This window comes from Sylvia atricapilla, chromosome 8 (genome assembly GCF_009819655.1).
Source record: "Sylvia atricapilla isolate bSylAtr1 chromosome 8, bSylAtr1.pri, whole genome shotgun sequence".
Classification (NCBI taxonomy): domain Eukaryota; kingdom Metazoa; phylum Chordata; class Aves; order Passeriformes; family Sylviidae; genus Sylvia; species Sylvia atricapilla.
Window position 1 is genome coordinate 14,557,762 of NC_089147.1, and position 106,043 is coordinate 14,663,804.

General features: G+C 54.2%; 9 protein-coding genes across 17 annotated transcripts; 4 read left to right on the top strand and 5 right to left on the bottom strand.

The window, feature by feature from the left end:
• The first annotated feature begins 1,654 nt into the window (after window positions 1-1,654).
• NKX2-3 (NK2 homeobox 3) lies at window positions 1,655-3,904 on the top strand. Its single transcript, XM_066324482.1, has 2 exons — window positions 1,655-2,182; window positions 2,861-3,904. The coding sequence occupies exons 1-2, from the start codon at window positions 1,840-1,842 to the stop codon at window positions 3,499-3,501; spliced, it is 984 nt and encodes a 327-aa protein (XP_066180579.1). The 5' UTR covers window positions 1,655-1,839; the 3' UTR covers window positions 3,502-3,904.
• An 8,694-nt stretch (window positions 3,905-12,598) lies between these two features.
• On the bottom strand, window positions 12,599-16,990 carry SLC25A28 (solute carrier family 25 member 28). The gene is given in 5 exon segments (XM_066323769.1): window positions 12,599-13,687; window positions 15,093-15,149; window positions 15,926-16,154; window positions 16,260-16,888; window positions 16,891-16,990. Coding segments are annotated over 5 exon segments (1,497 nt in total). The 5' UTR covers window positions 16,955-16,990; the 3' UTR covers window positions 12,599-13,169.
• Window positions 16,991-17,233: 243 nt separating this feature from the next.
• ENTPD7 (ectonucleoside triphosphate diphosphohydrolase 7) lies at window positions 17,234-22,136 on the top strand. Of its 2 annotated transcripts, none has more exons than XM_066323778.1 (12): window positions 17,234-17,303; window positions 17,394-17,561; window positions 17,640-17,845; window positions 17,924-18,074; window positions 18,369-18,472; window positions 18,546-18,602; window positions 18,887-19,035; window positions 19,109-19,278; window positions 20,051-20,375; window positions 20,472-20,557; window positions 20,674-20,835; window positions 20,988-22,136. In XM_066323778.1, exons 1-12 carry the CDS (start codon window positions 17,296-17,298, stop codon window positions 21,214-21,216), a joined length of 1,815 nt encoding a protein of 604 aa, XP_066179875.1. In that variant the 5' UTR covers window positions 17,234-17,295; the 3' UTR covers window positions 21,217-22,136. The 2 variants fall into 2 exon arrangements, with proteins under 2 accessions (XP_066179875.1, XP_066179876.1); XM_066323779.1 differs by having other exon boundaries at window positions 19,112-19,278.
• Window positions 22,137-22,779: 643 nt separating this feature from the next.
• ATP6V0E2 (ATPase H+ transporting V0 subunit e2) lies at window positions 22,780-24,452 on the bottom strand. Of its 2 annotated transcripts, none has more exons than XM_066323786.1 (4): window positions 24,311-24,452; window positions 24,184-24,231; window positions 23,822-23,968; window positions 22,780-23,561 (listed from the first exon to the last, which is right to left on the bottom strand). In XM_066323786.1, the coding sequence occupies exons 1-3, from the start codon at window positions 24,412-24,414 to the stop codon at window positions 23,875-23,877; spliced, it is 246 nt and encodes an 81-aa protein (XP_066179883.1). In that variant the 5' UTR covers window positions 24,415-24,452; the 3' UTR covers window positions 22,780-23,561; window positions 23,822-23,874. The 2 variants fall into 2 exon arrangements, with proteins under 2 accessions (XP_066179883.1, XP_066179882.1); XM_066323785.1 differs by having other exon boundaries at window positions 22,780-23,570.
• A 134-nt stretch (window positions 24,453-24,586) lies between these two features.
• COX15 (cytochrome c oxidase assembly homolog COX15) lies at window positions 24,587-29,113 on the bottom strand. Its single transcript, XM_066323780.1, has 8 exons — window positions 28,896-29,113; window positions 28,264-28,386; window positions 27,848-28,034; window positions 27,246-27,413; window positions 26,640-26,721; window positions 26,151-26,305; window positions 25,136-25,249; window positions 24,587-24,875 (listed from the first exon to the last, which is right to left on the bottom strand). Exons 1-8 carry the CDS (start codon window positions 29,111-29,113, stop codon window positions 24,744-24,746), a joined length of 1,179 nt encoding a protein of 392 aa, XP_066179877.1. The 3' UTR covers window positions 24,587-24,743.
• A 46-nt stretch (window positions 29,114-29,159) lies between these two features.
• On the top strand, window positions 29,160-33,992 carry CUTC (cutC copper transporter). Of its 3 annotated transcripts, none has more exons than XM_066323781.1 (9): window positions 29,160-29,251; window positions 29,566-29,637; window positions 29,708-29,767; window positions 29,922-30,131; window positions 31,333-31,368; window positions 31,751-31,884; window positions 32,469-32,496; window positions 32,899-33,004; window positions 33,561-33,992. In XM_066323781.1, the coding sequence occupies exons 1-9, from the start codon at window positions 29,185-29,187 to the stop codon at window positions 33,670-33,672; spliced, it is 825 nt and encodes a 274-aa protein (XP_066179878.1). In that variant the 5' UTR covers window positions 29,160-29,184; the 3' UTR covers window positions 33,673-33,992. The 3 variants fall into 3 exon arrangements, with proteins under 3 accessions (XP_066179878.1, XP_066179879.1, XP_066179881.1); XM_066323782.1 differs by having other exon boundaries at window positions 29,176-29,248; XM_066323784.1 differs by lacking the exon at window positions 29,160-29,251 and having other exon boundaries at window positions 29,466-29,637; window positions 29,933-30,131.
• Window positions 33,909-54,715, top strand: ABCC2 (ATP binding cassette subfamily C member 2). 2 transcript variants are annotated; one of them, XM_066323770.1, is made up of 33 exons: window positions 33,909-34,027; window positions 36,772-36,932; window positions 37,448-37,621; window positions 38,073-38,198; window positions 39,233-39,367; window positions 39,770-39,892; window positions 40,209-40,264; window positions 40,474-40,705; window positions 41,308-41,489; window positions 42,054-42,231; window positions 42,714-42,968; window positions 43,455-43,520; window positions 43,997-44,134; window positions 44,476-44,622; window positions 44,894-44,982; window positions 45,069-45,131; window positions 45,307-45,433; window positions 45,601-45,777; window positions 45,880-46,047; window positions 46,370-46,556; window positions 47,412-47,544; window positions 47,970-48,075; window positions 48,321-48,540; window positions 49,013-49,167; window positions 50,466-50,621; window positions 50,724-50,923; window positions 51,569-51,695; window positions 52,094-52,195; window positions 52,294-52,437; window positions 52,676-52,834; window positions 53,067-53,233; window positions 53,578-53,772; window positions 54,205-54,715. In XM_066323770.1, the coding sequence occupies exons 2-33, from the start codon at window positions 36,891-36,893 to the stop codon at window positions 54,332-54,334; spliced, it is 4,659 nt and encodes a 1,552-aa protein (XP_066179867.1). In that variant the 5' UTR covers window positions 33,909-34,027; window positions 36,772-36,890; the 3' UTR covers window positions 54,335-54,715. The 2 variants fall into 2 exon arrangements, with proteins under 2 accessions (XP_066179867.1, XP_066179868.1); XM_066323771.1 differs by lacking the exon at window positions 33,909-34,027 and having other exon boundaries at window positions 35,628-36,932; window positions 41,311-41,489.
• Window positions 54,716-56,064: 1,349 nt separating this feature from the next.
• Window positions 56,065-89,382, bottom strand: DNMBP (dynamin binding protein). 4 transcript variants are annotated; one of them, XM_066323774.1, is made up of 17 exons: window positions 89,333-89,382; window positions 80,861-81,039; window positions 78,541-78,663; window positions 76,056-77,990; window positions 63,783-63,970; window positions 63,079-63,178; window positions 62,422-62,569; window positions 61,882-61,899; window positions 61,015-61,214; window positions 59,808-59,938; window positions 59,472-59,576; window positions 59,156-59,284; window positions 58,392-58,724; window positions 57,796-57,978; window positions 57,524-57,722; window positions 56,979-57,430; window positions 56,065-56,678 (listed from the first exon to the last, which is right to left on the bottom strand). In XM_066323774.1, the coding sequence occupies exons 2-17, from the start codon at window positions 81,003-81,005 to the stop codon at window positions 56,493-56,495; spliced, it is 4,575 nt and encodes a 1,524-aa protein (XP_066179871.1). In that variant the 5' UTR covers window positions 81,006-81,039; window positions 89,333-89,382; the 3' UTR covers window positions 56,065-56,492. The 4 variants fall into 4 exon arrangements, with proteins under 4 accessions (XP_066179871.1, XP_066179873.1, XP_066179872.1 ...); XM_066323776.1 differs by lacking the exon at window positions 61,882-61,899; XM_066323775.1 differs by lacking the exon at window positions 89,333-89,382 and having other exon boundaries at window positions 80,861-81,696.
• Window positions 89,383-93,373: 3,991 nt separating this feature from the next.
• On the bottom strand, window positions 93,374-104,769 carry CPN1 (carboxypeptidase N subunit 1). Its single transcript, XM_066323787.1, has 9 exons — window positions 104,346-104,769; window positions 101,322-101,518; window positions 100,481-100,636; window positions 99,853-100,035; window positions 98,269-98,380; window positions 97,431-97,570; window positions 97,037-97,136; window positions 95,502-95,620; window positions 93,374-93,640 (listed from the first exon to the last, which is right to left on the bottom strand). The coding sequence occupies exons 1-9, from the start codon at window positions 104,566-104,568 to the stop codon at window positions 93,509-93,511; spliced, it is 1,362 nt and encodes a 453-aa protein (XP_066179884.1). The 5' UTR covers window positions 104,569-104,769; the 3' UTR covers window positions 93,374-93,508.
• Between the last annotated feature and the right edge of the window lie 1,274 nt (window positions 104,770-106,043).

Genomic DNA, 106,043 nt, shown 5'->3' on the forward strand with positions numbered 1-106,043 from the left:
GCCTGCTTACCGCGGGCGCCCTTCCCCGTCCACCGTCTGGACCGCAGGAAGGCATCTCGCACGGGGAACGGGAGGAGAGCAGCGAGAAGAGAACGAATTATCGTATTTATATGGTGAGGGGTTTGAAGCTGCGTGGTGGCAGCGGTCCGGTGCACGGGAGAACGGGAACCGGCCCCGCTCCGGGACCGGTAGCAAATGAGCTGCGGCGAAGCTGCGCAGGACTCGGCCTCCTGTCCCGGGCTGCGCCCCCAGTAAATACATTTCTGGGGCGTGCTGAAAGACGAAGATACCAGGGTACCGACAGATCCACTAATCGGTGGGGGCGCTGGACGTTAGCAACACGAGAGAAACTCCCAGGAAGACCCCGCGAAGCCCCGGCGCCGGGACACTCACCTGCCTGGCGTACGCGCCCGGCTTCGGTGGCCTCCCCTCGTCGCCGATCCAAGCCCTGCAGGGCAGCAGGATTTTAATCACAACGAAAAATCTCACCAAGAAGCCCCTGCCCCTCCCTCGGTGCGCCCGCTCCCCGTGCCGCGGCAGCCCGGAGCCCCTGCAAAAGTCCGGGAGCCGCGGGGACCGCCGAGGGGCCGCGGCACACCGCGCATCACCGGAGTGCTCGGCTGGTGCCCGGCGAAGCTCGGTGACCGGGGGACCCTCAGTGCGGAAGAACTCGGCAGGCTCGTTCGGTGCGTCACCCGCCGGCACGGAGGCGAGGTGGCTCCGTTGAGCCGCTGGCCGCCCGTTACCGGCGGGAAAAACGAAACGAAACGAAACGAAACGAAACGAAACGAAAGAAAACGAAAAACAACGAAAGGAAACACCGATGATCGCGTTATCACGCTCCCCACCCAGCCCCACGTTACCGCGGTCCCGGGCTGCCCACCCGGCCCAGCCCGGTCCGCCCCGACCGGGCCTGGCGGTCGCAAGGCTGGGGGGCCCGATCCGGCGGCGGAGAAGCGCGCTTTTGCCTGTGCGAACGAGTGTCGCACCGGCTGCGGCGAGCTGAGCCGGCCTGCGGATTGGCCGGTCGCGGGGATATTTACGGGGGCACCGGCGGAGAGACCGGGGGTGCAGGGAGATGGGGAGTGGGTCGGCTACGTGTACGTCGCATGGCTACAGCCCGTCCGGGACGGCGCGGTCGCCGTCAGCTGCGGGAGGGGTGCGGGGTGGCCGAGGAGAACCTCCCCTCCGCTACGCGTTCTGGGCCGCGGGAGGCACTTGCGGGGCCGTGCTGGTGGTGCGGAGAGGCCGGGCCGGCGGGGCCGCACATGTCGGCCTCTGCTGGAGCCGGACCGAGCCGTGTGCGGGCAGGGGCCAGCGGGGCGCGCCCGGGCGGGGGTCCCTACCTACCTATACGTGCTTAGCACTGAGGGGCGCGGCGGCGGCTGCCGCGGCTCTCTGCGGGTACCCCGACCCCGGCGCACCGTTCCCGCGCCCGCCGGGCGGGTGCCGGGCCGGCGGGGCGCTCTGCGGGAAAGCAGCCTGCCCGAGTGCAGCCTTAATACATTGCTATTTCTGGCCGGGCGGCCGGAGCCGGGCAGGGGGCCGGCTCTGCCTCCCCCTCTCTCCAATGGCGAGGCCGCCCCCGGCCCCTCCTTGCCGTGACGTGCCGGCCCGGGGCAGAGGAGGCTCCCGAGCCTTTGGCTGTCCCTGCAGAAGCTGTAACAAAACGCAGACCCCCAGCGCCGAGCTAATGGAGGCAACTTAGACAGAAGCAGGCGCGGCCCCTCGTCTCTCGGCGCTGCCTGCTCCCCCCGCGCCGGGCGCGGCGCTCCCCGCCGAGCTGCCGCCCGAGTGCCGCCGGGCCCGCGGGACTGCCTGGCCGCTTGCGCTGCCCCGATGATGTTACCGAGCCCCGTCACCTCCACACCCTTCTCTGTCAAAGACATCCTCAACCTGGAGCAGCAGCAGGACCCGCACTATGGGGCCCAGCTCCCGCACCACCTGGAGCACCACTTCCACCCCGCTGCCTGCCTGCTGGCGGCCGCCGACGGCGCCCGCTTCTCCGACGGCGAGGAAGAAGAGGAGGAAGAAAAACTCTCCTACCTGAGCCCCATGGCAGCGCCCGGCAGCCAGGCAGAAGCGCGCATCTCCGCCGATAACTACGTTCACGCCGTGCTGCGTGGCTCCTGCGAGGCCCCTGGCCCGGGAGAAGAGCTGGACCCGGCGGTCCGAGACCCAAGTGAGTATCGGCTCTGCCGCGCTTCCCCGCACTACAACGCCCCGCCGGGACGCCCCACGCTTTGGCTTCCCGTGGTGCTTTCCCAGCCCTCGGGCATCGTCCCGCTAATCCCAGGTCCTGGCGCTGTAGCCCGCTCCACGTCCCTTGGCCATGCCTAGCCGGGACAGGCGCGTCGCGGGGCTGCCACCGCCCTCCTGCGCGCCTCGCTCGCGTCCTCCCCGGGGAGTGCCTCCGCAAGGCCCCGCTCCGAAGGTGCCGGATCAGGCCCCCGCTCTGCAATTTCGGTAGCGGAGGGGGAGGATCGGGTCGGGTTAGGCCAAATCCGCACCCGCTGCGGCGGGGCCCGGCGGCGGAGCAGGTGCCCGGCGCTGTGCTCGACGCGGCGCGGAGCTCTCCTCGCGGTGTCGCAGCGGTAACGCCGCAGCCCGCCCGGAGGTACGGGAACGTGCCCGGCCCTGCCGCCCGAATCGGGCCCTCTCTCGCAAACACAGGCAGTGCCGGAGACAGCCGGTCCCAGCGCTGCCTGCCCGCCCGCACCGCGGTGCCCCGACGGGCGCGTAGAGGCGCGGGGTCGGCCCGGGCGCGGCGCGGAGCTCTCGTTCGCCAGTGGGGCTCGTCGGGAGCAGCGAGCGCCCGGCGTCGGCGAGGCGCATCCGTGACCTGTGCTCCCCCGTACAGAGAGCTGCGTCCTAAAGAAGCCGCTAGACGCAGCGGAGAAGGCGGAGGAGACGGAGAGGCCGAAGCAGCGGAGCCGAAGGAAGCCGCGCGTACTCTTCTCCCAGGCGCAGGTCTTCGAGCTGGAGCGTCGGTTCAAGCAGCAGCGTTACCTGTCGGCGCCCGAGCGGGAGCACCTGGCCAGCAGCCTCAAGCTCACCTCCACGCAGGTGAAGATCTGGTTCCAGAACCGGCGCTACAAGTGCAAGCGGCAGCGGCAGGACAAGTCGCTGGAGCTGGGCGGCCCCGCGGCCCCGCCGCCGCCGCGCAGGGTGGCCGTGCCCGTGCTGGTCCGTGACGGCAAGCCGTGCCTCGGCGGGTCGCAGGGCTACAGCTCGGCGTACAACGGGCCCTACTCCTACAACGGCTTCCCCGCCTACGGCTACGGCAACGCTGCCTCCTACAACCCCGGCTACGGCTGCACCTACCCGGCGGGCACCGGCGGCGCGTCCATGCAGGCCGCCTGCAGCCCGGCGGCGGCCGCCAACCCCTTCGTGAACGTGGGCGGCCTGGGGGGTTTCAGCGGCGGCGGCCAGCCGCTGCACCAGCCGGCGGCGGGGCCTTCCTGCGGCCAGGGCGCACTGCAGGGCATCCGGGCCTGGTAGCCCGCACGCACTGAGGGTCGGGAGCGGACCGAGAGGACGGCCCGGCGGCTCCGCGGCCCCCGTTAGCACCCGCACCACGGCCCGGCTGCGCGCCCCGCGCCTGGACCGGAGGCGGCGGCGGGACGGCGCGGCGGGACCCCGGCGCTCCCGCGAGCATCGGTGCGGGGCCGGCGACGGACGGAGCGGAGCGGCGCGGCAGGACGGGGCTGCCCGAGCCCGCAGCGAAGCGCCGCCGCCCCGTGGAGCCGCCGCGACGGCCGGGCGGGCCGGAGCCGATCGCGCCGCGCCAGCGGAGCAGCTTTGCTTGTAAAAAGCCGACGGCGGGGCCCGCCAGTGCCGCGGCCCCTCTATCTACTCTGTATTGGTCACTGCCAGAGCCAGCTCGCCCAGTCAGTCAATAAACCAGGTGCAATACTCGCCGCCCGATCCTCCTTCGTCCACCGGCCGGTGCCCGGAGGGGCCGGGGCCCGTGCCCGGCGGCGGGGCGGTCGCCGCGTCGTGCCCGCGGGGCAGGGCGGCCCGGCCGGCTTGTGAGCGTGCCAAGGGCGCTGAATGGGGCCGCGTAGCTCAGAGCCGGGCCCATTGTGGCCGACGGGCCGGCGCTGAAAGGAGCCGCCGAGGAAGGTAGCGGGAATAGGCGCTTATTGGATTCGGGAACAAAAGGTGTGGCAGGGAGGCGAGGGACAAAGGGGCCCCGGCGCCGAGATTGACGGGCCGCTTTGCCCCCCACTGAGGCCCAGGCCCGGCGCTTTATGCGCGGGGGCTGCAGAAACGTGCTGGGTTTTGTTCCCCATTCTGGGAGCGCAGGGGAAGAGGAGGGGGGTCCGCGGGCCGCTGATTAGGGCCAGCCGGGCCGGGCAGCCTGAATGCCGGGGCATTATTGCTACATGTTCAGCCACTTCGTTCGATTGCAGGGGGAGGGGGCGGCCGAGGCCCCCGAGCCCCACGGCACCGGCCGCGGGGTCGCCTGCCGCCCGCCCCGTCCCGTCCCGCCCGGTCCCGCTGTCGCCACCGAGGCGCTCTCGGGGCTGAGGCGGCCCCGCGGCCGCGCCTCTGCCGTGCGGGTCCTGCCGCGCCCCGCCGCCGGGGCCGGAGCCGGGCCGGGGAGGGCCGGACACCCGCAGAGCGGCGCGGCAGCACCGGGTGTCTGGGGCACCTCGGGCGGCAGCGGGGACCAAAGGCGCCGCACATCTGTCCGGCCGCGACGCTGGCTCTCCGAAGGTGTTTCCAGCGGAGCCGTCTTGGAGCCGGCGCGACGGACCCTGCCCAGGGGCTCGTTGTGCCACCCCATGACCCAGGGATGCCCACCGTGTCCTCCCCGTGACCTCCGCATATGTGTTGTGTGACAGTCCCTCTGTCCCGAGCAGAGGACCAGGCTCTGCCGTCGCAGAAGCAGCAGGTAACGATCGCTGATGTTCCTAACCCCGGGTTTTACTCTGCACCTTCCCACCATTCAAGGTGAACGTGCACATTCGGGGTTTGCTGTTTGAAAGGAACCGGGAAAATACTTTCCATTGCTGGGACAGAGTGAGCATCCCGCAGGCCCGGCTCCCAGCCCGGCTCGGCACGGCACCCTGCTGTCCCGCGAACCACCCCGAGGCCGGCAGCTTCACGGGGCCGGCGCTGGGAGAGGATGCGGCACGCCCAGCTGATTGTTTGCTGGATGGCAGTAAGGTGTCGCAGGAGAGGAAGCCCAGGCCCTGCTCTTGGCTTTCAGAGATTAGTGGTTAAGGCCCTGTGGTCTCGTGGGTAGAAACAGGATAGCCAAGAACAAAGGTAATGCGCTTTCTTCACAGCAGCAGTCAGGCTGGAGAGATTTGTCTCTGCCATAGGAAGGAGTTGCATTTTCCTCCATGTTCTGCCAGACTGATGTCTGCAAAAATAGGGGACCCATGTGAGTTCATACTTCAGTGTGCAAGCCAGAGGAACCGTAACCACAATAGAAGCTCCTCCAAAATCAGGGTGTGTGAGAGGAGTTCCAAGCTTAACACATCCCCTCAAAGTACATGGCAGTTGATGAGAAATCCACTGCATCTCAGCTGCACCCAGAGCCTCTGGCTGAGATCAGAGTCCCAGCACGGGACATGCTGCCCAGGTCTGCAGTTGCAGTCTCTAGAGCACGCACAGTTCTGTAAAGCAAAAGGACACCCAGGGACCTCACAGCCGTGTTGCAAAGGGGTGATGCTGGGCAGTACCAGCATGGTCCAACCAGCAGTACCCAGCCATAGTGGAGCTCTCCACTTGTGCCTGGTCACAACCCTGGCTCCTCTCTCCCTCCAAGGAGCTGGAACAGTGCCCAGCCGGGGGTTTCCGAGAGGCCTGACTGCAGGCTGATGTCGCATGGCGCTGGAAGTTTCTGGATGTCCACCATGGCAAGCCCCATTCCTGGGACAGATCCCAGCTGTCCCACCAGCTCAGACTGGAGGAAGGGCAAGGGGTTAGTGGGAGGGACCCCTCTACAGAGCCTCGCCCAAAGCTCCTGAGCCGACGGGGAGGACACAACAGCACAAAGACGCGGCAGTACTGGAGGGCCCAGAGCAGGGTGGCGGAAGTGGAATGCTCCAAAGAGGAGGAACAGCCGGCGGAGGCCAGTAGGAGGGAGATGGTGGGAGATTGCAGATTGGACTGGCTGCCCAGGGAGGGGAGACACAATGGGGGGAAGTTGCTGCGTGGCTGTGCTGGAGGCAGCACCCGCCCATGATGCACCCTGTCCCTCACACCCCAGGTTGAAGCACCATACCTCCAGCAGGGTGAGAGGCACAGCGAAATGTCTGGTGGAAATTCCTTCAGCGTGGTCCTGCTGTGGTGGTGCCATAGTCAGAGGGACATGAAGGAAGGAAGGACGAGGATGGCCATGGACGAGGGGCAAGAGGGCATGTGTTTCTTCCAGGCTGATTGGAAGGTTTACTGCTATTTGGGCATCAAGCTGTGAACGTGCTGATTGATTTCAAACAGGAATGAAATTCTCTAAGTGCACTGATTTAAGGGAAAGGAGGGACTTTTACGGCAGCTAGGTTTTAACTCCCAGGCCCCAGGCCGACTCTGTGCAGGCTCCAGCTGGTTTTTTTATTCAAGTTTCCTGTACAAGGAGTTGTCCATGAGCAGAACTTGTCTGTGTCCAGTGGCTCCTAGGGAGGCTCCATTCAAAGCCCAGTTATTGCTGATTTTCTGTGGCCTTTCCATCATGCTCAGGATCACACAGAAGCAGTGCTGTTCCTTCTGCAGCACCACAGATATGCTCTGGTTTCCTCTCCTTCCTGACATCTTTTTCCCTTCCTCCGTCCCTACTGCAGAGGTCATCCCTCCCCCTCTTATCCTTCATCCTTCTGTTTCCACCACCCACTTGTGGCCATCAGCAAGGAGCCCACCTGGGTGCAGAGGAAGATGCCTGCTCCTAGAGAGGCTGGTCAGGCTGCTTGTGGATCTGCGCAGGCATCGCTTAGTTCTAGTCCCATCTACTTCAACCTGGTCATAGCCACCTCCAGCTGCCTGGGTTGGGAGTCTGGGGACCCAGCTGTTTGACCCAGTGTGGTGCACACCTCCTGCTCCTCTGTTTGGAGTGTCAGCTCCTGCTCTGCAGAGCTTCCCACTGCAGCCACCCCAGTCCTTGAGCTGGGAGCTGCCGAGGCTGCTTGGCCACTGGGGCTCTGTAGAGCCATCAGGTGTTGGAGATGCTGGAAGCTGCTCCGATGGGAATGGCAATATGGAGTTGTCACATAAGAACTCTCCAGTGCCAAGAAAACTGTTGTCAGCCATGGATCAGGTAATTAAAATATTGGTAGTTGTGCTATGGAGCCTCCACTGAGGCTTTCTCCCACTACCTGCCAGCAGCACAAGGGGCAGGGACCCGCCTCCCATGGATGAGTCACTGCATCACAAGATGACTACACCTGACTGAGCAGGGTGAAGGGACTTGCATGTTTTAGCTATTTCTTCTTCCTGCAGTGGTGAGATCAGGCACACTGCTGCCGCTAGAGATCCAGGTGACCTACGAAGAATTCACTCTGATTCAACCAAGGATCCGGGTGACCTGTCCACAGAGGGAGGCTGAATCTTTGCCCCCTCCAGAAGAGAGTGCTGCTGAAGGTCGAAGCTGCCTCTGTGTCCTGCCAGAGCCCTTCCCGGCCACATCATGCCAATTATCTCCTGCCCAGGCAATAGATAAAACCCACAGACACTTCCCCGGGGACGACCCTTCTCCGCGCCCGGGGCTGCTGCAGGCGGGCGGGGCCGGGGCCAGCGGGGTCCCGGGTGCTGCCCGGGATCCTCAGGTTCCCCGGGCTGCCTGCAGGGACAGGGGCATTTTGCTCTGGGGCCTGTCCCCAAGCGAGATACGCCACCGCCATCTATCGGCCAGCGCCCGGGGACAGGGAGTGACAGAGCCCTTCTGTCCCCGCCATCCCGCGCCGCGGAGGCTCTGCTGCTGCCTTGGAGCGCTGCGGAGCATCGGGGCGGAGTGTGCTGTTCCCGCGGGGAAGGGCAGCGGGACAGACCGCACATCGGGAAGGGCTGGTTGCGTGGGCTCTGAGCAGGCGGGTGTCTCCCCACGACAGAGCCCTGCGGGAGTGTTGCTGCCCCGGCGGCATCGCTGGAGGCTGTGCAAAGGCACCCACCCGTGCCCCGCTGCCACGGGAGAGCTGGGAACAAGGCCAGTGTCCCTTCCCAGCCTCTAGCCACCTTGCAGATCCCTAGCCAGCGAGCAATGCTTTGCCGTGTTCTTTTAGCTGAGCACGAGCTCGCAGTCTCTGTGAGAGATCCAGCAGACCTTCAGCTTTGATTTTTTATTTTTTTTTCCCCCTAAAATGATGCAATTCACCTAATTCCCGGAGCCCCCCTGAAACTCCTGACACTGCCTGCAGCTTCCAGGTAAGGTCATCCCTCCCTGAAAGTTCTTGCCCAAGGACATTGGATGGTGTTGGTGTCCGGCGCCTGGTGCCTGTCACAGCTGCATCCTCAGCAGAGGGAGCTGTGTCCCACATTGAGGCACAGTGTAGTTTTGGCCCAGTTCCCTGCCTTTTTAATGGCCCTTGGCAATGCTCCAGGTGACATACTGCTCAGGTCTAATGGGCATCCAAAACTGGTTGGATTTATATTTCTCCTGGCACCCACCTATCCGTGCCAGGCATGGTCTGTGCCGGCCAGGAGTCTCCTATGTCAGTCCCAAAGCCATATTGCCCCGGGGGGCATTGCAGGCTTTCTCTGGGGCTGACACTGGCTGCCAGTACAATAGTGCAGGCATGCTGGGCCAGGGAGATTAGGGCTAAAGCCTCCACCAATCTCCTGGAACAGCCACTGCTTCAGCTACTTTAGAGGATGATCCCAGACCAAGCTCTAGTGTCACAGTGTGCCTGAGCTGTCCTCCCCCATGTGAGGACGCTTGCAAGAGTGACCCCTGCTGCCACCCATGTGCCACTCCCATCCAGCCCGGGAACGGCTCCTTCCCCACCTCTGTGACCCCTCCCCAGCGCAACAGGCCATCTGCCCACACCCCAGTTCCAGCCAGGATACCACTTTGCAGTCCGTTGTTGAGAGGAATTTGACAAAGAAGCAATGGCAATTGCACTAAGTATGGGTGTTCACTCAGTTCCTCCACATCAGAGCAGACATGCCAAGAGCTGTCCCAGCCCAGCCTAGGGGATTGCTTCTTCCAGCGGTTCTCTATAGACAAGAAAGGTTTTCAGTCTCAGCTTTACCTTTCAGGGTATATTCCCTGCCTAGAAATGGAAATAGCCTTTCAGGCTAGTCCCTGCACTGCCATGCTTGGACAGAGCCAGGCAGGGACCAGCCCAGCCCAGAGTTGTCTCTCAGTTTAACCCAGGCAGCAATGTGGGTCAGGAGGGGGTTTCCCAGGCCCACCAGAGGCAATGTCTGCTCTGTGTCCAGGAGCCCTGGCGTTTGTGTTTAGCACTGCTGTAAGGCTGGGAGGTCATGAGAACTCGTACAACTTTATTGGGGTCTGACATAGCCCTGAGGAATCCCAGAGCCAGAGTGGGTTGGGGCTGGAGAGGGGCTGGGAGCTCATGTCTCTGCTGCCCATGGGCTGTCAGGCACCCACTGCAGAGGGGCTGTGGGGCAGGAAACCTCAGGGCAGCCCAGGGTGCTGGCAGAGCACGGGGATGTGGTTTCCAGGGCACTGCTCTTGCCCGCCTGCCTGCCCCTGAGCTGGGCTGACAAAAGCTTCTGAGCTCTGACCCCAGTGGCCTGTGTGAGTCATGAAGGCAGGAGCAGCTCAGGAGCCCACCAGCCCCAGCTGAAGGTACGGGACAGACACTGGAAGATCTCCCCCACTTCTTATTCTGAGTAAGATGAACCCTCAGCCCCCAGCTTCCCTCACCCCAGCTCTGCCCTTAAACTGCAGGAGTGCAGTCATCTCCAGTTATGCCAGGAAGGCAGCTGGGGGCTCCTGAGCTGCTCCTGGCACAGCAACCTCAAGCTGCCTGGAATAGTTTGGGCTTGTGCCATAGCACAGCTGCCCAGCCCCATCACCTGGAGTGGGGCCAGGTCAGTGGTGCTCCCCAGCTCTATCTGCTCAGGGGCTGCGGGCTCAGCCCACCCAGAACACACCAGGATAGGGCTCAAGGTGCAGCTGGACACAGGAAGGCAAGGCAGCAAACCCCTGCCTGTGCTGGATGTGGCTGGGGATTCTGCAGGGAGGTGAAGGGAAAAGGGACTGTCTCCAAAACTCTGCTGGGCTGAGCACTCCTTCCTTACTGGAAAGCCAAAAATAGTCTCTGCTCAGAAGAGGCTGTAGGAGTAGAGATCTCACTCGAAGCACAGCCAAATACCTAGGAGGCCATAGGACAGACCCAGAGCAATGTGGCTACACTGAGAAGCATTATCAGACCTTGGAAAGGCAGTGGCCAGAGCTGAACCAGCCAGGAACTCCGTTGCCTTCAGGCATCTCATCTTGCCATAGGTGCCAGAGGAACCAGTCTGTCTGGCAAGGGAACACCCCCACCCTGGCAGAGCTGGGGAATAGCAGCACACTGCCACGGCCAGCCCTTAGTTTGTGTCAGGCATTCAGCTCAGAGATGGCAGCCAGACATTTTTCCTGTCCGTTGTGGCCCAAGGGATATCTGGGAATCCCCATGGCAGCTCTGCTGTCCCTGCAGTGGCAAACCCAGAATGGACAGTGCCATTCCCTGCAGGGCCGCTGCTGCCTGCACTGGGCAACACCCAGCTGCTGCTGGGTAAGCTGGCAAAGCGCCGGGAGACCAGAAAGGCTGTGCCCTTGCCAGGGGAATGCTTTAGGCCAATTGCTCACTGCAGCATTTCTGGGCTGCGCTGACCTATTATCTCCCTGTTCCTGGGGGGTCTCACTCCCTCCTTTCCCAGGACTTCTGTGGGTAGTTATTCCTGGAAAATATGCTAGAGATACTTTCAACCATGCCCTCATCCACTGACATTAATAGAGCTTCTTCCAGCAGCTGATGGATTTAATAGTGTGAATCTTCCCCCAGCCCCAATCTGTTTGTCTTTACTTCTATGGGGTTTGTCATTGCCCCAATGCATGGTGAGGGCTAAAGGCTAAGCTGCAGCTCTGCTGCCAACAGCTTGCAGCTCCTGGGCAGAGACCAGTCCTGGCAAAGCCCAGTTGTACCCATCTTCTGCAAACTCCTGTCTAATGCCCTGCCCTCCAACTTAATCCTGCCCTGGTCTCTCCCAGCCATCTCTGCTTCCTCCTCTTGGGTGGAGGAGCTGCAGGGCTGCCAAATCTTGCAATACTCAGGACTATTTCTTAAAGCCCCAGCTCCTGAAATAGTGGGAAAACTTCCATTTCCTGACTTCCTGTGGCTTTTGTGTCTTTAAGTTTCTTATCCTTGAGCAAAAAAAGCAGGGACCAGGAGCTTGCAGCCCATGCCAGGGAGCAGAGGATGGGCACAGCACACAACCAAAGCTGCAGAGCGGTGGCTGTGGCTGCTCTGTGCCAGGGACATCCAGACCTGCCAGGCAGCCATCAAAAATCCCACAGGTCGTCACTCAGCTTCCCTCACCACCCTGAGGAACCAGGGCAAGAGATGCATGAGGGCAAGGTGGAAGCAGGGCTGGGCTGGGGCTTGGGCAGGGTGTCAAGTACCCAGCCTTGCAGTGCAGGGCTCTCTGCCCTACAGCTGTGCTGGAGCCCAAAGCCCACTGAGGGTGGCACATCCCTCTTGCTCACCCAGCAGCTCTTCCAGCCACAGGAAAACCCCTCTGTCCTCACCACAGCCCCACTCCAGCAGTGTTCTGTGCAGGCCAGGCCAGCAGATCCTCTGGAGCAGCTCTGATCCGACCCAGATACCCACTGGCAGCACATACCACAGCTGTGAATGCATTTCCTCCAGGGCATTATTTTGGGCATGCCTTCGTGGGACACATGCCACACCTGAATGCACTGGGAGAGTCAGGCATCACCCATGAGCACCCTGTTCAAGAAACCCAGAGATGTGCTCTGGGCAGGTCAGCACAATGAGGCAATACTTTAGTGTTCAGCTCACAGCTCCGTAGTTGGGTGGGACCCTAAAATACACGGGTGTCAAGACAACTAACAACATGTTAAAAAGAAGTTCTTCCACTAATTACCACTAGATCGGAAAAGATATTAGCACTTTGAGCAATTTTGAGATGCTCATCAAGCATCAAACTAGTCTAATTACTCAAACTTATGGGACAAAAGCTCTGCTGAGCTCCAAATCTCCTATATAAGGTGCACAAAACCTTCACTCAGCACTAAATTCCTGTGCCTTTCCTGACACACAACCCCTCCTGCCAACATCTCCTTTTGGAGCAATTTGGAAAGATCTAGAGGATCCCCAGTCAGACTGAGGGTGTGGGAGTACCTGGCCAAGGAACATAAACCTGAGCTTCTCCTGCAGGGTCACAACTCACACCAGGAGCAGGCAATGGACCATGAGCCAAAGGGTATGGGGGCACCTTCACCCCTGCATGCTGCCAGGGTGACTGGGCCAGACAGGCCCCCTTCTCCCAGCACCACCACCCCCAGGCTGCTCTTCTCTCCCTGCTCTGGCATCCATCAAAAGAGCTCAGCACCAGACACAGTCAGAAAGGCACAGTACTGAGAGCTGAGCCATGCCGGAGTAAGAATGGGACATGAGGATAGAGCAGAACTGTTTTTATTGGAGGTGTCAAGAGCAGGAACAAGAACAAACCTACAGGCTCCCTCCTCAAGTGCCATCCTCCCCTCACCCACCACCAGCAGGGCACTCAGCATCATGTGTGCGTGCTACAAGACAACGGCCAGGACCTACACTTTGCTTCAGCCAAAAGCCAGACAAAGCCCCCAGCATCCCGCTGTCACCCCCTCCTTGGCGACTGTGAGCTCAGCTTGGCCCTGGCAGGGGCAGGCCAGGACATTCACCTTCCCCTCTGAGCAGGGATGAGTTTTGCGTGAGATGTTGTGGTTAAGGGAAGTCAGGAGCACAGCTCCACCAAAGTGCCAGGGGATGTGACCTGGGCTGCAGCTCCCAGCAGGACATCTCAGAGGACCCCAGGAGAGAGCAAACTGGGCAGCCAGAGCAGAGCTGCAACAGCCACAGGCAAAAAATGGCATCGCTAAACCCCAAAGGGCTTCGCTGCCCCTCTCTTCAACACAAACCAAAAGGGAGAGGGGTCACAAGACAAACCAGGAGAGGATGTGAGGCAGGTCTGGAATGGCGCTTGGCTCTGGATCACTTCCCAGCCCGACGCTCCTCCTGGCGCTTGGTAAGGATGTATTTGAAGAACTCGTACACGGACCAGGCAATCGCTGTCGAGGGCATCTGAAAAATGACTCTCGCCTGGACCCCTCTGAAGTAGGCGGTCACACCGCCCACCTGGTACACCGTCCTGAAGGCATTAGCCATGCCTGTGATGTGTCCGCTGATGTTGGAGCTCAAGGCCAGGGACTCCTGGGTGTTGAGCAGCGTTTTGCAAACGTCCAAAGGCGTAGTGGCAGCAGCAGCGACAGCCCCCGCGCAGGCTCCAGAGACCACGTGGGAGCCTGGGTTGTACTGTCTGTGGGGGTTGAGCTGCTCTTGCAAGAACTCATAGGTCATGAAGTGAATGGCTTGGAAGGGGATGTTCATGGTGAGCTGGGTGGTGTAGCTGCGGTAGAACGCTCCGGCCCCTTCGTTGCGCCACACAGCCCGTACACAGTCCATCACACGCTGGTAAGGCGAGTTGTACATCTGCATCCTCTGCTTCACCACTTGGGATAGGCGACAGGAGCAGCAGCAGCCAGGACCCAGGCACAGAGGGGAAGAGGAGAGAGAAGGGTAAACAGAAAGCCAGGCTGCCTCCAACTGCTTGGGGTTTGGTCACATTGGCCTAAGAGCTGAAGAGAGACAACTCGAACCACCAGTGCCCCTGTGTCTCTAGACAGGACACCAGCCATTTAGATCTGCTGAGGCATCACTGTCACACAGACATCACCACTATGAAGCCACTCACATGCCACAGCCCCAGGGAATATCCTGATATCCCCTGCTTACAGTCCAAATCCACCCCTGCTCCCGAGCAACTGATGTTTCCCCATCCACTGCTGCTGAGCTATCACTCAGTCAGAAGAAACCCCCCTGGCATCCAGTCTCTTATTTCCCAGACAGCTCTTGATCTGGGTAAGACTGTCCATCCCCTGCCACCCCCACTGCAGCCCAGAATAACTACTGCCCATTGCAGAACCCAATAGCCAGGAACTGTTAGCAGCCACTGCCAAAATCCAGCCACTCTGGGGCAAGATTCAGATTCCAAACCCCCTAACACATCCAAGAGTGGGACAGGGGAGTCCAGAGCACAGCCTGCCAACTGTTCTACCTCCCCATATCTCAATGTGACCATAAGGAGCTAAAAATGATGCAACACTGAACTACTACAGTCATGACAAAAGAAGCTCCAGGGAAGGAATGACAACGGTCTGGAAGCTGCCTCATCCTCCAGGTTCCTGCCATGCAGTGGGGAGGGAGGATCCGTGCCCACATCAGCTAGAGCCTGCACTATAACAAGCCCTCCAGTTTTAAGAGGGAAAAATACCTTCATGACTGGCCTTTCCTCATTGCTTTTCCTTCCACCACTTTCATGGACTTAAAATTACTAACTCCCTATACCTTTTTCAAATATATCAAGCTCATCAAAATCAGCATCTTCTAGACATTTCACAAAATCTCCCTTCTCCAAACTTCTTTAGCATATTTTTGTACTTCGCTCTTTTCATTTTCTTCTTGAACACAATCCCAACAACTGTACCACCTCTTCCCTAGATCTCAATACAGCAATGCCCAGCCTCCACACACTTAGAACAACTTTGGCACTGCCAATGACATCCCTCTTGCCTTCTCTCCTGCTCCAGGTAACAGTCCCTAGCCAAACTCCTGGATGAAAGGCCTGTGCTCTCCCAGCTCCTCCTAAACCGTGGTTTGCTGTGCTCCTGAGTTAATCTCTTCTACCCACCCTGTTCGTAACAGACAGCTGCCAGGGTCCCTAACCGGACACATGGGCCCCCAAGAACCTCTGCAGTCAGGCAAATAACAAGAGCACTCTTTGTGCCACAGAGTGAAGCCAAGAGGCTCAGGCAGACCCTGATCCTCCCCTCCCCGGCAGGCCAGGACCATCGTTACCTTCAGCAGGGTTCATGGCTGCATCATGGAGCAACGTTGCTACACACCCGGCTGCACCTGCAAAACAAGAACTGCCACATGTGAGGGGGGGAAAGGTGAGGGACCCTGGGACTCCACCACAGCCCTGAGTCCCTGGGCAAGGCACAGGAGGCCCCTGAAAAAAGTGAAATCTGAAGTTGGCCTCCATCTCCCTGCCAAAAGGCAGGCTAATCCTCAGGGGTTCCCACCCAGAGTGAGTTTGAGAGGGAGAAGGCTACCAAGTCCCACGGGGTGGCCGGGACTCATTTGTGCCCACTCCTTGGGGGACAGGCCAATGCCAACAGCTGGCAGGGAGGCCTCAGGATGGTGAGTGTCCCCACATCCCGTGGAGGACCCCGCTGGCACTGCACTGCACGCCTGCCACGGGCAGAACGTGTCCTGCTCTCCCCTCAGCCCCATGCTCCCTCTACTGTAGCAGGTCCTTGAGACGAGTAATGGGCACCACGGCGAGACGGGCTCCGAAACCATGTGGCACTCCTGGGGTGAGCTCTGGCACTGCCAACCCACCGGGCCATGGCCAGTCCCAGCTTGTCTGCAGGCAGCTCCTGTCCACCAGCAGCATCCTTCCGAGCCAGCGCCACTAACCTGCTTCAGGCCAGATACCTGGCAGCAGCTCTGGCAGGCGCGGAGCGGTGCCTCCCCGTGCCCGGCACCGTGCGGCTGGCTCACGGCTGGAGAGAGCACAGGGCTTTAGGACATCCATGGCACCCCGACCCCGCGGCGGGACCGGACCTCCCTACCGCCAAACCTGCCGCTCCCACCCTGCTCCCACCCCGGCGTGGCGGGGCCGGTACCGTTGGCCATATGGCTATTGCCCCCCGCGTGGATAACGTCGCTCAGCGTCTTTTTTAACTTTTCGTAACAGGCGAAGTAGAGGGCGTGCGCCGGGCCGGCGCCGGTGGCCGTGATGTTCAGGCCCCGCATGGGCCGCCAGATGCCCTCGGTGCGGGCGATGCGCCACAGGGCCTCCAGCACGTTCCGGTAGCGAGCGGCGGGCTCCGGCTGCAGGCTCTGCATCCGCGTCTGCAAAACAGGGCGGGCCCGGCCGTGCGGCTCGTCAGACCGTGCCCGGGGTCCCGGAGTGACGCCCCGTTCCCTCCCTCCCCGCGCCCGCCGCGCCGCTGGCACCTTAACGCAGTCGATGGGGTACATCACGCAGTGCTCCATGACGCCCGCCACGGCGCCCGCCAGCATGTGCGTGGACACGGCGGCGCCCTGGGGCAGCGCCTCGTAGTCGGGGGCGGGCGGGGAGCGCGGCTCAGGGCCCCCCGGGCCGGGACCGGGACCCGGCGCCACCTCCGTTTCCGCGCCGCCCCGCCGCGCCCAGCCCGCGCCGCCGCCGCCGCCCATCAGCAGCAGCAGGACGCGGCCCGACTCCGCGCCGCCCCGCGCACCGGGGCCCGCGCCCGCCCCCGCTCCCGCCCCCAGCTCCATCGCGCCGCCGCCACCGCCGCCGCCCCGGCCCGCGCCCGCCGCGCCCCGCGCCGCCCCGCCCCGCCTCTCCCCGGCGCCCATTGGCCGCCGCCGCCCAGCGCCCGCCCCCGCAGCGCGTCCATTGGCTCGACAGGCCGCGCACCGCCCACGCACACCGCGCTCATTGGCCGCCGTCGCCGTGGCTCGGGCGCCGCCACTGGCCGGCCGTTCCTCCCGGCATGTTCGGGCGCGCTGCCCGTTGGCCACCGGGACTGCCCGCCCTGCCGGCCCTCGCAGCCCATTGGGTATCTCAACTTCGCGCTCCGCCCTGCCGCGCAGCGCATTGGCTGGTGCGCCCGCGACCTTTGGCCCGCTCGCCCCGCCTCTCCGCGAGGCCGAAGAGCCGCCATTGGACGGCGAGTCCGCCGCTCCGGATGTCGGCGCGTGCTGTGTATTTGGGCGCCCGTGATTGGCTGGGAGCCTCCGCGTGACGCCCCCAGGCGAAGGTCGGAAGCGGGAGCAAGGACGAAGCCGGGCACCGCCCTCGCCCGCGCGAGGGGGGAGCGCATCCCTCTCAGTATGATTGGTCGTCGGGCAGTATGGGCGTGGCTCCAGCAGGGCGGGCGGAGCAGATTGGTGGCCGTTCTATGGGGGGCGGGGCTCCGTCCGGCGGGGCGCGGCGGCGGCAGTGGCCGGTGACGTGTCCGCCGGTGCCGGCGGCGGTGCCGGCAGCGGCGATGCGCGGACGCACATGGCCAGGTGAGCGGGACCGGGCTGGGCCGGGCCGGGCCAGGCCGGGGGGTCGGGGCCGGCGCCGGCGCGGTGCCGAACAGTGGTCTCTACCCTCAGGATCGGCGTTTCCTGCCTGTCGTGGCGCTCGGTGGGACCGTGCCCGGGGCCGCGGCAGCGCTCGGCTGTGCTGGGGCTCGCTCTACTCTTGGGGCTGCTGCTGCTGCTGGCGGCCGTCGTGCCCCGCCGCTGGGCCGCGCCGCCCCGCGCCTCCCGGCGGGACGAGAGGTGAGCGGGGACTGGGCTGCCGGGGAGCGGGGTCACCGCCGGCCGCCGGTGCTGAGCCGCCGTGCCGCCGTGCCGCAGGTACCTGGCGCGGGCGGAGGAGCTGTCGGCCACAGACACCGAGGACTCGTCCCTTAATTACGGGGTGGTGGTGGACTGCGGGAGCAGCGGGTCCCGGGTTTTCGTCTACTTCTGGCCCCCGCACAACGGGAACCCCCACGACCTGCTGGACATCAAGCAGATGAGGGACCGGAGCAGCCGCCCCGTCGTCAAGAAAATTAAACCCGGTGCGTGCTGCCCCTGTCCGGCCCCGAGCCCCCCGCGCACGGACGGGACGGGCTGGCTCACAGCGCCTTCCTCGCCAGGCATCTCCGTGACCGCGGCAGCCCCCGAGCAGGCCACCCCCTACCTGCGGCCTCTGCTGCGGTTCGCGGCAGCGCACGTCCCGGCGCGGAAGCACAAGGAGACGCCGCTGTACATCCTGTGCACGGCCGGAATGCGGCTGCTGCCCGAGTGGTGAGTTCGCGGCCCTTGTCAGGCTAGCCAGGGATGCGCTGTGGGGGGAATTGAAAAAGGAAAGGGTGTGTTGTAGGGGTGAGTGGTGAGGGATGGAGAAGGAGGGTTTGAGCCTGCTGGCAGGGAGCTGAGAGGAGATGCTTTTGACTGAGGATCTCAAACGAATAGATCTGCTTTTCGTCTCCAAAACATGCTAGCTGCAACAGCTGAACTCGTGGGGTTGAACGGGGGCTGTGGTGCAGTGTGATTTCTGGTCTCTTCACCAGCATCTATCCCTCTCCTACACTCTTGCAGGCAGCAAGCTGCAATCCTGGATGACTTGGTGACAAATGTGCCCCTGGAGTTTGATTTCCTCTTCTCCAAATCACATGCAGAAGTGATCTCAGGAAAGCAGGAAGGTAAGAGCTGCCACAAAGCACTGCTTGTTCCTCTTTAGTATATTGTTGTAATGACCTTTTCTGTCTTGTGCAGGTGTCTATGCGTGGATTGGCATCAACTTTGTCCTGGGACGGTTTGATCACGAGGATGGTGAGTCTGGCTGCTTGTAATACAGCTGGGAGGATCTAAGCAGAGCCGTGCTGGACCTTGTACCAGTGCTGTAGCTGAGATCAGCCTCTGGAGTAGGCAGAATGCCTGGTCCCTGCCATACGTGTGAAACTTTCCTGGACATGGGAGGTGGTCCTTGCAGGTGGCCCTTGAGGTCTGCCTGCAGGGGTGAAGAAGCCACATGAGGCAGCTGTGGGGTGATGGTAGAAGGGAGAAGTTGCTGCCCCAAGCCCTGCCTGTTGCTGACATGCTGCTGTGGGTTGCAGAGGAGGATGCAGTGGTCACCGTAGCGCTGGGGGACCAGGGAAAGTCCCTGGTGCGGAAACGAACTGTTGGGATCCTAGACATGGGAGGCGCCTCCCTGCAGATTGCCTATGAAGTGCCCGACTCTGGAGCCATCTCCTCCCCACTGCAGGTGTGTGTCTGGTCCCCGAGAGCAGCTCCTGCCTTCCCTGGATTGCTGCTGATCATGGACCTATCTGTGTCAGCAGGAGGAGGCTGCTAAGAGCTTGCTGGCAGAATTCAACCTGGGCTGTGACGTGCAGCACACCGGCCACATGTACCGTGTCTACGTCAACACTTTCCTGGGCTTTGGGGGAAATTTTGCCCGGCAGCGCTATGAGGAACATGTGCTGAACCAAACCTATGCACACAACCGGTATTGCTGCCTCACCTAGTGGTGCCCCCACTAGTGCATTATGAAATGGGGTGCTGGTTCCTTCATGCTGTGCTCTCCTCCTTGGATTTGCCTCAAGAGCTGCCTGTGGTGATAACAGCTCCCACAGCCACGCTGGCAGCAGCTGTGTAGCAGTGGCAGGTGCCTGAGCTGGCACAGAGTGCTTGGCTGCTGCTGTTCTCCAAGCCTGGCAGGCGTTATCAGTGCTACGGCTCCCTGCCTTCCTCCTTCTCTCCTTGTGACAGGCTACAAGGAGGCCCCTCCTAGTGGCTTTTGGCTTTTCCTGCTCTGACTTCCCCTCCTCCAGCACCGATTCTCTCAGCACATCTTTCCATTGCATCCCCACCTCGAACTCTCCTGTCTCCTGTCTCTCCTTTCCTTCCAAGAGCACAAGATGAAGCTGTCGCCAGAGGTGGAGAGGCTTGGTGCCCAGGTACTCCTGTGCCGGGAGCAGCCCCTGCCTCCAGATCCCCAGAGGCTGTGCAGAGGCACAGATCCCCATGAGCTGGGTGGGGTGGGCTGTGCCTTGTTGCACCCTACAGGTGCTCAGAGCATGTAGCTGCAGGCCAGCATGACAGATCTGGCAAGTTCCTCCTTAGCAGGAGGTGGCAGAGCAGGCACCAGCTCTGCAGAGTACAAGAGGACACAGCCTGGTCTGGTGCAGAGGGTATCTGGGACAGGGCTAGATTGGGCTTTTGGGAGGTGGTGTAGGACCCCTGTGCAATTGCTGTTTTTTTCCTGGACTGTTTTCCAGCCTACACAGCCAGCAGACAGGGCTGAACCCTAAGATGCCCTTCTTGGATCCCTGCCTGCCTGTGGGGCTGGAGGACACAGTGGTGAGGGGTGGCCAAACCCTGTACATGAGGGGACGAGGGGACTGGCAGGCCTGTGCAAAGCTGCTGCAGCCCCTCCTGGCAGGGTCCAATGGCAGCCATGCTTCTCTGGTGAACACCTACAAAGCACCCATTGACTTCAGCAACAGCGAGTTTTATGGCTTCTCAGAGTTTTTCTACTGCACTGAGGATGTGCTGCGCCTGGGGGGCCAATACAGTGCCTCCACCTTCACCTCTGCTGCCCAGGTGGGTGCTGCCCCAGCCCAGGGGAGCTGGGCTGTTCCTGGGGCTGGGAGTGAGGGTGGTTTCTCTGCTCTGAACCCAAACTTCTCCTTCCCTCAGGAGTACTGCAGCCAGCGATGGGAGGTGCTGACCCAGCGTTTCCGTGGCGGCCTCTACTCAGCACATGCTGACCAGCACCGGCTGAAGTAAATGGACTTGCTGGGAGATGCCATGGCTGGACCTCCGGGGGGCCTTTTGGTGGGGTAAGGGACTGGTGCAGTTGTTAGGGTCTGGCTGATGCTCCTGTGTGCTGTGTCTGCAGGTATCAGTGCTTCAAATCAGCCTGGATGTACCAAGTCCTTCACGAGGGCTTCCAGTTCCCGCTGGAGTACCCCAGCCTGCGCACAGCCCAGCTGGTGTATGACCGGGAGGTGCAGTGGACACTCGGGGCCATCCTCTACAAGACACGATTTCTGCCACTCAGGTACCGTAGGTTCAGTGATGGTGTCACACGGGGAGGGGTGGCTGGGGAGGAGCAGGGTGACCATGCTGGGTGAGGGCTCTGCACGGACCGCAGCAGGACCCTGGCAGTACCCCACTGCATCCTGTGGCCAGTCCTGACATTCCTTTCCATAGGGATCTCCGTCAGGAGAGCATCCGGCAAGCACACGCCTCCTGGCTGCGCCTCTCTTTTGTCTACAACCACTATCTCTTTTTCGCCTGCATCCTGGTCGTGGTGCTGGCCATCGTCCTCTACCTCCTGCGGCTGCGCCGCATCCACCGCCGGCAGCTGCGCTCCGCCCAGCACACCCTGCTCTGGCTGGACAAGGTGGTGGTGCCGCTGGGCCAGGGAAGCGTGCCGTGATGCCAGTGGTACCCAGCATCCAGTTGCACCAGGACTGGCTGACGGCCTGGGCTCTGAGAGCTTGGACTCTTTCTTAATGACCATCTCAAAGTCTGCACTCCATCGTCTCTGCATCAGAACCAGAATCAGTGGGCTGAGGCAGCTATGGACATGAGAGCTTTCCTTTCCACCTTGCCCCAGTCCTAATCTTTGCATTTCTTGGCCTCTGGCCTTTACTGACGTGGTGTCGAGCAAAGTCCTCTGCTGCCAGTAGGCTCAAGGCTGCAGCCCTGGCAGATTGCTCAGATAACAGGACACTATCACTGAGGCAGCCTACCCAAGGCTCTGGCCTGAAGCACCGAGCCACCCCATGACTCAGCCACCAGTTGCAGAGGTTCATCACCTGTGGTGGCTTCTGCAGGCCCTGACAAGCACAGGGCCAGGAGAACAGCAGGCACCAGCTGAGTTTACTGGAGGAAGGAGGTAAACCACGAATTCCACCAGGCTGCTCTGCCCAGCCTGCCACTTCTTGGAGTATTCCTGATGGGGTGTCCTGCTCTATGCTATGTCTTCCCTCTGAGGACAATCCTACAGTCCTACCCAACATCCCAGACTGAGCCCTGAGGGCTCATGGATTGATTTTTGAGGCACCACCAAAGTGGGCTGTCTTTCACACATTCCCTCCTGGGCGCAGCTGCCCTGTGGTGTCCCAGGCACTAGTGTCAGGACCTGTGGTTCTTTCCTCCATGAGTGCAGGCTGGGCCTGCCCCTGGGAGAGCCACCTCAGTCCAGCCCAGCTCACAGCCCCAGGGCTGCAGCTGTGCCCACAAGCACAAACCTTCCCTGGGGCTGGAGCCCCACGGATGGTCCAATGAAGTTTGTCATTTACCTTGAACTCAGCTGTTCCCATTCCTGTAGCAATAAACCCCTTGAGCCATCCAGCACTGGTCTCATTTCCTAGCAAGCAGCTCCCAGCAGTGATAGCTCCTGGCTGGTGGTGTGGCTGGGTGGCTGCATGTCTGCACATCTCTGCTGCTGCTTCTTGCTGTCACAGTGGGAAGATGGAGCTCCTTTCCTGCCAGTATTGTTCTCTGATTCCAGCAGGACTGAGCTTAACTGAGAGTGCGGCAGCAAGGGGAGCTCTGATCCAAACCAAACTGTTCAGATCCTTGGAGACAGAATCCTTTGCTGCCCTCTTCCTAAGAGGAAAACCCTACCCACTCAGAGCCCTCCAAGATGTTGCTCTCTGGTTTTTACCTTATTCCCCACCTGACTCATAGCTGCCTGGCAAAGAGGGTGCCAAGCTGCTCCAGTGCCATGGAAATGACCCCAGCACAGCTGCAAGAGTCTGGGCAGGTACCAAGTTCTTTCTCTAGCACACACAGTTCCCTCCCTGTGACCCTGGTCCCACAGCATGAGCATACAGATGGCATCAAGGATAAAACTTTCCATACACCAGTGTGCTGCTGATCTCCTGCTCAACAGCTGAGGATCCCAGCCTTGTTCCCATGGTGCAAGAACAGTGTTGGAGAAAGGAAAGGTGTCTGAATAAGACTGAAACTGTTGCTCAGCCTCCAGCATGACTTACTAGAAAAAGGATTTATTTCCACAACACAAGTTAAACAACACAGACAAATAAATAAATACAGATAAATTACCTGATAAATAAGGGGAAACCTAAAACACAATGCCCTACTTGGCTCTTCTCAGAACCTGGACCCATCTCGTGGTGGAGATTCCTAAACGCTACTGCAGCTGCCTCACTGCTCAGGTGGGAGACAGCTCTCTTTTCATCCCCTCCAGCCAACCCAAACACCTCACTTATCACAGGGGGTCTGCATGCTCCTCCAGGGTCAGCCTTCTCTTCTCCCACCCACAGCCAGAATCTGCCTTAGCAGGGACCACCCCCACCACAGAGGACTGACCAGACCACAGAGGATGCAATGGCTCCTGTGTTCTCATGCAGATGGGCAGCCAGGGGATGTAATGACCAGGGACAGGGCAACTAGTTGGGCAGCTTGGGGCATGAGCAGGGGTTTCACGTGGAGGCTAGGGCTGAACACACCAAGAGGGTAGGACAAGCATTGCCGGGACAGGATGTGCTGGCACCACACACAGATCCCTCACAGGACAGTGCTCAGTCACTGCAGCACTGGACCAGCTGAAGGGATCTCTCCCTGGGAGCGTGGCTGCTCCTAGTGCCAGATTAGAAGGCCCTCACCCAGGGCCGCTGTCTGCTGTGCTTGGGGGCCCAGCCATCCATTGGTCCAGGTTGCAATGCTCCAGGTGTGCTTGGGCAGCGGGTCCAGCCTCTGTCCCAGCACCTCTGGGGGCTGTCTGGTACAAGAGGGTAGAGGCTGGAACAGCTACAAGAGCTGGGGGACAAAAAGAGGAAGAGAAGTTAGCACTAAACAGGATTCATGAGGGAGCTCCCACAAATTTGAGAACTACAATGCTTGATTTGCTCAGGCTCAGCGCAGAGCCAGCAGCCTCACGCTGGGACCAGCTCACCACTGCCACAATGCACAGAAGCCAAAGCATTTCCCCCGGCCCAGCAAGGGCTGAGCTTCAGCTCCCTCCCCAGCCAGATACAGGCAGGCAAGCAGGGACATCTCTGCCCACTCACGGTGATGGATTTGATGGGGAGTCTCTGTTGAGGTGCCAGCTCCCAGGGACTGCTCACTCCCAAAGGAAGCGCACGTACCAGATGGTCTCGTTCTTCAGCTGTGGCCCGAAGAGAGGGTTGGCCTGGGCCAGGATGGCGATGAGCCAGCTGCAAAGGGACACAACCTGCCGTCAGCCCCCGCGGGCAGGACCAGCGCGCCGGGGGCGGCTGCTGCCCCGAGGGTGATGGGCCCGGGAGGGAGGCGGGCTGCAGTCCGGGGTCTGTCCTATCCATCCACGGAGGAAGCTGGGCAGCAGCCACCGGTCCCGGTGAACCCGGCGGAGGTGGGGGAAAGGGTACCGGGCCCAGCCCGCGGTACTCACAAGAGGTAGCAGCACACGGCGGTGGTGACTAGCATCGTAATGATCACCCTGCGGAGACATCGGCGTTAAGACGGTCAGGCCCAGCTCCAGAACCCCCGACCGCGGTACCCCCCTAGCCCCTACTCACCCGCGGTTCGGCCCCTTGGGCACGAACCAGGGGGCGGCGATGCCCACGAGGCCCCAGAAGGCTGAGAAGAGGACGAGGGGCAGCGCGAAGCTGTGCGCCGTCATGGCTGCTCCGCTGCGGATAGCGCCCCGCCCACTGCCGCGCCACGCCGCCAATCCGCGGCCGGAGCGCGCCGCGCTGGCGGCACCGTCAGCTCCCATTGGCGGATCCGCCCGGCCCGGCCCCGCATCCCCCCGCACGTCGCTCCGCAAAGGAGCACCAGGCAGACACAGCCGCTTCGCAAAACTCTTTATGTTACACAGTTCGCACCCGCCGCCGCCTCCCGCGCCAGCCCGCCTGGGCGCACATCCCCCTGCGCACCCGGGGCTCGGGGACTCGGCCGGCCCTGCGTCCGGCGGTGCGGTTCCCCGGGAGGGCTCTCCCGCTGGTGCCGTTACTTGGGAACTCTCCGGAGCTCGCTCATGAGCCACAGTGCCATGCTGAGCAAGGCCAGGGAGCCCGACTGGTGCGTAGCAGCCAGAGGTGTAGGGACATAAAGCAGCAGGGTGCTGATGCCCAGGCCCACCTGCCAAGAAGGGAGAAGAGGTAAGAGCAGTTGAGGATGCACCACTGATACCACTCCTAGCACAAAGTGTGGTGTTAGAAAGGCTCATGGCCATACCATGAGCCACCCCAAATTCATTGTGCATGCATTATGGTGAGGTGTGGGGTCTATGCAGCTCCACCTCTCAGCTCCAGACTCTTGGAGCCAGCATAGATCCAAGTGGGGTCTGCTCTGCCTTGTGAATGTGCTACAAAGGAGTAGGAAAAAAATAAGGGCAGTACCTGCATGCAAGCTACAGCCAGTAACGAATTCACAGCCATCCTGGTCCTTCGAGGGAGTGGGATCTTCCTTGAGAAGAGGTACAGTGCTGTGACAGCTGTGACAGAGGCAATTCCCTACAGAAGGGAAGGGAAACAACCACCCTTCAATGAAACTTCAAGGGAAACAGGTGCAGTGGCCCTTTGGCTGTGCTTTCCATGCAGTAAAAGAAATTGTGGGAGCAATACTTAACTAAAGAAATGTGTTAATGGCCATGACCAAATCCTAGAGCTCCCACACCATCAGGTTAACAACCCTGAAATTTAAGTGAAGTTATGCAGACTTTTATTTTGCTCCAAATTAATGCTTTACTTTTCAACAGCTTTTCTTCATTTATTCAAGTAATTAGGGATTGTGTTTGCCCTCTCCCCAGCTGTCACCCTGACAACTGAAGGTGGAAGTCATCTGGAAAATGGACCTCATTTCCACCACTCTGCTACAGTTCACCCGCATAATCGTGCTGTGCAGGTCACTCCAGGTGATCCAGCTTAATCTTTCTTTTTTTAGTCTTAGCCACAGCTTAGTTCACAGCAGTGTTGCCAGTGGTATTTAATATCTGGATTGCTCTAACTAGCTGAGATAGATTCACAGGGCATTACTGTGCAAAACAAGTTCAGAAATGCTGGAGGAAGCTTTCAATATCAGGATTTCCAAGTTTTATTTCACACAGCTTTCCCAGACATTTCAATAGCAAGGGCTACCCCACACTGTAGCTCATGTTATGGAAAAGGAGACTCAGAGGAACAAAGTGTGTTACTTGCGCAGGAGGAAGACCTCCTTAAGGAAGAAGGCCACACTGAAAATAAATAACAATGCTAAACTTCCTCTTCCTGCAGAAGCAAACTGGTAAGACACTCTCAGGCCCTTTGGACACCCTAGAAATCACTCAAGCTGACAGAACCACAGCCCAAAGAAGACAGCTTGGCTGCAGGAGGCAACCAAGAAGTAGCCCAGACATATCAGGAAGACAGCACTTACCAAGATCCTGTGATCAAACTGTACAGTTGTAGGATTCTCAAAGATATTTCTCAGCACGGGGGTGAAGGCAAGAAGATCATCTGGGATCCAACGCTCCCCCATTTTGGGGAAGGAATTGTACACAAGGCCAGCATCCAGCCCTGCCACAAAGGCACCTGCAATTCCAGAGCAGAAAATGAGACTACCAGAGTAGACAAGGGTGTAACTCCAGGTTGCACAGCTCTCATTCAAGAGCTCAGCTTCATCCTGAATTTCTTTTAACAATATATACACAGATCACACAGCACAGGCAGGCTGGAAGGTGCATCTCTACCCCTACAGGAAAGACCAGTGAGGAGATTCCTGACTGTAAGATCACTGACAGCAGTAGCTTTCCCAGAGAATGGACGGGGTTGCTCACAGTCCCCACCAGATCAGAAGAAAAAAAAAAACCCAAACCAGCAGAGAGGAATGAGTCACAAATTGGACAGCAGAAGGTAAGAGCTTTACCTGAAAGAGCAGTAAGAAAAATGAGAGCTGTAGTGCCATGAGCATATTGTCTCAAGCGAAGGAGCTGTTTGGTTTCTGGCAACTATAAAATAAAAAAAAGAAAAAGAAATAATCAAGGCATTTCCAGTGCTGTTGGCAGCAGCTAAGAAAAGCCTTCACCACATACACAGGCAAAAGGGTTGCCTTGTGTTTTACAGGGGATTTTACAGACCACCACACAGTAGCCACACTTCAGTGGTCCCTCAAAACCACAGCTAATCAAGTCCAGCTCTGTGCAGAAACTGAAGTGGCCCCTGCACAGTTACTGGAACAAACCATTTAGCCCAGCCAGACACACCCCTGGCTGAACTTCCACAAATTCTGAGCCTAATCACTTTTGACCCAAAACAGCAAGAGCCAAAGCAAGTGTCCCATAACCAAGAAGTTTACAGAATGGGTATTTTCTAACACTGTAAATATTCTGTAAGTGTTAGATCAGAGTCAGGAACAGAGACTACAGGAGAAGCATCATCAGCCTTTGCATCCTTTTCTTACCTTCACATCACACCCCAACCCTCTGAACTGACTCTGCCCTGGGCTTTTAAATTCTGGCACACCACTCCATACCTTGTGCTGTGGAAGCAGCAAAGACAGCCCTGTCCACAGGCTGGCAGAGTACAGGACCAGCGCGGAGCCCAGGTGTGCTGCCAGACGGTACTGACTGACCCGAGGGATGTCGTAGGAGTCTGGCTTCTCTTCCAGCCCACTCTTCACCATGTACCATCCCAGCAGCCCCTAACAGAGCAGGAGAGGCCTCAGAGTCAGACAGGACAGCAGCAGCTACTAAAATGGGATAAACATTAAAGGCAAAGCAACTTGTTTCCTCTACTTTCAACTACCTACCAGCACTGACACACTATCATGGTGTCACTGACACCAAGCTATCAGGAATGCCACTGTCTTAGTTATGATGAATCAGAAGACACCAGACTGACAAAGGGTAGGTTTAGATTAGATATTGGGAAAAAATTCTGCGCCGTGAAGGTGGTGGGCAGTGGAACAGGTTTCCCAGAGAAGTTGTGGATACCCCATCCAGAGGCTGGATGGAGCTCTGAGCAAACTGGTCTAACGAAAGGTATCCCTGGTTGGGGAGGTAAAACTGGGGATGATCTTTAGGTCGTTCTGTGACACTCAGACATCAGTAAGCCCTGTGGCTGCAGGGCTCTCACCTGGAAGCAGACCAGCCCACAGAGCGCCAGCACACGGCCCTTGAGGGGCCGGCTGAGGCAGCCCCGGCGCCAGAAGTATACGGCAGGCAGGATGTAGGCCAGGCCCACAGCGCGGCCCCACATGCGGTGCGAGTACTCCATGTACCAGATAAACTTGAACTCTGGCAGCGTCATGTCGTGGTTCAGGCTGTTAAAGGACAGTAAAGCAACAGTTTCACAGCTCCACACTGAACTTTGCACCACGTGGGATCGCCTTCCGCAGAGAAAGGCAGGGAACAGAGGAGCCACCACCAGGCAGGCTTTGTGTGCCTTCCCAGTGATTTCAGAAAACATCTTCCTTCTCACAACACTTTTATGAGTGGCTCACTTGCAGGGAGGATGCACTCAGCCCACCCTCCTTCCAGTTTTGCACTCACATTTTAAACTCTGGGAACTGCTGGTACTTCTGGAACTCGGCTTCCCACTCCTGCTGTGTTTGAGGGGGTTTCATCTCCTTCACCAGGTGCCAGTCAACCATAGAAAGGCCTGATTCTGTCAGTCTGGGAGCAGAGACATAAACAGGCACAACCCACTCCCTTGACAGTAAGCAAATCTACTAACTGAAGTGACAGCTGTTGGCTGCACTACAGCCCAGGAGCTGGGATTTCAGTGGTCCTTGTGGGAGCCTTCCAAGTCAGGATATTCTGTGGATCTATGGTAACTCTTAAATCCCTTGTTCAGACAATCCTTAAGCTCACAACTAGAAACATGATGGAGATCAGAGAGTCTGTGAATGACCAGACCTAAAATGACGATATATGTGTAAGAGTTACCCCCCAGTGGCATCCACAGACAATCAACAGTCTCCCCGGTTCTGCCACCATCTCCCCTTGCAGTCGAGAAGGGGAGACAGGAGAGGAGCTCTCACAGGCGCGCTCGGGGTGGGTCTCGGTGTACGGGACAGCCACAGAGGGTGACCGGCGGCGCGGACCGGAGGGCAGACACCGACGGCTGCCTCCAGGGCCCCGCTCTGCGCGCCTCCCGGCGGGGCTGGGGATGCCGCGCTCACCTGGTGACGCCGCCCAGCACCACGGCACCGGCCACGGCACCGCTGCAGACCAGGAGCCATCGCCCCACGGCGGGCGGCGGCGCGGCGGGCTGGGGCGCCTGTTGCAGCAGGCGGCACGGAAGGCAGAGCCGCGGGGGGAGGCGGCCATGTGTCGGCGGTGGCGGTGCGGGTCCCCCCCGCAGCAGCTGCCGGGCCCCGCCGCGCGCCGCTCGCAGCATCCCGAGCCACCCCGGAAGTGGCGCCGCCGGAAGCGCGGAACGAGCACTTCCGGTCCCGCCCGGGCGTCGCCATGACGATCGCGCGGCGCGTGACCGGCAGCGCAGAGCAGCGACCCCCGCGCGCCGCCAGCGCAGGTGGTGAGGGCGCGTGCGGAACGGGGGCGGGGCCCGCGCGGCGGCGGGGGCGGGGCCCAGGAGCCCGGGGGGCGGGGCTGGCGCGCGCCGCGCGCCGGCGTGGGCGCGCCCGGCTCGCGTCCCGCGCCTCCGCCCGCCCGCGCGCCCGCCCTCGCGCCGACGGGCGGTGCGGGCCCAGGCCGCGAGGGGGCGGGCCCGGAAGCGCGAAAGGGGGCGGGGCCTGAGGCGGAAGCGGGGCGGGCCCGCGGCGGGGCCGGTGCGGCCCGGGCGGGCGCCATGGGGCGGTCCGGGGTGACCGTACCGCTCCCGTCCCGCAGGCATGGACGATGGGTTCCTCATGGAGGTGTGCGTGGACTCGGTGGAGTCCGCCGTCAACGCGGAGCGTGGAGGTAAGGCCCGGGGGCCTCGCGGGAGGAGGTGACAGCGCGGCGGGGCCGGTTCTGACGCGTCTCTCCACAGGTGCCGGGCGGATCGAGCTGTGCGCGGGCCTCGTGGAAGGAGGGACCACCCCGAGCATGGGTGAGCCGCGCCCGCCCCTGGCCCCCTTCCCTGTCGGTCGGCCTTCGCTTCCCTCTGTCCGGCTCGGTTCCCTCCCCGCTCCCGGTCCCGTCCAGCCCGCCCCGGCGCCGGAGCTGCCGCGGCGGGAGCTGAGCCGCCCCTGTCCCGCCGGCAGGGCTGCTGCAGGTGGTGAAGCAGTGCGTGCGGGTCCCGGTGTTCGTCATGATCCGGCCCCGCGGCGGGGATTTCCTGTACTCGGACCGGGAGGTGGAGGTGATGAAAGCCGACATCCGCCTGGCCAAGCTGCACGGCGCTGACGGGCTGGTGTTCGGGGCCCTCACCGAGGACGGGCGCATCGACACGGAGCTCTGCACGGCGCTGCTGGGTGAGGGTGCCTCCAGGCAGAGCTGTGTGCTGTGCCACGCTTGTAGTGCTGCTCCGGCTGATGCCATAGAACTGTACAGAGGGCTTTGGTCTGCATGTCCTGCCTGCGGACTTGCCATCTCTTTTCACGGTTTTCGGTTTCATTTCCTAGCATACCTGTAAGTCGTTAGGTAGTTTAGAAACTTTGCAGACCGAGGGCCACAGCCCCAAGCCATTCACACAGAGTTTGAGGCCACCTGGGACATAATAGCAAGGTGTAAGAAGGCTTAGGTGAGCTGCTTTGAGGCATTCAACTGTTGAATTCTCTCTATCAGTTTTTTTGTCCTTTGTTATTTTCCTTATGCCCTTCCTGCAGGCGTCTAGGATATACATCTCCTGAACTTTGGCCTTGTGTATAGCTGGCAATTTATTTTTCTTTCTTAACAAACACAGGGAGAAAAGATTACAAGAGAGTGGTGTGAACACATGAAAAGCTGCAGGGAGAGGTTGTTTGTTCAGACCATAAACGTACACAAGCAAATTCTCTTTCTTTCTGCGTATTTTTTGGGAGCTACAGCCAAAGCTAAAGAAGGCTGGGCCTTTCTCTGGTAATGTGGTGCTGTGGTTCTCATATGAAGGCAAATGTGCTGTAGGGAGTGTAGCTAAGGCAAAGGGTCTTGTCAGGACTTAGCTCCTCTAGGCCAACATGTGCTCTGCTGTTTCCAGGGCAGGGAACAGGTGGATATTTTTTGTAGAAATAAAAAAGCTTTGCTCAGTAAATAGAACAGCTCTGGTGAAGTTTGCTGTGGTCTGACAGCAGAAATTGTAGGTAATGAAGGAAATCACAAAAATTGGCCCTCCTGCTTCCAAAAAGGGTTGGTCCTGTCCTTTTCCCAGGTAGATGGTACAACTTCCCTGCGTCCTTCCTGCAGAGAAAGTCATCTGTGGTGGGAATAAGGTTTCTGCATGTTCCAGATGGGATGGGCGATTTTGGTGTTACCCATAAAAACAGAGGTTTGTTGCTTTTTCAAAGAGTAGAAGAACTTTTCCCCATAAAAAAACCTAGATAAGCAGCATTGTTCCCAGCAAGGATGGGTTCTCTTCTTGAACTCTCCAGGAATGGCTTGAGAAGCCTTTGCCTTCTTCTGTGTCATGTATGTTTCTGGTTCTAGCACAAGAGACTCTGTAGCAGGCCTGACTGACCATGTGTCTTCTTTTTGCAGCTGTGTGCCGTCCCCTGCCCGTCACATTTCACCGTGGTGAGTTTCCAGGGATGGTGGCCCTGGGCAGGGTCCAGTCTGTGTCCCACTGCTGGGGGAAGGTGGGACTGGAAGAGAGTTGAGCTTGATCTTCTTTGGTAGTTATTTGGAGAGGGAAAGCTCTGCAGGCTGTGCTATTCCCCACAATGGAAAGGGCCAAGGGGGCTCAGGTTTGGGAGCTGTCTCATTGCCTTGTGAGAGGGGAGGTGTCTGAGGAGCTGAGTATGGTGGCCCTGGCACTGCTGCAAGGGGAGTGTTACAGTCAGGAGCTGTGAATCCAGAATGTGAGCAGGGCTCTTCCTATTGCTGCCTTTTGGGGAGCTGGCTGAGGGACAGGGCTTGAGCACAATGAACAGCGATTTCTGTTGTTCTGGTCCCTCAGCCTTTGACATGGTGCACGACCCTCTGGTGGCACTGGAGACCCTGATTTCCCTGGGCTTTGAGCGAGTGTTGACAAGTGGCTGTGACAGCTCAGCACTGGAAGGATTGTCCTTGATTAAGAGGCTTGCAGAACAGGTGAGTGTTTGCTGTGCTCCTCTGGGTTACTGTGGCTGCTCCCTGGCACTGCCTACAGGCAGCTGGTATCCCTCATTCCTGGAAAGGACTCCTGTCAAGGAGTGCTTGCCTTCCCTCTCTAGCTTGACTTCTATCTGTTTCCCCAAGTCCATGTAGGCTGGGCCCCGAAGTCTCCCACAGCAAAAACTGGTTAGGTTCTTGTTTGCAGATTCAGGGAGAGTAGTGGGAGTTGGTTTCAACAGCTGGTGTGATGAGCCCATGCAAACAGCAGTGAGGTCCCTGCTGAGTGTCTCACAGCCCCTTTTAGGAAGGTGCAACAGGTGTACCTGAGAGGGTGCAAGGTGGGATGGAGAGGGAGGAGGGAATGGTGACAGGTCATCTTAGCTGTATCTGCAAGTTCTTTTCCACTTTTAAAACATGAATTGTACAAAAAAGATGGGTGAGGGCACACAAATTGTAAACCATGGTGACATCCATGAGCTTACGGAAAGTGCTGCATACGAGGTTTCTTTGCTGCCTCACAAATGCACGTGTGGATATAACCCTTGATGATATTACTGACGTGCTTGTTACTCTTCTTTCAGGCAAAAGGCAGAATTGTGGTGGTGCCAGGTAATGTTTTTTTGTCATCTCTACCAGGTCCTGCAATCCCTAGCCTTTCCTTGCTAGCCTCTTGCCCTGGAATCCACTCTCTGATCTGGCTTTCTGAGCCAGCTGCCCAGGAGGAGCAGCTCCTGCCCTGGTGTGAGTAAAGGCCATGCAGCCTGCTGGGGAGGGCAGAGCCCTGCAGCCATTGCTCCCTGCAGGATTTGAGGACAGCACTAGATCTGTGGGAGAACATGAGCCAGGGATTTTCCCGTCCGTTTTCATGTGCCTGGGTCTCTGTTTTCCCAAGGCTGTTTTTTCCCTTCAGTGTATATGGCTCCTGTCCCTTAGTGGTGAGGTCCCCGGGTGATGTCAGGTTAGAAATACTGTTTTCTGCTCGGTGTGTGACTTGGGGCTTGTTCCCGCCAGGAGGTGGCATCACAGAGCGCAACCTGCAGAGGATTCTGGAAGGCTCCACTGCTTCTGAGTTTCACTGCTCTGCTCGCTCAGCTCGGGACTCAGGGATGAAGTTCAGGTAATTGATTATTTATGTTTATTTTTTAGCAGAACTCTATGAGCAAAAGGCTAGATGAATGTGAACATGCATTTGTAGAATTGGCATAAATTTCAAACGCTTTTCTGAGTGTTTGTTAGGCTTTTACATTTGAGATCATGGTGCCTGACACACTGTTCTGCAGTGTATGAATCCAACAGTGCTCCTCAGATGGACATGAGTTCCATGCAGAGCCAGATCCTTGGGGCATTTCTCTTGCTACTGCCACTCTAGGAGTTTTGAGGGCACTTGGGAAGGCAGGTTGTGGTGTAGTTGCCTTAGACTTTTAACATAAGCATGTAGGGTTTGGGAAGCCAGTGGGGTGTACTTCTGAGAAATGAGTGAGGAATGGGTTATATTTGTCCATAGGTCTTCACTGCTTTGGATTATCATTCTTTCTGTTACTGTCCCATCTTTGATTTGGGTGGCACCATCTTTGGCCAATGCCAAAGCTAGGGGAAACGAGGTGTTTTTCTTGGTGGATATTACTCATCTGTATCACCAGCAGATCACCACTAATCCTTGGTTCTCCTGACAGAAATCCAAACGTTGCCATGGGAGCGTCCTTCTCTGCCCCCGAGTACTCCATAAAGGTGGCAGATGTGGCCAAAGTGAGGACCCTGAACGCCATTGCCAAGAACATTCTGTAGTGGATGGCACCGTGCTGGGACAAGAGTGCTCAGACTGCAGGGTCTGCCCTGGCACACAGACAGATGGGTACTGCTTCCATCCTCAGGCTGCAGAGGATGTGCACTGGGTGATGAAGCCTGACACCTCTTCCCTTGGCTTCCCCTGAAGTCCCTGGCCTGGAAACTTATGTTGGCCATTTTAAATAAAAGGACTCATTCCCAGATGTTGCAGCAACAGCTGTTTGGCAGCATTTGGGAAGAAGGGAGGTGAGCAAGAAAGGAGGACTGAATTGTATAGCACTGCATGTGATTGTCAAATAAACACTGCAGCTGCCCCCCTCTTGCTGTGCTTTCTAGAGTTTATTTATGTTTCCAGGTAAGACTGTGACCCATGTTGTACAGCCTGAATTAATCAGGACCCTGCTGTGCCAGAGGATACAATCACATCCAGAATGCCGGGGTGGGAAACATCATAGCCACAGCTGAGCAACAAGGCCTGCTGTGGTCATCCAGTAGGATAGGTGGGAATAAACAATGCAGCAGCTCTTAAGTAGTGAGAAGCAGCTGACTGATTAGCTGAGGAAGCTGGCACATCCGGGGCTCTTGGTCCTCAGTGCTCGAGGTGGGTTGGTGTATGATAAGATTTCTTGGGAGGACAAGCTGCTTTTCCTAAGGGAGTTTCCAGGTACTTTTCCCTACATAAAGCGTAAACTGCTTGTTTCCCAGACACTGCTTGGAAATGTGCTTGTTGGGTCATTGCTGCCTAGATTGAAGCCTCAGACTCATTTCAGTTACTCTCTAAAATACCCAGTGAAAGATTTGAATGGCATCAGAATGGTGCATTAGAAGAGTAGAGACCTAGAGGTAAAGCATCTTTATCCTTGCTGCTTGCTCTTCTGTAAAAGACCACAAAGCTGAAGAGAATCCACAGTCAAGATGGGGACCTCAGGAAGCAAATGCAAGGTACAGATTTCTCATCCCATCTTGGCAATAAATTACAGCCTGTGAGGATGAATGCAAAAAGAGTGATACTTGACAAGGTGGCAGCACCTTTGTCACCTTAAATAGACTCATGTTATTGAAAACCTACCATCAAGACAACATATTTTCTGTTTAAGGGGTACATCCACCTTTTCACATGTCTCCCAAAATACCTTGGGAACTTAAGTTCTTAACGGAGCTGGGAGGGGGAATGACTGCATAGTGCTAGTGTCAGAGCCAGCTTCAGCACTGACAGGTGTGCAGGCAGTAGGAAGGATCCAGACTTGGAAAGCAATGTTTAAATTTATGGTTATAGTCAATAGAGTTGGGAATATCTGCTTTCGGAGTTCATGGCTTCTATTGAGATTGCATGAGTCATGGTGATGATTATGATACTGGTAGCTCAGTTAAGCTGAATATTATGCTGACCATGGAGTTATGACAAGGCCTTCAGAGATGAGATGAGCAGTGGGAGCTGGAGGAATTTGGTCGATTGCCTGGCAGAGACCTCTGGACCAGACCCTGTGTGAGACAGGCATGAATCAATGTCTAGTTTTGGAAAGTTATATCATGGTGTACAACACATGGACAAAGACAGGAGCACAGGGAAATTGTGATATTGCTGCCAAAGAGGTTCTACTACTTTCATAATCTTGGTCGCAGTGAACATTTTCTGGGTATTTTAGTGGAGGAAGATCTATGGAAGGAGCTGAAGGACAGTAAAGGTTTGTGGATTTTTAGGAGGAGCATGTCCCAGCTGTGAGGGTAGAGAAAGTGGGTTGTGCTTGCTTTGAATATCAAAGAGCAGAATGCTCTGCTGAGGGCAACACTTCCAACTCTGAGTGAGAGCAAAGACAGAGTGAGGATGAGCTGTGACATCTGCTAAAAACTGAGACAAGCAATGACACTGGGCATTATGTAGAAATGTGTCATAAGCAAGTGATCCCCTTGGCAGCAGTGCTCCAAGTGATTTTGAGCGAGGCCAGAGGACCTGTGCCAGTGTCAGAAGAATCACATCAGTGTCCGGATTGGAAGGGCTGAACGATTGCTCCATTCACTTTTTACTCATTGAATTAGTTTACAGCTCTCGTGAGCAGTGTATTGGTTCTGGCCCAGAGCACCTAGCACTAGGGATAGTTTTATTTACAAAAAACATGTGGATTTAATCGGACAAACCACTAATAATTAACTGCTGAGTTGGACATTGAGCCTTTCTTTGTTACTGATAGTTCCTGAGCAATTAACTCATTGTGTCACCCTTGACTTCTGAGTTATCTTGTAACTATGTATGATGAGACAGCACAATCATTGCTTTGGGTACAATAGGGGAAACGGGGTGTTTTCAGTAGCAGTCACCCTACTGTCCCCTTTTACCTACTGTTCCTCAGGAACACACATGATGAAGCAAATCCAGTTGCAGCCATAGTAGCACTGTCCTCGCATGTCCCTGCCACACCTTGGCCTTTCTAAGCAACAGGGTTTCAGTTGCAATCACTCTCCTCGGGAATCATCCTCTTTCTGTCTCAGATGTTGGGGGTTACCTTAGAATGAAGATTCAAAAGTCTCTTTGGGGTTCTGTGGTCAGCCGACTGCTATACACACAGACAATATGGAAATGTTGGAAAGAAAAAAGCAAGAGAAGGAGCTTAGAAAATCTTTATGCTCTGGAGGCTGGAAATTAGTAAAAGGAGCCTGTATCCTGAGGACTCAGACTGGTCCAGAGTGTGGTCAGCTCATCTGCCTGACACTGCAGGTTCCCAGGCCTGGGGCACTGCTGGTGTCACGGGCCCCCTTGCCAGATGGCACCAGCCACTGTGGGACCAGCCATTGCTGGACTTTTTGTTGGCATTCAGCAGGTTTCTCACCATAGAGGTCTCTTGCATCAAAGTAATGTCTTTAGCAGGTCCAAATGAGTTTGTGTCTGTTGGTGTGCACTGATCAAGGCTATGGCTTCTGAGCAATAGCTGTGGGATCATGCAGTGACTGGGACTTCCTGTATCTCCCCTTTTACCTCTTTCTTGAATCTTCTTCTCCTCCCTTCTCCTCAGCCTATGCAACTTCCCAAGCCCTTTTGGTCACTGCTTTGATTTGTCGGGTTGTGAAATAGCACCGAGTTAATAAATAACTCTGTGTCATCAGGGATTTTCGTCCCAAGACCGCTTTAGGGTGTGGGAGGACTTTTATTCCCAAGCATCTGCCCAGGTGTCTCAGCTGGGCAGAGTGAGAGGAAGGAGCTGCGGTTTCTTCTCCCCTGAGCTATGTCAGCAGGCCTGGAGGAGTTCTGTGGCTCTATCTTCTGGGTGAGTGACTCAATCATCCCCATTGCCTGTGTGGGGGGAGAGCAGTGGAGTCCAAGGCTCACGGCTTGTCCTGCCAGTGAGACCCAAGTGCCTGTGGTGGGCAGAGGCTCTGGGGTTCATCCAGGAGTGCCAACGGCAGCGAGTGCTCTGCACTGCCTGCACGGTGTTCACCAGACAATGAGGCAATGACAGCCCTGTCCTGTTTTAGCCCAGCTGGGAACACAGGACACCCTGTATGCACTTTCAGGGAATGACTTGGCTTCAGTTGCTTCTGCTGACTTGGCTCCAGCAAGCGACGGCCATCCCACCTTCAGGCACAGAGATGGGGATAGGGATATCGCTCGGACCTTGGCATAGTGCTGAAACGCTCAGCCAGGAGGGCAGGTGTTGAAGGGGGATGCAATGGGGTGGAGTGGTGTGGGCAGGACCTGTAGGAGTACTGGGTCTTGTCCTGTGTGCCAAGTGAGAGTCAAGCCATCTTAAGTGACTTGGTGTTCTGTCCTTGCTGCCCCCAGAATGATTCCTACCTTGCTCGTCCGGATGCCGACTTGCCTGTGTGCTTCCAGCAGACTGTGCTGGTCTGGGTCCCCCTTGGCTTCTTCTGGATTTTGGCCCCATGGCAGCTCCTGCCCATGTGCAAATCCAGGGCCAAGAAATCCTCTGTGACCAAACTACTCATTGTCAAACAGGTAGAGTGCAGCTGAGGGGGCATAGATGATAGGTTGGAGCAGCCTGAGGTGTCAGTGGTATGAGTGGAAAGACTGCTACAGTCAGGTGTGGGTTGGAGAAATTAGAAGTGTAGGAGGGAAGGACCAATGGGGTAGGGGACCATCTGGAACAGAAATGTAAGGGGTAGTCCAGCAGGAGGCACATCTGGGACAGAGGGCATAACAGGGAGGGATGCACTGGGAGGGAGGGCAGAGTGTGTATTGGGGCCTCTCAACTTGTGGGCTGTTATCTTCCAAACCTAAAAGGACGGCAGTGCTCCTGTGGAACTGTGGCACATTCACAGGGTTGAAAACTCTCCCAGGCCAAGTCTGGGTTGAAAAGGAGAGGAGATGTATGGGTGTATTTTATGCTGAGCTCTTGTGTCCCAGTGTTTGCCAGTGTCCACAATGGGCTGTCCCTCTCTCCCCACAGGTGCTGGCTGCTCTGCTGACACTGACAGCAGTGGCAGAGTTGGCCCTGGCATTTGTAGAGGACGCTGAACAAGATGCAGTGCCAGCTGTGCAGTACACAAACCCCAGCCTGTACATCGCCACCTGGGTAAGGGCTCAGCTGTCAGTGTGCTGGGTGTCACCAGGGACGGGCTGACGCTGCAGCACCGAGCAGCACAAGACTTCCCTAGCAAAGAGATCAGTGTCTCAAAAAGCTGTGTCCGCTGGAGAAGGGTAGCCTGGGAATTGAGTAGGACTAGCCCCAAACCTGTGTGGGTGGTGCATGAGGGCGATATGTCGAGGGCAGATGCCTAGTTTTACGATGCTCACTGCTGTTATACTTAAAACTGGAATGATTCTATGCCTGCAAGTGTAGCTGAGCTCTCTGACAGAACCTTTACTAGGAGCAGTATGGATTTCACAGGACTGATTTTGCAGTGTGAGCATCAGACCATGTCTTGCTGCCCTGGTGTCTTATAGCTCCTGTACATTGCTGCTCTGTTTTGTGTGGAGCTGGGAAGTACCATGGATTGCCCAGGCAGAGGAGAAAGCTGGCTAAAGAGGACCTAGTGGCTATTAGCTTGGTGGAATATATGCATGGAAGTTACAGACATCTTGTGAGAGACTTGGGGTATTCTGACAGTCTTAACAAATGCTCAGGAGCTACACTTAAAAGCAAAATACCACCCTCTTTTTTTTTTGCTTTCTTTCTTATTTTGTTACATCATGTAGTTTCACATGCAGAGTCCATGTGAGATGATAAGGCAAAGGGACTGTCCAGAGAGGCTGTGCTGCTGTAACATGATCTGGGTTCAGTTCCAGGTCTGGAGGCAAGGTGCAGGAGGCAGGGTGTGATCCCTCATGGCTTGACATGTCTGAGAATCTGGAGTGAGAACAATTAGATAGAGCAGTTGTGCCCTGCTTTAATGTCAGGGTGCATTCAAACCTGATCTTACCTCTTCCTGAAATAAACCTTTGCCCTATATAATTAATTCTGAAGCTTATGAAGGACTGGTGGTGTGTTCAGGGTATTCAAGGTAGTGAATCCCAGCAGACCATGTGTGCTGGCATCCGAGGACATGCCAAAGGCCGTTTTAGAGCCAGACCTAGTCCTGCAGCTCTGACTGATTTTCTCTCCCCCAGATCATGGTCCTGCTTATCCACGATGCACGACGCTTCTGCTTACGCAGAGACTCAGGAGTGCTTTCCTGCTTCTTGATACTGTCCCTTCTCTGCGGGATCCTGCCATTCCAGTCGCTCGTCCGGAGAGCCCTGCAGGTTGGCTTTGACAGGAAGCTCTGTGCTTCCCCATGGTCTTGTTCTGTTCCAAAGAAAGCTTCTTCATCCTCTTCTCTTGACAAGCTCTTTCTGGTATCACTGAGGTCCCAGCTGCCCTGGGGACCTTGGGAAACCAGAAACGACCTGGGAAGGAATTGCTGTTTGAATTCATCCTGTCTCTTTGGGGAAGTATAAGCTCTCCAGGGCTAATTTCTCCCCTTAAGCACTTATGGGAGGAGGTCAGGGAGAAGCAGCTAGAGGTGGCAAAGGGAAGCTGATCTAGGATTCAGAATGAGTTTTGCACTGCTCTTTTGGGCTCAGCGAGGGGATGGATCTTGTCTCTGAGTACCAGGGGCCTTCAGACAACCCCCAGCAATAACCATAGGCTTTCCATTTCTGCAGGAACCAATCTCTGACCTGCCACAGTTTATCCTTTTCTTCATCTCCTATGGACTCCAGTTGCTGCTCTTCTTTGTCTCAGCCTTCTCCGATATTGCCCCAGAAACGAAGGAAATCAGGAAGAAGGTGTGAGGACTACATGGGAGTGGGTTTGGGGCACTACATCCTGAGCACTGTGTGGGGCAGGGCAGGTTCCATGCAGGCTTCAGGCTCCTTGGGGAAGACCTGAGGACTTCAGCACAGGGCCCAGCAAGAGCTGGAGCCTGCAACATGGAGCATCTGCATGTGTGACAAGGTGGGCTCCAGCTGGCTCTGGGGCTGAAGCTGGCACGGTTTGAAACCTGTGAGGCTCCTGAATGGCTGGGGGTGCTAAATCAGCTTTTGTCAAAACCATCCCCCAGCATAAACAATCTCTAAGTAGCCCATTTGCTTTGTACCATAGAACCCAGAGATGACGGCCTCCTTCCTGAGCTCCATTACCTTTGAGTGGTACAGCAGGTGAGCAGGGCTCTGAGGGAGGTCGGGCTGGTAAAATGCAAGGGTGCCTCAGGGGACCCTGCAGCACAGGCTGCTTAGAGTTATCTGGGAGAGGCACTACATTGGATGCAGCCTGTGCAGCCTGAGCCCAGAGCTAGGATGGGTGTGAAGGCTCTGCATTTGTAGCAAGGAGTCTCCAACAATTATCATGGAATTTCTCTGTCCCACAGCATGGTTTACAAGGGCTATCGCAAGCCTTTGGAGATAGAGGATGTCTGGGAATTGAGAGATAAAGACAAGACAAAGGCTCTTTACACTTCTTTTGAGAAGAACATGAAGTCTGAGATGCAGAAGGCCAGAACAGAACTGGAGAAACGGAAACGCAAGAAGAGACGCCGGGAAGGCAACCCGGACTATGGGAATGGCATGAGCAAGGCCCAGAGCCAAGACGTCCTGGTGCTGGTAAGTCCAGGCCTACTCTTGGCCTTGTATGAGACTGAGACAGCCAGGTCTCAGGGAGTAGGGTCACCTCACCTCCCTGCAGCCCTTTTTGCTGGGTTTTCTCTTCTTTGATCCTGCAGGACCATGGGCAAAGATAGGGGAACCCATGACAGGATCTTCCTGTCATGTCCTTGGCAGATTCCCATATTTTGAGAGACCAAGAAAGTCTCCATCTTTCTGCCTTACATAAAGACAGGAACCACCCTCAAATCTGCAGTACAAGCAGTTCCCTTATCCCTATCTACCTCAGATATTTTCCAGCAAGGAGGTCAGAGTGAACATCATTCTGTGACCATGCCCGGCCTCAGATTCTTCAAGATTTTTGCCTGATTCTTGGCTTGAGAGGTTGTAACAATTGTCCTTGGTACAAAAGAGAAGCTGCTAGTCCTGGGTATATATGACATAAGCAGAGATCAGTGAAAGGCAATGTGACAGGAGCTAAAGCTAAGGTTTTGTTCAGGATACCTGATCTGGGGTCTGTGAGGTGCTGCCCTGAAGTGTCCTTCCAGATGCAGGATACCTGCACAACCAGGTCCCTCACTTTTATGTGGGCTTCCCTCTAGGAGGAGAAGCAGCCGAAGAAGAAGAAGAAGAAGGGAGATAAGGACTCAGGGCCTCCCAAGGATTACCCCAAGGGCTGGTTGATGAAAACCCTGGCCAAGACCTTCAAGCAGAATCTCCTGCTAGCAGTGGCATTCAAGCTGGTGCATGATATACTTGTATTTGTTAGCCCCCAGCTGCTGAAGTAAGTCCTTTCTCTCTGTCTCTGTCCTGACTTTGCACCCAGCCTCACCACCTTCCAATGTGTGCACTGTATCCAGCCTCACCATCTCCATATGTGTGCCTCTCCCAGCCACAGACTCTGGGGACATCTCACCAAAAATGGGAGAATATGTTGAGACACAGTTTAACAAAGAACTGATCTGAGCTGGCTGCCAGCTCTTATGTGTAATATCTTGCTCCCTTGCATCCTGTTACGCAGTCCTGCTCCCTCCCTGGATACAGTCCTGGCTCTTCTTTGGGGCCCTCCATGAGTCAGTGCTACTTAGCCCATCAGGACCTCCCTGGTTTGTTTTGTTTTTTAATTTTGTTTTTAATGTAAGACTTTCCCAAGGTGGTCTTACATTAGTGACCCACTGCCGTGCCTCTGGCAGAACAGGGTTCCCAGCTTGCTGACCATCAAGCCCATTCTCTGGGGCAGGGTTTTGCTCACCACTCTTGTGAGGATGCTCTTCCTGCATTCACTTGGAGCATCCTGCTTGGCCTGTCTCAGTAGGGTATGTGTCTCATGAGCTTCTTTCCCTGCCAGGCTGCTGATTGCCTTTGTGTCAGATGAGGATGCCTTTGCCTGGCAAGGCTATTTATATGCCATCCTGCTCTTCCTGACGGCTGTGATCCAGTCCCTCTGCCTGCAGCAGCACTTCAGCTTGTGCTTCCAGCTTGGCATAAATGTGCGAGCCAGTCTCATTGCTGCCATCTACAAGAAGGTTTGTATGGTCCTGTCATCATCTCTGATGGCTTCCTCCAAGCTGGGCTGTGGGTAAAATCATCTGTTGCCTGCCCCATCAACCTGGGGTGTGTGCACTTTCCTCCTCAGAAGGCACGGGGAGAGCTTGGGGGACACCCACCCAGCACTGAGGACACCGAGCCCTAGTTCTGCTTCGGAGCTGGGTGCTGCAGCTGTGTTTGATAGTTACCAGGGGCTGAGGGATGTTTCTCTTCAGAGCAGTGCAACACCTAGGGCAGGTGTTATTAGGATTCCTGCACAGGGGTGCTTTTCTTTGCACCCAGTATCCAGTGCCTCCAGGTGTGCAGGCAGTGAGGAGATCACTGGTGGCCAGTACAGAGGCACCAGCCGCAAACCTAGAATGGTTTCAGCCTGGTCTGCTAATTCCCTGCTCTGAGCCATGCTGCTGGCAGCAGGGATGCTCCCAGATTGGCTTGTGCTGACTGTGCTTTCTCTCTCCAGTCGCTCACCATGTCCGGAGCCACCCGTAAGGAGTCCACGGTGGGAGAGACTGTGAATTTGATGTCAGCTGATGCCCAGAGGTTCATGGACTTGGCCAACTTTATTCATCAGCTGTGGTCAAGCCCCTTTCAAATTATCGTGTCCATTGTCTTCCTCTGGGCAGAGCTGGGCCCCTCTGTCTTGGCTGGCCTTGCAACCATGGTGCTGCTCATCCCCGTAAATGCGTTCCTGATTGCCAAGTCCAAAACTATTCAGGTCAGTGGTGGGTGCAATATCCCCCTGGTGTCCCATGTCCAACCCCACTGTTTCTCCCCACCCTCATTTTCCACACTCCCTGCTTTTTGTTTTTATGTTGTGGAACTTTCCCAGCCTAGGAAGTTGATCTCACTTGGGCTGGGAGTGTCTCTAGCCTGAGCCAGAGACACTGATCAGCTACCAGGAGTAGGAGACAGGTGAGATCTGTTCTACCATGCCAGCTGAACTTGAACCAAACTGGGCACAGCCTTGAGGGCTAAAAATGAGATATTGCAAACTGCAAGATAAAGCTTCAGCTTCTACCTGACAGCAGGAAGGTGTTTCTTCCCCAGCTTGTCCAGAGCCACAAGGAGCCAAGGCTCAGCTTCATCGGATGACTTCTCTGCACTGTGGAGCCCACCCTTCCCTTCCCTGTGGCAGCCCAGATGTATTTCCAAGGGTGAGCTGTTGTCTGGTTTAGGTGATGTCTGGCTCTTCTGTTTGTAGGAGAGGAACATGAAGAACAAGGACGAACGCATGAAAATAATGACAGAAGTCCTCAATGGAATCAAGGTAAGCAGTGGAGTGGAGACTCTCCTGGCAGCTGCTGCACCCCTCTTCTTGGTGCACTGTACCTGGAGGCAGCACACCAGTGTAACCCTACAGCACCACTGTTAGTCTAGCTTGAGGGCCCTGTGCCTGGGTCTCAGCAATTCCTTTGGCTGCCTCATCTTTTGGTAATTTGGCTGGGGAGGAGTTTTGGATACTTGGACTAAGACTTGGGAGCCAAGAAAGGGTTTTCTGAGTGTTTTGTGGATGACTGTGGTAGTAGCATGGTGGCAAAGGGGCTGGCAGTGACCTGTAAGGGAGGCAGTGGGAATGCAGTGGGGAAATGCTATGAGCAGGATGGGAGAGGGGAGATACAGTGGCCAAGAAGGCTTCTGAGCAAGCCAAGAGCTGGTGATGGAGGTGCTGGCCACCAGTGAGCTGAGTGTGGAAGTGGACATTCCTGTGAGGCCAGCATCCACTCACCCTGCTCCATCCTGCAGATTCTGAAGCTTTTTGCCTGGGAGCCCTCCTTTGAGAAGCGAGTTAATGGGATCCGGGGACAAGAGCTCAAGGACTTGCTGAGCTTCAGTTACCTGCAGTCAGTCTCTGTCTTCGTGTTCACATGTTCCCCCTTCCTGGTGAGTGACAACAGCTCTGGGGAGGGGTGTAGCCTCCTCTGAGCTCAGACTGGGCTGTGTACAATGGGATAGGAAATATTTAGAACCTCAGCTGGAGTTTTTCTGCAGCAAGGAAGAGGCTGGCTGGTGGATGCCTGGGATATAGATTATGGTTCTGGCTGCTGGCAGGAGAGCTGTGGTAGAAAGGGGTCCCACTGGGGTAGTGAAATGGGACCCAAGAAAAAATGGAAGCAGGAGGGGAACAGGTCCCCAGCAGGAAGGCACTGCTGAGACCTTGGGGCAGTGTGAGGGTCCAGGCTGCACACAAATGCACTGATGACTTTCCCTGATATCTGTCCTAGGTCTCCTTGGCAAGTTTTGCTGTCTACGTGCTTGTGGATGAGAACAACATCTTGGATGCACAGAAGGCCTTCACTGCCATCTCCCTTTTCAATGTGCTGCGCTTCCCCATGTCCACGCTGCCCATGGTCCTCTCCTCCCTGGTGCAGGTCAGGCCTCACATAGCACAGGGCATGTAGGGGGATCCTATGATTGTCCAAACCAGCACATGGGGCTCAGGTGTGTGATGGGCCCCCAGGGGTCAGTGCACAGGACTCTGCTGCAGTGGAGTGGGACAGGACTCACATGCATAACACAGGTTTGGGGCCCAGAGGTTGGGTGGGGACTGTGATGTGGTGCTTTGCTTATGGGGCTCCTGCTAGCCCACCCAGATGCATCCCATGCCCATGTGCCATCCTCATCCTCTTTCTACCATGGCAGAGCAATGTGTCGACTGGGAGGCTGGAGCGCTACCTGAGTGGAGAAGACCTGGATACCTCAGCTATCCACCACAACCCCATTGCAGGCAGGTGAACCTCCAGATTACTCCCTGTGGGTCTCAGGGCTCAGCCCCGGGCTTTCCCCTCTCTGAGGGACATCTCTCTCTGACAGGCAGTGCTGTGCGTTTCTCGGACGCCACCTTTGCCTGGGAGCGGGACAGCAACGCTGCCATAAGAGAGTGAGTGCTCTGTGCCACATCGGGGCAGAGGGCTGCGGCAGGGGAGGCTTGCTGTGTTATTACTTGGGGAGGGCAATCAGCTCTCACAGTGCTGCTAGACATGAGTGTCCCAGAGATTATAGGAATTGACGGGTCGCCTGGCAGTGCTGCTTCCTCAGCCCTCATGTCTTTGCAGTGTCACCCTGGACATCACACCTGGGAGCCTGGTGGCTGTGGTGGGGGCTGTGGGCTCAGGCAAATCTTCGTTGGTGTCAGCCATGCTTGGGGAGATGGAGAATATCAAGGGACACATCAACATCCAGGTGAGAGGAGCCAGCTGGTGCACAGGGCTTTGGAGCTGCCTGGGAGCTCAGTGGGGAAGTAGAGCAGGACTGTCACAGAATGGTGGCTCAGAGCAAGGACAGGCTGCAGGACGTGTCAGTGCTCAGGCTGATCTCTGACTGGTAGCTGTTCTTGTCTCTCCTTCCAGGGCTCCGTGGCCTATGTTCCCCAGCAGGCCTGGATCCAGAATGCCACACTGAAAGACAACATCCTTTTCGGGTCAGAACTGGATGAAGCCAGGTATCAGCAGGTCATCAAGGCCTGTGCCCTCCTTCCAGACCTGGAATTGCTGCCTGCAGGTGACCAGACAGAGATTGGTGAAAAGGTATCAGCCCTGGGCACTATGGGTTTGCAGTAGCACCTGCAGCAGAGGTCAGAGCTGTTGCCCTGTGCCAGCTCCATGGTCAGGGAGGTCATTCCCTTGCAGGGAATCAATCTGAGTGGGGGCCAGAAGCAGCGGGTCAGCCTGGCCCGGGCAGTGTACAGCGACTCAGACATCTACATCCTGGATGATCCACTGTCTGCCGTGGATGCCCACGTGGGCAAGTACCTCTTTGAGCACGTGCTGGGGCCAAAAGGCCTGCTGCAAAAGAAGGTGAGCACCCATACCCTCCAAACCACCACCTAGCCAGGCAGGAATGGCACTGGCATGGTGTTAGCAATCCAAGGAAGTCTGAGGTTGCTTGCCTGGGACAGAGAGGACTCCTGTAGCTTTCACCTGGGGCTGCAGCAGGCAGGGGAGGTCTCAAGAGTCCCCAGAGGGGTAGCCTTTTTCCTCCTAGCCTGGCATTGATAAGCAGATGAGTCCCCAAGTGGGAGATAGAGCGCCCAGCCCCTACTGGGCTCTCCTGCAAAGGCCCCTGGCTGGGGATGAGGGATGCTCTGATGAACACTCCCCTGCACCCCCTTTGTTGCAGACACGAATCTTGGTGACGCACAGTATCAGTTTCCTGCCCCAAGTCGATAACATCGTGGTGCTGGCAGCAGGAACAGTGTCTGAGCATGGCTCCTACGACACCTTGCTTGCGAACAAAGGGGCCTTTTCCCAGCTCCTGAACTTGTACGGAAACCAGGAGGAGGATGTTTCAGAGGAAAATACTGCAGGTACTGGGAACACAGTGGGGCTGTGCCAGTTAGGGTGGTTGTGCATATATCTTGGGGATATGAAGATCTGATCTGTCAGCCTGACCTGGCCTTATCCAACCCAGGCACCAGTGGTGGCTGATTCTGGTGAATCCTTCTCAGCTACTGGCAACCAGCAGCACATTAACTTCCTAAGATTTGCATTCAGGCATTACGTTGAACATCCAGCACAGGACCTGTTTAATTTTTTTTTTCCCTTTTTAGTTCATTTAGTACGGGTTCCAAAATCTTATGTGGCAACAGTCTCCATATTTTTGGGATGCTGGGGTCAGAAAGATCCTTTGGTTTGTTATAAACATTTGACTGGATAATATTTCATCTTTATCATGTCCCCTAGTGCTGTGTGGAGGAGTGGTGTCAGGCCAGGTGGATGCTTACCCTGTCAGGGCTCAGCCCAGTTGTCCAGCTGCAGCCTGGCTATTCCCAGTATGTGTTCACAGGGCCCATCTCCACCTGCTCAAGGAGATGCTTCTGAACTGGAGTGATATGACCTACCAGATATGGCACCTACTAAACTAGCACAAATTTTTGCTTGAGGTCTGCCCAGTGGTGCTGGGATAAGTCAGCAGCAGGGATTGCCTCCATGCAGGCCTTTAGGCTTATGTGCCCATAAGTTCTCCCACCAGCACAATGCATTTCTTCCTCCTCCTGGTGTCCTGGTCTTGCAGCAAGGCTGGAGAAGGTGTGATATGTGGTGGGAGGACACAGCCTAGGCCTAGGGTATTCCATGGAGCTGAGCACAGCAGAGGTGTGGTGTATGGGATCTGCTCTTTCCTCAGTGTCTGATCCTACCTTCCCTCATCCCTGTGCTTCTAGCTGTTGCTTTAGCTGGAGATGAAGATGAGCCTGATGAAGATCTTGATCCTTGTATGGATGAGAAACCAGATGATGTGGTGACTATGACCCTGAAGCGAGAGGCCAGCATCCAACGGAGAAAATTGAGTCGCAGGTGGGACATGACCCGAGCTCTCAGCTCTTTCCCCTGCCACATGCACTCCCCCCTCAGAGACAGGGATCTGGGGGCTTCCCAGGGAGTTCCAGCTGGGACCCTCCCTACCTGCCCCTACCACAAGCTGCTCTTGGTCAGAAGCATCTGATTTTGCCTTTACTCATACTAGTGAGCCACAGCCTTATTCTGCAGTCTTCCCTGAAACTCATGCTGATGGCTAGATCTGCTTTTGGGAACGAGGCTTTAATTTTGTGGCTGTACATGCCTAGTGCTTCCACAAGGCTCACTCAAAGCTGCCCCAGTTAGGACATTATTTTCCAGAGGACTCTACCACTGAAGACCCAGTGCAGTACAGGGATGGACCCCCAGGAGATTAGGTCCAATCCAACCACCCTGTGACTAATGGTACTCATACTTCCCTGCAGCCTTAGTAAAAGGAGCACCAGTTCCCAGAAGAAGGCCCAGGTGGGGCCTCCAAAGAAGCTGAAGGGACAGAAACTGATCGAGAAAGAAAATGTGGAAACCGGCAGGGTGAGGAGGATGGAGGGATGAAGCAGTGTGCTGGCCTGGCTAAGCACTGCCAGACCAGGACTGTGGCTCAGAGAAGCTGGTGTGGGCTGGCTGTGGCTGTACCACAGCCAAGAGACACAAAGGAAACAGCTGCCTGGGACTGGTGGGTGTGGGGGTGGAGGGGAGCACTGTGGGCAGCAAGGTGGAGTCCCAAGGCTGTGCTGGGTGTCACTGCCTGCAGTCTGATGGGCTCAATTGGTCCACAGGTGAAGTTCTCCATGTACATGCAGTACATTCGTGCTGTTGGCTTGTGCTTTACGTTCTGGACTTTCATGGGCTACATTGCACAATACGTGGCCTACACGGGGACCAACCTGTGGCTCAGTGAGTGGACTGACGACTCGCAGCGCTATCTGAACCAGACATATCCCACGGAACTGCGGGACCTGCGGATTGGTGTCTTTGGGGCACTGGGGATGGCACAAGGTGAGTGTGGGAGGACAGCAGTTCCCACTCACCTCATCTGTGTGGTCCAGGAGGGACATGATTTGCAAGGCCTGCTGCCAGCAGTGCAGTAAGGAGCAGAGGACCCAGCAGTCTGTTCATTTTCCTGCTGCTGCCTTCCTTCCAGCTCGTGGCTGAATTGTGGACACATGTCAGCCTGAAAGCAGCGTAAATTGCCCCAAGTCTGTGTTGCCCACACAGTTTAAAATAATTTTCCCTAATCAGATTAGACATAGTGCTAGCGCCCAAGGCTCTCCAATGGGGTTAGTGTTCCTCCTCTGTGCTGGGAGACAGTTGCTGAGGCCTCCCAAGAAGATGGGATGCAGGATTTTCCCAGTGGCTCACTGCAGAGCTGCTCGCTTGGCGCTTGCTGCTTGGTGTGTCCATCAAACCAAAGGGTGCCTGGGGCCAGTGTCTCCTACGAGCTGGTGACAGCCCCATGCTTTCCTTGCAGCTCTCTTCCTGCTCTTTGCAACCATCTTGTCCGCCCGGGGCAGTGTGCGAGCGTCCCGTATCATGCACCAGCAGCTGCTCAGCAACATCCTGCGCGCGCCCATGAGCTTCTTCGACACCACCCCGACCGGCCGCATCGTCAACAGGTTTGCCAAGGTAAGAGAACACCCCCAACACGGACAAGGTGTTTGTTCCACCACATCTGCAGAGTGCTGGGGAGTGGCAACCCTGCTCCTGGTAAGCACTGCACAGCTGAGCCCAGGTGAGGGCCAGGAAGGCACCAGCAGGACATGGTGGGTGCAAGGCTGACTGTGAGCCAAACCACATCCTGGGCTATACTAGAAAGACAGTGTGGCAAATCACAAGAAGTTGGTGAGGAGCTTATAGCTGGATACTGTGTTCTGTTTGGGGTCACCTGGGCAAGAAGGATGTGGAGAAACAGAAGTGGGTCCATAGTGGATTACTAAGAGAGGTAAGAGCCTAGAGCTCAGGTCCCATAATGAGAAGTCCTTCTGGTTAAAGACTTCCAGCAAAATCTACAATCTTTTCTATCCAAGTGAAGGTGAAAAACAAAGAGAAAATGTGAAAGGAGGGAAAATACAAAATCTCAGTGTGTTTTTGTGTATGATATGGTTTTATGTTCTTCTTTGGAATCTACTTAGGTTTAGTTTTAATATTGAGGGTTTTGTTTGGGTTGTAGTTGTAGATTACTGTTAAAATGATTATTAATTGGGGAACTAGAATTTATTAAAGAGTAGTTAAAAAAATTAAAAATATACAATGTTTTTTATAGGAGGAGCTAGCTTTTTTTAAATTTTATAATAAAACAATATATATAGTAAAACAAGAAATTTAAAGTAAGTAGGGATAAATTAAATAATACATATAATTAATAACACATATAAAAGTAGATAATTATTAATGTCTGTTTAAAATATTGTACTATTATTTAGGGTGCTGCTACTCCACTTCTTCCTTTGGTACTATCTCTTGATTTGGGGAATAAAAAATTCTCTTAAAATTAAACATATGGGCCCGGGTTTACTCTGAGTTGAGGGAGTATGTGGTGCCTGGCTCGGAGATGGATGAGGACCAGCTGAAGACCTGGGTGCACCAGCATGGACCTGGAGTTTGCCCTGTCTCTGGTTTTGCTTCAATTACTGCTCCTGCATCCTAGGTCCTGATGAAGATGGAGTTCTTAAAGCTGGTCTGTGTAACTGGAATATTGTAGGACGTTTATCTGTCAACTCAGCTGTTCCTAAGCTAAGAACTGCGGACCTAAATGAGTTTGTGACCCTAACACCAGTTCAGGATCATCTGATATTTTTACAAGTGTTTGGCACTGTGTTACTGTTATAGGAGTGTAGGAACCCTGTATGTATGGGGCTTTTGGGCTTCTCCTTCTCTCTGGGGTCACTACTGACTGCTTCTCTATACTTTTTTGTATGTTCCAGGACATCTTCACAATAGATGAAACCATTCCCATGTCTGTCCGAACCTGGATCTCCTGTTTCATGGGCATCGTTAGCACACTGGTCATGATCTGCCTGGCCACTCCATTCTTTGCTGTTGTTATTGTTCCCTTGGCCATCTTCTACTGTTTTGTGCTGGTGAGTAACTGGGGCTTGAGTGACGCTTCTGCCCTGCTGAGAGCGGGATCTTTGTGGCTGCTGGGCTTTGTGTTGGTAACCAAGCTGTGTCCCTCGTTTCAGAGCTTCTATATCGCCACATCACGCCAGCTAAGGCGTCTGGACTCTGTCACCAGGTCTCCCATCTACTCCCACTTTGGTGAGACAGTGTCAGGCCTTTCTGTGGTCCGGGCCTATGGACACCAAGAACGGTTCCTGAAGCAAAATGAGGTCACCATGGACATAAATCAGAAAAGTGTTTATTCCTGGATAATATCAAATAGGTGAGTTTTACCACTTACGCCACAGCATAACCTGCAGCACTTCTACCCAGGGGCTTCTAGGTCCTGAGGGGGGTCCCTCGGATCCTGCAGTCCTCCCTCTTGATCTCAGCATTGAGGGACTGTGTAGGTACTGGGGCAGTTTAGGATAGGGGCTCCATCTGTGGTAATGGGACATTTTAGGGTGATTTTGAAAGCCAGAGTATGCCCTCCTACAAAATGTCCAGAGGCTGGGCAGGGTGAGCTGTGCAGTCAAGGGCTGAGATGCTCTTGGTGAATTCTGGGAAGAGGGCAATCCTCCAGGCCCAGCAGGAGCATGAGGTGGACACTTTCTGGTTTTGAATCTTACTGGTAAATGATTTAGGTGTGTGAGGGTTGAATGACTGAGGCTCTTCTGATACATGGCATTGCCAGCATAGGAGGTTATGCATGAGACATGGACTGACATAAATGAACCTGCTTGCAGAATTGGTCACAAATGACCTGCTGTGTACATGTACCAATGTGTCTTGTGTATAGCACTGGGCTCATGGCAGGGTGTGAGGGATGCTGGTGCAGTGCTGCTATTACTGGTGGGCTCTGTGTTGAGCACAGGGAGATGCCTTCCTGCCTCTTTCACTGCCCTTCAGCTGTCCTCTCCTGGTGCAGGTGGCTGGCCATCCGGCTGGAGTTTGTTGGGAGCCTGGTGGTCTTCTTCTCTGCACTTCTGGCAGTGATTGCAAAGGGCACTTTGGAAGGTGGCATCGTGGGTCTTTCTGTCTCCTCTGCTCTCAATGTGAGTTACTGAAAACATTTTCTCATTCTGGGGCACGGTTGTCTCTGGGAGCTCTGGGCTTGTGGCAGGATGCTGCCCTGCCACCAGCTCTGATCCATGGGAATGGGATTATCCAGGGTGTCCCATCACCTCTGGAGTGGCTTTAGAGCCAGGGAAGCACATATCCATCCATCCTAGTGTGAGTGGGATACTTGCTGTCATGGGGAGGAATATGGCCCTGCTGTGGATGGAAGATGCTGCAACAAAGTAGGGCTGGGGAGAGGTGAGCTGTGTCTAGGCTCATTGGAGCATTGGGAGCCAGGCCAGGTATGCTCATGCCCAGGATACCATGGGCTGAGGTGGGAGATGGTTGTTCCTGGGTGCCACTGAGCTCTGCATCCTCTGATTCTGCTGTGCAGGTAACCCAGACACTGAACTGGCTGGTGCGGACATCTTCGGAGCTGGAGACCAACATCGTGGCTGTGGAGCGGGTCCATGAGTACATGAAGGTGAAGAATGAGGTGAGGAATCCAGGGTCTGGGCAAACACCTGCTGCACAGCTTGGTGCTAATCAGTGTGGCAGAGTGAACACCCCTAATGCTCCTGTGCCCTCCCCCAGGCTCCATGGGTGACAGAAAAGCGTCCACCACGTGGCTGGCCCAGCAGAGGCGAGATCCAGTTCATTGACTACAAAGTTCGCTACCGACCTGAACTAGACCTGGTTCTTCAGGGGATCACCTGTGATATTGGGAGCACTGAGAAGGTGCCTCTGCCCTCACTGCACTCTTTACAGACTGTTAAAGTTGTTTCTTCTTTTCGGCTTCAGTCTGTACGCTGGGGTGGGATGGTGGTGGGATGTGGCTCCTGGGCACCTGAGCTGCAGGAAAGGAACCAAAGCAGACAGTCTGAGTGATGGTAAGGGCAGGAAGGCCCACCAAGGTGGAGAGTATCTGCCCTGTTTCTGCAGCCCTGTCAGCTGATCTAAAAAGCTGCTTCCACAGATTGGGATTGTGGGCCGGACCGGGGCTGGAAAATCCTCCCTCACCAACTGCCTGTTCCGGCTGCTGGAGGCGGCTGGAGGGAAGATCGTCATCGACAATGTGGACATATCAACAATTGGCCTCCACGACCTGCGCAACAACCTCACCATCATCCCCCAGGTGAGCTGATCCCCACCTTTCCACATCCCACTACTGCATGGACTCAGTGTGTCCCTGGGTGCTGCGGACTTGCCAAAGGCTTGTGAGCAGGCTGTCACCACATCCCTTACCAGCTGCAGGCAGTGGTGTGAGCAGCGTGTGGCCACACTTGGAGGCTGGGAGCCATTGCCCTTCCTGTGCTGTGCCCTGCCCATGGCTGTGGCAGGTCTGAACACTGTGCTGTCCCTGGCAGGACCCTGTGCTCTTCACTGGAACCCTGCGGATGAACCTGGACCCCTTTGACCAGTACTCAGATGAGGAGGTCTGGAAGGCCCTGGAGCTGGCTCACCTGAAGCCGTATGTGCAAGCCCTTCCTGAGGGGCTGCTGCATCTCGTGAGCGAAGGAGGGGAGAACTTGAGGTGAGCAGAGGAGCAGATGCAGGCCCAGCTCCCCTCCCTTCTCCAGATCCCAGGGACCAGCAGTTTCCAGCAAAGTGGCTGTCTAGAGATGATGCACAGAAGCTTCTGGGAAGTGAAGATGGAAGAGAATGGTTGGGGAATCAGGGCTCTTAGGGAGCTAGTGTGAGCCAACCTTTCTGTGGTGGCCCAGAGAGTAAGATGCTGGGGGATATGGTGCTCAGGGTGGCAGATGGACATTGGGAAAGGCCAGGGGCAGTGCTGGGGTCAGAGCAGTGAGATGCAGTAGGCTTGCAGAAGGTCCCCTAGTGTTGGTCTAGTAACTCATGCTCTTCATCTCATCCCAGCGTTGGGCAGAGGCAGCTGGTGTGCCTGGCCCGGGCCCTTCTCCGCAAATCCAAGATTCTCATCCTGGATGAAGCAACAGCAGCTGTAGATCTGGAAACTGATAATTTAATCCAGACAACAATCCGGAGCGAGTTTGTTGACTGCACTGTCCTTACTATTGCCCATCGCCTCCACACCATCATGGACAGCAACAGGTACCATGGGACGATACCACGGGGCAAAGGCAATAGGGGTCTGGACTCCCAGCATGGGATGAGAGGTGGACAGCAGTGGAAGCAAGAATGCAGCCAGAGGGGAAGGGTGGATGCAGAGTCTGGGGCAGTAATATACAGTGATGGAGAGAGCAGAAGGATAGTGAGGATCCCCATACAGCAGTGATGCCTTTGTGGAGAGAAATTTTTTGGGATCCCTCTTTACAGCAACAGACCATAGAGGCATTTGCTGTTGACACTTTATGTGTGTGACCTGTAACACAGAGAGGAGGCCTGAGCCCTCATCACGGCTGAGAGGATAACCACATAAAGTGGCTTAGGAGGAGTGAGGGTCAGTGGGCCTGCAGCGCTGGCGCCAGCAGCACTATCCACTAGGATTCTGGGAGTTGAGGCCTTCTTGTTCCCTTCTGCCAGGGTGATGGTGCTGCATGCTGGGCAGATTGTGGAATTTGACAGCCCCGAGGAGCTGCTCATGAAGCAGGGCGTCTTTTCTGCGATGGCAAAGGACGCCGGTATCGCCGCGGCCGAAACCACCGCCCTGTAGGCAGAGCACTGCAGGGGCCGGGCTGTGAGACAGCTCCTCCTGCTGCCACTCGCCCAGCGGGTGCTGGTGTCTCCCACAGCCAAGCTGCACAGGAATTGGCCTCTCTGCAGCAGGGAAGCAGAGGGAGGCTTCTCTGGTTGTCCAGAGACAGAGCATCTGGACTTGAGCAAGCTGTTAACCTTGCTACCACATCCTGCCTGCTGTGCACACAAGGGTCTGGAGCTGCATAATTTATTCCAGGGTAGAGGGGAAAAGCTATCTTCCAGACAGGGAGATCATGACCTCCAGTGGGGGTGGTCTTAGTTTTTGTACTTCACCATGCCATGTGCATCTATCTTAGAGATGCTTTAGCATTATGGAATAAAATCTACAGTTTAATCTAAGGATGAGTTATAATTTATTTACTTTTTGTAATTGTTTGTAGTCTTCCAACTACAAGGCTGATGTCAAGGCATACATGGTAAGCCTTGGCTAGTGCTTGAGTGGGGAGAGCTGCCGACAGAAGTTACACAGAGCTGGGCAGTCCAAATCGAGGGGCACAGCTCTGCTCATGCAAGAACACTACTACTCTGTAGCAAAACCAGGGCTGCCTGCCTGCCTTCTCTGTGGCTACTGCTTGCTTTGATTGTATTGCAAATAAATGAGCTCCTCCCTGAGCTTACCACAACCACTTGTGGTTCCAGACTGCAAACCTGATAGTGTTGGAGACAAGCTGGAAAGCAGCAGGCACACATCTGTGTACAGCCATGCACACAAGAAGTACGGTGGTTATTGCTGATAAACCCTTGACTCTTTGTTCTTGGGCCAGACTTCCTCATGCAGGGAGCAGGTGCCCACGTAGAGCAAGGCAAACAATCACCTCACCAGCCCCTACTGCCCTGGAGCCCCAGAATAACATAACACAGCTGGGGGAAGAGGGCAGTGCAACCACTTCATCTTAATAAAGGTTCCTGTGAGGGTTTCCTCGTGCCTGAGCTGTGGCTGACACAAACACCAAGGCACTAGAATGCTGGTCCCCACCAAAAGGGAAATGGTTTTGCTGGCCCTGTAGGGTCTACATGAAGGCTGGAGCACTTGCCAGACACTCCTCCCAGGTCTCCCAATACTTGGAAAGGCACCTTCTATACACAAGGGCAAATCTTTATTTGCAGAACAGCCATGGAGGGGATACAAATGTTGCCCCATGAAGGGAACCTCTTCCCCTTCAGGACATAGCAGCAGCAGTATCACACACCAACCCAGCAAACGGCACCACAGCCCTCTCAGGGATGGTCCTGCCACTCCAGAACAGCAGCACCTTCTCCAATGCTGTGCAGAAAAGCACAGGTGAGGCAATTTTGGTCAGAGACCCCCAAAACCCAGGCTGGACAATAGCTTGTGCTTTGCCAGTGCAGGCCAGTGCAAAGATGTGTCCTGGGCACAGCCAATAGTGCACTGACAAAGATATGGTGTTCTGGGCTTCTGGCTCACCTGAAAGATGAGAACCTGACAGCTGCTGGCAGTGGCAAACCTTGGAAAGGCCAAGCCCCTGGGAGACCAAGCACAGGAAGAAGGCATCTGCTGGGGACTTTGGTGTGAGGGTTTCACAGGCCATACTCATCTCAGGCCTGGAGCTCAACTGCTCCCAGCAAACCTCAGAGCTGCCTTCCCCAGGCAGTGCGTAAATGTCCCACCCTGAGTCCTGCAGAGACAGGTGAGACCAGGCTCCTGCTGCACAGGGAGCATATTCACAAAGTCTGGGTTGCTTTTAATACTATTTGGCTAAAGACAATCTCCAGAAACTCGGCATTAGCCTTCCACAATTTAAATCCACAGCAGCTCCTCAGCCTGAGTCAGGCCTTACCCTTCTGGGTAGGCAACAGCCCCAAGCTTTGCTCCCCTGTTCCTGGCTGGACACAGGAGGCTCAAACAAACCTCAGAGGTGAACTCACCCCTGCCCTCACACAAGCTGTCTGCTCCTGCCTACCTGGCCAGCCCACCCTTCTTCCTCCCCTGAAGGGGCGATGGCAGCCAGTGTTTGGGGCCCAGGAGCACTGCACAGCTGTGAGAGGCATAGCCTTAAGGGTGAGCAGTGGGGGCTGCAGGGCTGGCTAGCCTCCCCCAGACCCTAGCAGTCCCGGCAGGAACAAGGCATGGGGTGCAGTCTCTGTCTGCTGCCTCACGTGTACTCCGTCTTCCGGATGTAACTGGAGGGCACATAGCCCTGCTTCCCGTGGGCCTCGGCCAGCCACCACTCCTGATTGCCTGTGATGTCCTCAAACTGCAGGATCCTGAGTCTCTGGTTAGCTGACACACTCAGCTCATTGGTGTTTCGGCCTTTGAAGGTGTAGAGAGCGTAGTAGACCTGCCAGACAAGGGGACAGCATCAGTTAGATGGTCGTACCACACAGCCTTAATCTCATTCTGCATAGGATGTGTGGGCTTTTGTCCTCCCCAGTGACAGCCCTGGCCTCACCCTGGCCTCTGCCCCCATTTGCAACCTGGCTCTGTCTCCACACCTCTGCCGTTGGAAGGAAAGGTCTCATACCCCACACCTGCTACATCTTCCTGGTCACTTCTAGGGAGGAGGATGATTCAGTCCCCAGCCAAACAAAGCAGCTAGCCCTTGGCATTCCCAGCCCCATGAGAGTGGCTGAAGACTCACCTGGTTGCCCTCAGACTCGCTGTTCTCCAGCCCAGAGTCTCTGTCCTCCACTGAGGGTGTAGGCCTGAGATGTGCTTTGGTGGGGTGCCCGTTGCGAGAGCTGGGGCTGCAGCCTAGCTCGGGGCGGCTGTAGTGGCGCTGGGATGTCACTGTACCAGCCATTGGGGCTGTCCTGTCACCAGAGCCAAGCCGGGGTAGAGAGGGGGAGTCCACCTCCAGCGGCGGCTGTGGAGACTGGTGCACATCTGCTGGGGAGACAGAGTCCTGCAGGGGTTTCTGAGTGAAGGCGACAGCCGCCCCACTGGGGCTGAAGGTCAGCGTGGCGTTGCTTTGGGGAGAGGAGCTGCTGTGCTCTGACTCGTTGGAAGAGTGGCTGCCCACAGAGGCGTCCGACTGGCTGCGGCGGGGGCTGTAGGGCCTCAGGAAGGAGCTGTACACAAAGCCTTTCGTCACTGCAGAGAGGGAGAGGGAGCTCAGACTGGGGCATGGGGAGATCTGAGGAGGGGACTCACAGCAAGCATCAAGGGCAGGGAACAGCCACCTACCTCCATTATCTATGAGCCAGCGATTCTGGCTGCCCATGGGGTCTTTCTTCTTGATGACACCCACAATGTCCCCTTCCAACAGGGAGACATCCAGGTCTTGGGCAGCATTGAAATTGCGGTCTGCCTGGAAGAGACTCTCTGGGGGATAGCGGGCCAGGAGGGCAGCTCGGATGTCATCTGACTGCAGGAGGTAGGTCGGCTGCAGAGGAACAAGGCAGGTGTGAGTGGCTGTCCTGGGCTCTGCAAGCCCTGACCAGGCAGAGGCAACTCACCAAGCCAATGAGGGGCTGCCGCCGGGCAGACTGCCGTTCCATGCTTTTCCTTTCAAAAGTCTTCTTGGGAGCTGCTTGGGACTCTGGGAAGAAGGTGAAGGCCTGGAGCTGCTGGAGAACTCGACTGTGCTCATCCTGGAAGATGGCAATGAGGTTCCCTTCCCTGCCAGACGCCTTCAGCAACTGGAACCAGAGCAAAGTCAGGGATCCTGGTTATGAAACAGCTGCTGGGAGAAGTGGCTACAGCATAGACCATGGCAGGAGTCTGAGTCCTGCCTGTGACTTGCATCAGGCCCAGGTTTTGAGTCCTGTCTGGACTCAGTTGTAAGTGGTCCTCAAACTTGTGACTTGAGATTCTCCCAGGTGAATGCTCTCCTGCCACTGCTCCAAGAGCCCTCTACATACAATTGCAACATAACCCAGCAATCCCTGCCCTACACCACCCCACAGGAGTCCTCCACAAGTCACTTTTGGCCTGAAAACGCAGTAGCAGCTTCCCTCACGATGTGACTGGTCCCAGCATGGCTCAGGGACAAACCCTGCAGAGATTAGTGCTGCTTCGAGCCCAGGGCACTGCCTGCACTGCAGGAACCCACCGACAGCAGGGGTGTGAGCTCCTCCAGGGCCAGGCGCACGAAGTCGCAGTGTGCCTCGGCATAGCCCCGCACGCAGCTGGCGAACAGCTCCTTGGCGAAGCGCAGGAACTTGGGCAGCTCATCCAGCAGCTGGGCATTGAGGGCCTCGTAGTTGTTGCGGGCTGACTGCAGCTCCTCCAGCGTTCGCTTGTCCTTCAGCTTCTCCGCTCGCTCAGTGCAGTTGTGGAAGTCGAGGAGTTTGTCGAAGCGTTTCTGCACCAGCTTGTGGGGCCCCGCAAACATGCTCAGCAGCTGGCTCAGGGGTGAGCTCACCAGCCGCTCCGTCCGCTCTTTCTGGTGGGCAGAGGTGCAGTGAGAAGGTGAGACAAGGTGCTCTCTCTCACTGTGAACACCAGCAACTCGCTCTCCAGCACACAACCTCCCCAGGACAGTATAGTGCCTGTCTCCTGGTGGCACCCATTGGAGCTCCAGAGGTCCCTTCCAACAGCAATTCTATTATCTTACGTAACTGTGCCAGCATGGGTAACTCTATGCAAAGTACCTGAACCACTCGCATAAAGAGCTCTAGCAATTCAGATAGTGCTGAAAAAATGTGCATCTAACAGGCACATTCATAAACTGCCAGGCATCAAAGCTCTCAGGAGGGCAGAGCTAAGCAGGAATTCTCACAGCTCTCCCAGGTTACCCTCCCTGCAGCCTCCCAGGGCCCGCCCATCTGCAGCAGACCCCCAGGATGGGCCTCAAAGGGGCACAGCCTCACTCACAAAGCTGGAAAAGAGCCGGTCGCTGATGAGACGATTCACTTTCTGGAACTGGTCCAAGTCCCCACTTCCCTTCTCTGTGCACAGGTCCCACATGCTCCCTGCTGCCAATGCCTTCATACAAGCAGACTCCTGCACCAGGGAGACACAGCTGAGCCATGCTTGCTGCCCAGAAGAGGCTCTCATGGCCGCCCAGACCACCCAGCCCCAACAGAGGCAGGAGCCGTGGCCAGAGGCACTGCAGGGACACACCACACAGACAGGAGGGGCAGTGCATGGAGAGCCCCAAAGGCTTGGCATCACACCCAGACTGGCTCACCCGGACATGCTGCAAGTAGAGGGAAAGGTCCCGGATGAAGGACTTGATCAGACGTTCCTGCATCCGGAAGTTTTTCTCTGTCTCTTCAAAGGCTTCATCCTTCAGCTGTGAGAGAAAGTGTTTCAAGGGAGGCGATGCAGGACTCAGCACCTCCCACACTGCAAGATGTGGGGCCCTCCTGTCCACAAGCTGGACAGCAGAGATGGGTGGTTCAGCCCCTAAGCTCATCTGCCTTGCTGTCCTGGATCAGAGCTGCACGGGGGGAAGGGGTGTGGAGGGACAGCAGATACCTCTGGAGAAGCACTGCAGGGTGTAAATGCACCTCACACACAGTACCTGGGGTGCAAAGCCTGTGAGATGCTTGAGGTGGCTGCTCACACGGTTGGATTTCTTGATGATAGAGTGGAAGTTGAGCTTGGAGATCTTCTCCATGAGGCTATCCTCATCACCTTTTCTGTACTTTAGCACTAAAGAGATTGATATAGAAATCAAAACCCTTGTAAGCACAAAATACCCATGTCTTACGCTGCCTCATCAACAATCATTTGTTAGTTCTCCTCCTCCCCAAACCTCTAGTTCCAAGAACCCCACATATCATTACAGAATGGCTTGGGTTGGAAGTGACCTAAAAATAATCTAGTTCTAACCCCTCTGCCATGGGCAGAGACATCTACAAGACAAAGTTGCTCAAAGCCCCATCCAATGTGGTCTTGAACACTTCCATGGCTGGGGCATTCACAACTTCTGCAGGCAGCCTGATCCAGTGCCTCATCACTCTTACTGTAAAGACTTTTTCCTTATATCTAATTTACATTTAAATTCTCTCAGTTTAAAGAGAATTATCCAGTCCTATCACTACATGCCCTTGTAAAATACTGTATTCATAACCTCCCATCCCTTCCAGCACAGTGCCACCTGTTTGGTTCTTGACATGCCCTACAGTTTGTAGACAAACCATTCAAGCTCTTCCACAGGATTATGCATAGTGCCAGCACAAGCTGATGTAAGAGATGGAGTATAGTAGTCCGTGGATATACAGAAGGTGTCTATATTGCTTCTCTAGCAAAACAAGCAATCATTACAGGCAGGTTATGTCACCTCAGATGCAGTGGGGCTATGAGGAAACACTAAAGTATAAGATTTGCATGAACCTGGGGCTTCCAAGGGAAAACAGGGAGGGTGGCCAGCAGATACTGAAGGGAGTGATTTTCTCCCTCCATTCATTCCCAGGGACGCAACACTTGGCTACTGTATCTAGTTTTGGAGCCTGAAGGCCCTGAGACATGTGGGAGAACCAGAGCTCGGAACCCATGAGGAGAGCTGGGGGAGCCAGGTGGGCTGTACATGAGGAAGCAGAGGGGGATCTGCTCACAACAAGCAGATACTTAAAGGGGCAGTTACAGAGGTGATGGGGCCAAACTCCCCTGAGCAGCCAGAGTTCTTCCATGACTGTAGTTGCAAGCTGAGGCTCAGTGGCCAGCAGACACCAACCTCAGCACACCCACTCCTGTCTCTCTGTGCCCAGCACTGCCCAGTTCCTCACCCAGGTCCTTCCGGCGCTTGTACTCGTTGATGTTGACGTTGATTTCTTTGACTGCGAGGACAGCAGCTGTGAGTGGTGCCTTATCAGGGTGAGCCTCAGGGGTAGCACTCAGCAGCTCCATCAGCAGCAGCGGGTACCGCATCACCCTCTGCACTGGTTTGATGAGGAAGGAGCCCAGGTTAATGTAGTTTGTGCAACCCCTGGAAAGTCAGGACAAAGGAGATATATCAGGTGTCGGTCCAGCTCCGCCACATACGTTCTGCCCCCTAAAACCAGTGCCAACCAGATCCAGAACTCCAATGCCTCTAAATCCACTGTACTCCCTAAATCAAGCCACTCTCATGTTCAAATTCATTGCACTCCTGAACTCCTGGTGCTCTCAGATTAATCCCAGGTTTCTGCTCCTCACTCACAGCAGGTGATACTACCCCAGCCAGGATCAACTTCATTACCAGACCCACCATGAAATCTCACAGAGGCACAGCCTCACACTTGCCAGAGAGCCACTTGTTTCAGGTGCTGCTCCACCAACCAATTGCCCAGATCTGTCCCCCAGTGCAGGACAGACTGACAGCAGGACCACAGTCACTGCAGGGCTTTCCTGGCTCCTTGGGGCTGCAGGCTCCCAAATTGTTTCCTGCCCAAGACCTCCCCTTGCCTCATCACTTGTGCTGCCTACCTGTGCAGCCCACCCACTGCCTCTGCTGCAATCATGCCACAGACACCCCTCTCCTCCCAGTCATGCATCCACAAGGCACTGTTAGGGCACCCCAGCATGCATCCAGCCTGTGGCAGAAGGTTAGTTACAAGGGATGGCCAGACCAACACAGACAGACAAGCAGGGACTAAGAGGAAGTACCCACTTACCATTCACTGTACAGGCTCCTGCCGGGCCACAGAGTGCAAAAAAGCAAAGAAAAGCAAGGGTTAATGGGGTGGCAGGTGTGCAAACCCACAGCCAGTGTCTGTGCCCTCCCAGTGAGGCTGCTAAGGCAGTGGGCAGCCCTGTCCTTCCAGAGCAGCCGTCGGCACTGCCAGCTCCTGGGGCAGTTACCTCCACAAGTTGGAGCCCTGGCACACACTGAGCCAGGAAAAGCAGCTCCTTCCTCAGCAGCTGTGGTGCTCAAGGTTTGGGGGAACAGGAGCCCTCAGTCCAGGACATGCCACCTTCTTTATACACTGGTGGCTTCTACGCAGATTTTAAGGCAGTCTATTTGTTTCCCAGCATGTGTGCATTGGGGGCAGGGGGCCATTTGAACCCAGAGCCTGGTCAACTATGCAGTGCCACCGTCAGACCCTCTCCAGTCACCACCTGAACTGTCTAAACACTGCTGACAGAGGGGCAGGGATGCTGGAAACTGGTCCTCCTATCCCAGCCTGGTAGCTGCCACACACAGAGGCTCAAACCTGAGGCTATCCAGCAGGTCCAAAAGTAGTTTCTGCAACTTCTCATCCTTCTCATAGGTTTCCAGCAGTGCAATGGCCTCATCATGGTTCTGACAATACAGCCTGTAGACACTCTCCAGCTCTGCACGCTGCGTCAGGAACACTGGCCCTGCAGACAGCAGCAAGGCAGGACTTCAGTGTTTCCTGGTCCCCAGCTGCCTCCGAAAACACTGGTGTGTCTCTTGATAAGACATCCAGTGTCCCCGTTCCACACACACAGATCAAGAAGATGGTGCTACTACAGCATGCAAGACCCCTCCTCATCACCCACCAACACAGAGCACTCCATCGATCCAGGTCTCCCAGGCAGAGTAGTGGAGACATTGGTTGCAGGAGCCACAGAGCAAAGGCACAGGCAGCCCAAGGTGTGAATGGCTCAAGCTGGCAGCACTTTGGGGCAAAGGGCCACAGATGGCCACAGGTACTGTGTCTCTGCACAGTGACCCCTGGGCAACACAGATCTCCTTGGCTTCACTGTTGGACTGATGAGTGGCAACGGGGACCAGCGGGGAGAAAGCCCAGTCCCAGTGATCCTCTTCCACCATTTAAACTGTTATGCCCTGTCACTAGCAATGCCCATCCCAGCCTTCTGAGAAAAGGTAACATTAGAATTCATACCAATAGCATCTGAAGCCTCCAAGGTGGACAGCAGCTGCTTGGAGAAGTTAATTACCATGTGGATGTTTCCAAAAAGGCCCTCAAAGTCTATATTCTGCATCTAGTAAATGGGAAAAGAGATGGGGAACATGTCCCAGTTAGACTCAACAACCCCCCCATTGCCCCCCTGCAACCCAGCAGTCCTCAGCTTTACAGCAGGCACCTGGTGCAACCTCCTCTCATCACAGTGACTCCTGTACACATTCCCCTGTCCCTCCAGTCCCCTTTATGTGTCCTACCACAGTGCCCTTCTCTTTCCCAGCAATTCCATCCCTGCCTCTGTTCACCTGGTTTTCTCTTTTTCCTCCCACTCAATCTGTCCCCATGCCAAGACCCCGTATCTTATTTATCCTATCAATGAATTTAAACTATAACCAAACGAAGAGAAACTTTTCCTGCCCCCAAAAATCAGTCTGTGATACTTGCTGCCAGGTCTCTTGCTTTCAGAAAGGATGAGGGTCTAGCTGGATCTCAAAGCAGATGGGCTTATTGCAACAAGTGCAGGGAGCTGTGGGAACCACCACCCTCCTCCCCTCAGAACAGCTTTAATTTCCTCTATGGGTTCCCGTGCTGCGTAGTCACCTCTGAGAACTAAACAGACTCAGCATCCTCACCCCAATCCACCCGTGCTACACCACAGCTTCCCCTCCTTTCCCAGCTCCTACTTGTGCCTGTTGCAGGGGCACCATGATCCTCTCCACACACATCTCCAGGTCTCTGATATAGTCCCGCTCTGTCTGGAGCAGTTCCTCAATAACCTTGGCCCTCTTCTCCAGCATCCTTTGCTCTGCACTCTCAGTGGTGGCCGAGGATGGCTCCAGAGATGGTGTCTGGGAGGACAGGAGAGTCATCTCTGCAAGAGAGATAAGCGACATCAGTATGCTCCAGCAAGGGTGGAAGGACAGGAGACAAATAGCACCTGAACGGCTACACATATAACCTATGAGACTAAGAAACAGCACTACTGAGAGGCCAAGGGCCATTCCCAGAGCTGCAGGGAGACCCGGCTGCTCCCACCGCCCACCCTCGCAGCACCAGGAGCGCCGCAAAGCCTGGCACCGGCGCGGCGGGCAACAAACCTGCTCCACACGGTCTGCCCCGCTGCCGGCCGGGGCCTGGGTCCGCTCCCAGCCCGCTCTCCAGCTCCGCGGCTCCGGGGAGCTGCAGACACGGAGGGAAGCCCCCACTAGGCAATGGCGGCCGCCCCTCCCTCAGGCTGGGAACAAGGTCTCCGTTCTCTAGGCCCGGGGCATTTCCATCTCAATGGCCGCGGAGGACCCCGGGCACCGCAATGGTGCTGCCGCCGGCAAAGCCTGGAGCTGGAGCCCGGCCAGCGGGGCCGGGCACGGCCGCCCCGCCCGCAGGACCCGTGGCTGCGGGCCGCCCTCCTCGGCCCCGTCCGGACCCCCGCGGCCGCCTCTCCTCCTGGTTTTCTGTGCCACCTGCGGGCCCGGGCCGGCCCAGCCCCCTCCCGCTTCCATTGAGACATCTTACCCCCCCGCAGATTCCTGGGCCCCGCCGCTCTCTGCCCCACCTGCCTGCGTTTAAAGGCTGTGCCCTCGGACCGAAACCACGGCCACAGCGCTCCCCCCCTGCCTCCCGGGCCCGGGAGAGCCCCTCCCCGGGCACCCCTCTGAGGCCAGAACATGCGGGTCTCCCGCATCTCAATGAGCATTGAGGCCTCGCAGCGCCAGCCCGCCTCGGGTACCCCGTTTCATGTCAATGGCTCATTCCACAAATGCCCCGTCTGCTACGGAGCACCAGCTGCCCTCCATCGGCGGAGTTTTTTTAGAGTTGCAGACATGCCCTAGCTCAAATGTTTCTAGGAATCTTTTTGCAGGACAAGTACTTCAGAATCTCCACGTCCCTGACCTCTCCGACGGCAGCGTCAGACAACAGAGGCTCAGCCCTGCATAATCCCAGGGACACCCGGCAGGGCTTGGGACTTACCCTGGTACCATAGCACTGACTGTGCACAGCCTCAAGAGACCCCCATGCTCCCAGCCACTTCTGCCCAGGTGCAAGCAGCCCCCAGCCATGCTCTGCAGGGTGATGGCAGCACCCAGCACGGCAGCATGAAACACGGCCTCAACCTAAGCATCCTGTCCACTGCTCCCTCAGGCCGGGGTCTTTGCACTGAAACAACCCGAGAAAAAAAAAAGACACCCAAGCTGAGACAATGACTCAGCCCATGATTATCTGAAACCCATTCAGCCCTTCCCATTGCAGAGCAGCCGCGGCAGAAACCAGGATCATCTGCACCAAACAGCAAGTTCTTACAGCGACCTGGGCTGAGGACGAACCACTGTGCTGCTCTGCAGAAAGAACAACTTGAAAATCAATCCCAGTGCCAGCTTGGAAAATGGGAAATCCAGCTGAAACACAGATGCCCTCAACGTGGGAGGAAAGATACTCATCTCTCTAAGCTGGCATCTCTGCTGTCCTGCCTTGAAATTTAGCCTGGGGAGAGGCAAAACAACCAGCTCCATGGAGGAGGATCCCTTGACACAACCACCACTACATTTAGTAGGCAATCACTGGGAAGAAAAGGCCTCATTGATTCCTGTTGGCAAATATCCTTAAAACTAACCCCATCATAGTTGTCTTGGCTTTCCAGAAGGCTTCAGTGGTGAACTTTATCAACTCCAATACAGCAAGAACCCGCAAGGATGGCCTCAGAGCAAATGCTGGGTTTAACTGGTTTTGCTCTTTGCATTTCCACAGCATCTGCAAAATCTCAGCAGCAGACTGGGCCCTGCTGTGCAAGGTCCTCCACAAGCACCCACGGGGAAACCCCTAGACCCAGCACTTAGAGCCTGAACAGGATATGAGCAGAAAAATGTACAGGAGAGACAACTAAACACTAAGATAATACAGTCAGCAGGTCTTTGTGGCTCAGAGAGTTAATGAAGTAACAACAAATGAGTTATTTTAAAGAAGGCATGGCATTTGTTTTTCCAGGAGACCAAGCTCAAGTGGGAAGGCAGCCTGGAAGAAACAGGAAGGTGTTGATTTGCAATGCAAACAGGTGTGTGAAACCCAGAGGGGGTGGGCGGGTGAGATGATACTACTGTATGGGGTGGGCTGAAGAATCTTGAAAATGAAGACAAACCAAAATCACAGCCATAAATGACCCATACAGCAGCATTTAGGAAGACAAATTGAAAAGATCACATTTGCTTTGGTCAAAGAACAGGATTTCAGATTTAGCCCCATGCAAAATGCCACGACACTAAGTTTTGTACAGGATACCTCTGGAGTTTACTGCACTGCCAAACAATCCTGCTGTGCTCCCAGCCTTAGCCATAGCTAAACTGCAGTCACACCATGTGTTTGGCTCCAGCTCCCCAAAACAGAGCTGGGGATGCCCAGCACTGCTGGCAAATTCAGCAGCTCCCCACGCTCCACGAAGCAAACCCCAGGCAAGTAAATCTAGGTCAGGCCCTTACAGAAAGTATCCTGTGGCAAGGATTCAACCCACACTTGTGAGATTGCCAGCTCCATGACACCCTTCTTTGGCGAGTGTCAAGTCTCTGCCTATGGAAAGGAAATTGAAATCTTCCCTGCACAGATTTTAAGCCCACAGTACTCATCAGCTCAGCCTGGTTGACCTGGCACAGTGCTGGCCATCAGTTCTACCCACTTACGCTGTATCAGTATTTGCATCATTTTGAAAACTCATACAAATTAATTCTCCTCTGGACTTTTTGCTCTTTCTGAAAATTTCAAGATTCCTTCAAAAACAAGGCTACATTGCAGTCAAGTCTCCTGTAGCTCTTGTTTATCACTAGTCCAGCATCTTTCCTCAGCAATGAACTCAAAAGTTGTCCTACTTCTTTCCAAACAATTACAGCTCAAAATATTCAAATACAGAATTATTTGTAATATTTGGCTCTTATACATGACCAGTATGGATTACTTAGTGTTTGTTTCTGATGCATTTAAAAACTCTCACTTTTTATATTTCATACTATCTCCTTTAATTGTCATGAATTTATTTTTTCCTGTTTGTCACACATTCCTGTATGTCTAATAGCAGCTTTCCCTAAGTGAGACTTATTAAGCAGTTAACTAAACTTACCAATTTCACAGCTGTGGATTTTGGTCATCTACGAAGTATTTCTTAAACACATCTCCATTTTACTCCACAAATTTTCTATTTAAATGTTACCTTTCAATTTGATTCATCATGCCCATCAACTTCGAAGATGCTAAGACATCCACCACAGCTTGAATGGGCTTTGTTGGCCTGCAGGAATACGACTCGTATTTTTAATGAAGCCACCAAATTCCAATCCAGTGACAAACTCTTGTTTACCCATGACACAGTTGCCAAATAGGCATTCAGAAATACATTTCCAAAAACAATGTTCTCAATCACAATTTTCAGAGATTCAGATTCTATTCTCCTGTTTCTCCTCAGTTTGATGGTCTGAGACAGCCTCCCAGGAACACCTGCTTTTGAGCTTTGCTGCACCCCTGCTGAACCCATGAGAGATCCAACACCAGCTCCTAACCTGGCCCTGGCAATGAGGTGTGAAGATGGAGCACACTCCTCCTACCTCTGCCCTTCCTGGGGAGGCTGTGATTTGCTATTGCAATCACACGGCTCATCCTGCTCATCTGAGAAATGCCACTGTCATCAACTTTCTTCCAATTAACAAAACCTTTGAATTGTTAGTACCCAACCCTCTAGTGGGAGCACGCATGCAATTAGAGGCTTTCCCTGCCCCACTCTGGGAGCAGAGTTGACCCACACAAAGACCAGATCCAAGGGGATGCGTGTTCACCACGCTGCAGGGCTCACCCAAAGGTCTGCATCGCCTCCCAGCTGCTCCTCCTCAGGGCTCACCTGGCAGCATCCCGGCAGGGTTGAGCTACCCGGAGAGGGACGTGCCGCCCATCAGTGCCGGGACAATCCCAGGAATCTCCGGTGGAGCTGCACACAGCCGCCAGGCAAGCGCGGCCCCGGGCCCACAGCTCAGCACAGTCAAGCAGTGACTCAGGACAAAACAAACCAGCTGCAAATATTTGAAGTATGTGGAGGCCAAGAGGGGAGGAGCCACTGCCGACCATGAGAGGGGAGGCGATGAAACTAGAGCAGAGAATAATTAATCTGAGCAAAAGGCTAAACTCGCTGCCAAGAGCAAGATCTGGCTGGGGTGAAAACTCTTACTCCAGACATCGGTAATACACCAGTGAGCTGAACAGGGGCAGAACAGGGATGCTTCTCCAGGGCCATTGGAGCAGCTTGGTGTCCCAAACATGTGTAATGCAGAGACTGCTCTGTTGGGATGTTTCTATGCCAGATAAAACCACAACCTTGGCCCCAAAGAGGTTGCCCAGACAGTTCCATGGCATTTGGTGTGAGCAGAGGATAATCCCAACCCTTGACACAGAAAAAAGTGAAGTTATATGATGGTGTAAAAGAGCTAAGCTGCTAAAGCTGAGGCAGGGCATCAACAAAAGTGTGAGCAAAACCACTGATGGACAAAACAATGAAAGCTGAAAGTTCTTTAAAAGGGTGTTTTAAATAGACAATTCAAAAAACATGAAGAGAACAGTACTGGTGAAAAATCTGTCCTGCATCTGTGCTTCAATAAAGACAGTAAATATAAATATACAAATGAACACAGAAAGCCAGATAATAGACACACCAGGAACTCTGAAGCACAGAAAAATGAAAAAGGAAAGACACCAAGAAAAATCCATGGATGGTAGAATTCAGTTTTCATCTTTTAAATGAAGAAATAAAATGCTACTTTATAATGGACCTTTATTTCCATCCAGGACAAAAGAAACCCTACAATGATGCAGTCCCACAAACAGGCAGAGGGAGTATGATTTTTGGCAAACCTGGTAAAAAGGTAGAATTATACGAGAAATTTTCTGCTTATTTCTTTCTAGAAAGATAAAAGAAAAGAAAAGAAAAAAAAAAAAAAAAAAAAAAAAGGAAAAAAACCCCAGCCTTGAAAATCCACTGCCAATAGAGTGGAGACTATGCAGAAAAGAAGGCATTTTTAAACAGGTTCTCCAGAGACTGTATGTAGTTAATCCCACATAATAAAGTAAATGGAAAATCACTGCTATCATGTAGAGAAGTGAAGATCAATTCAATATGATCACAAATAAAGATGAGGTATATGAGTCACTGAGTGATCCAGGATACCCTGAATAAGATGGAATTATTCAAACCAAGCAGGTTTAATGCATACACATTAATGTATTAATGGGAACAAGAAATACAGCCACATGCAGGATTGTATTCTGGGCAGTAATTTTTTGCCTTGGTCAGACAAAAATCAACAGGAGTTCCCTGAATGTTGCAGGAGGTGTGCAAAGTGGGAGGTGTGCAAAGTGCAGAGGACCACTTGGGTTTTGGACAAAGGCACAGGAGCATAGCAAGGTAAACTAGTGCTGACACCCACCTAGAATGCCTCACCCAGCCTGAAGTCCACTGTTTTAAGAGTTTGAACTGAAAAATGAGCGAGCACCAGGAAGAATAAACACTTAAAAGTCTTCATGTGAGTCTCTGACATGGGTATTTTAAGACTCCATTCACTACAAAGAATTGAAGACTGAAAAATGGTTTAATTACAGTACCTGCCTGAGAAGAATATCCATCAGCCAAAAAGCTCTAATTTAGGAGAAAAAGGCTGAAGTTCAGAGCTGAAAAGCAACACATTAGCATGCAAAACGTTTAAGAATGATGGTGGCTGAGCAGAAAAACCATGACAGGTGGGTTCTCCTGTCGATGTGTCAGGGAACCATATCTGAGTCTTATCCCAGAAGAGCTCTAACCTGTCACCCAGTTACACCATACAGAAATCTGTAAGAAATGTGATAACCCTGCTAACAGGAAAGTTCATCTCTGCTGGTGTAGAAGTATTCAGGGCAGGCTGGATGGGGCCTTGGGCAACCTGATCTGGCGTGTGGTATCCCTGCCCATGGCAGGGGCATTGGAATTAGGCGCCCCTCTAGTTCTCTTCCAACCCAAACCATTCTATGACTCTATGATCTCTACTGGAGCTTTCAAGTCCCAAATTCTGTTACTCAGTGGATGGAGGAGGAACCTGTTAGAGAGGTAAACAGCATTAGAAAAAGTGCCTGGAGCACACACTGAGCAAGAACCAGAGCTGACTTTTTGCTGCTAGCTGCATAGGAGCTGCCAAGCACACTGAGAGCTCTTTTGGGGAGCTGCTTGTGGGAACTTTCATTGTGGCAGCTACAACAGCAAAGCACTGCCAAGGAGGGCTGTTTCTGGTCTAGCACTGTGTCCCAGCAGGGCAAGAAGAGGAAAATAAGACAATTGCAACCAGAAAGAGGCCACAGGGTGCACAGACAGTGTTTGAAATACTTGGAGCTTTCATCTCTCCTGTTCTGCTGTGAGACACTGGCGCTGATGATGAGGGCATCCTGCCCTGCACCTCTCACAGCTACTCCCATGCCCCTGAGCCTTCCACAGTAGGGAAGAATCCTATAACCCTGAAGAGCATAGGCTTTCATTTGGCATCACAGTCTGTTCCTTCAACTCTTGCAAAAGCTGGAGAAGCCAGCATTGCTCCAGCCTCATAAGGCTTTGTGGACCATTTCCCATCCCACTTTGTTCCTGGCCTCCTCCTGGCTCCCCTGCTGCCCTTTGGACGTCTTGGAACCACAAAGCCTCTCCCTTTCCTCACCCTGGGGACACAGCTGAGCAAAGTCCCACCCTTATACGGTGGCATGAGAGTGCAGAAATGCAGCCAGCAAAGCCTGCTTAATCAACTATCTCCGGAGGACAGATTTCATGCTGAGGCAAAGGCAGTCACTGCCTCCAGCTTTGCCATCACTTTGGCTGTTGCATAGTTTTCCTTTCCATTTCAATCCTACTTCACAGAGAGTTCACACACACAGCTACATGGCTGGCAGAAAAGGCACAGCAGGAACAAACAGGTTTTCAGACACATGGAAACCTGTCCATCAAGAAGGGCTCCTTCTGTCCCTCTGCCCAGACCCCAGCACCTTGCTGCCATTTCCCCTCCCCCTACAATAATCTTGCTACAAGGCAAGTTGCACAAATCTGTCTGCAGCTGACTCTGACACAGCCACATCATCAACAGAAAGACTTCACCCATGCCAAGACAGCCTAAGCCTCCCACTTTGATAATTCTCCAGCTCCAGTGCTATTTGATGGGACTGGAGACCAGGGATGGCTTGGGGACCCAGGACACAGGGTATGCAACTGTTGTAGCACAGGCAAGGGACCACTGCAGTACTGAGGGGTGAGGATGCAAGAGATTCCCATTGGTGACAGCCCCCCAACACGCAGGTGCCTGAGTATTCTGCCCAGGTGAATTACATAACTCTGAGTACTTGCTCTCTGCATATGTCTGAGTGCTACAACAGCTTCCTCTATTTCCTGCTTTGTACTGCATATGAACAGCTGCCATAGTCATGCTCAGGGTCAGGAATTGGTTCCTACACACAGAATCTATTCATGATGGGTTATAAAGAGGCAGTGGGAATAAGCCCAGCATCTCACCCTTTCCCTCACAGGGAACCTCAAGGCCCTGAGAGAGAAGACAAACCAGGGCCACAAGTTTTAGGGTGTACCTAAAACATGCAGGAGCAACAGAAAGGACAGCCTTGAGTCTGTGCCACCTGTGCTTCCCTCCCACCTGGGCCTCCACAAAACCTCCTACAGAGGCTGCACAGAGGCGTGATGACCATGATGCTCATTTCAGTAAGTCCCAGGGAGGAGCCTTCCTCTGAGAGCCTGTCTGCACTGGCCACCCACGTGTACCAACTCCCAGTGTTGCCCTGGTGCCAGGGCAGGGTGAAGGCACACCCAAAGGAACTGCCCACCATTTCCCTGTGTGTACCTTGCTTTTTCTTCGTGGTCTGCACAAATTGTGAGTGCCGCAGGACACTGGGAGCCGTCCGTCTGTAGAAGCTGTTTCGCTGCAGCACAGAGCCCACCCTGTTTGCTTCCTCGGCCTCCTGCTCCCAGACCTGGCTCCAGTCCGGCCGGCCCGTGCGTACCCTCGAGTGCTCTGCTCCACTGCTGCTCCTGGCTGGCATGCCAGGCCCTGGGGCTTCTCCTTCCAGCTCCCCACAGCCATCAGAGTCAACAACGCACTTCTCGAACTGTGTGTAGCAGGTACCTGACCCTGGGTTCATGCTACCATCTGCCCAGGACCTGACTGCAAATGCAGGAACTTCACAACCTCTGTCTGGACTTCCGTGGTCCATGACATGGCCCTTGGGCCTCCTGTGCCGTTCAATGTCTTCTTTGTCTACTTGGTCCCTGATAGCTACACGTGGCCTTTCCTGCTCTCTATAAGCCCTAGGGCTTCCATCATCTCTATACCACTTTTCCCCTTCCCTATATACTTGATTGCCTCCATCCTCTCTATACTGTCTTCTCCTCTCCCTATACTCCCCAGAGTCCCTCTCTTGCCTGTGCCACAGTTCCTTTTTCCTATAATGTCTTCCATCCTCACTGTAGTTCCTAGGATCTCTGTAGTCCTGGTACCACCTTCCCCCCTCCCTACAGTCTCCAAAGCCTCTATCCTCTCCATACTGCCTTCCTCTCCCCCTATACTGCCCAGGTACTCTGTCCTCTCTGTTCCGCCCTCCTCTTATCTCAGAACTGCAGTTTCTGTATTGAACGCCCTCCCTCTCATACACCCTGTAGTTTCTGTCCTCTGTATCCTGTCTTTTGCCTTCCCAAACATTGTCTGTTCTCCTGCAGTCCATGTGCTGCATCTCTCCCTTCCAAAAACCTCCACAGTCTCCATTCCCGCTCTGTTGGTCCACAGAGATGTCCTCCTGTCTCCTGGAACCGTCCCAGCCTCTGTCTGCTCCTCGGCTGCCCGGGTACTGCCTCCTTGTCGCCCTGGGTCTGTTGTTGCAGCCAGCCACGTCCTCTCTCCGTACAGCACAACAGTCCTCGTATTCCCAGCTGAGGAGCCGCGGTTCCCGGCTCGGATCCTCCATGCAGCGTTTCCTCTAAGGAGAGGTGCACATAGTCCTGTGGGGTGTGGCACAGGGGCCCACTCCCCTCACTCTCTGCTCCCTGAGCCCAACCCCAGGCTGACGCTGCTTCTCCGCTCTGCCGTCCCAAGCGAAATGCAGGTGCTGCTTCCTGAAACCAGCCAGCAAAGGCACGGGCCCAATCGCTGGCAGCGCTGACCTCCTCCACCTGCTGCCCAAAGTAATCAGTAACCAGCCCCGAGCGAGGAGCAGGCTTTCACCGCCCAAACCGGCTCCACGGCTTTGCCAAAACCTCTCCGCAGGCAGCTCTGAGGCAGGGAAGAGGAGGGCACTGGAGCATGCAGAGGCCCTGCCCGTAGACCAGTGTCCTCAGGGAAGGGAAACAGAGCATGTGTGAGACCACAGGAAGCCACAAGGCAGAAACGGGATACCAGATCATCTACCATATCTTCTTCTTCCCACCCCTGATGGAATGGAGGAAACAACATGGTCTAGAAGAGGCTGGGCTCTGCTCCACACCTCGCTGGGGCAAACTGAGGCCTTCAGGCTGCCCCTGGCACAACCCTGATGCTGAGCCCATCCTCTTCCCAGCCCTCACCCACAGTCACATGAAGATCAGGAGAGGAGCTGCTCCCTGCAAGACAGACCAGTGCCTACACAGTGCCATGCAGTCACAGCTGCATGGTTCTCTGCTCCAGGGGGAACAGCTGCTGACAGGAACGGGCTTGAAGGGATTACCTGGGTTATGAAGTCTGGTGCCAACACACAAAATAAGTTTCCAGAAGGCTATAGAAATACGCATTCCAGTAATGCCTCTCACTGCAGGGCACAACATATTCCTAATTTTCCATGCCAAATGCAAAGCTCCTATAACAAACCAAGAGACAACCACAACATGCCCTTGAGAGCATGAGTCTGTGGATGTCATCCATGTCTTGCAACACTTGTTAGGAATGCAGAGCCCATGCTCTCAGCTGGTCGAAGGCAAGAACAAAACCAATGGACTCTCCAACTGCAGGAGGTCAAGCGCTAGTTTTGCCCCAGCCTGGTGATCAGTGAAACCCCAGTGTGCTCAAAGGACACACCAGAAAAGCAACCTGATGATTTGAAACATTTGCTGTAGAAAACCACATATTTCCTACTCTTCCTTTGGCTTCCCAAAAGATATACTGAGGGGCTGGATTCCTCACTATGAACTATTTCCCCTCTAAGACTATACCTACCCTGCTTTGGTTGCTGGTCAAAGCTTAGTGACAACTTTTCTGCCTCCAGTGTCTCTGTGTTCCCCTAACATTGGAAAGGCAGAGGTCATGCCTCAGGCATGCCACAAGAACATTTTGCTGAGCTGATGGAACAGCAAGTTACTGTTCTGCCTGCTGCAGTAGAGCTGGGCTAGCAAGACATGCTCTCTGGCCACACTCAGATACGTCAGAAGGGACATGACAGAGCTTGGGTAGGACACATCTTTATCACACAGCTAGAGAGGTCTCTTGAAGTGGAGAAAAATCCCCTAGGACTACTAAAAGGATACTAGCTTGAGGATGCCTCAGGATAGTGCATTCATTCTTGCCTAAAACTTCCAATTCCAGGAACCAACAGGTTCCACTGGATCAGTCCTCTGCCATGAAGCAGTGTGACAGTAGGAGACATTTCCCAGCAAGATCCATCTCATCAAAAAAATTGCCCTTGAGATTCAGCCTAGATCTTCCTCTTCCTACTTTCAAGTTATTTCATCTAGCTTTGAATCCTCTAGGCCTCCTTCCAAGCATCCCTTTTGCACACCACTGATGTGGAAGCTGCTTGTCACCCTATTTTCCTGGTGCACCCATATCAGCCTTCATTCCCATGCTCTCTGCCTCAGACATGATCGTGCAGCAAAGTGCCTGGGCTCCCCAGCGCTGATGAAGCAGTGGGAGGATGAAGGCAATGAAGTCAGAGTGAGTAACTCCCAGGCAGGAGTTGGCATTTCGCTCCATCTCCCGCATGCAGTGCCCACATTTCCTGCACGTCGTGGGTTTCAGTAACAGAACTGCAGTGTCAGAGCTCCTGGGAGAAGCCTGGGAAGGGACTGTGGGAGAAGATGTATGTGATCCCATCTTTCCATTTGTCTACTGTAATATCAAGTATAACATAATTAACAGCACTGATCTTTACATGGCATCTTCAGGTTTCAGAGACCAAATGTGCTGATATAATCATGGGAAATTCCTCTTTCATGAATAATTTTTTTCTGGGGTGCAAGAACAAAAGTCACATTTTCAGCTACAGATATGCTACAATTGTAAACTCTTTGTTGCTGTTACCAACAGAACAGTGCTGTTTTCTTTTCCTGGACTCCATGGATATCAGGAGCATAGGGGTGGGCTTTACTTTTTGCCCACTAATACATCCCACTCCCAGGTCAGGTTCACTCCCTTCTGGGCACTCCTTCTTGTATTTATAACAAATCCCCACTGGTCTCTATCAGCACCAGAGCAACCACAGGAAACGCAGTGCCCTGACAGGTTGAGGGCAGTCACAGCAGAGGTCAATTCAAATCTCAACAGAGGACCATCAGCAAGGCCACCCTGAAGTTGCTGCTAACTCCCCTACAGATAAGACGGAATGAAACAAGGAGGTTGGAACTGCAGCATCAGTGGTTTTGCTTTCCATCATGGACATACTGGGAGTGGATGAGATGAAGACTCTGGATGTATGGTGGGGCTGGAAGAGTAGATTGGCGAGTTGGAAGGAAAAGGGGGTGGTGAAGACCAGGACAAAGTGATACCCAGAGAAAGACACCATGATTTTCCAAGGCAAAATCAAGATGATTTGTACTGCAACAGTGCTTATGAAATGATCTAAATCAAGAATTAAAGGGTATAAAAGACTGCCTTCAACAGCATCTGTAAAACAGCAGAGGCACCTGTGCTCCTGAAGCATTCCCCATCCCATGCTGTTGTAGACAGCACCTCTCAACTCACCTCTCAACTCCTGAAGCTCCATGCTGAGGCTCTCAATGTTGGAGTCACAGAAATCAAGGTTTTCCATGGTCTCTGCTCTCACCAGCTCATCCTGCTGCTCCTCCAGCATCAGGCTTAGCTCGGCACGGGTCTTGCTGTACGCCTCCAGATCTCGCTCCACCTCTCCAATTCTAGTCAGCAGGATGGAACTGGAGGAGGCTGATCCTGCCTGTGTCAAGTCCTCATGTCCCTCCTCCACCCGCTGCTCTGGGGTGTTGGGCTGAAGCTGTGCAGGGGCCACATTTTTCCGCTGGTTGCTGGAGGGAGGCCGGGGCGCAGGCCGGGAGGGTTTGACTGAGAAGGACAGAGACCTGCCTTTGGGCACTGGGCCGCCCTGCATGTGCACAGCAGTTGTGGTGAGGCTGCTGGGCCGAGGAGGGGGTGGCCTCAGGGCCCTTCTTCTCTCTGCCTGCCTGGAGTGGGACACAGATTCAGGAGACCCACGGACAATGTCCTTCTCAGAGCTGTAGTCCAAGATAGAGAAGTGACGAGAGACCTTGTCCTGCTCCACACCAGTACTCGACAGACTCTTCTCAAACTGGGCCAGCTGTTCTGTCAGTTTGGAGTCCAGGTCCGTGCAGCTGTCCCCTGGCACTGCAACAGGGCAGCACTCCCCCCAGCTCCCACCCTGTGTGTCCAGGCCCACCTGGGCAGTTCCTAAGCTGGAACAGGGCTTGGACTTCTCCAGTTTACTGTCCATCCAACTGTCTAGGTCCTGGGACCTGCTCTGGTGTTCCTGAGATGCTGCCCAGCTATTAGGAGATGAAATCGCTTGGCTCCTACTAGGATTTTGGGGGAAGTGGGGAGCCTGCAAGGGCACAGTGGGGCTGTCTCCTTCATGCTTAGGGAGGGACTGAATTTCTGAGTTTTCTGGGGTGGCTGAAATGGTCCCCCCAGGCTCCAGCTCACCTGCTTGGCCAGGCCTGTTGCCCTGTGGGGGAGGGAGCTGAGCAGAGGGGAGAATGCCATTGACTGTCTTTGTGTGGTTAGAGGGGACCGAGCCCACCACACCTTTAGGATGTGGCTCTTGGTGTCCTGTGCTGGGAAAGGCCTGGTGCTGTCTCAAGTCAGTGCCAAGAGGACTCTCTGACCTCCCTGCCTTGTGAGACAAAATGGTGGCAGGCTCAAGGGATGCAGCCAAGCCATCCTCCTTTTCCCTGCTATCTTTCCCGGGCAAAGGAGGAGCTTTAGAGTAAGTGCTTTCTGGATCTTGATGGACGGTCAATCCACAACTTCCTCCACCTTGCAGATCCCCAGCATCCACTTTTTCCCTGCAAGCCTCAGAGGCTTCCAGCCTCACAAATCTGTGTGGAAAGATGCCACGTTTTCCTCTCAGCTCCCCCTCCAGCCAGCCATCCTCCAGAATGCCTACAATCCGAATCCTGTCACCTACATCAAAGTCCAGTTCCTTGGACTCTAGGGCTTGGAACTGATAAAGGGCAACGCCATAAGTATTCCCTGGCTCCTTGTCATCTTTGGGGGACATCTCTACTGTCCCATTGGTGTCACAAGTCCCTGTGGGCTCTGGATCCACTGAGGTTCCTGGTGCTCGCAGAGGAGTAAGCAGTTCCACAAAACCCTCTGGGAAGATGCCTCTGCATCCTCTGAGCTCACCCTCAAACCAGCCAGGCTCTGGGACACCAACAATGTTGATCACATCCCCTTCCCTGAAGTCCAGTTCCTCCTCCAGCTGAGCAGACAGGTCCATCAGGGCCCGGGCTTGGCCCAATGAGTAGGCAGGCATCTCCAGTAGAGTGCTCTGGGACAGCTGACGTCTCTGAACTGAAAGGCACAGCTCCCTCACACATGATGAGGGGAAAAAGCCCTTGGAACCCCAGGTGCTTCGGCCCTGGAGCCAGCTGGAGGCCAGGGACCCCCCCAGGATCACCAAGTCTCCTGTAGAGAATGAGACACACCAGTTCAAAACTGCTCTCATAATTGCTTCCCGCCTCTTATTCCTGCCTCCCCGTGTTCCCTCCTGGCTGGGGGTGAGGACTGGTACTCTGTCAGAGCATGGTGCATGTTGGGGATGCACACAAGCACAGGATGGGATTAAGGCATGAAATATCAGCAGCCTCTTGTACACGTAAGATACACAGTTGGGCTGCAAAGCCATGCAGGTGCATTAAAGCTTTCATTCTCCTCCAAATGGAAGTCTAAGATTTGGAGATCAGAGGTCAGTTAAAAGGCAGTTGTAAATTTACTACGATTGGGTGATGCCAATTTTTGTAGTTTCATGAGTAATGACAGATCATGAGAAACTGGTATTAAAGTGGCAGAAGCCTAGAGGACCATGGTGGATTTGACATGACCCATGTCATGAGGAATTAGGAGATTCAACTCCTTTTTCTGTTACTCTAGGCAGGATGCTCTGACTAGGTTCATCCAACCGGAAGGACAGGTGAGGCTTTTGAGGTGCAAAGCAAAGGAAGGGAATGGAGATTACCTCTCTGTAATGACAAGCTCCCTGGCTCTTGAGATGTGAAGTCATTGGTACAAACAAACAGTTTTTCTCCCTGCTTCAAAGTGGGAATATCCACAGGTTCAACAAAGCTGCTAGGAAACTGCCCTAAAAGGAGAATGAGTTGTCAGCAATGAGTCTTTCCTGTGACCCACCACCATCTCCACCCTCCTTCCAGATTTTGGGATCTATTCGTCTTGCTAAAGGAAAATACCCAGTTACTGGTGCCTCAATAGCCTGGTGGAGAAGAATGAGTTTGGGAGTCAGGAATTCCTGGGATTTTAAGTACTTAAGAGCCAACAGAGAACAAAAAGCTTTGAGTCCTTGGCTCACTCCAGGCAACCACAGGCTGTGTGCATTACTGGGACTGTGCCATCAGCATGGAGCTTCCAGGAACAGACATACTAATTTTTCTCTGCCCTTACTGTTTCCTTCCCAACTCAGACTCATGGTGAGGACTAAGAGATCCAGCAGGGCTGGATCACGAGACCAGTGTCTTCTGACTGGGCATATCCACCTGGTGCTGCTTCCTCCATAGGGCTTGGCCCCTGTGCAGTCTCAACACTGAATTCAGGCTGCCACACTCAGGATGGCCACACCTGTGAGTCACAGGCTCTGTCACAGCTTCTGCACTGCTGGGACTCCAGGGACCTTCTCCACTTTGTAGTTTTGTGTACCTGTTTCATCATGGCACATTTGTTGGCAACCACATGATACCCATCAGATGCTAATTTCAGTCCTAAGAGCACGTGACATGGCAGAGCCCACTGCAAAAGCCACTAAAAATTCTTTCTTATATAATTTGAGGCAAGGGGGATATGATGAAGTATGGGCTAATACCACATCCAGCATTGCCTCTGGATGACCAAATATTTTCTAATAAAACCTGGAAACACCATATCCTAGACACCCAGAACTTTGCACTGTGTTTAGGCAATTTGGAATTTGCTATACTCTGCTGCTTCCTTCATAGTTTTAACCAACTCTCTTTTTCCTTATCTTAGTTTCCAGCTCTGTACAGGGAAACAACATAATGCGGTAAGAAAGGAATTACTATACATGGAGTTACAGTAATTATTCCACAGAGTAATGAGCACTAGGCTGCAAAACCTCCACAGCTTTCTATTCTAAAGTGCTTTTTCAATTCCCTGTAACTTTAACTTAGAAAGCTGGGCAGAAAACTACAACAGCTGCTCCAAGGGAAAGCAGGAATGTAATTGGGTTTTGAGTTAAAGGTCATTAAAAACATTCAGTTTGACTTTAGCATGTTTATCTTTGAGCTACGACACATATCTGTTTGTTATTCCTTAGCAGCTTCATCTCCTATTAAACAACCAGTTATGCTGGGAGAGAAAACTCTGTTGAAAACTGCACACATAATCTTTGCCTAGTGACTTCACCAGCAGCAACAGGATCAGGCTCAGGCTCATTCAGTGCCATTTCAGTCACATGGAGCACAGGAGGGAAGTGCTCCTGTCCCCTTTTGTTTCAGACAGTAGACAGCTTGTGGCTGTTAGAAGAAACCAGACTGCTCCTTCAATAGCAGCCCCATCTCTACAGCCAGGGATGAAATCAGTCCCATCCTCATGTTGAAGACAGAGGCAGGCTTATGCTTTGAAGTGAAAGGCCTGGCTTTCATCTCCCCAAGAGCTCACACATCTTCTTAACATCAAGATTAAGATGAGAAAGAGCTGCCTAAACAGAGACTATGAGACTTAGTGTTTCACTTAAGAGCATTCTGCTGCTTCAGAGGTTTCTCACACTCCCCTAAAAGTTTAAGAGACTTGCATACCACTTCAGGCACCTAGATATTGATGTCAATTCGTGCAGGAAGATGCTTTGAAGCAGAAAGGAGGAAGTGGGGCTGAGTCAGAGGGCTTGGGGGGGGGCATGGTCACTGTTGTTCTATCTCCACTGACAAGGTCACTTGGACTGGTTTCCACTCTCAGTGCATCTGTTTCCTCTCACCTCTTCCACTGCCACAGCAGGTCAGCACATAAACTAGCCAGGAAATGGGCAGTCCCTCCACAGAGACTGGAACAACCAGTATTGTGAAGCTCATATCTCCTCAAGAACTGACTCTCCACTAACCTCTCTCAAAAAGCAACACACAAGCTTGTCTGAATAGTTGACACAAAGCTGGCAGGAGACCAGTGACAACTTGCACTCTCAGTCACAACCAAAGTCCCATGAAAGATTTAGGAGACCAAATCAGGTCGCTCCCCACCAAGGGAAGATGTGTTCATGAAGTGGACGTTTAGCTGGCACCTCTATGGACACACGTGCAGCAATTTCCACCTCTTACCTGTGACACCTTCCTTCTTGCCGAAGAGCCAGAACTCATCCACCACAGCCAACACCTCGATGACATCTCCCACGAAGAGGGGCAGCTCTTCAGAGACGCTGGGACAAAAATCAAAGACTGCCCGCACCACGGAGCCAGCCTCCATTGTGCAGGGTCTGAAGGCAGGTCAGTGCCTAAGGCTGAGACAGTGAGAAGTTTGTCAGCATGCAGAAACACCTGAAATTACCACACATAGGCTCAGGAAGTAAAACCTTTCCTGAGCACAGAGGCAGATGTAGGGAGATCCTGTCCTGAGCTCCCGCCAACCTCTCATCACGTGCTGCAGGAGCAAAGGGGCTGCAGCAATGCAGCCCCCATGGTCTAACCCACCTTGTCCCCACCCTTCTGGCTGTCTCTGTAGGATCATGTGTTTGTGTTGCAAGAGGGGGGACAAGCAGCAAGAAATTTGGAAGTGAATTCCCGTCAGGAAGGAAGCAAGAGGAGGGGAGGAAGCTTAGCATTTCCCTGACATGTGAGACAGGGCTCGGCCTGACAGGGCCTGATGGGCAGCCAGTACCATACAACTGCACGTCCTACCACACATTCTCTGGCAGGATGGGCACAGAAATCCCCCTCCCCATGCCACCACTCAAAGTCATAGGAATCACACGCTGAATCAGCACCACAATTCTAGCCCAGCAAGAGACGAGGCACAAAGTCCACTCAGGCAAGCTCCCGCCACCATCCTCATTCTCAGACCTGACTGGAAATATCCTTTCTGCCGTTTAGGTACCTGGCTCAGACATCCCCTGGGTGGCCTCACCATGGTTCTTGGCACTAGTCAGACTGAGATGAGGGTGCAAGGCTCTGGGAGCCAAGGCTGATATTCCTCCTGGCAGGAGACCTGAAAGCAGGAAAAGATCTTCTTGTCAAGGGCTATGTCCTGGATTCCCCCTTCCTCTGGAGGTGGCTATGCAAGAGACTGAGAAGGACGCTCGAAGTTGCGTATGCTCTTCTGTGTAATTTCTGCTCTTCAGCCTCACTGTCAAGGAAATATAGTGCACCAAGGCAGCAGCAGTCCTACAGTTTAAGCTGCTCCTTTGCCTTCTCCCAAATTCCTCAGGAGGGGAACAGAAAGGTTCATCCATCCAAAGCAACCAGAAACTATTATTCCTCACTTTCACCGCAGAGGTGAAGGCACAGGACAGCACTGCCAACACCTCTCCGTGGTGCTTTCAGAGCCCTGCCCTCAGCGACGCTGGGACATCGGCATCCTCCCCACCAGCCCCCTCGGCACAGGCTGCTCTCCTCCCACAAAACAAGCAGAGCCCCTGCTCTGTCCCTTTGGACACAGCTTCCCTGCCATGGCACCCGTTCTCCTCCCTCCCCAGAGCGGCACCAAGCGAGCAGCCCCGCTCCAAGCGCCGCCCAGCCGGTGACACCCGTCCCATCTCAGCACGGCTCGTCAAACCCCCTGCCCAGCTAAGGGCAGAAAAAGCACAGTGACAACACAACAAAACACAAACACACGGGCCCCCAGGGGCACCTTTCTCTGTACAGCCACACACAGCCCACCTGCGCCCCGCAGAGTCAGGAAGAGGGGAAGGTAAAACAGGGAGGAGAAATATGTCCCTGCTAAACGAGGCGCAGCCAAGTTCCAGAGAGAGTGCCAGTGGGGGATCCAGCCAGGGAAAGGCTTTCTGCTGACGGGACCATTCTGTTTACCCAGTCCGACTCACCTCCTGGGAACAAAGCGGGTTTGTGCTCAGCAGGAACAGCTTCCTCATCACGTCTCTCCCCGCCCCCAGCCATTCCTCTGCTGCAGCCAGCACGCTGTGCCCCTGGCCATGCTCACCTCTGCCCATCCTGTCTGTCTGTCACTCCTATTGCTCTCACTGCCTTCCCCATAGCACGCGGGCTCCTTGGGACACAGGCTGTCCCTTTGTCACCAGCTTTGTGCTGGCTGTACAAACAAAGAACCCAATATCCAGCAGCAGACAGCACTCTGCCACCAAAAAGAGATGAATGGACTGGAGTGAATCAGGAGCACAAAGAGCTGCAGTTCAGGATAGCAGAAACCTACTGAGGCAGAAGGAGTAACAGTATTAAAAACATGACCATGTGGAGCAGGGAAAAAGACGGAAGAGACATCAATTAGCTTGAAAATACTAAAGATAAGTAAGGATCCTGTGCTGTTTGAGGTGGGGTGGCTGGGGCATGCTGCTGCATGTTCTCATGGGAACAGGAGCAGCAGCCCCTGGCAAGCACCCCGTCTGCCCTCCGCCCTCCAGACAGGCTGAGCTCAGGCTCCTAGGAATCCTTGCCATACTCTGAATATTCAAACTTCACAGCAGCACTGGACGAAGTGGGAAAAATATATTGCAGGCATAATTGCTGCCTTGGGGTAGTTTCTCCAGGAGCACATGCTGGTACAGTGAGATTTCTTGTATGTCTTCTGTCAAAAGTGTAATGTAAGAATTGGTAGACTATTGCAAGGATTACAGTATGTGTGCTGCAGACCCAAACCTTGTCTTTGCTATAGTCACTGGGGCTGAGAATACAGCTCAGCCACTGATCCCGCCCATGAGAACAGGAGTGTCACTTCCTTCTAACACACCTGCAGCTCTGGGGACTCATCATTAAAATGTGCAAGATTTTCCAGTGAGATGAAGACAGAGGGGACAGGCAGGACTGCAATAGTTCCAGCATGTATATATTAATTACAGTTATAATAAACCACTAACCTATTCATGTCCAAAGCATTCCCTGAGAGGCAGCTCATAAGAAAGTGTGACGCAACTTCTGAAACTGCCAAAAAAAAAAATCCCAACAGGCTCATGTTCCCTCAGCAGTACCAAGAAGAGCAAGATCACTCCCTGACTCCACTGGAGTATAGACAGCATGCCCCTTTATTTGCACGCAGTGAATCTGTCTTGTGGAGATTACTTGCTCGATGACATGAACTGAACACAAAATATTACGTTTTCCAGGACCTTGGCCTTGTCTTACTCCCTGCAGTGCTGCCTGCCAACATTTTCTACAAACCTCCACTGAGAGAAGGAAGCCTCCCAGCATATTCCAGACTGGAAACTTACTGAGTCCAACTCTTCAGGCTTAATAGTGGAGCTGAGCTTTTCCCAGATCCACCCTAGATCTGGTGAAAACAAACATTCAGCAACAGCTCACGAAGAGGCTCCAGAAGGAAAAGCAGATTGCAAGGAGAGCAGGGCTCCGCCTGTGATCCCCTGTGAGTCACGGCTCCTGACAGCTGGCCAAGCACCTCTCACCTCAGGGATGGGTGATCCTTGCCTATCAGAGGGAAGGAGGGAGAGCTCTGCCACAACTGAGTAAATGCTGGGATTTCAGGCTGGCAGAGGTCACGACTGTGGATTGCAGGACTCCTACCCCCACCCAGCAGCAGACCTGCATCCAAAGAAGGCCTCACTGTGCAAGTATGAAGCTGTGGTGCAGCAGGAACTGGCCCTGCTGACAACACACAGGCTCTGTCTCACTGCCTGATCCTGCACAAACCAGGTAACGTGTTCCTGGCGCCCGACCACAGCCTGCCTGGTGCCATGCTCTGGGCCTGACACGACAGCATTGTGCAGCAAGGCAGAGAGTGGATTCCCAGGGCATTAATCACTGCCCCCAGTCTGCAAGCATGCATGCTCAGCACACACTAACATTACCTTCATGGAAGACTGCTTATCCTATTTTGCTGTTAGCTCTGGAGTGTGTCTGGTCCAGCGTGGGCTGATGGAAGGAGGGACCAGAATGAAACGATAGCTATTAACTCTGTTACAATATTGTTTTGAGATCTTCAGCACAGGCTGGGCCAAGTCACAGCAGCCAAGAAAAGGCATTTACACATAGACTCTGACAACTTCTTCTATCTCTCCTCTTTTTGCAGCTGAAATTGCTCAGGTTAAAAAATCCCAAATAACGGACTCACCAGCATCAAATGTAATTGTCAGGCACTTGCTAGAAGTACCATCACTTAGATGGAGGCAGGACTACTAAGGACGCTGAAGCAAGGATTTAAGCACTTAAGAGATAAGGCAGCAATGTGAAGAGGCCATTTAGGCTGATTACAAGAAGTATTAACAACCTCAGTAAAAAGGGAGACCTAAAGGGTTTGAGGGCAGCTAATACACTCCTATCCCAAAGCACTGCTCAGACCATGAAATAAAAAACAGTAATGGATGGATGCCACAAATTAAGCAGCAAGGAAACCAAACTTAAAAGGTGCTATTGCCACTTGTTTCTCCACTAAATAATATATTCCAGCTTCTCACTCAAGAAGCAACACTGTTAGAACTGACTATGGACTCTGTGACTGCACTGTAACTGAAAAACTAACATTTCATCAAACAGACCAAAATATGTTGTTGTGGGCTTCCACAGGCACACAGGATTTGCACAAGAGGGACAAGTGGATTCTTGTCCAGCAGACATCTTAATCTCTATAGAGACCTTAGAACCTGCATGAGCTGTAGACCAGGAATGGTCACACTCCCAGAAATGTTCAGAAGACAAGCTGGTCACAAAATGATTAGAGAAATTAATATTTAAAATATTAAACAAATGCTGTCAGTGATCTTTTTAAAAATTGAAAAACACCTTGCATTTCACTTAGGTCTTTTCATACCTCCTTCCACTCATTGTAGCACAATGTCTGTTCACTGAAAACACAATCCACCCCCAGTGACAGAGATGCCCCTCAGTTCAGTGCACCCTCCAGCTGCTGGGACTGGCTTTGACGAGATCTGCTGCAGCCTTTGTTGTGCTCTAGGCTGCAGGATCAGTACCCAGCACACAGTGGGAGGAACCAGCAGTTATGCTTGGCTTCTCACACCATTGTGTCAAGAACAGAAACTTACTAACTACATACTAAGACATTTCTATCTTTTCCCTCTGTTCCTCCTTGTGTTCTCCAAATCTGCGCAGCCCTCTTTCCCTTCTCCATACCCCAACGCATCTGCACAGTCCTCATTCACACTTCCAGGATAGGACATTATCCACACACCAGCATGCCCTGACTGCTCCCACCAGCCTTCAGAGCTGTGGCCACCCACACTCTCTCTCCCTGCTGAGAGCAGAACATGTTACTCTGTAAAGCTCCCCGAGGTCCCTGCTCGCCTGCACATTCCTGGGTGGAATAAACAATACCCCGTTGAGCCAGGCTGCCTGGGCCCCAGCTGGAGATGGTGCCAATGCAGGGACTGTGCAGAGCTGATCCCATGAATCCCAACAGAATGGACAACGCAGCAAGCAGGGCAAACCTCCAACTAATGGCGCTGAGGAGAGGAGCCTTCTCCCACCAGGGAAATGCTGATCACTTCAGCTTCTCGTTAGGACATGCTGCTAGTCTCAGCAGATCCCAAAGAGTCCCCCAGCTGAGCTCCACACAGTGGGAAATACTCCACCTCCTAACACCTCATGGCTCCCAGGAGGAAGAGCAATCTTCTCATTCTAAAAAGAAACAGCTTCTTTTGCTTTGTCTGTGACCAGATGTATCAAAAATCATTGATATGAACACATTTTTGATTGGATCACCAGCCCCTCAAGAACCAGGATTATCAGGTAAAGGGCTGCTTAAGCAAGCTTTGGCCTCCCACCACAGCTGTGTGGCACAGGAGCTCTGCCATGTACCAAATAAGCCATTCAAACCACTACTTCTCTAGCAGACCTCTGGCTGTCAGTGTTCTCAGCTGCTCTGCTGCAGGACGTGGCTGAGGGCAGGCTGGTGGTGTTTGTGTGGGTTAAGAGTGGCGTGGCAAAGAAGCAAGAGGAGCTCATGCTGAGCCAGACGGCAAGCAAATGAAAGTCATCTGGAAACTAGAGCACAGCATCAATTTTTAATGCAAAGCAGAACACCTTGCCACAACATGTAAGCAAGATGACTGTGATGGATATTTAATCTCTGGCACTGGGGTCCCAAGCATGCAAAGGCCAGAACATCAGCTTGGGAGATGAGTTTCCCAAATTGTGTATGCTGTAGCAGCATGTGCCTTACAGACCATGTTACAAAGTCCTGTCTTCTCTCACCCCAAGGTGCATGGCTGTGTCTCTTCCCAGTTTTGCAGACAGGCTAAAATGATACAACTTAGAACAAGGAACAGATAAAACCCCAAGAGCAGAATTGCCATTGCTGTGCAGTACCTGTGGCTGGGCTACAGGTGGTAAGTAGCATACAATTACAAAATTAGTCATTACACTTGAGTACATATCCAAAACAAGTTGAACTGGGGCTGCAGGGACATTCCTTAACACTGTGGCCCTTGATTTTGCACTCTGAACAATATTCTTCAAAATAACTTTTGGACAGAAGCCCATTATGATGCTTTGGTTGCTGGGTGGGTAGTCCAGAAATCTGGAAATTACTTGAGTTTCACTTGGAAACTCTGTTCTTTGCTCACCACCATTCCTGTTCTGTACTGTTATCTCCAAAGAACCTCAATCCCCAGCAGAGACTCTGCTGCTACCTGGACCTCTTCCTTTCAGAGTCCCTAGGTGTTCCTGAGAAGCAAGCAATAAATTTTATCTCCCAACAGAAAGGTTCTAAAAATAAGGCAAAGTAAAAGCTGTGTCACTCAGAGGTGGGGTTGAGTGACGTTATTAGAAATATACTTTTGCTGGAGGTTGAGGAGAAATGATCAGTTAAGGCAGTGAAGTGCTAAGGTAAGCACAGCTCAGGCTGTCCCATCTAAGCTCACATCACCACTGTCACAAAGTCCGTCTGAAGGGAGCCACTGCAGGGACACCTCAACTGCACTCAGAACGCCAAGAGGTCACACAGCCATGGTTCCCATGACAGCTGGCAGAGGTGGTGCCCTGTAAAGCTCTAAGAATCACTCCTTTCCTCTGCCCCACTGCTCAACTCCTCCCATCCCATTATCAACAGTGCATTAAAACTGTTGCGTGTTCGTATCAGTTTTTAACGTCACTGCTAATTCTAAGCAGAGCAGTTGGAGAGAGAACTGAAACCTTTGGCCCTGACAGAATGGAGGATCTCACGAACTGAAAGTGGAGGCCAGCTCAGAGCCGTGGGCATTCTCGGAGCTGTGGAGGCCTCATGCACAAGCAGGATGCATTTAGACACTGCCCAGCACGACTCACAGCCAGAGTGAGTCAAGATGAGGGGGATGATGGTGACGTCTTGTAGCACGGCACAGAGGATGTATTTGGCAAAGCATCTGCAAAACTGCAAATTCTCTATCTATGAACTCTTTCAGACGAAGAGAGAAAAATCACAGTGAAAGCAAAGGAGAGAATGGCAGAGGCAAGGGGAAAGAAAGCCTTTTCAGAAGAAACTGAAAGTTAAGGAATCATGACAAACTTCAAAGCAGACATTAATGCTTATGACACAACTAGAGGCTTTCCAGGTACTATGGCAAGGAGAATGAGATATGAAAGGCCAAATGTGGGGAGAGAATTTCAAACAGCAGGAACAGCAGCAGAGATGTTTGAACCCAAAGGCCAAACTGCATCAAGGACAGGATCAGCTGAGGTACACTTAGGGTCAGCAAAAGGGACAGCAGAGAAGCAGCAGCTACCTCTCAGAGTCTGCTGAGGGTGACCCAAACCTTCATCCCCTGGCAGGGCCACTGGAGGAGACACCTCCAGTCCATCGCTGATAAGTACAAGGCAATGGGGTCAGGCTGCCAGTGTTGCAAGAGGGATTTGTATTTGCAAGAGTGAAAACAAACAGGGAATTCCTTTAAGTTTATCTTCTCAGGCTGCCTTAAAACGAGTGAATGCCCTCGGAAGAGCACCCGGGAAAGGCACAGTGCTGCAGCCTTGAGCTTCTGCTCTCTGTGTACAACAACTTGTGCCACCCTCACGGGTGCAACGATTCCGGACTCCCGGTACCAAACAAGAATTACGTGGGACAGCCACATAATTTCTAAAGGGCCAGGTGCTCTTCTGCAACAAGCTGTCCAGGCAACGCCAGCTACCACCAGCTGCCCGCCTGCCCGGCGGTGACCACCCGGGTTACCACTGCCTCAACAGACACGGCCTAAGAGAGACCACAATCCCAATGTGGGGAGAGACGGGCGGCTCCCGCTGTACCGCACAGCTGCTCCACGCTGCCCAAGTGCCCGAAGGGCTGCCAAGGCAGCGTGGGTGCTGTGGGACGGGGCACACGAGCACCCAGCCGGGCACGCAGGGCTGAGGGCCACACGCTGCTCTGGCCCACCCGAGCTCGCAGCAGCCCAGCCCGGGGCACCCCCGGCCCACGGCAGCCCCCGGCCCAGGGCAGCCCCCGGCCCAGGGCAGCCCCCGTGCCCGCGGCGAGCGGGGCCGGTGCGGAGTGCGGGAGGCGCCGGCGGGGCGGGGGCAGGGCCGCGCCGGGGCCCGGCGGAGGCGCAGGCCGGGGCGGCCGCGGGGCGAGGGGAGCCGGGCGGGGGGGGCCCGGCGGGGCAGCGGCCAAGCCGGGCAGCGGCGGGCGAGGAGCGCCCTGCTCCCCTGGCCGCTCCGGCGGGTCCCTACCTTCTCCCGGCCCGCTCCGGGCGCCGCGGCCGCTCCGGCCTCGGGGGTCCCGCTCCCGCCTCCGCCCGCCCGCGGCCGCCCGGCCCCGCCCGGGCCCCGGCCCGGCCCGGCCCCCAGCGCCCGCCCCGCCGCCCGGCTGCCTCCGCCCGGCCCGGCGTGGTGCCGCTGGGAAGGCGGAGCCGCTCCGCGGGGCTGGCCCGCAGCCTGGGGAGCCCGGGGCCCCTGGCTGACGTGGGGACTTTGCCCTGTGCGGCACCGCGCGGCCCCAGGCTGCGGGGCGTTTCCCCGCGGCCGCCCACGGGGACACCCCGCCGCGGGACACAGCGCCCGGCCGGGCGGGACTCGGGGTGCAGACACCTCCCGAGCACCCGGGCCGGGCACGGCACTCGTGCGCCGTGCACCGGGCCAGGCTGCTGGCAGAGCACCCGGGAGCCCGGCGCGGAGCACAGCAGGCAGCTGCCTGTGCAAACCCTCTTCTGCTTCCCCACAGAGCTGCCGCCTCGCACACGCTGCCGGGGCTCCCCTTCCCCGCTGCTGCCTTGCTGGAATCTCGCTGTCTTGTCGGGTTTGGCTTCGGCAGCAGCTGACGAGTGGGTCTGCACTGTCCATCTGGTGCAGTCACAGCTTTGCCGCTAGCAGCCTTCTTGGCTGCTTAGATACATTATAAGATCATGCCAAAGCATCAAGATGGAGAAAAACAAATAGCTTCCTAGCAGAAATCCATGACAGAGAGGGCCAGTTTGTGCATCACAGAGGATCTGGCACACCAAGTATAGTAGGACCCGCGCTGGATTTCCTGGCAGGCTAAAAAAAGCCTCCATGCCCCAAGGGATACCATCTCTCAGCATCACGTTGTAAAGCCCCGAGTCTCTGAGTCCCCCTGAGCAGTTACCACTGTTTGGCACTTGTTTGTGCATTTAGCTACACTTCTCCATAGCAACCACACAGATCTCAGCTTGACTTGCCACCAGCCAGGAGCGGGTGTGTGGAATGCTCTCAGAGCCGTGTTGGTAGGTGCACAGGCTGGGTGCTGATTCCCGTCTGTTCTCCCGAGGTGGGGACCCACACTGCTGCCATGGAACGATGCCGTGGGCAGGGGGCCTGAAGCTGCACAGGTGCTCTATTCTCTGCAGGTCTGGATGCTTGTAGATGGTTCACTGGTGCAGAAGACTGGACACCAACCCCTGCCACAGGGCTCTAGATGACCTCTGACCCAAAATTTCTGATGTTCTTGCCTGCCAAAGAAGGTATTGAGCGTTTTTCATCATCCCAATCCCTCCTGCAGCCTTTCAGGTCACTGCCATGACCAACTCTCCTCTGACAGCCCCATCCAATCTGCTTATTCTTCTTCGAGTTCACTTATTTGTACTTTCCCTTTTCTGCCTCCTCCCTGCCAGATACAGAAATGAGAAGGCATTGCATGCAGAGTTCTATCTGCCCTCCTGGCTCTCCCAAGATCCTCACAGTTTTGCTTATAAGAGTTTTATTTCATTTTCCTGGGCCTGGCTTCACTTTGTTTGAATGTTTTTCCAGTGTCTGCATACAGTTCTGGTCATTTCACCTCAGAAAGAGTAATAGAAAATGGAAGAAGGTTTGGAGGCAGGCGGTAAGGATGCTCAGAGACATGAGAACAGACTGTACAGTGAAAAAATGTAGGCTGGGACTCTTCAGTTTGGAAGAAAAACATACACTGGGGAAGAGGTCTACAAAATCGTAAGTGGCCCAGAGAAGATGGGGAGGATAGATTGATTGCTGTGTCTTCTGACACAAACTTGCCAACTGTTTTTGCCTTGACTGAAGCCTCAAAAGCATGAGAAATCCCTGTCCTGCAGATGTTACATCCAAAGGTTGTGTCCTTTTTAGCCCACGCTTCTTGCAACACCGGGGGCGAAGCTCATGGTAAGCCTCTGAGGGGTATGTTTGAAAATCCTGCCTCAGAAATATTTTGTAACCATGTTTTCACGTGGAGAGCTCAGCCACGGCCAAGTGGAGCTTTACCAAACTGGTCAACACAAAAATATTCAAGAGCTGGGAGGAGAATGAGCTGGACAAATCCCAGCCCAGAGAGAGAGACCTCCAAAGGATTATATCTTGCAGGAATCATCTTGCAGGGGAAAACGCTTGCGACTGAGACTCTAATTTTTCTGCTGCATTGCCAACCCCACAGCAGTCTGCGAGGGCGAGTGATATGCCCTCCTGGGCTGGTTGTCCTGTTCTAGGGAAGGAACCTCCCTCTTCCGACTCTGCCCTGCAAAGTGGAATTGAGACGGTTCCACGTTTTCTAGGACCACAAGAGGGCAACATGAGAGCACCTTGCAGCCAGCAGGCTCAGCAAGACGACCTGTGACACTGCTGGGATGCAGGTAGCATGGGCAACTCTCAGCATCACCCTGAAACCACCCAGCTGAATTAGCCAGCTGAAGGCTGCTCCCTGGGAGCTCTGTCCTTGCTCTCAGCTTCATGCACATTCTCAGAAGGCAGCGGTCAGCTCAGCCAGAAGAGTGCTGTAGTCGAGGGCAGCAATATCTTCCTGCATATGGGCCAGACACTCGGTGACAACAGACCCCACTAAGTGCTGCATGTGGCCAGGCTGTGGGATGCAGGGTGCCCTCCCTCATCCTGCCTGCATGTCCACCACAAAATCCCTTGGCTGAACGTGCACTGACATGTGGCTTCCAACAGGACAGTCCAGCATCTGCAGTGATGCTGCTGGGCTTGGCCAGTGGAAAAGGTGTTAAACCACACAGAAGTTGGAGCATCTCAGCCTTGCCATCCTTTTTCATTTCCTTCCCATCCTTTTTCATTTCCTTCTGCCTCAGAGAAAAGAGAAAGAAGAAAGAAAGAAAGAAAGAAAGAAAGAAAGAAAGAAAGAAAGAAAGAAAGAAAGAAAGAAAGAAAGAAAGAAAGAAAGAAAGAAAGAAAGAAAGAAAGAAAGAAAGAAAGAAAGAAAGAAAGAAAGAAAGAAAGAAAGAAAGAAAGAAAGAAAGAAAGAAAGAAAGAAAGAAAGAAAGAAAAGAAAGAAAGAAAGAACAGGAAAAACATTAGATTTCAGCTTTGGCTGTGACTTCTGAACTGGCCAGTGTCTCCAGCTCCTACTGGTTTCTGCAGACCAAAATTACTCACAGCCACTGTTAAGAGCATTACCATTCCGGGCACTTTTTTGCAACAGCCTGTATAATTAACCTGCAAGGGACAGCTTCCTCTGCCTTTAGAAGAAAAGGCATGACAGAGAAAGAGTTTCTATTAGCAGGCAGAGCTACAAGAGCGTGTGTGTGCTGCTAATGCTGAAAATGCCACCAGCATCTTGTAGTCGAGACAGAGGAAAACCTGATGGTGAGGGGTGAAGTGCAGAATATTGCTTCTGCAGTAGGGTGGTACAGGTTGCTCACAAGAAACAAAGAGATGTTTGCAAAAGAGGAGAAGCAAAGGAATGTTTTTGACAAGCTTTAGACTGGAAGAGGAACAGTGTAACTGATGGCTGTATGGTGGAGACTGGGATAACCACCCAAGGAAAAAAAGAAATCACTGGGGCATATAGGTGGTACTGTTTAACACTCTGGAGTTACTTTCAGTGAAGAATGCTAGAAAGGTTTTGTCTGTTTAAGATATTTTTACCATGGAAATAACCAGCTTTGTTTCTACTCTTGCTTCCACTCCAAACCTGCCCACACAGCCTAAGCAGCATTTTAAGCCTCAGCCTGTAGTACTCCACCTCACTGAACTATGGATCCTTTCTCTCCTAACCCAATTAAAACTCTCACAGCTTATGCTGTACCTACACAGCACAATGCTGGCATCAAGTACCCACACTTATCTATTGCATATTGAACCAAGGTTCAGGGTATTTGTCTCAAAGGAACATCCAAATAACCTGGCTTGGACTTCTACTCATCAACAGTTGTCAGATCTCACCTAGGTGCTTCTGTGCTCAGAATAACAGTTGGGGTTGGATGGAGCAGACCCCTCAGCAAGCCTACACTGCCCAGGGAACTGTAGCCCAGGCACACTTTGTTGTGAATGACTTCACAATTTGCTCAGGGATTAAATACTTCCTTGTTTAATAACCTGATAATTTTGGCAAGTTTCATGCTGGACTGTTGGAAAGTTCACTGGCTGGAGTCATCAGCCAAGCCCCATGTAAACGGCTTCCCCAGCTCTCAGCCAAACGAGCTGTCTTCATCTTTGGGTCCCCCGGCGGGTGGCTCTTGGCACCACCTTCTTCTGAAGGGCTTTGTTGTTCATCCGTGTGCCTGAGGCTTTGCGCTCCGAAGGCTTTCTCACCACTTCTTGTTTGAGCTGAAAATGCACCTGGAGAAAGAACAAAGGTAACTGCATTTAACACCGTGTGTGTGCTCTGCTGGCTCAGGGGTCTGCGGGACCTGCCTCTGCTACTTGCCTTCGGAGCTGACTCTGGGGCCGAGTCAAACAATAAGGGGTCTCAGCCATTGTTAAAGGAACTCTGCTCTTAAAGCAGCTGTAAATTTTGTTCCTCCTGTGGAAAATGTACTAACAATGAACTATATTTCTTATGCAGAGTTGCTTCCGTGGCAATGCAATGTCCTAGGATGGTTTGGAAGAGGACCTATGAATGGCAAGGGACTGAGCTATGTTCTTTATTCTCCTTTTCTCAGCAAAGAGTAGACACATAGCATTGCTTTGCATTTCTGTCAATATTTAATACACAGGATAAGTTAGGACAGACAGTTCTTTTCCAATTGCGTCTTGATAGGTTAATCAGTCTTTCAGCAGCCACTGTTTCTGGTGGATCCAGGCAAAAAAAAAATCCAAGAAAGTTTTTTCTTTCCATCCACTACAGCCATACAAGCAGATACAAGAGGGAGAAGGTGACAAAGAGTGTGCAAAACACAGCATCAGAAAAATGGGGAATGGGGATGCCATACAGGAAGGTGAAAGTGGAATGGGGCTGTATGGGCTTCTTCGGGGAAGGATGGGGTGAACAATGAGTACAGAGGGTGTTGCAGAACTTGGAACAGGAGGGCTGCTGTGAGAGGAGATATGCAAAAAATCAGACCATAAGGGAACAAATCAGTCTTCTACAGTAACACTGTAAGAAGAAAATCTGTTTTAAAAAGGAAACCCAAAGAGATGAGTGCTTAACCTAGCAAAACAAAGGACTGGGCTTGACAGCTCCCTGTAAATACACCAGGGAATAAACACCAGGGAAGAAAAGGAGCTATTTAAAGCACAACCTTGGCATAAGAACAAATAGACATAAACTGACCATAAATAAATTTAGTACGAAAATTAGAAGGTTTCTAATCCTGAGAAGAGGGCAGCTCTGGAAGAACTTCAGAGGCTGGGCAGAGTGGGATGAAGCGATGGAAGGTGGGAGAACAACCACAGTGTATTTACAGCAGAGCCTGACCAGAGTACATACAGTGAAGCAAATGATGTGCCAGGATGCTGCAGATGGGGGGAGGGGGTCCTGCTGGTTCTTTGAGGAGCCTGCATCTGTGATTCCACCATGTTCACAAGGCAAAGCAGCAGCAGGGATCACCACCCACTGTGATTACAACCAATTTCCAGTTGTCCAGCCAGCCCTCAGAAAGGCACTGTAGGAGGCACACCAGTGTCAAGAGCACTTCATTTCCTGAAGGTGCTTGGCTGTTCTTTATTGGCATTCAGTTCCCATTTGTCTTTGGTGGTCTCAGCAAAAAGAAAGGCAAACTTTGGCCTCTTGTTATGAGTTTAATAACGTTTGGTCTCAGGCAGAATGCAGACTACAGCAGAGTGCTGAAACCCACAAAGCTGGGGGGATAACTGAACCTCAGGAAACAGATGCTGTCTCCACATCATCTCATCCTGGAGAGTGAAAATGATGGAGGGAGAGATGAAAAGCAGCAGTTCTAGTCAGCCTTGAGCTCTCCCATGCCCAAGAGGCAGAAGGACACAGGAGCTGGTAAGGCAGCCCAATGCAGCTGCAAGGCCTCAGTAAGGAATTGAAAGGCACATGGCATTGTCCTCTCTCTGTTCCCTGCTGTGAGCTGTGTGGAGCCTTGTCTGCCAAAACAGATAACCTGTAGCCACTGGAAACGCTCTACATCCTATCTCCTTTCTCTGCTGCTCACTAGACATCCCTCACCACATTTCTTTCTCCCTGGGGTGAAGATATTTTGAGAAACCCTTGTGACTATGCAGCCTGACTCACCAATGAAGGTGCAGCTGGGCCCACTGTTGCTGTCACTGTCAGGGGCTGGTACCCCTCTGCAGAGGCTGTGACAGTGTAAGTGCCAGGCAGCAGCAGCCGGAAATAATCCCCCATATCACCTGGAACACAAGATAGGAAAAGAAAGCACTCAGGATGCTCAAGGAGCAAAGCAAAACACATTCCAATAATACTTGCTGAGTTACTTCCTCTAGGAAGTGTAGCCTTCAAAACCCAGATTTTTTTCCCCCCAAATCTGCTGGCTACCTCAAGGCTGGATTCACATTGGTACACTGCAAGTGACGCCTCATTAGTGCCACGGAGGAGAGGTCAGTCTGCAAGTAAAAGCCACATGAAAGGGGACTGTACAGCAGCATTGGCCATGCCTGTGTAGGGAGGCTGCAAAGGTGAGCACTTGCCAGTCAGATGACAGCAGACCTAAGGACAATCACAGCTCCAGTCTGACTCCTTATGCATAACATAATCTAACTCCTGCCATATGCAATTTTGCCACATTTAGGTTAACAGGTTTTAGTTGCTCATTAGCTCAGCTGCTCCGTGATTCCCTGCTTAAGAAAGCCCCAGGAGCACTTTGACAGATTGTGCTTAGGGACAGGAGATGGCCAACAGTGAGGTAACACCACATTATGGATTACTTTGGAAATCTGAGTAAAATCCAATCTATGTAACTGGATGGGTATTGCAAATTGCTTCAGGGTGGATCTGGGAGTGCAGCTTCACCATGAATGTGGTAGAGCCCTAGCACAGGACAGCAGTTAGGCTCTGAAATACCCATCCTTGGGGCCAGTGAGAAATGGCTGGAGGGAGCAGTGGCTGATCAGAGCCAATCCTGGGGACAATCTTGCTCCAAGCTGGACAGGAGACTTCAGAGGGCACTTGGCAGCCAGCTCTTCTGTGATTTCTTCCACAGACCCCTTTCCTATGCAGATTGGAATAAGTGCCAAATATTAGTGTTACTGACCCACAGACCTATAGCCAGGAGGAGCTTTAATGATTTCATGGTCTGACCTCTGAAGAGCTGTAATCTCAGCTGTTTTCTGCAGGCAGTCTGTTATGTTCGGTCTGCTTGGAGGAGGGTGTTTATGGAAAGGAGGTTAAAATTGGCCAGCAAAGGAGAAACAACCACAACTGGATAAAGTGGCACTTCACTCTCAGTCTAAACTTGTCTGGTGTGAACTTTCAGTCTTTCATCTTATTCTTTGTCTTCTCATCTTGTTATTTGCTATCTTCTGTTTCAGCTCTTTGTAGATACTTACAGGCTTGAGTAGATTATCTCCTCAATTGTCCCTCCCAGATAAAACAGGAGCTGAGTTTCTGAAGTCCTTTACAATAAGGTTTGCATTCCAGTTCTTGTCTCTGTCTTTCCTAGGCTTTCCTAAGCCCACTCTGGTCAAGGATAAGGCGTATTTCTCCCAGCTGGTGTCTTTGGGAAGCAAACCACGATGGCCGCCCATATCATAACCTCACCTGCTAACTTCGCCCACATATTCAGACAGGTAAGTGGATTGACAACCCACCAGAGGTGATGTCATGGCTGATTCCCTGGACAGAAATTACTGCTCCTGCAATGCCGTTGTTGTTCTCATCTGACACCATCCCTTTGATGCCCTGGTGAACCTGCAGGGAGGAGACAGACTGATGGTTCAAGGCCCCTCCTTTGCTCGAGAGGTTATTGCTGAACAGGGCAGAGCTTTGGGGACAACCTTACCTTTCCCTGTACCCTTGGTGATCCTGGTTGTCCCCACCAGAGCCAGTCTAGGACACAACAGCTTCCCCAACGGCCACCAACAAGAACACCCCATAAGCTCCATAACCAGCTCCCCTCCATGCCTGGTGCCTACTGGTCCCCTACCACCAGGGCCCATGGGGATCTGCAGGGGAAGGGTGTAGGTCTCAGGACTGCCCCTTTACCTCTTCAATGAAAGCAACAAGGGCCTCCCGGTTGGCCATCCACTGCCGCTCCAGGTCCTCCTCAGGGGGAAACTTATTGCAGCTCAGCTCCAGGGTGATTTCAAAGCAGTTGGTGTAGAGGTAATTGAAATCCTGCATGCCTAGAAGAGAAGAATAGCCTATGGCCAGGGCATGGCTCCCTTCCTATTCCTATGTCACAGTCATCCTGGCCTGTCTTTCTTTGACCAAAACTGTCTCACTCTCTTCTGCTCCACAGGAGGCCTCCTGCCTCCAGCTCAGTGCAACTAGAGACTTCTCTACCTATGCAGCCCTCTGCTTGCAGCTGCCAATTCTCTCTTTCAGCTGGATCATTCACCAAATTGCCTTCAGAAGCCCAGAGAGGCTGGGTACCACAAGGGCCTATATATCTCTTCCACTTCCTCTTAAATCTTTTGTCTAGTCTAATGTGTTGATTTTTCAGTTTCCTCATTGTGCCTTTTTTGATAAGAGTTTTTTCAGGAACCAGCAGGGATTCCCTTTGCTCTTTTGCCTTCCCTTTGGTCACAGTTTTGGGTTTTGATGGAATTACACTGTAGGATTTTCAAATACACTAACGGATTAATGCTTCCTTTGTCTAGAAGCACACAGGATGAACGTTTCTGCAGACCTTGGCTATTTCTGTGGCTCTTTCCCAAGCCATTTCAAGTACTCCCAAGCCATTTCCTGGTCTGAGATACAAACACCAGAATGGTGTCTGGTAATGGGCACAGTCCTTCCCCAGCTCATCCTGTCCTGAGGTTTCTTGTCTATCCCTTCACTTCTTTTTGCTGTGGGGGGTGCTCACCTGCCCAGCCCTTACCTTTGCTGAGCGAGTACCAGGATGCCCCATTTGTGATGCCATCAGCAAAGTAGTCCCCACAGTTCCAGCCCCGGTGCATCCAGCTGTGGGCATATGAGTAGGTCTTGGCCAGCTAGAGGGAGAGCAGCCAGTGGTCACTGCTCCAGCCCCGCATGGCTGGAGAACCTGCCTGGCTCTGGACAAAACGTGCTCCTTCCTTTGCTGAGGAGCATGGGAGGGAAGTCAGACAGGAGAGAGCTTCTGCATTTCACTGCCACAAAACACCACTAGAGGTGTCTAGAACCTCTACAAGATGTAGGCAGATAAAGGCGAAGGAGGAAGAGCAGTAATCTGGCAAGCTGAAAGCTTGTTGATGGCATAAGCGGCTTCTGCCCTGCTTGTGCTGAGAAGATGGGGAGCAGAGGGCACTGGACTATGCAGGGACACTTGGCCCCACACAGCAAATGGCACTAATGGGGAAAAGATATACAAAGGAAAGTATCAGTCCTGGCAAGTATCAGATGTGTATCTGGGCCATTTGGATTAGGAAAGCGTTTGGGCAACTTCTGGTTCTAGCAACGATTTGTTTGTTGCCCTTATTAAGATTACTATTTATTTTTAGATGTGAAGGCAGGACTAAAACTGGGCTGCTGCATTCAAGGCCAGTCCTTTGCATAAGAGAGACTGGCATTTGCATTTTCTAAGGCAAACTCTACACCCTTGTATTATGGTTCAGATTCCAGTGTAATATTGTGTCAGCAGGAAAACAGTTACTTCTCCACATTTCTGAGTCCTGAGGCCATGTGGGTATCATTAGTCTATGCCCCAGCCTGTAGCCCCTTTACATCTGGGCCTGAGCACAGACATGATCCCAGGAGGTCCTGACAAGTCTCTGCAGATTCTGCTTCCAGAGAAGGCTGAACTCTAGCCTGGAATTATTTTTTTCACTAACTATTCTGATGTGGACTTACTTTTTTCTTGTGCTGAGTATTTCCTACTGGAAGCAGTGACTGAAGGCATTGTTTTCTGGGATAATGAAGACAAACCATGAGCTTCGGCTAGCACTAACAGGATCAACAGCACAGACTGATGCATTCCCTGATGTCTGATTATGCTCCAGGAGCTCTTGCTGTTTGTTGTAGTTCTTGTTCTTCACCATCCATAAGCCCCTACTGAGCACCCACCTCCCTTATCTTGATCTCAGCAGGCCCCCAGTCACCTCTCTAGAAGAAAAAAACCCTATGCATTCTAAGACAGTGTGGCAAAGCTGGGTGCAGCTTCCAGCTTTGGAAAAGCAGGTTGTTATTGAGTATACCAGTGGTATTTGGGTTATGGGGAGCCCAAGCACAGCATGGACAAGGAGGAGGCCCCTGAGGGTTAAGACTAGCCTGTCCCTGTGGTGGGACTGGCTCATAGGGTTGGACTGTCCTGACCTGGCTCCTGAGCCAGTGGCTGGCAGAAATGTTGTAGTCTGCTAATGATTATTTCCAACACATTTCTTGGCTCAGCTCCTGCATGATGCAGTGACCAGAGCTCCCATCCAGCTCATACTCTGCACCCTACACCCTGCCAGGGAATGTCCCCACCCAACGTGGCCATGCTCACCTTCTGAAACAACTTATCATCAGGGGTAGGCGTGTTGACCGTGCGCCGGTGGCTCCTGAACCGCTGATCCTGGGACTTGTCATAGGGGTAATTTGCCACCACAGCTCCCCCGTGCAGATTGGCTGAGAGCACAAAGTTGTAGCTGCTGATCCACTGGATCACAGCCAATGTCTCTGGCTCCACCTGTAAGGAGAGGAGAGAAGGACACAGGGAAAAGAGACCTCTGTGCCAGCAGCTGCTCCATGCCAAACTGTGGTGTGTTTTGCCATGTCAGACCCTGTTCTGCAATTTGTCTGCTGCAGCTCTTGCAGCTTCCTTTGTTCTCCACCAACTGCCCTGATACACAAAGCAGTTCCCTCAGCACAACCCCAAAACCTAAGGCACAGGTGTTAGCCAGCATGTGCTACTTCCTCTGCCCCCTGCACTGCAGCCTGCTCCCCCAAGCTGGCTGTGATGTTAGAGGCAGAGGTGCAAGCTGTGATACGGGACCAGGATTGCATAATTTTTCTACAGCAGAAGGCTCAGAGAAGGAGACAAGTACTGTGCAAGCCAAAGGACAGTGTATTTGCTTGCATGCTGAGACACTCTAAGAGGATGCTGTAGCCCTCAGGGTATCCCAGACTGGTACCTGGCTTTTCCAGTTGTCAGGCAGTGGGATGTGGTGATTTGGTCCGCTGATTTCCCTGCTGTAGTACATGAGTGTATTGAGGTCAGGGAAGTTGCGGTTCAAGTCCACTCCATTGGCATTGTTCCTCCCTGTCAAGTACCCATTGCTGTCTGGGCCCTGTGGGGCAAAGGTGCATCACAGGGGTGAGTCCAGGTTGGGTGCAGTCAGATTGGGTATCAGAGGAGCAGAGACTATAAAAGCACTTCAGTGCCTATGAGTCACAACATGTGTTATTGCTGGCAGGACCATAAAGAGTATTGGTAGTGACAGGGAAAATCAATAACACTATCTTAATTCTCCAGGGTGACAGAGTAAGCCACAAGACAAATAAACAATTTGCTTTAGCTGAAAGAGCCCCAAATATCTCCCTGAAGTCTAGCAGCACAAAGAAATGTGTGATTTTTTTTGGGGGGGTGGGGGTGGGGGGGAGGACTAGGGGGCTTATTTCCCCCTGCATCTCTCATGTCCCTGCTTGCTTATGACAGTGGAATTCAACTGTCACTTTCCCAGTCTAGGGTAGGGGATTTGCAGTGACCCTCCTGTGACAAATAACTTCTAAGGAGAGTAAAACACGTATAGGGAGTCTTCTCCACCAGCTGCCAAGGTCACCTGTGGCAGGAAACACAGCATGAGCCCTTGGTAGGGAGGTGAGAAGCAGTGACAGCAGCTGATGGTGACAAATTTGGAAGGGCATGAAGAGAAAGGATTCCCCCTCCTCCTAGCTGAGGTGAAGAGGATCCCAAAGGCATCTGAAGGGCTTTCTGCCCCTACCCGCCTGGAGCAGGTGATCACTGCCTGGTACCTGCTTGGCAGCCACTTCGTACCCGTCGGGGTTCATGGAGGGCATGATGTGGATGCGCGTGTCGTGGATGAGGCGCGTGATCCGCTCGTTGCCCCGCCGGTACTCCTCGCACAGGAACTCAGAGAGCTGCAGCAGCAGCTCACGGCCCAGCACCTCGTTTCCATGCATGTTGCCAACATACTTGAACTCTGGCTCCACTGGAGAGAGCAAGAGAGTGATGCCATCAGCCAGGGCTGGAGCAGGGGGGAAAAGCAAATACCTACCACAGGGAGCCCCAGGCAAGCCCAAGGGACACCCAGTGGACGGCATAAAATGACCTTTTCCCTTGGAACATGCAAACCTCAGTGAGGGAGAGTGGCACAGTTCTCATATGGGCTCTGTTTCATTTTGCCACAGCACCCTGGGAGCAGCTCAGACTCTCCTCCAGGTTGCTTTGGGTCTTTGGAGCACACAGGAGGAGCATTTGCTGCTGGTTTGGTCTTGGGTTGGTGAAAGGCAGCACAAAGGGATGAGAGAGCACTGGCAGGATTGCTCTGGAGTGCAAGGGGCTCACAGCTCTGTGGTAGATGGCAGTGGAAGGGACAGACAGTTTCTCCCACCTCTGCTCTTCTACATTTGCTCTCAGTGCCTCTCACCAACATGGCACATTCCTGGCTCCGCATCTCCTCCCGCTTTACCTGCCCCCAAGGTCAAGGTTAAGGCCTCCTCACCCTCAAGGGAAAAGAGTCTGGAGAAATCCTCAGCAGCTGAGCCAAATATAGATCAAACTGCCCCTCAGGCAGCTCCAGTATGACCAAAAAGGTCTCTTGCCACTGACTTCTAAAATAAGGTCCCAAAATACAGACTTGGGAGACCACAGGCAGACAGTGTGTGGAACAGGACTTGCTGCTTTGCTGAAAGAGAGGCAGGACATACGAGGGACAGGTTGTGCTTTCCCAGAGAGCCTTTCAAAGCAGCTACTAGTGGGAAAATAAAATGTCACATTGCAGGCTGGAGCGAGCATTGGTAGAATGAAAGACAACAGGGGAATTAAGTTAAAAAGGGAGCCTGACTGTCACATGAAAGAGTCAAGAAAAAAAGGGGTGTTGTTAGAAATGTTGGCTTGCCAGATCTTGAGACTGCCATTGCACCATGAGCTTTCTGGCCACCAGCAGGGATCAGACTTGCAGTGGCAGCATGCAGCCCTGCTGCCAGGTATGATGTCCATCAGGATCCCTGGGGGAAAAGGCATCACATCCCCAGATTGTGAGCTGCTGATTGCAAAAGCCCTTGTGCCTTTGCTGCATTAAAATAAAATAAAATAAAAAAAAAAAGTCTAATTTTAGCTAAAGGTTTTGCTTTTCCATGTCCTTCGATTGCTGTGTCTCACAAGACACCAGAGGTGGGCAACATATTTTGATCTTGTTAGATTTCAGGGACATGAGAACTGATTTAGTTAGATAATCCAGTTATTTAAAATACAGAAGAATCCTGGGCATATGTGCAGCTTTTAAAAAAACAAGGTTTCAGCAAGGATTCTCTGCTTTGTTTGAGTCTGCAGCAGGATTTGTCAGCCTTTTTCAGTATGCAACCCCTAAACCTTATGTATATGGACACACAAGCTCTAATTACTGCATGTAAGCCCATTGACCCTGAGCTTGCTTTTCAGAATTACTTTTCATGTCCTTCAAGGAAATCCGGTTTCCCAAATTCCTCATGATACAAGCTGAACCTGCCAGCCTGATGGTGCCCATGCTACAAGCAGGGCCACAGGTCCATGCTGCCTGCCTGGGGCAGAGGAGATCTGAGTCATCTCCTACAGCCATTCCAGGTGCTTTCATGTGGTCCTGCAAGTCTAAAATCCAGTGCTGCGCTGCCAGTGCCCTTTGCTCATTCCGTGCTTTGAATCAGCCCTTGATGCACTGTGGAGGTGCCCCAGACGCCCTCAGTGCCCCGCAGGTTTCCCAGCGCTGAACCGGGCTGTCACAGAGGTAGTCAAGGTGGGAAGCCTCCCATCCCACCTCCTGGCACCCCTGGAAATGATACTATGGGCCACAGGACTGCAGTAGTGTGCCCCCAGTGCAGTGCTGCCAGGCATGGGGTGCTGTGGGGGTTTGTGGGGGCTGCTGCACTGAGGGGGCACAGGTCCTGCACACCCCTGCAGCCCTGCTGGTAAGTTTTCCCTGTGAATAGGCTGCCCGCACTTATCAGCCCCTGCATCTAACCACATCAACCACGACGTGAAAAGGCAAAGGATCCTGAAGAAAGTAGGGAGTGCTCTGTCTTCATCTGCAGCTCAGGGACACAAGACGGGGATGCGAGGGAGCCCTGTGTGCAGCCCCCCAGCCTGGGGAGGCAGCTGCTCTCCTCAGCCCCCCCCGGGCACCTGGCTGCCAGCAGTCTGGCTCGGCAGCATCCCCAAGCTGCACAGGCAGCAGCTCAAGGGCCATTGCTGCCAAGGTTCCACAGGGCCACGTGGCAGCAGGTGGAGATCCCTGACACCAGCCTGTCACTGAGGCTGCACTGCCCCCGGCGCTGGGAGGGCTGTAGAAGCACAGCGCCCTCTCTGCCGGGGTCTCTGCTGGGTTTGCTGTCTGGAGGAGGAGGAGTCGAACGCTTTCTCTCCTGTCACTACCCAGCAGCACAGGGTAGAGGGTGGGTGCTGCTCTTCTCGCCTGAACAACACTCAGGGAGGGAGAGCGTGGTAGCGCAGGTGGGGTGCTGGGATGGACTTGCCTGCGTTCTAGCATTAGCTTGAGCTGAAAACTCAGAGCTCCGTCCAAAGTACGCGCCTTGGACGCTGCAGCCACGCAAGCACGGTGCACGGCACGGTGCATGTGTGCGGGCTGGGCGAGCGCGTCCCGGGGCTGGCTGCGGGATCCCTGCCGGGGACCGCGCTGCCTGGCACCCGGGCACTGCCAGGAGTCCTGCCTGGAGAGGGAGACTCCCACCACCCCAACAGTGCCCCGGCAGTGCCGCGTGGCAGTGAGTGTGCCAACGAAGCCCGTCCTCTCCGAGCCGCTGTCCCCGTCCCCCCGTACTCACGGGGCTCGTGGATGCCCGGGTAGTCGCTGAACTCCAGCACGTAGAGGTGCCGGCCCTCGACGCTGCGGCCGATGCTGTATATGCGGGTGACGTAGGGGCACTGGCTCTGCACGCGGAACAGGGCCTGCACCAGCTCCTCGTAGCGATGGTGGAGGAAGCTGAGGGCGGCCGCGCCCTCGAGCAGGAGCAGGGCTCCCACGAGGGGCCGCAGCCACCGCGCCATCCTCCCGCGGCGCCGGGCGCCCGGACCAGCTCCCAGCCCCGGCTCCCTCCCCGCCGGGAGCTTAAAGTGCAAACTCCAACCAGCTCTTTCCAGCCGCCGAGTGCCAGCCCCCTGCACCTGCGGGCGGGGGGCGGCGGGAGCGGGGCGCGCCGGGGCCCCGCGGCGCAGGAATGCTCCCCCCGCCCGCCCGGCCCCCGGCGAGCCCGCTCTCCCCCGGCGGAGAAGTTTCCCCCCGCTCCAGCTCACTTATTAACTGGACAGCAAACAGGCCCCCGCAGCCACTGGCTGTCACCGCAGAAGAAGCGCAGGGCTGGAAAACTGGCTGCGGAGGGCGTCGGGGCTGCCAAGCGCACGGGGAGCGGCGGGCGGGGGAAAGGAGAGGGGGCTCCGGGCGGGGGGTGCCCGTCACCGAGCCCTCTCGTGGGGCAAGAGCCCAGGGCGATGGGGATAGCGCCGGGGCGGCCTCGCTGCCCGCACGATTCCCGCAGGGAATCCCGGCCCCTGCCTGCCCGGCTCGGGCAGCTCCCACCGCTCCTCCCCAGAGCTCGGTCCCGGCTCCGCGCCTCCTCTCCTGCCCCATCTCCTGGGCAAGCAGAGACGGCACCGCCGCGGGCTCCGTGGGTCAGTCGGCCCCTCTGCCCGGCCCTGCTCACCCGGCGATCCCATTGCTCCCGGGATAAACAGAGACAGGGACTGACTGCATCGCCCTCGCCACCGCTGGCTGCGCAAACTGCCGAGCTGGGAGGGTGCAGGGGGAGGGCAGAGCAGCGTGAGATGGGGTGCAGGACTTGTCTGCTGAGCAGGGACCATCACGGAGAGCTCCGCTCGAAAGCCTGGCATCACCCCGCCCTGCTCTGGGAGTGGGCATGAGAAAGAGCTCTGTCCGGCACTGGGCAGCAGGACATGGCTTAACTGAGTAAAGACAAATGAAAGTGTCCTGCTGTCTGCTGGCAAAGGGCTGCAAACCGTTTCTGGATATAGAGGGATCTGGTTCCTCGCCGCCCCTCTGCCATGCTTATTCCAGTGGGCAGCAGACACCTCACCACTGCTAGAGGTAGCCTTGCTTTGCAGTCTTGCAGCAACTCCAGCAGCCTAGTGGCTCTGACTGAGGTATTTACTAGGATAACCTTGAAACAGAGCTCAAACACAAGCACAAACAGCTGAAAAATTTACCATCATGGCTGGACAGGCCAAGAGAAAGGCTCCGTTTGGTAACACGAGCATGCTATTCTGCTCTATCCAGGCCGTGCTGGAGAGGAGCTCCTCTGGCCATCAGTAATGGGCTGCCTAGGATAATCAGTGCCATGCCAAACATTTGCTTTCCCTTCAGCCTTGTGGTGGATCTGTGCTGCATTACTCTAGTTTCTGCGTCAAGGGTTGTTTCACACAGCAAAGCGTTCTCTCCCAGTGCTTTCCTACCTGTTCTCCACATCTGCTTTGGCTGCTGTCTTTCTACCTCAGTTTTCCGGGAAGAG

Bases quoted from the DNA above. Each gene is read 5' to 3' on its own strand.
- NKX2-3 (XM_066324482.1), top strand. From the start codon at position 1,840: ATGATGTTACCGAGCCCCGTCACCTCCACACCCTTCTCTGTCAAAGAC. The intron at 2,183-2,860 runs GTGAGTATCGGC...TCCCCCGTACAG, and splicing joins CCCGGCGGTCCGAGACCCAA to AGAGCTGCGTCCTAAAGAAG.
- ENTPD7 (XM_066323778.1), top strand. The intron at 19,036-19,108 runs GTGTGTGTCTGG...TATCTGTGTCAG, and splicing joins CCATCTCCTCCCCACTGCAG to CAGGAGGAGGCTGCTAAGAG. The intron at 20,376-20,471 runs GTGGGTGCTGCC...TCCTTCCCTCAG, and splicing joins CCTTCACCTCTGCTGCCCAG to GAGTACTGCAGCCAGCGATG.
- ATP6V0E2 (XM_066323786.1), bottom strand. From the start codon at position 24,414: ATGACGGCGCACAGCTTCGCGCTGCCCCTCGTCCTCTTCTCAGCCTTC. The intron at 24,232-24,310 runs GTGAGTAGGGGC...ATGTCTCCGCAG, and splicing joins CCCAAGGGGCCGAACCGCGG to GGTGATCATTACGATGCTAG. The intron at 23,969-24,183 runs GTGAGTACCGCG...GTCCCTTTGCAG, and splicing joins GCCGTGTGCTGCTACCTCTT to CTGGCTCATCGCCATCCTGG.
- COX15 (XM_066323780.1), bottom strand. From the start codon at position 29,113: ATGCTGCGAGCGGCGCGCGGCGGGGCCCGGCAGCTGCTGCGGGGGGGA. The intron at 28,035-28,263 runs GTGAGTGCAAAA...GTCCTTTAACAG, and splicing joins CAGTTCCCAGAGTTTAAAAT to CCTGAACCACGACATGACGC. The intron at 26,722-27,245 runs GTATGGAGTGGT...TTTATTTTATAG, and splicing joins TGCTGCTTCCACAGCACAAG to TTGCCAGAAACCAAACAGCT.
- CUTC (XM_066323781.1), top strand. From the start codon at position 29,185: ATGACGATCGCGCGGCGCGTGACCGGCAGCGCAGAGCAGCGACCCCCG. The intron at 32,497-32,898 runs GTAATGTTTTTT...TGTTCCCGCCAG, and splicing joins CAGAATTGTGGTGGTGCCAG to GAGGTGGCATCACAGAGCGC. The intron at 33,005-33,560 runs GTAATTGATTAT...TTCTCCTGACAG, and splicing joins GACTCAGGGATGAAGTTCAG to AAATCCAAACGTTGCCATGG.
- ABCC2 (XM_066323770.1), top strand. From the start codon at position 36,891: ATGTCAGCAGGCCTGGAGGAGTTCTGTGGCTCTATCTTCTGG. The intron at 52,438-52,675 runs GTGCCTCTGCCC...CTGCTTCCACAG, and splicing joins ATATTGGGAGCACTGAGAAG to ATTGGGATTGTGGGCCGGAC. The intron at 53,773-54,204 runs GTACCATGGGAC...CCCTTCTGCCAG, and splicing joins ACCATCATGGACAGCAACAG to GGTGATGGTGCTGCATGCTG.
- DNMBP (XM_066323774.1), bottom strand. From the start codon at position 81,005: ATGGAGGCTGGCTCCGTGGTGCGGGCAGTCTTTGATTTTTGTCCCAGC. The intron at 63,971-76,055 runs GTGAGTTGAGAG...TCTCTCTTGCAG, and splicing joins GGAGCTTCAGGAGTTGAGAG to AGATGACTCTCCTGTCCTCC. The intron at 62,570-63,078 runs GTATGAATTCTA...TGCTGTCTGCAG, and splicing joins GGAGGCTTCAGATGCTATTG to GGCCAGTGTTCCTGACGCAG.
- CPN1 (XM_066323787.1), bottom strand. From the start codon at position 104,568: ATGGCGCGGTGGCTGCGGCCCCTCGTGGGAGCCCTGCTCCTGCTCGAG. The intron at 100,637-101,321 runs GTACCAGGCAGT...TTTGCCCCACAG, and splicing joins ACGAAGTGGCTGCCAAGCAG to GGCCCAGACAGCAATGGGTA. The intron at 97,137-97,430 runs GTAAAGGGGCAG...TCCTCCCTGCAG, and splicing joins TTGTTGCTTTCATTGAAGAG to GTTCACCAGGGCATCAAAGG.